The 144,179-nt window shown below is 35.3% G+C and overlaps 2 protein-coding genes across 17 annotated transcripts in view; one reads left to right on the top strand and one right to left on the bottom strand.

The window, feature by feature from the left end:
* The window catches only part of ORC4 (origin recognition complex subunit 4), a 79,425-nt gene extending 23,713 nt beyond the window's left edge, over positions 1-55,712 (top strand). For 7 of the 16 annotated variants that reach the window (XM_015068368.3, XM_015068369.3, XM_053215026.1 and 4 more), the window contains 13 exons: positions 12,907-12,980; positions 15,541-15,617; positions 16,197-16,287; positions 33,182-33,257; positions 33,723-33,808; positions 36,651-36,699; positions 38,392-38,543; positions 41,215-41,388; positions 46,604-46,690; positions 51,825-51,933; positions 52,643-52,738; positions 52,824-52,891; positions 55,141-55,712. In XM_015068368.3, coding sequence (XP_014923854.1) covers positions 12,924-12,980; positions 15,541-15,617; positions 16,197-16,287; positions 33,182-33,257; positions 33,723-33,808; positions 36,651-36,699; positions 38,392-38,543; positions 41,215-41,388; positions 46,604-46,690; positions 51,825-51,933; positions 52,643-52,738; positions 52,824-52,891; positions 55,141-55,329 — 1,311 coding nt within the window. In that variant the 5' untranslated portion in view covers positions 12,907-12,923 and the 3' untranslated portion in view covers positions 55,330-55,712. The remainder of the gene's footprint in view (positions 1-12,906; positions 12,981-15,540; positions 15,618-16,196; positions 16,288-33,181; positions 33,258-33,722; positions 33,809-36,650; positions 36,700-38,391; positions 38,544-41,214; positions 41,389-46,603; positions 46,691-51,824; positions 51,934-52,642; positions 52,739-52,823; positions 52,892-55,140) is intronic. The other 9 variants (XM_015068372.3, XM_027055833.2, XM_053215028.1 and 6 more) reach the window with 4 other exon arrangements.
* Positions 55,713-59,847: 4,135 nt separating this feature from the next.
* On the bottom strand, positions 59,848-142,218 carry ACVR2A (activin A receptor type 2A). Its single transcript, XM_015068367.3, has 11 exons — positions 141,748-142,218; positions 93,865-94,072; positions 91,240-91,349; positions 90,906-91,060; positions 74,859-75,002; positions 72,411-72,554; positions 71,264-71,409; positions 69,202-69,316; positions 66,600-66,738; positions 63,111-63,241; positions 59,848-62,200 (listed from the first exon to the last, which is right to left on the bottom strand). The coding sequence occupies exons 1-11, from the start codon at positions 141,800-141,802 to the stop codon at positions 62,006-62,008; spliced, it is 1,542 nt and encodes a 513-aa protein (XP_014923853.1). The 5' UTR covers positions 141,803-142,218; the 3' UTR covers positions 59,848-62,005.
* Between the last annotated feature and the right edge of the window lie 1,961 nt (positions 142,219-144,179).

Below are 144,179 nucleotides of genomic sequence, written 5' to 3'. Positions count from 1 at the left end.
TATTTAAAAAGTGAGCATTTGAATCTAATAATTTACAATTCTAGAAATCAGAAGATATCCCTATTCTGCAAAGTTTGCTGGGGTTTTTTGTCTTTGTCTATTATTTTACTTTTTTAATTGTTGTAGTGTGTCTCTGTGCCAAAAATCAGCTTGAGGTATGAAATTACGATCACCTTTCCCTGGGTATGTATCATGACTTTCTAATTCCCCTCATTTGTACAGTTTCTTTTTAATGTCCTAGTCTGTAATCTCTGGCTTCCGAAAAGAGGAAGAAAAAACTAAAGGGACGGAAAGTGGGCACTAGCCTTTTTATTCCCATGGAAGTTATACCTGCAGGAGAAAGAGGGACTTCCAACAATAAGGGGAAATGGAATAATAATGGCAACCTGTCTCTTTCTATTTCTGAGGTGAAAAGCCACCATCAACACAAATCCCTGACATTTGGGCAACAGGATCCCTTTGTAACCAGTCTGTCACCATAAGCTATGTGCAAGATGCTCAAGGAACAGGTTCATAGTTGCCTACCATTGGGCTCAGTAGTGGGGGATAGATAGCTGCTACTGAGCAAAGAGCTGAAATTAACCAAAATTATTGGCAATTTGCTTTGCAAGTCTTCCTCTGAATATTAAAAACCGTAAATAGACTCTAGAGTTCCAAAATACTTATATTGGATTCTTCCCTGTACAGTTGCTTTCTAGGTGTGGAGAAGGATTCCTGGTGCTTCCTAGGTTCCATAATCCATTTTCCCATCATCCCCCAGGACATTTCTTCGTTATTAGATATTGCAAGGACAACTATTCTCTGATTTCATTTTGCTCAATGATCCTTATCCACATGGCTCTTTATTGGCTTTCCAAAGTTTATGTGATAAATAAGTATTACTTTCTAATGTTAAGTTTTTTTATCTTAAAAATACAGATATTTATTAAAAACCTAAGTTGTAGGGGCACCTGAGTGGCTCAATCTGTTAAGCATTGACTTCGGCTCAGGTCATGATCTCATGGTTTGTGGGTTCGAGCCCCACATCAGGCTCTGTGCTGACAACTCAGAGCCTGGAGCCTGCTTCAGCTTCTGTGTCTCCCTCTTTCTCTGCCCCTCCCCCACTCATGTGTGTTTACGCACCAGTGCTCACTCCCTCTCGCTCGCTCTCTCTCAAATAAATAAACTTTAAAAAAAAATCTCTCTGCCCAATTTCTACTCTTAATAAAAAGTGGACTGTATGTTCTTTAAGACCCGTTTCATTACTAAATCCATGAGTTTATTCCTTGTTTTGTACTTTCACTGCTTTTTTTCTACTTTTATATTCATATATCTTATTCCAGTCAGACTTTAAGCTTTTTGAGGATAGAGACCAACTTTAATATTTTATCTTTCCCATACTGCTTCTCATAGGGCCTTGTAATAAGTACCCATTCACTAAATATTTGTTAAATTGAATTCATTGAGAATCTTTGTTATTAGCTTGGTGCTACTTGGTTTTCTCATTATAATACAGGGAGGCAGTTATACATTTATTTATTTAAATAAATATTTAATCATTTTTTTTAGATTGCATTTATCTTCTATTTTGTTTGTAATGTCATTCCAGGTAACAATTTCTATTTAATGGGGTGAAAATATTCCTTTAAGCAGTGTCTGAAACTGAAACCATAATCATTTATACATATATATATATATATATATATAGACACACAAATATGTTGTATAGCCATCTTATTTATGTCTTGAGTCAAATTAGTCGAGAAATGTTAATCACCATGTAATAATACCACCAAAAAATTTATATCTAATTTACACAGCTGACAAGTTGAGTACCTAAAATCTATGGCATAAAAGGACTTAGTGACTTAAAGCAACAGTATTATTTTGGTGAAACAATGTTTTTTACTTTGAAATATTTGTTAAATCAATTCAGTAATTTATTGAGCAGCTTATTCTCAGCTATAGCTGGTGGTTATCAAAGCAAGTGTCATAATCTGTGCCTTTGTAAGATTTGATAACTTGAAGTTGTTTTAGATATTACCAGTTACAATTTGGTTTTATCTTATAATACAGATATTATATCCTGTTATTAATCAGCAAGCTGGGAGATATTTGGTCAATTTACTAAACTTAAAAAAATCTGATTTTTTTGTTTGAATTGGTGAAATATTACTCAGGCATAAAAAAGAATGGGATCTTGTTATTTGCAACAACATAGATGGACCTAGAGGGTATTATGCTAAGTGAAATTATGCTAAGAGAAAGACATCCCTTATGATTTCACTTATATGTAGAATATAAAAACCAAAACAAGTGAATAAACAACAAGATAGAAACAGACCCAGAAATACAGAAAATAAAGTGATGGTTGTCAGAGGGGAAGGGAGTGGGGGGGGGATGTGCAAAATGGGTGAAGGGGAGTAGGAGGTATAGGCTTCCAATTATGGAATGTATAGGAAAGGTACAGCATTTCCTCATGGAGGTGAAAGGTACAGCATTTAGAATATAGTCAATGGTATTGCAATATTGTTGTATGGTGACAGATGGTAGCTACACTTGCAGTGAGCAAAGCATAATGTAAAGACTTCTTGAATCACTATGTTCTCTACTTGGAGCTAATGTAACATTATGTGCCATCTGTAGTTCAATTAAAAAAACAAAAATCTGACTTAAAAGGACTTCCCCAGGAGTTTATCCAAGTTGGTTTTCCCTGAATCATTTCTTATTCTGTTAGTCCCAAAGACAATGATTAGAACCAAACTAAGGTGAAGACATTAAGTTGGCTGTGCCTACCTGGTAGATTTATGTTTACCATCTCTAGGCTGGGAAAACAACCTGACATCTTGCTGAATATTGAGCTCTATTTGGGAATACGTTATTACTGTCATTTATTTCTTTTCTTGTTATGTTTTTACAAGTTAAGAGATTTTCACAATAATCGCTTTTATGTTTTATTGTTGGCCAGAGTTAATTTAAAATATATGATGTAGAGACAATGATGTATAGAGGCTCTGAGTGAAGGTTGGAGCTGAGGAAGGCATTATGATAAAGAAGAGCTATAAGTGCCCATTGAAATCTCAGGAGCAGTAAAGGACATGTTTCATAATTTTTAGGAATTAGTCAACATGTAGTTTTTGGAAAGAATAGAAATGGGTAATTACTGTGATAAATAAGCCACCTCAGTTGGTAAGTGGAAGCTGAATATACACATGATTGTATCTTAAATTAATGTAGTCATCCTGCTTTGTTTAACATCTCTTTAAAAGTCTAAAATTCCACATACAGGTTTGCTAAGTATCCATCAAGGAATATATTTTAGTGTTTCACCTTTTAACATTTCTTCTTCAATTAGTGTGAGTTGTAGGGACCATGGAAAATGTAGATAGGCTACTCTGAGCAGGCAGCTTCATGTGACATAATTTTATAATTCCTGTCGTTTTGGTCATTTGTCAACATAGGAACAAATTTCAGTGGTCAGTACTTTTCTGATTTACAATTTAGAAGTGCTCTGGAATTGGTGTGGTGAGAAGCTTTCCACCCTCTATATGTATCCACCTTTATGTGTATGTCAGAACTGAGTAGAATGACCTAAGAGAGAAGTCAGAGCTACATTGCAATTCACTTATTTGAGCCAATAGTGTAGAGCAGTGAGTCCTAGACCTGGAAGTAGAGCAAAGTTCATCAGAGAACATTCTGTAGACCCAGATTTATGACCAAGACATGCAAATCATGTTTTAGAAGAATTTTCCCAGGCAATTAATGATATTTGGGAAACTTACATAGAGTAAAGCAAATGATTGATTCTTTGTGTATATTTCTAATTATAGTTTAAGGTTACCCTTGGGTCCAAAACTTCATTAATGCCAGCTGATTTTCCTTTGCCTTTTTAAAATAAAAAAGTAATAATTTGTGAGCTTGTACTCTTGTTTTGTGAGAAGAATGCTTTCACTGGACCTACTGCATTTCATTGTACATACCACATTGAAGGTACCTCGCTGGGTGCACAGGGATATAAGAAATAATAAAGAGCAGAATCCCATCATAGATGAATTGGCTATGATCTAACTACCCTTTAGTTTGATTCCACTATACTACATGATCCTGAGGAATGTTAACAGTATAATTAGATGAGAAGAATGATTAACATTCAGACATTTTATTTTTTTATTACTTATTTATTTTTTTAATGTTTATTTTTGAGAGAGCGAGCGTGAGCAGGGGAGGTGCAGAGAGAGATGGAGACATATCTGAAGCAGGCTCCAGACTCTCAGCTTTCAGCACAGAGCCCGACATGGGGCTTGAACTCACAAATTGAGAGATAATGATCTGAGCTGAAGCTGGATGCTTAACGGACTGAGCCACCCAGGCACCCCGACATTCAGATACTTTAAAGATGCCTGTTCTGTGTAGCTTTAACTTTTTCTCTATTGACAGCTAGCTTTTAGTGAAAGTAAAATCTTGGGTAGCATAGCCAGGAAGCCTTTCAAGTTTAGTGCCTTAGCTCTGGACATATAAGAACATCTAGAAGACCATTAATGAAAAACAAATTATATCTGTTTGTGTGTGTGTGTGTGTGTGTGTGAGAATATTCCGTGAATGGTATGCTTTATTTGGCTGTTGCGTGAATGAATATTCTGGCTTGAGTAGCTTCATATGTGCACATTTATGCATGGGTAAAATGACATTGTTTATTTTTAGTTATCTGGTTAAGAGTTTTTAGTATCTTCAAGTGTGAAGGTTTTTTTTTTTTTAAAAAGTCATTACCTCATTTGTATTCTGAACCCTTTGGTCTGGTGGTAATATATATAGAGAAAAGGTTATATAATTAAGAATCAACTTTAACTCTCGCATAAACGTGTACGATAAATAAGGGCAGGTAATTAATTAAATATCTATTCACCAAGACCAATGCATGGAAACATTAAGTAAATAGGAAGAAAAGGTGTGGTTTTTGTTTAATTTTTTTTTTTTTTCTGCTTTACTGCTCTTCACAGGGTATCTGGTAGCTTCTCTGCATTTTTTAGGCTATGAGGTCATCACATCCTCAACAGTGTTTGAAGCAGGTGGCCTTGGGCAAAAAAGTACCTTCCTTCTGTGGATATTGGCAATAAATTCCTCTGATAACAATCTCATATGGTACACTTAACTGCTCAAGAGATCAGTGTCTAGGGAAGTGGACAAATTAACACAGACCTAAGTTGCTCAGGTTTTATAAAAACAACCCCTTTGTCATTTACCAGCAATTCTACAGGCATGTTCTGTGACACTATTCCAGTTTTTTTCCAACGCTATATATCAGAATAATAATTTATGGCACTAAAAGGGGGGAGGGGCGGATTCTACCCCTAAAGATTCAGATCTATTGCCCTGGGATTTTTTTTTTTTTTTTAAATGACCATTCATCCATTTTGCTCATGTCTACCTGAATACTACTTGTTCTTTGCCATTGACCACCCACTTGGCATCATAGTAACTGACACAGCCTAACAGTGCCACACCATTAGTGCTTTTCTCATCTTGTCATTGGAACTGTGAGACTGTAATCTTCAGTTAGCACCATTATTTAGCTGGCTTCATCAGAGCAAATGTTTGTCCTATCTCCTGAATCAAGCACATCTTATTGTTCTTTTTATATTAAGTGCTTTTCATGTTAATACCAGTCTGAGACTGGTACTAGGTTAATAACTATTTTCCAAAGTATTTTTTAGACACTAATTTTTACTTTTAATTTTTTTTAGCCTAGGGATTTTAATTTTTCCCAACAAATCTTGACGAATCAAAAACTGTTTGTAAAAACATTGTCTTCTATGCTGTTAAAGCATATATATCAAAACAATTTTAAAATTCTTTGCAGGAAAGGTTTTTGAGTTTCTTTTAAATCAGGGGACAACATGTAAATGTAAAACATCCAGGCAACCAAAAGAATCTCTCAAGTAGATCACAGAATGTATACTGTTTTGGAATGTCCTCCAAAGTCTCTCTGAATTATCAGATGATAGGACAAAACCTTTGTTACTTTTCAGTAACTAGAGGAAAGAAAAACTCTTCTCACTTTCTTATTCTACTTGTGGTTTATGTTCAGTGGTCTATTTTTCTATCTAATAGGAAGCTTTCTAGCTTATTTGTTTATTTACCGTGATAAAAGTCCCTTGGCTTCCTGGTGTCTTTCCTATTCCAAATTCTCCTGTTTTGATAACCCTTAGATAACTATTTAAGTGTGATCCTTAGATACTGTTTACCTTTAGGCTTAGCTTGGTTTGAAGAGATGTTTTCTATACCCATGGATTTCTTTACCTTCTGTGGTCTCATCAGTTTTACCAGGTCTGATGTGGAATGCAAAGTAATCAAGTCAATTTTCTCAGTAGTACACAAAATATGGTTTGGGGACTAGCAAGAGGAGCATCATCTGGGAACTTAACAGAAATGCAAATTCTCAACCACTACCCCAGACCTATTAAATCTGAAACTCTGGGGATGCTGCCCAGCAATCATCTCTTCCAGGTGTTGAATAGCTTCTTACAATTAGTGATTTGAGGTCTTTGGGATCCATGTAACTATAGACTGATCTGCCCATAATTTCTTTTTATTATACCAGTATTTAAAACTGTATTATTTTGTATTGAGCAAAACTCAGTGAATGTATACCGTTGAAGTATGCTCTCATAGTTCTGAGGTACCTTAGTTGAAGTTGCACTTGACATTTATTGCATTGTCAAAGAAGTACTGTCACAGAAATTGTTTAGAACAAGATGATGTGCTTCTGCACCCCTCTCATCCTCATTTTGGTTCTTCTCTAATGTAATGTGATAATTTAGAAAGGGTACTGTGTTCACTGTGCATGGGATTTGACAGCATGGCATATCAAGTAAACCATTTAATTTAACCCCCACAATACCCAGTGAGTTAGATAATAGTTTTATCTCAATTTTGCAGAGGAGAAAACTAGGACTTAGGAAAGTTAATTTGCAAAAGTGACACCACAGAACAAGAACCCAAATCTAGGCCCTGCTAGTAACAAAGCTCTTTAAGGACACAATATTGCTACCAATTTCATTTCTCTAGTTCTCCTTTTCCTTGGCTCTTTCTGAATTTGCGTTTATCTTAAATTTGATATAAATTGTCTTTACCATTTACTTCTCCTTATTCACAGTTCTAATTTGAATAATGTTCTTAAATATATGTGTGTGTGTGTGTGTATATATATATTTAGTTTCATCACTTGTGACTTTCTAAGAAAAACTAAAAATTTCTAGAAAAATTCTGGTATCTTCATATTCACTTCTTATACCTTTACTTTTTTCTGGTTTAATTTCAAAAATGGAAATCTTTTCATATATTCAGTAAAAGGTTTAAAGTATTGCCAAATTTTTCAGACATGCTAAAATGCATCTAGCATTTTCAAGTTTGAAATGAGTAAGGAGAATATTCCAAATCATGGCAAAATTACAAATTAGAAAAGGAAAAGTGTAGCTATTGACTAGTAATTTTAATCTTCATTTGGAATAAATATTCCTCCTAAACCTCAAGGTTTAATTGAAGGCAGTAAATACAATTTGAAATATACAACCCTAATTCCAGAAAGAATATTTTGCTAATTTTTTAATGTTACTAGCAAGCTGTCACTTATAAAAAGATAAAAATTCCTGATGTCTTTGTCTAACAATAATTGACGTTAGCTTCTTTTGAATCACCAGACATACAGCTTTATATGCTTTGCAACTTGATTTAAAAATTATTTCTTAAAAAATTTTCATGTACTTTATCTTTTGTTAATCTTGTAAGTTCTCTGTTAAATGAATTTCATAAATAATTTAACTATATTTTAACCGTTTTGAAATTCCATTGCTGTGACACTACCATGAGATATACTGCATATATTTTACTTGAATTAGAGAATAAGTCATTCTGTATTTTTATAATTTATTATTCTTTTATACTTGGCAGTTTTTTTTAGAGTCATGGCATGTAATTGCTAAAAAATTTGAAACTTAGCTAAGAAGTTGATTTAACCTGGCTTTGGCTTCTTTTTTGGCAGCTAGTTTACCTGTGGACATCCTCCACTACCTAGCATGTATTCATTTATCAAATACTTTTCTTGAAAACCAGTTGTATGCCAACATTGTACTGGTTGGTTTGGATACAATGATAGGCATAATTTCTGAACCCTTCTTTTAAGGAGACTGTGACCCAGTGGAGCAAACATATAAGTAAGCACAGAGTTAGTTATATCACACTGTGTGATGATTAAGTTTTATGAAAGGAGAAGATAGCATATATCCTGAAAGCATTTGACAGACACATCCCCTCAGACTTTACCCAGAGTAGGAGTATATAGGGGTATCACAGGAACGTATTCCAGAGGTTGGTATGAAGCAGGATACAAGAATTGTTCAATGTTCAGACAGAATATTAATAGAAGGAGCTAGTAAGTTAAACTGAGAAGCTAGTCATTCAGAGCATTCCATTCATTCATTCATTCATTCATTCATTTATTTATTTATTTATTTATTTATTTATTTATTTTTAACGTTTATTCATTTTTGAAAGATGGAGAGAGACAGAGCATGAGTGGGGGAGGGGCAGAGAGAGAGAGAGGGAGACACAGAATCTGAAGCAAGCTCTAGGCTCTGAGCTGTCTGAGCCACGTGGTGCTCGAACCCATGGACCCCAGGATCATGACCTGAGCAAAAGTCAGATGCTTAACTGACTGCGCCATCCAGGCACTCCATTCCTTTTTTTTTTTTTTTTTAACTTTTATTTTAAATTTTGTTTAAATGTTTTTATTTATTTTTGAGAAAGAGAGAGAGCACAAGGAGGGGAGTGGCAGAGAGAGGGAGACACATAACCTGAAGCAGGGTCCAGGCTCCAAGCTGTCAGCACAGAGTCCAATGCAGGGCTTGAACTCGTGAACCACAAGATCATGATCTGAGCTGAAGTCAGACACTTAACTGACTGAGCCACTCAGGTGCTCCCAGACCCTTCCTTTTAAATGGTGTTAGAGAATTTGGAATTTAGAATTTGGGGGCTTGGGGGGAACTGAGGGGTTTTTATGTGAAAGTGGTATCACTAATGAGTATAAGAGTTGGAGACCGATAAAAAAGTTGCTATAGATTTCTGGTCTAGAAATGATGTTGATGTAAAATGGGATCGAAGCAGCTAGTGACAGAAGTGGATTGGGTTGAAATTCTTTAGGCAGTGTAATAGGCCAATTGTTACTCCAGCATCTGAGATTGAAAACTGGTGCGTTCACTCTAGCAGAACATAATTTGAGAGGCAGGTCCACTGGAAGCTAAAGAAATAATATGAGAGTAAGCCATTCCTTGGAATTACCCATTTCACTGCTCCTTGAAATAGTATCAGTAAGTAATAGTAGGTTGTACCAAAATTCCTACAATTAAATAATTCGAGTCACCCAGGTTCCACCAATTTGAGTAATAGTCATGCATAGACATTCAGCTCTTCTTACCCTTTGTCTAGTCCTACTATTTTAGAATAGCAAATAAAATCATATTATAGAAAGCAAAGTAGGAAGTGGAAGTAGTCCCTGGATGCACTGGTATAATTTGAAGAGAAATTCAACCAAGCATACTCTAATAATCAATTTTCAGATAATCAAGATTTAGTTGTACCACTATTACTCATTTCATTTTTTGTCATTAAGCAGTTGGGGGAAAAAAACTTTAAAATTAGAATTGTCTTTTTCTTAAATTTTTATTTTGAAATTATTATAGACTCACAGAAGTTGCAAAAGTAGTACTTAGAGTCCTGTAAACCAGTTTCATCCAGCTTCTGTTAAGGGTGACCTCTCATGTAACTCTATATATAGAGTTATACGTATAACTCTCGTATAACTATAATACAATACCAAAATCAGGAAATTAATATTGCTCTAATATTGTTAACTGGACTATGGGTCTTATTTGGTTTTTAAGCAGATTTTACTTGCACTGATTTTTGTATGTCTGTATAATTCTCTGTGATTTGATCCCATGTATAGATTTGTGTGACCACCACCTCAATAAAGATACACAACTGTTCCACCATTACAGAGTAACTCTCCATGCAACCCTTTTGTAGTTATACTCACCCCTGCAACCTTGACTCTGTCTCTTAGCCACTACCACTCTGTTCTTAATCTCTTGTCATTTCAGTTGTACCAGTGGATCTTGGGACTCCTTCCACTTCCCTCTGTGCTTTATTTTATTTACTATTCCGAAATAGTAGGACTAGACAAAGTGTAAGAGGAACTAAATATCTATACATGGCTCTTAATCATTTTAGTACCAAATGTAAGCTTGGGTGACTGCAATTACTGTAGAAGTTTTTAGTACAAATTATTATTCACGTTGTTTCAAGAATGTTGTTTAAGTGGAATCAGAAAATATGTAATTTTCTTTTGAGGTTGGCTTTTTTTTTTTTTTTTTTTACTATGGGTAATCAATACTGTTGAGATCCATGTATGTTGTTGCATGTATCAGTAGTTACTCCTCTTTTTTTGCTCAAGTATATTCCCTTATATGGATGGATGTTTGAGTTTGTTAAATTCTGTTGACTCATTGGAGAACATCTGTATTGTTGCCAGTTTGAGGGTTATTATGAGTAAATTTGTAATGAGCATTCATATTACAAGGCTTTAGGTTGAACATAAGTTTTCATTTCTCTGGGATAAATACCCAAGAGTACAGTTGCTTGCTGTGTTGCATGGTAAGAATATATTTAGGTTTTTAAGAAACTGCCAGCAAGAAACTTTGCATAGTGGCTGTAACCAGTTTGCATTCTCATCAGTAGTTATGTGAAAAATCCAGTTTCTCTGCATCCTCACCAGCATTTGGTGTTACCTCACTTTTTTATTTTAGCTGTTCTAACAGATATGTATTGATATTTCATTATGGTTTTAATTTGCATTTTCCAAATGGCTAATAATGTTAAACATCTTTCACTTGTTTATTTGCCATCCCTATATCCTCTTCAGTGGAATGTCTGTTTATGTCTTTTGCAGATTTTTCTAATTGGATTGTTTCTTTTTTGTTGAATTTTGAAGATGCTTTATATATTGGTCCTTTGTCAAATATGTGGATTACAAATATTTTCTGTCATGCTCTAAAGCTTGTTTTTTGTCTATCAAATTAGAATTGTTTTTTAAAATATTCTTTGTTATGGAGTGCAGATTTGACTGTTATTTGGAGGGGCAAAATGTATTAAAATTAATCTTTTGACTAAGATTTAATTTACAGTGAGGTAGGCACTGAAGTACTGTGTGTGTTTCTTTCATGAATGATCCCCAAAAGAAGACAAATGCATGCTTTTAATGGTTTACTTGAATTATATTTGATTCCAGGAGGCAGATTAGATACCTACCTATGACCTCAGACATTTTACTTAGCTTTCATGAGCATTGTTTTCTTAATCCATGAAATGGGGAAAATATTTTTTAAATTCAGTGATAGTTTGAAATAGCTATTATAGCCCTAAAAACAAAAGCATATTGTAAAAGCTCTCCCCCACTTTTTAAAAATTCAGTCCTCATTTTCTAGTAGGCAATTATTTCATGTTTTTTTGTGAGTTCAGATGTTGACTTACAGATCTTTTTCATAGTCAAGAGTATCTTAAACCACAGTGAGGCTGTCATTTCATTTTGCTGAAAGGGTTTTCTAAACCCCACATACAACTCTGATTTAAGGGAAAAAATAATAAAGTAAGTAGAATCAAGTAAAAATAATTAATGTAAAGATGCTCAAACAAGGTGCCTTGCATGGACATTAGGCTGATAGAAGGTGCCTTTTAGGGATTAGGTGCCTTCTAGGGGCAGCTGAGAAGACTAATTTTCTCCTAAGAAAAAATATTCTTAAAGGTTAAGACAGCAGTTGATGACTCTGTTTTTGAGTTTCCAGTTTGGGAGCTTGGCACCAGAAGCCAGAGTTTAGGCCCTGGCTACATAGCTTATACAATAAAAGGAAGACAGATTTTCTTGCTGTTTATCTGTCATAGCCTTTCCCAGATGTTACCCTGTTAGCATTTCCAGGGAAGCATAAAACAGCATTCCAGGGGTTGGCATCTAATTGTCAGTATGTGAAATTAAAAATATGAGTTAATGAGTTATTAAATGAGGTATATACGAAGCACTTATAACAGTTCCTGGTATATAAGTAAACACTGCTTAAGTTCTTATTACCAGACTAGTAAAGGATTGCTATTGGAAGTCAATGTGAAGAAAATAAGATCTTTTAACCAAAAGTATTTATCTGTGAATATGTTGCCCTAAAGAAGAATTTTACAAAAGTTATCTTTTTCTTAATAGTATATATATTTTTCATTCCTGCTATCATTCCCAACTTTATTTGGACATTATGCTAAAATGCATCTAATTTTGAAATATACTCAGTTTGGGGATACTGGCAATTAAGTGGAAATGTTTTTTAATGTAATTTGATTATGGGTAAAGAGAAATACAGGCAATTATGGATGTTCAGAGAAGATGCATTTTACCTACTCTTTAATGATTGTGTATGGTTGGTGAATGGAGCAAGAAAGCAAAGGTTTTGTGGAATGTGATGATCCTGTGGGATGGATGGGGAGGGAAACATTCTGTATGAAGGAAGCGCATAATTAAAAAAAAAAAAGTTAAGGAAGGGATGTGAATAGTAGATTGAAGAGAAATGGAGTAGTTGTCTGTAAGAAAGAAAAAATTCACATACATTAAGGTATGAGTTTGAAGTGTATAGCATGATGGTTTGATTTACATATACTGTGAAATGATTATCACACTAGGTTTAGCCCAAATTTTTTGAAGTTTGAGAAATTGGACATTTTCATGTTTTCATGTTTTAAAACTTGTGTTTATTTTGATTCTATGATAGTAAGTTCTTAAATAATCTTTTCAAGCCAGTAATGTTTTGTATTCATGCTAATTTATTTTTTTTTAAGGATTTCAGTTTGTTGAAATGAGCAGTCGTAAATCAAAGAGTAACAACTTAATACATGCAGAGCTCCTTTCACAGGTTAGTATTTTCATTAATCCTAAGGTGTCTTAACATGCAACGCTGATCAGAGAATTGTCATCTTCTTAACTGGAATTCTCCCTTTAACGTGAAGGGAGAACATAACTCCCTTTCCATTCAAAAGGGTAGAATGTCTTACACTACATTTATTTATTCTTTGTAAGTCTTTGGATAGTTGGAGTGCTAACTTGACTTCTGCCTTCCCAAATGTCTTCTAATGTCCATCTACTTTAATGTAATCTTCAGAGTTTTGTACTTCTTTGTTAAATTTATTCCTCTTTTACTTCTTGTGATGCTGTTATAAATGGGAGTTTTTGTCTTAATTTTTTTTACTTGTTCATTGTTAGTGTATCTAAGTGAAATTGATTTTTGTATATTAACCTTGTTTCCTGTAGCCTTGCCAGACTTATTAGTTCTAATAGTTTTTAGTGTATTCTTTAGTTTTTTAATATATAAGATCATGTCATCTGCAAATATAGTTTTACTTCTTCCTTTTCAGTCTGGTTGACTTTAATTTTTTTTTATTGTCTAATAGCCCCAACTAGAACTTTCAGTGCAATATTGAGTAAAAGTGAAAAGAACATTCTTGTTTCATTTTTTATATTTGGGAAATACATTCAGTCTTTCACAATTGATAAGATGTTAGCTATAGTTTTTGTAGGTGCCCTTAATCAGATTGAGGATGCTGTCTTTTTTCCTGGTATGTTGGGTGTTTTTATCATGAAAATTTAATATTAAGTGCATACTGTATTCCAATGGTGAGTATACATGTATGTGTGTCTCCCTTAAGGAATATAGTAGGGAGTGGGTATAATAACTGCTCTGGTATTTCTATTTATCTGGCTTGACCAGAACTGTGTGTTTTTCTAATAAAAACTAAATGTAAATTATTGGCATCCCTTCATATAAGACCTTACTTTCTTTTTGGAAGGAAAATGTTTAACTCTGTTTCAAAGAAAGTTTTTAGCTGAAGTATAATTTACATATCCTAGTAAAGTGCACAAATCTACATACAGTTCAGTTTCTGTACATGTATACACCTGTTTAACCTTCATCTCAGATCACTTGAGATTTTTGAACCTTTCACTGTTCACTACAGCTTCACTTCACTTTACCCCTTAGATGTTATACATAGTTCTTGCCTTTCTATTAGACTTTAATGAAGTTTGAGAAAGAAAAAAAAAGTGAGGTTTATCTTTTGATTTCTAATGATCTTACATAAGTAGAGAAATAAGCATTATGTTTAGTTGAGTCTCTGTAGATGCTCATTTAAGTGTTTTATAGGTATCAGCTGTTACCTATACAATACCTGTGTTATGTTACAGATGACTGCCTTATTTAATCTTGAGAACAGGCCTGCCAGAAAACTGTTTCATTGTTTCAATTTTGTATATTAAAAAAATTAACATTTAGAAAAGGCTAACTTTAAAATCCATGTAGTTGACTTCTGGCATCACTCCTTATTCTTTCCCCTTCTTAGACAATGATAATATGGATTATTTTATCTCTACTGAATAATTTGCTTTGCTGAGCCTCTGGTACATGTAAACAGGACTCAGATTTATCTTTTTGGTACATGAAGGATCGGTCCAATGTTGTCAGTGTGGGAGAAGCAAATAATCTTGGAAGCTTCTTTCTTCTGATGATGGGACCAAATCTGAAATAGCCTCTTAAGACTTTTGTCCCTGAAAGACCTCTGTAGTAGCAGCAGATTCAGAAACGGAATGCCTTTAATGGTTTATATTTTTAAAAATTATGCTAGATTGTCTGACATAATTTTTTAAAACCCAGTCTAAGCCCTTTTTTCTAAGGCAAACTCAAAATTTAGGTCCTTACAAGATTTTTTTTCTTAATTCATTCCAATGATTCTTCATTTTATAGGTGTAGATGAACACAATTTCTTCCATGTAATTGAGCATTTCCTTATATGCTGAATTACTACTTTTTTCAATATGTCATTTCTTCCCAATTTATTTGCAGTGTTTCTTTAGGCATGGGTCATGCTCCTTTAGTAGTAGTATGTTCTGAATCTAATAGGTCCTCAATAAGTATATAGACTTTTAAACTTTATTTTCTCAAATCCTGACTGTCATGATAGATGTAGATGGATAGGGCTTGAACTAAGCCAGTTTAGATGTATTTGGTCTCTAGAGATTGAGGTGTGGTTCATGAGCATTATTAGATGACATTACGTTATTCGATTCTTTTGTGTCTTTGTTCCTTGGCTGATATGTTATGTACAAAGTGAAGCAATCATTTATTCACATGCAGTAAAACAGCCCTCCAATTGCTGATGTGGCTAAAGTAATTCTCTTGTTGGATTTCACAAGTAAATTCTCCTCTTTCTTCTGGGACTTGGGATAAGAAAAAGAAAAAGAAAAAAAACCCACTAATTTTACAACTCATGAAAATGGTACCAGAACTCTTGAACACAAGCTATTTATGGAGGGTTAAATAAATTGATTAATACCTAATTCTGACTGCTATAAATGTGTATTCTCAGTCATTTTGATTTCATGAATAACATTTTCATTTGTATTTACTCACTTCTTTAAATCAGGTACAAAGAGTTTTACGGGAAAGATTTTGTCATCAAAGCCCACATAGTAACTTATTTGGAGTACAAGTACAATACAAGTAAGTTTAGCTATCCCTTTTTCTACTTAAAGATGCCCTTTAGGTTTTTCAAAAACCTACATAGATTTTACGTTACCTTACATGGATTTTATCTTGAATATGGCTAACATTTTTATAGAGATAAAAAATTTTGCTTTTATACAGAAGCACTGAATATTATAAAGCAAGAGCAGATATAAATGTTTTCATAACAGGAAAGCTCCTTAACTTTGAATCTTTTGTTGTTTCTGTATTATGGAGACAAATTCTGAGGTCTTGTACCTGATTCTCGAGTGCCAGCTGTGGAGTGAAAGGTTCCAAGAATTGCCACTGTTGTCCCTTGTCCCATATCATCATAAAGCCAAGATATTTCAAACTTAACTTGGTTTCCTCTTGAAGTTTCTAGAGATTCATATGGACTTACTATCTCTTCCTGTGTTTTTCTGTGTAGGACTATATACAGCATAAGTCAAGTGCCAAGTGGGAGAGAAAAAGTGAATGCCTATTTTCTGTGCATATTCATATTCAGCTTTTAAAAAGTATTATCTAGCAAGTTATTCTAGCTTCCTTTTTAAATGTTGGCTATTTATGTCATTTCAGACACTTAATTGAGCTGCTAAAAAGAACTGCTATCCATGGAGAAAGTAACTCTGTTCTCATTATTGGGCCCCGAGGATCAGGAAAGACCACGGTAAAACTATTGATTTCTGGTATTTCCTTGCTTCTGTAGACATGTGATGATTCGTCTAGCCAATACCGGAAATATCTTTTATTTTCATTATTTTGTTAATTTTTCTTTTGTTTTTTTTCTTTAAATAATAGAAGACCTACAAAGCCTTAAAACTTAGGGTGGTATATTTGAATTGAGCATATCCTTTTTACCTTACTTTCCTCCTCAGTAACAAATTTTCATTTGATGTTTTCCCATTGTCTTTTGTCCTTGAAGAATTAGTGATTGCCAGTAGAAACAGCAAATTAGCATTATGGAGCATGTTTCTTATGCTTTTTATCTATGTTCTGTACCTTAACTTGTGCTTTTTATGTGTTATCAGTTTTATACTAACCCTGTAAGGTAGGCATTGATTCTGTTTATAAATTGGGTAACTATCATACCATGCATTCTTTTCTCCCTACTATTTGATTAATATTTACTGTTTAATCCTAACTCAAGTAATTTTTTCATTATACTCCCATCTTCTAGAATTCTTTTCTACTTTCCCTCTATCATATTTCGCTTAGTTACCTCAAAAGCATACTCTTGCTTTTTCCTCTGATTTTGTCTTTTCACATTCTTTTCGATATATGAGACAAATTATAGCTGTTACGTTGAATATATTACTATTAACTTTCAGTACTTGGGCTGCGTAAAATTTCTTTTCTGCTATATTCCATGCAATGAATTTAGATTTTTCACTAACATAGTTATTTTTATGTGTTGAAGTAAAATTATGTATTAAATAAAATTATGTAAATTATAAGTTAATTATAATTATTAAATTATATTAATTAAGTTAAATTATAAGTAATATTGCTTATTTTATAACCAATAAATATTGACTGTACATTAGGTAAGGTGAGGAAATAAGGACTTTAGTATTTTACTCTTCTCACCCATTTCCAGTATTTGAAGTATATAAGTTGGGAATACAGATCTAGGTAATTTCTTTTCTTTTTTAATCTTGGAATACTTTTTCACATTTATTATATTACAATTATATTTAGAATAATTTTTTCATTTTGACTATCCTGTATTTGATTCAGTCCTTATGCTCATTTTATATAACCACTATTTTTTTATTCTTGCTTTCTTTATTATGATTTTCCTTCGTGTTTGACTTCAGTGCTGTTGGGATAGCTTTAACAAGAGAGCCATATGATTGGTATGCCTTTGAGCTATTAGAATATTTTAAATTCTTAACAATAATATTAACAATAGAAACACTGAGCAAAGGATATGCACAGAAAGGTCACAGAAAATTAAATACAAATCTGTCTTAAACTTATAAGCATCTTCAATCTTACTTATAAGTAACAAATTTAAAGCATTAGCACTTTTGTCTACCAGGATGACAAAACCTGTAAAATTGAGAACACTAAAATTGTGAACTTATAGGAAAATAGACACATGTTCCTACTGGTAGTATAAAGTTACATAACTAGAATAAAAGACAGTATCTAACCACATTACGAATTCATATGCCCTTTGACTCAGCAACAGCATTCTAGGAATTTGTACTTTTTAAATGATGTATATACACTTACTCATTGCAACAACATTATTGATAGTGAAAGATCAGGAACAACATAAATGCCCATCAAGAGAATACCAGTTAATAAATGCTGGTTCATCCATCCATATGATAGATTATTATGCATCAGCAAAAAGTAACATTTGTCTGTAGTCCAGAAGAAAAGGGAAGAGGAAAAAATATCCTATTTTTATTGGTTTGTACAGGCATACCTCATTTTACTTTGCTCTGCTGCACTTTGCATATACCGTGTATTTTACAAATTGAAGATTTTTGGCAACCCTTTGTTGAGCAAGTATGTAGGTGCCGTTTTTCCAACAGCATGTGGTCATTTTGTGTCTCTGTCCCATCTTGGTAATTCTCAAAATATTTCAAACATATTCATTATCATATGTGTCATGGTGATGTGTAAACAGTGATCTTTGATGTTACTATTATAATTGTTTTGAGGTTTCAGGAACCATGTGCATATAAGATGGCAAACTTAATGGATTGATGTGTTTGTTCTGACTGCTCCACCCAGTGGCCACTCCCCCATCTCTGTCCCTCTCCTTGGGCCTTCCTATTCCCTAAGATACAACAATATTGACATTAGGCAATTAATAACACTACAGTGGCCTCTAGGTGTTTAAGTGAAGGGGAGAGTCACACATTTAAATCAAAACACTTTAAATCAAAAGGTAGAAATGATTGAATTTAGTGAAGAAGGCATGTCAGAACCAAGATAAGCTGAAAGCTAGGCTAGGCCTCTTACACTAGTCAAGCAGTGAATACAAAGGAAAAGTTCTTAAAGGAAATTAAAAGTGCTACTCCAGTAAACACACCAGTAGTGAGAAAGTGAAATAGCCCTATTGCTGATATGGAGAAAGTTTTAGTGGCCTACACATTCCCTTAAGCAAAAGCCTAATCCAGAACAAGGCCCTAATTCTGTTCAGTTGTTCAAAGGCTGAGAGAGGTGAGGAAGCTCCAGAAGAAAAGTTTGAAGCTAGCAGAAGTTGGTTCATGAGGTTTAAGGAAAGCAACACCTCCAAAACATAAAAGTGCAAGCGCTGATGTAGGAAAAGGGAGAATGATGAAACACAGACACATATTCTTGTTACAGTTCCTACCCAGAGGTGATACAGACTGCATCTCCTCACAGTTGCCTGGCCAGAGTGTCACATGCTCATACCTAATTTCAAGAGAGCGAAGAAGTGGATTTCTCCTAGATGCCTAGAAGGGATTGCTAGAAGTATTTGGTGAATGTCTGTGATGTTCACCACAGCTGACTTGTTTTGTGTGTGATTTTTCCCTGATTTGATAGTTGTAGAATTTCTTTATCTTAGCAGTGTAAAAATTTCAGACTATAAGCATAGGTCATAAAAACTGATACTGTATAAACTCCCTTAATATGAATTTAGATCTTTTTTCAGTAAAGGTTAATTTTTTTTCTGTTTTCATTGTTCTGTTATCTTTGGAAAACACATCATCATACAAATGTTTAAAGATTAGTTTTAGATAATGCTTTAATTCTTCAAGAACTCCATTAGTGATACTCTGAGAAAATGAGATGTAGGAAATCAGTACATTAGACCTATTATTCCATCATAAACTATGCATCTTGAAACAAAGTGGCATTACAACAGAGAAGTTGTATCTCAGTGGTGTGTATATTAAAGGGTCTAGCCTAAAAATATAACTTGGGTCGCAAGCAAGCAACTGAATTTATTCTGAACTTCATCTTGGAAGTTTGTCCCTAAAAGCATGGAGAAGGTTCAAAAAAAAAAAGGAAGTAGAGTTAGTAAACACTTGTAAAGATGTTTAAATACAAATTGAAACTTTACTCATTTAATTAGTAAATTGGCTAAAATAGACCTATTTTTTACCAAAAAAAAATTTAAACATGTAAGAGAGTTCCCTGGTTATTTTTTTCAATATTTATTTATTTAGTTTTATTTATTACTTTGTTTTATTTTAATTTACATCCAAGTTAGTTAGCATATACTGCGACAATGATTTCAGGAGTAGATTCCTTAATGCCCCTTACCCATTTAGCCCATCCCCCCTCCCACACCCTACCAGTAACCCTCTGTTCTCCATATGTAAGAGTCTCTTCTGTTTTGTCCCCTTCCCTTTTTTTATATTATTTTTGCTTCCCTTCCCTTGTGTTCATCTGTTCTGTGTCTTAAAGTCCTCATATGAGTGAAGTCTACGATACTTGTCTTTCTCTAATTTCGCTTAGCATAATACCCTCCAGTTCCATCCATGTAGTTGTAAATGGCAAGATTTCATTCTTTTTGATTGTCGAGTAATACTCCATTGTATATATATGCCACATCTTCTTTATCCATTCATCCATCGATGGACATTTGGAGTCTTTCCATACTTTGGCTATTGTTGATAGTGCACTATAAACATGGGGGTGCATGTGTCCCTTCAAAACAGCATACCTGTATCCCTTGAATAATTACCTAGTAGTGCAATTGCTAGGTTGTAGGGTAGTTCTATTTTTAATTTTTGAGGAACCTCCATACTGTTTTCCAGAGTGACTGCACCAGTTTTCATTCCCACCAGCAGCACAAAAGAGATCCTCTTTCTCCGCATCCTCGCCAACATCTGTTGTTGCCTGAGCTGTTAATGTTAGCCATTCTGACAAGTGTAAGGTGGTATCTCATTGTGGTTTTGATTTGTATTTCCCTGATGATGAGTGAAGTTGAGCATTTTTTTTGTGTGTCGGTTGGTCATCTAGATGTCTTCTTTGGAGAAGTGTCTATTCATGTCTTTTGCCCATTTCTTTACTGGATTATTTGTTTTTTGGGTGTTGAGTTGATAAGTTCTTTATAGATTTTGGATACTAACCCTTTATCTGATATGTCACTTGCAAATATCTTCTCCCATTCCATCGGTTGGCTTTTATTTTTGCTGCTTGTTTCCTTCACTGTGCAGAAGCTTTTTATTTTGATGAGGTCCCAATAGTTCATTTTTGCTTTTTGTTTCCCTTGCCTCTGGAGACGTGTTGAGTGAGAAGTTGCTGTGGCCAAGGTCAAAGAGGTTTTTTGCCTGCTTTCTCCTCAAGGATTCTGATGGCTTCATGTCATATGGTTAGGTCTTTCATCCATTTTGAGTTTATTTTTGTGTATGGTATAAGAAAGTGGTCCAGGTTCATTCTTCTGCATGTCACTGTCCAGTTTCCTCAGCACCACTTGCTGAAGAGACTGTCTTTATTCCATTGGATATTCTTCCCTGCTTTGTCAAAGATTAGTTGGCCATACGTTTGTGGGTCCATTTCAGGGTTCTCTATTCTGTTCTATTGATCTGAGTGTCTGTTTTTGTGCCAGAGAGTTCCCCTGTTATAACCATCCCTCCCCCCCCCCCACATACACACATACAACTTCCCCTGTTATTAACATCTTTCCTTAGCATAGTACATTTGTAGAAATTCATGAACCAATATTAATATGTTGTCATTAACTAGCGTCTCATAGTTTTCATGAAGGTTCACTCTTTCTGATGTACAATTCTGAGGATTTTAACATATGCATAGTCATGTGTCCAACATTACAGTGTCATACAAAATAATTTTGCCACCCTAAAAATCCCCTGTACTTTACCTATTAGTCTTCCCACCCCCAATCCTTGGTAAGCACTAATTTTCTTATTATCACCATGGTTTTGCCTTTTTCAGAATGTCACAGTTGGAATCATAAAATTAAGAAGATTGGCTTCTTCCACTTACCAGTATGAATTTAAGGTTCCTTCATGTCATTTTATGGCTTGATAGGTCATTTCTTTTAATTGTTTAATAATATTCCTTTGTATGGATGTACCACTGTTTATCCATTCACCTATTAAAGGAACTTGATTAGTTCCAATTTTGAGTAGTTCTGAATAAAGCTTTTATAAACACTTGTATGCAGGTTTTTATGTGGACATAATCTTCAACTTAATTGGATAAATACTTGGGAGCAACATTGTTGGATCGTATGGTAAGACTGTTTAGCTTTGTAAGACTGTACTAAGGGTCTTCCAAAGTGTCAGTACCATTTTGCTTTTTTCACCAGCAATTAATAAGAGTTTCTCTTGTTATGCATCCTCATTAGCATTTGGTATTATCGTTGTTTTTAATGTTAGCCATTCTAGTATGTATGTAGTAGTATCCCAATGCTATTTTTATTTGCAATCTTCTAATTATGTATGATATTAAGTATCTTTTCATATGCTTATTTTCATCTGTATATCTTTGGTAAGGTATTTTCTGACCATTTTTGAATTGGGTTTATTCATTTCTTATTGATATGTTTTGAGAAGTCTTTGTATATTTTGGATATACCAGCTATGTGTTTTGCAGATACTTTCTCCAAATCTGTGGTTTCTCTTTTAATTCTATTATGAGTTTCCTTGGCAAGCAGTTTTTCCATATCAACTTACCAGTTATTTCTTTCATGGGTTGTGATTTTGGTGGTATATCTAAAACTTCATCACCAAATCCAAGGTCTTCTAGGTTTTTCTCCTATGTGTCCTTCTGGAACTTTTATAGTCGTTGTGTTTTACAGTTGGGTTGGTGATTTATTTTGAATTAATTTCTTTGAACAGTGTAAGGTCTGTGTCTAAATTCTTTTTCTTTCTTTTTTTTCTTTTCCTTGTATATGAATGTTTAAATTGTTTCAGCGTTTGTTGACAAGGCCGTCTTTTCTTCAGTGAATTACCTTTGCTTCTTTTTCAAAGGTCAGTTGATTGTATTTGTGTCAGTCTGTTTCTGCCTGTCTTGATTACTGTAGCTTTATAGTAAGGCTTAAAGTTAGGCATTGACAGTTTTCCAACTTTGTGTGCTGCTTCAGTATTATTTTGGCTATTCTGGGTACTTTGCCTTTTTATTAACTTTAGAATTTATGTATTTATTTCCAAGTACTGGAATTTTTGTATTCAGTGGTGGGATTTTGTGTTCAATCTATAGATCACAATGGAAAAATTGGTTTCTTAAGTATACTGAATCTTCACATTGATAAACATGGAATAGCTTTTCATTTATTTAGGTCTTTCATCAGACTTTTGTGGTTTTTCTCATATAGATCTTACACATATGTCATTAGATTTATACTAAGTAAATAGTTTTGGTGCTAATGTGAGTAGTATGACATTTTTAATTCAGATTCCACCTGCTCATTGCTGATATATACAAAAGCAAATGACTTTGTGTTTTATCTTGTATCGTGCAATCTTGTAATTGATCATTTGTTCCAAAAATTTGTCAATATTTGGGGATTTTCTACAATCATGTCATCTGCAAATGACAGAAAGTTTTTATTTCTTTCCTATTTCCTTTTGTACCTTTTATTTCATTCTCTTGTCTTCCTGCATTTGTCTTTCACAGGCTATTTTTAAGCACTGATCATAAAATTAATATTATTCAAAGCCTCTTAATATGAATTTAGGTCTGTTTTCACTGAAGAATAAGTTTATTTTGGGATATTTCTTCTCATTTATTTCTTCTTGTCCTTTCTTAGCATTAGCATATCCAATTCTTAAGCCTTTGTTCTTATTTCTCTATGTCATTTCTCCATGTTCTTTCTTTTTTTTTTCCCCCTCAGCATTCTGCCATATCACCAGTGTGATTTTCTTCACCAGCAGTTCCACACTTTGCTTCTTCTAATGTGATACTGCATTTTAGCTTCTAACAGTCCTTCCTACTTGTCTGCCTCCTTGTCATGTACCTTCTTAGTCTGTTGTTTTGTGTTTATCTAAGTCTGGCTTAAAGAGCTCACAATATTTATTTTCTAAAATACACATTTTCAGTACTAATTAGTCTTTTTATCAGCTTATGTCCTTTATGTAACATAATTTTTATATAAACTCCCATGTTAGTTTTTTCTATTTATTCAAGGTTAAAGAAGACGACAGCCATTAAGACGTAGTATTTATCACTTAATAAAACAGAGTGTTCGTGGTATGCTGACAGTTTGTCCCATTGTTGTTGCTTCTCAAACCAGAGAGGCCTGTTCTGGTGCTTTAAAGTCATTTATCAAGTCTGACTTTGCTGGAATAGGGAAGAATCCCATACTTGGTATTCCATTTTGTTATGATTTGACTTATTCCTATTGCACCCCAATATTGAGAGGACAGAGAGCCAAGGAGGATTGTTTAACTTTTGTGATTTGTTGTGTGTGGAGTATCCTGAGACATAAAGTAGATGATTTTAGACATCTTATTAGTATAACTTTTTAAATGTAAATTTTAATTTAATAAGAATACAGTATATTTTTAATACTCTCTTTGGCCAAACTACTTGAAGTACAAAAATTTTCAATCTGCAGTTACTGATAAAGATAACAGAAAGTTAGTGTGATTTACTGTATCTCAAACATTTCATAGAAAAAATACATGTGGTTCCAAATGACAGATTGTATCCTGGAAAATACTTTTCTATACAGAAATTACTGTAGACAAAGAAACAAGCATGTGGTAACAGTAATAGTAGGTAAGCATAAAAATCCCTGATTGCTGGCAGGTCTAAGTGAACTATGCCAGTATGTTCGGAAAATTAATTGTTAGCTACAAAGATTGTGGAAATGGGGTAGCCATCTTTGTTATGGTGGTTGGTGTAATATAATATCAACTAAGTATTTTTAGTATATAATGTAGCTTAAAATATTTGGAAAGATGAAATTGTATACAGTAAAAAATTTACCAGTTACACAATTCGTTAAAAAATTACACAATAGGGGGGCACTTGGGTGGCTCAGTCGGTTAGGCACCCGACTTCGGCTCAGGTCATGATCTCTCGGTCCGTGAGTTCGAGCCCCACATCGAGCTCTGTGCTGACAGCTCAGAGCCTGGAGCCTGCTTCAGATTCTGTGTCTCCCTCTCTCTTTGACCCTCCTCCATTCATGCTCTGTCTCTCTCTGTCTCAAAAATAAACGTTAAAAAAATTAAAAAATAAATTATACAATAGGTAACACACCAGTCAGTTTTAGCAATATGTGGATTTGAACTAAAATTATTTGAAGACACATATGCTAATACATTTAAATTATCATTTCAGATCACACAAACACATCATGTAAAAATTGTGAGGTGATCTAGACAAATGATAATAAGTTGTTTAAAGTAAATTTAATGGAAAGAATGTTATAAACTTGTTTTAACTCTTTTAAGTTTTTATTTTAACCACCTGGTGCTCATCACAAATGCACTCCTTTATCCCAACAACTATTTTACCTATCCCCCTAACCACCTCCTCTCTGGTAACCATCAGTTGGTTCTCTAAACTTGAGTCTTTTTCATGGTATGCCTCTCTCTCTTTCTCTCTCTCTCCCTTTGCTTGTTTTGTTAACTCAATTCCACATGAGTGAAATCATATGGTATCTGTCTTTTTCTCTGACTTATTTCACTTAGCATTATACTCTCCCTCCATGCATGTCATTGCAAAGGGCAAGATTTGATTCTTTTTAATGGCTGAATAATATTCTATTGTGTGTGTATACCATGTCTTCTTTATCCATTCATCTATCAATGGACACTTTACTTCCATAATTTGGCTGTTGTAAATAATGCTATATAAACATGGGGTGTATGTATCTCTTTGAATTAGTGTTTTTGTATTCTTTAGGGAAATACCCAGTAGTATATTTGTTGGATTGTAGGTTAGTTCTCTTTTAACTTTTTGAGGAACCTCATATTATCTTTCACAGTAGCTGTACCAATTTGCATTCCCACCAACAGTGCATGAGGGTTCCTTTTGCTCCACATCCTTGCCAGCACCTGTTCTTTTGTTTTTTATTCTAACCATTCTGGCAGGTGTGAAATGATATCTCCTTGTGGTTTTGATTTGCATTTCCTTGATGCTGAGTGATGTTGAGCATCTTTCAATGGGTTTGTTGGCCATCTGTATGTTTTCCTTGGGAGAATATCTGTCTTCTGTCCATTTGTAAATTGCATTATTTGTTTTTGGGGTGTTGGGTTGTATCAGCTCTTTATATATTTTGGATACTAACGCTTTATCAGATATGTCATTTGCAGATATCTTCTCTCATTCAGTAGGTTGCCTTGTAGTTTTGTTGGTTTTCTTCACCATCCAGAAGCTTTACATTTTGATATAGTCCCAGTAGTTTATTTTTGCTTTTTTTTTTTTTTTCCTTGTCTCAGGGGGAGCTATTTAGAAAGAAGTTCCTAAAGGCCAGTGTCAGAGAAATTACTATCTGTGCTTTCTTGCAGAATTTTTACGGTTTCAGATCTCACATTTAGGTCTTTAGTAGATTTTGAGTCTATTTTTGCATATGATATAAGAGAGTGGTCCAGTTTCATTCTTCTGCATGTTTCTGTCCAGTTTTCCCAGCACCATTTTTTGTTTCTTAATTTTTTTTAATGTTTTTATTTATTTTTGACACAGAGAGAGACAGATCATGAGCAGGGGAGGGGCAGAGAGAGAGGGAGACACAGAATCTGAAGCAGGCTCCAGGCTCTGAGCTGTCAGCACAGAGCCCAACACAGGGCTCGAACTCACAGACTGTGAGATCATGACGTGAGCCGAAGTTGGATGCTCAACCAACTGAGCCACCCAGGTGCCCCCATTTTTTGAAGACATTATCTTTTTCCCTTTGGATATTCTTTCCCCCTTTGTCGAAGATTAATGGACCATATAATTGTGGGTTTATTTCTGGGTTTTCTATTCCATTGGTCTGCATGTCTATTTTTGTGCCAGTACCATACTGTCTTGATTACTGCAGCCTTGTAATGTAACTTGAAGTCTGGAATTGTGATGCCTCCAGCTTTGCTTTTAAGATTGCTTTGGCTATTTGGGGTCTTCTGTGGTTGCATAGACATTTTAGGATTATTTGTTCTAGCTCTGTGAAAAATGCTTAGTATTTTGACAGGAACTACATTAAATGCATATTGCTTTGGGTAGTTTAGACATTTTAACAATATTCTTACAATCCATGAGCATAGAATGTCTTCCTATCTCTTTGTGTCCTCTTCATTTTCTTTCATCGGTGCTTTATAGTTTTCAGGGAACAGATTTGTCACCTCTTTGGTTATGTTTATCCTAGATATCCTACTCTTTTTGGTGCAATTGTAAATGGTATTGTTTTCTTAATTTCTCTTTCTACTGCTTCATTATTGATGTATAGAAATGCAATGGAGATCTGTACATTGATTTTATATCTTGCCACTTTACTGACTTCATTTATTTTAGCAGCTTTTTGTTGGAGTCTTTTGGGTTTTCTATATAGAGTATCATGTCATCTGCAAATAAGTGAAAAGTTTTACTGCTTCCTTACTGTTTTGAATGCCTTTTATTTCTTTATATTTTCTGATTGCTGTGGCTAGGTCTTCCAGTAGTATGTTGAATACAAGTGTTGAATACAAAGACATCTTTGTGTTGTTCCTGACCTTAAGGGAAAGGCTCTCAGTTTCTCCTCTATTTTATGTTTAGGTATGTTTCCTCTAAACCTACTTCATTGAGGGTTTTTATCATGAATAGATGTTGTACTTTGCCAAATGCTTTCTCTGCATCTACTAAAATAATCATATGGTTCTTATTCTTTATCTTACTGATGTGCTGTATCATGTTGATTGATTTGCAAATAGTGAACCGCCCTTGCAACCCAGCATTAAATCCCGCTTGATTGTGGTAAATAATTTTTTTTAATGTATTGTTGGATTCTGTTTGCTGGTATTATGTTGAGAATTTTTGCATCTGTATTCATCAGAGATCTTGGCCTGTAGTTGTTTTTGTGATATCTTTATCTAGTTTCGGTGTCAGGATAATGCTGCCCTCATAGAATGAATTTGAAGTTTTCCTTCCTTTTTTTATTTTTTGGAATGTTTGAGAAGCATAGGTATTAACTGTTCTTCAAATGATTGTAGAATTTGAGAAGCCAAGTGGCTCTGGACTTTTGTTTCCTGGGAGTTTTTTTGATTACTGATGTAATTTTCTCACTGGTTATTAGTCTGTTCAAATTTTCTGTTCTTCCTGTGTCAGTTTTGGTAGGTTACATGTTTCTAGGAATTTACCTATTTCTTCTAGGCTGTCCAATGTTGGCATGTAGTTTTTCATGTTGTTCTATGAATGTTTGTGTTTCTGTGGTGTTGTTTCTCTTCTCTCGTTTTTGATTTTATTTGTTTTTTTTTCTTTTTTTTTTCCCCTGGTAAGTGTGGCTAGAGGCTTACCAGTTTTATCATTTTTTTTTCCCCCAAAGAACAAGCTCTTGGTTTCATTGATCTGTTCTATTGTTTTTTTGGTTTCTGTATCATTTATTTCTGCTCTAATCTTTATTATTTCCTTCCTTTGCTGGTTTTAGGGTTTTTTGTTCTTTTTAGCTCCTTTAGGTGTAAAGTTATTTACTTGAGATTTGTCTTGCTTCTTGAGGTAGGCCTGTAGGCTCATATTGCTATAAACTTCCCTCTTAAAACTGTCCCACAGGTGTGAACCATTATATTTTCATATTTACTTGTTTCCATGTGCTTTTTTATTTCCTTCTTTGATTTCCTGGTTGACCTATTCATTGTTCAGTAGCATGTTAGTTAACCTCCATGTATTTGTGGTTTTCCGAGATTTTTTTCCTTGTGGTTGACGTATAGTTTCATAATGTTGTTTTCATAAAAGATACACGGTATGACTTTCATTTGTTGAGGCTTGTTTTGTGGCCTAATATCTGGAGATCTGTTTTGGAGAAAGTTCCATGTGCGCTTGAGAAGGATGTGTATTCTGCTATTTTTGGATGGAATGTTGTCAATATATCTGCTAAATCTTTCTGGTCCAATGTGTCATTCTAAGCCATTGTCCTTGTTGATTTTCTGTTTAGATGCTCTGTACATTGATGTCAGTGGGGTGTTAAAGTCCCCTACTGTTGTATTATTGTTGATTCATTCCTTTATGTTTGTTATTAAAGGTTTTATGTATTGGAGTGCTCCCATATTGGATGTGTAAATATTTACAATTATTATAGTCTATTGGATTGTTCCCTTAATTATTACATAGTGTCTTTCTTGGTCTCTTGTTAACAGTCTTTGATTTAAAGCCAATATAAGTATTGCTACTCTGGCCTTCTTTTGACATCCATTTACATGATAAATGTTTCTCCATCCCCTCACTTTCAATCTGCAGGTGTGTTTAGGTCTAAAATGTGTCTCTTGTACACAGCATATAGATGGGTCTTGGGGTTTTTTGTCCATTCTGTTCCCCTCTGTCTGTTTATTGGAGTCTTTAGTCCATTTACATTCAAAGTTATCATTGATATGCATTTATTGCCGTTTTATTACTTGTTCTGTGGTTGTTTCCGAAGATTTTCTGATTTGTTCTTTTCTTCTCTTTCATGGTTTGCTGATTTTCTTTAATGATATGTTTGGATTTCTTCTCTTTATTCTTTGCATATTTATTAGTGGTTTTTGATTTGTGGTTACCATTAGGTTTGTATATAACATCTTCTGCATAGAGCAGCCTGTATACAAGTTGATGGTTGTTTAAGTTTGAACCCATTCTTTACTCTTCGTCTCCCCATGTTTTATGTATGTAGTGTCATATTTTATATCCTTTCATTTTGTGAATTCCTTTACTGATTTTTTTTTACAGGAATATTCATTTTTACTATTTTTGTGTTTCCTGCCTTCATGCTGTCATTTTGGTCTTCCTTTATTTACACTCAAAGAGACCACTTTAATATTTTCTGCAGGGCTGGTTTAGTGGTCATGAACTCCTTTAATTTTTGTTTGTCTGACAAACTCACTCTTTCCTTCTATTCTGATAGCCTTGCAGGAAAGAGTATTCTTGGCTGCAGATATTTCCCATTCAGCAGTTTGCATATAACATGACACTCCTTTCTGGATTGGAAAGTTTCTGCTGAAAAATTCTCTGATAGCCTTATGGTATTTCCTTTGTATATAACTGTCTATTTTTATCTTGTCACTTTTAATATTTTTTCCTTTACCACTGTATTTTCCCATTTTAATTACATATGTCTTGGTGTGGATCTACTTTTGTTGCTTTTGTTGGGGTTTCTTTGTGCCTCCTAGATCTGGGTATCTGTTTCCTTCCCCAAATTAAGGAAGTTTTCAGCTATTATTTCTCCAAATAAATTCTTTACTCCCTTTTCTCTGTGCTCCTGGGACTCCTGTAATATGAATGTTATTACACTTGATGGAGACATTGAAATCCTCTACATCTGTTCTCATTTTCCATAATTCTTTTTTCTTTCTTTTGTTCAGCTTGATTATTTTACATTACTCTGTCTTCTGGGTCATTAATTAGTTCCTCTTCTTCCAGCCTGCAGTTTATTCCATCAAGCATGTTTCTCATTTCATTTATTGAGTCCTTTTTCTGTGCTGTGTTACTTCTTATCTCTGTGTTAATGGTCTCATTGATGTGCTCCACTCTTTTCTCAAGTCCAGTAAGTATACTTGTAATCATTGCTTTAAATTTTCTTTTATCTGTTTCACTTAGGTTTTTTGCCACGTCCTTGTCCTGTTATCTCATTTGGGAGAAATTCTTCTGTCTTCCCATTTTGTATAAGTCTCAGTGTCTGTTTCTATGTGTGAGGGAAGTCAGCTACTTCTCCTATTTTTTGAGGGCAATAGCTTTATGAAGAAGAGGTCCTGTGGTGCCCTGCAGTATAGTGTCCCTTCTTCCCCAGGACCTGGCACTTCCAGCAATGCTAAGTGTACTCTGCTGTTGTGTGGTCCTGATAGTTTTATGCTTCAGGGCAGTCATCTACAGATGCCTATTGTGGGCAGTGTTTGGTCCCTGCCCTGAATGAGTGCATTTTAACTAAATGTGTTCTGGTCTGCTTTGTGAAATAACCTGTCACCACCATCACCTAAACTGCAGCTTTGCAAAACTTACCAGATAGGAGCCATAGTATTGGCACGGGTTTGGGCCAGTCTTGTAGGAGAGGGGGCCTGCCATGCTGCCACCTAGGCAAGAGTGACTAGGAAGGTTGTTTTCCCCAGATCGTGAGGGGGTGGGTGGGGCTTGGTGTAAGCAAGTTAGGTAATGAGTGTGGGCCCAAGACTGTTTTTTGCCGGTAGCTCTGTATTCTGACAGGCAAGTGAGGTAATTGGTACCTGCCAGTTCCTTTTTACCTGGAGGTCTCTCTCTCTCTGAATGCCCTCACTCTGGAACATTCCCAAAGAGGAGTAGCTAACCTCCCTACAGTGTGCCCCAGGCACTATCCAGATTGGTTTTTGCAAGCTGTGTCCATCCATAGGCTGTTTGCCCAGCCTTCTCTCCAAGAGCAGTCCCAGTGTCCCAGTCCCAGCTTTCCCTGAGCCAAACATGCTGACCTTTAGAACTCCAGGCTTTAAGCCCCACTGGTTGCAAGAACTCAAGAAATTCAGGCCCTCTCACTTTCCAAGCCAATTGCTGTGGGGATTCATTTCCTGTATACTTCCCTATGTGTTAGCCTGTCTCTTGCCCTTCTCCAGATGGTAACTTCCTCTCTACCCCATTGGTTACGATACATTTTTCTCCCAAGTTGAGTCTCCATACTTCCTACCTCCTTTGATGTGGCCTCCTCTCTACCTTTATTTGTGGAGGTTTTTTTTGTTTTTGTTTTTGTTTTTGTTTTTTTTTGCCAGTTTTCAGATTGATTTCTGGGGTATTTAGGATGATTTGATTGTTAGAGATAGGAAGTTTGTATTACCTGGGGACAAACTTATGATAGACTCATACTTAATCTAAAGGCCAAGAAGTGCCACCTCATTTTCTAATGGTTTTCTGTAAAGAATGTCACTTCTTACTAGGCTTTATTTCATAGTATGTCACTTAATATTTTGAGATTATCCCTTTTTTAGAGGACTTAGTTTAACTATGATCTGACATAGAGTTCCATTTGTTTTTAAAACAATACAGATATACCAGAATGGCTAGTATGTTTGATACCATATTGTGAAACCTAATAATTTAAAATGATATTTACTTCTTCCTATTTCACAAAGATGTTGTAGTGACAAATAGAATATTGGAAATACAAATAGTATTTTGTTTTTCCAAATGGCTTACCAGTTGTTCCATTGGGTTTTTTTGTTTTTTGAATAATCCTTTTGTCCTCACTAAATTTTGATAGCAACTTTAGTAATTTAATTTTGTATACACAGCCTATTTTGGGCGACCATTTATTTTGTAATAGTCCTTTCTATTTTAATATTAGAAGGAGTAGTCCTTCATCATTGCTCTTCCTTTTAAAAGCTTTTTTGCTTTTCTTAGTTGTGTTCATTTTTAAATTTAAAAAAATGAATGCAATATTAATTTGAAGAGATGTATATTATATTGCAGTGTAATTGTGATATCACAAGTCAAAAAAATAGAGAATAGAAAGTATGTGGCATAGGAATCTGTAGTTACACAAATCCAAAACTTTATAATTAAAACAGTTTAAGATGGTATAACACTTTGTGAGTGTATTTTTAGTAGTAATTATATTAGTAGTAGTAATTTTCTTATTACAAGCTCTACGTTTCTTTAATAGGGTCTTGTTCTGTATATGGTAGTGTCCTCTCACCCATAGGGCATACATTTCAAGACTCCAGTGAATGACTGAAACCACGAAGATAGTAACACACTCTATATGTACTGTTATTTTTTATGCATATATACCTTTGGGAACGTGTAATGTATAAATAAGGCACAGTAAGAGATTAAAAATAAATAGTAATAAAATAGAATAGTTATAACAAATACAGTGAGTTATTTCAGTGAGGTGTCTCTCTCAAAGTATCGTTTTGTCCTATATTTACCCTTGTGATGATGTAAGATGATAAAATGCCTACATGATGAGATTAGGTTAGGTGAATGATGTAGGCATTTTTATGTGACATTAGGCTACTATTGACCTTTTGACCATAACGTCAAAAGGAGGATTCATCTGCTTCCACACTAATGGAAATTGAAACTGTGGATGAGGGATGGGTACTATACCTAGCAACTAACAGGGGCCATCTCTTTTTTCAGGTTATCCTCTTGGTAGTTTTTACTTTTCGAGTTTTTATTTCATGGTAACATACAGAGTACTTAACAGTATTTCATAGAAATTGATACATTGATTGGGGTTGATTTTTGTAGTCATTTGATACATGTGACTTATGTGACTTAACAGACAAAAATGTCTGTAAACTTGACGGTTGCTTATAAACATTTATTAGTTTCGGGAGATGATTGAGAGAGTGTGACATCAGTCTTGTCTCTGGCATCTTGAGTCGGACATTAGATATTCTACTTAAACCTTTTATCTGAATAATGTGCAAATTTATTTATTAGTTTCAAATGATATTTTTATTATGTTCTGTTTCTATTATTCATAGTTTAAAAAAATACAAGCTTATGATTTTTATCTAAATATTCCATAAACTTTTTTTAATACCACTTAGTTAATAAACCATGCTTTGAAAGAACTAATGGAAATAGAAGAAGTGAGTGAGAATGTATTACAAGTTCACCTAAATGGTAAGTATGTCATAATTTTGCCATTGGAAATGATATAAGCCATGTGAGCTTTTTATAATACAAAACCTAATTTACCTAAAATGTTTAAAGGTGGATGACAATTATATTTTAAAAACATGATCCATGTTTAACAACTTCCACTTTAAAGTACCATATGCATTATTTTTAGAAACTAAAATAATAATAATAATAGTAATATACAAAGGAAGCACATAAGGACTCTTGTTTTTTGTCTTTCTTTTCTTAAAATAAAAGAATCCCAAGGTAGATAGTTCTTTGAGTCTACCACGTCTTCATTGCTGTGCTTCAAAAAGGAAGTAATGTAAACAAACAGGCTTTTGACTTTTTTCTTTCTAGTTAAATTTAAAAAGCGTTAGAAAACTTAACTTGACTGGAAAATAACCTGTGCTCTATCAAATAAATATTTCATTTTAATTAAATATTTTTAAATGGACTTTATTTCAGGACTGCTGCAGATCAATGATAATATTGCCCTAAAGGAAATCACAAGACAGTTAAATCTGGAAAATGTAGTTGGAGATAAAGTTTTTGTAAGTATTGTTTCTATTCCTTTATTAAATAGGCTTTAATGTTTGCATGGCATAGATATTTTTATATTTTTGAAAGACTAGGGCAGGTTCAGAGATTCTAAATTGAAATCTGAAATATTCTTGTCGTAAAAAAGTATAAGGTTCTAGGATGCATTTATTCATCATATCTTTAGATTTTTTAAAGTAGATCACACTATAAAATAGTCAAGAAATCCGTGTTTCTGTAGATATTATCTGAGTTTGTTTCTTTACGTGTTAAGAGAAATATCTTGATTCTCTGTTCTTGGAGGTAGATTAATATATTTTTTAAAGTACTACACTCTAGCAGTCTGTTTTTAGTCTTTTGAGACTTGGGTAGCTAGGTGTAATGGAAAATGTGCTGAATTTGAAGCTATTAAATGTGGATTTGAGCCTTGTCTTGAAACTGTTGACTACATGGCCATCATGGCTAGTATCTCTGAAGTTGAGATTTCTCATCTGTGTTAAATGTGCATTATCTTCTCATACTTCACAGATTTATTCTAAAGACAAAAGGGAGCATTGAACATAATTTATATTTGAAAAATGCTGGGTTTGTGATGTACTATACAAATTTCAGTTATCTCTTACAAATGTCAGTTATCTCTTACTATTAAAATGTTTTCAGAAACTTATTTATACCTCATTATTGTAGCAGCTTGGAATCTCAGGATTGGTGAACATCAGTTACTTAAATGAAACTGATCAGCAATGTTCTGGAACTTTTATTAAAATGTTTACCCTATCACTTTATTTATAGGGTTCAAGAGAAACATTAATTTATAGCTACCTTAACTTTCATAATGAAATGACTACCTCTCCTACTGCTTACTCAATTAAAGTGGGTTGTATACATCCCAGTTCATTTTCTGCTCACTGGTGATCATACAGTACTATCACTCTAAAATGTATACTCTTTTCTGCAATGGCATAGCCATAGTTGTAAGCCTCTTTAGTAATTACTTATAAAAAGTTGAGCCAATCATGTGTTATCCTTCTACACTGTCTACAGGTTCATAATGCCCCTCTATAAGTCTAGTGTTCTGTCTCCTGTTCAGACTGTACTGTTGAATACAGTGGCCTACCTGATCAAGGAGATTTACTATTAGGTAGGCTCAGTGTGGCCTTCAGTTTGCAATCGATGTAGACTGGTGTTTCTAACTTTCCTAAATGGACCTATTTATATTGGATTCATAGGAATTGATTAAAAAGTCACCGTTGTTTAACATCCTGGGTCATTACTTTTGTTAATAGCATCACATAAAGACATTATTTAACTTCTACATTATATAGATCAGTTACCTGAGGCAAACAATATATTTAGCTTACCTAAGGTCATAAAATGACAAAGGCTGGACATTAAGAACCGAAGTCACTTAACTGAACCCAGAGTCTTTCTATTTTGATATACTTAGAGCAAATTTCTATATTCCTGTAAATGTATATGGATATCTATATACAATACATGTATATGTATTCATATAAGGATATTCTTATATGTGCATATGTATTTATATAATGATAAACTTAATGTCAGGTTATAACTGTCTTTAAAAAGAAGGAGGGTGGCATCTGGGTGGCTCCTTTGGTCGGGCATCCAACTCTTGATTTTGGCTCAGGTCATGATCTCCCAATTTGTGGGATTAAACCCCAAATCAGGCTCAGCACTGACAGCACAGAGTCTGCTTGGGATTCACACACACTCTCTCTCTTAAAAATAAATAAATAAACTTTAGAAAAAAGACTAACAGGCTCAGCACTGACAGCAGAGTCTGCTTGGGATTCACACACACTCTCTCTCTCTTAAAAATAAATTGAAATTTAGAAAAAAGACTAACAACCTTTGAATAACTTTGGCGAGTAGTTATTTGGCTAGTACTTTGGCTAGTAGTTGAATAACTTTGGATAGTACTGACTTACCCACAGCCTGTGAGCCTTTATTTATATTATGGTAAATACTTCTTGCCCTACCTGTCTTGGAAATAATGTTGATTTGACAACATGCAATTATAGTAAAATATGTGCAAGTTCTTAAAAACCTATTATGCTATTTTGTATCAGTTCTCTCAAAATTGGGAAACAAGTGGATTTCTTTTCTCTGATATGTCTTTGCAAATTTAAAGTTGGTTATTTAAATCAAAAAATCTGAATAACGTAAAAATTAATGACTTAAATGAAAAAATATTTTAAAGGGCCTTTATCCACAAGCTGGAACATCAGGGTAACGCATGTGCTACTCTCTTAATTTCCACATAGAATATATTTAAGTTTTATCCAAAAATGTTTTGGCTGTGTTCCAAGTAAACAGCCAAATTTGATATGATATATACACATTCTATGATATGCTCTTGAATAGGTAAAAACAATTATAGTATGGAATATTTGAGGCAAATTTCTTCTCCCATTTCCTTTTGGATCTGATTTAAATTCATGGGCATTTTTTAATGTTCAAATTAATCTGAGACTGGCAAGAGCTTAATGTATTTGAAGTACAATGGAGTTTTAGTTCTCTGACTGTATTTAGAATATAGCAAGTCTTAAAAACAACCTTTAAAGTTAACATTTTTACAGATTTTATCTGGAAAATGCAAAATTGTAAACATGACAGAGTTATGCCGTTTTCAACACTATGCCATCCCTGCTTCAACATTTTAAGTTTTTAGTGATGCACATAGAAATATCCAGCTCAGAATCTGACTGCTGACTAATTTGAATCTAGAAAAAAATAGATACATAATGCCTATATAATGTCCAAATATCATAGTCCTCTTTTATTCTTTATTTCATTAAACTTTTAGTCATGGTGTCTATTTTTGTTGTTTAGGGAAGCTTTGCTGAAAACCTTTCATTTCTTCTGGAAGCTTTGAAAAAAGGTAAATATTAGCATATTTAACACCATCTGAAGATATCACCTACAGTATATCACTGATACAGATGGACGTAATTTTGTATAAGATTAAAATAATTTTCCATATTGTATAACCTGTATCTTTTCACTTACTTAACGGTGTGTGGTGAACATCTTTCTGTGTCAGTAATTAGTGAGCTACACCATCATTTTTATGGTTCTCATTTATTCTGTTTTATAAATTAATTATGCTCCAAATATATTAAATTAGGTTCTTAATCACCAGTTCTGGACATTCTAACTTTGTACAATTAGGAAGAAATGCTTAAATTGTCATTTGGATTTTTCCTGGGGTAAATTTTAGTGAGTAGAATTCTTGATCAAACTGTACCACATTTAAAAGTATAAATATAACCAAACTACCTTGGAAATTCTATTTTCTAAACATATTTGAGAGTACCTTTTCCTTCACAACTTTTATTCAAAGTTATTATTTTTCATGTTTGCCTAAGAGAAAAAAATACATCTCTTAGTTTAATATGCATAATGTTGGTGTTAATGATGCTCACCACTTCATACTTTTATTGGGCACTGATATTTTTTGGTTTGTGTATTTCCTGTTGGTTCTTTTGCCTTATTTTGGTGATGTTTATCTCATACTCATTCATGAAAATTCTTGCACTTATTTTTCTCTTAAATTTGGTTTGGACTTTTCTGCTGAAGTTTTAAATTTTTTACATAGTCTAAATTTTTGTCTTTAGATTTTGAAGACATCTAGTTAATGTTTTCATCTAACATATACTTATAATCTGGTGAGAACTTATTTTGATAAGGTGTAAAGTTGAGATGTGACCTTGTATAAACCACTTTTCCCCATTGATTTGTAATGGCATATTTTATCAAATACTAAATTTCTATATTATATAGGTTTGTTTATAGACTTTTTAAGTAGTCCTCAGGCTTTTCATGCCATTTAGGTTTCTGTATATGTTTTATTATCTGTTAAATGTCCTCTTGTCAGATTTTCTTTTCACTTGTGTATGTAAATATAAAGCCGTAAACTTTAAGGTAATAGCGATTCATCTGTTAAAGTAGTTTCCCTCATTGTAATGAGAAAAATGAATTCACAGAGTCATGTTGAACTTTCCCTATTGTTGAAATATTAAAATTGTCAGGGCAGGGCTCAAAAAGGAGTTAAAAGTGGCTTTGGTTGAATTCATAATTTAACAATTTATTTGTAAAAATTTTAAGCACCTGGGAAAATGCACTTTGTATTTCTGCTAACTAAACAAGTCTCTTTTGAAGCAAAAGTTTTGTTCATAAGCTAGTTGCTCCCTTTATTATTAATACCAAAGTGTTTTGGAGTATGTAGGTGTTAAGAGATCCTTGTCAATTTTTTGATGGTAAAAGATTATGTTTCCATAATTTAAAAAATAATGGCATAATCACTTAAATAATTCTTGAGTTTTTTTGTTAGTAAACTAGAATCTGGTAATTAGACTGTGAACTACTTGAGGGCAGTAAGGGCTATCTTGTCATGTGAACAATTTTTTGTTGAATAAATGTACATGCACTGTTAAGTATCCTACCCAAAGTAGGTTTTTCAGTATGTATTTGTTGAATTGAGTTTTAACAACTAAAATGTAGTGAATAATTTGGAAACTTAAGAAAGGTTGATATAATTGCTTATTAATATAAAACTCTTATTTTATCTTAGGTGACAGGTCTAGTAGTTGCCCAGTGATCTTCATATTAGATGAATTTGATCTTTTTGCTCATCATAAAAACCAGACACTCCTCTATAATCTTTTTGACATTTCTCAGTCTGCACAGACTCCACTAGCAGTTATTGGTCTTACATGTAGATTGGTAAGTTATTCTTTCTATTAAAAAATTGATTATAATATTTAGATAATTAAAGCTTAATTACTGATGTAGTCACTTATGTAGGTGATTATATTAAGCATTTCTTTCAAATGTGTTTTATCAGTGCCTTGTGCATTTATCCTACTTTTCAGCTCAGATTGAAGGAAACAATTATTCACACATACTCATAAACTAATACCTCCCTCTCTCCAGTGGAATCACTGAATGAAAATGCGAAGTCAGATTATGCTAGTATAATTTCTACATTAGCAAGTAAAAAGACAATGAAATAATCTTACCATCATGTTATAAAAATTGCTAATTACTTTTATATTTAAGATTCATTCTATATTTTGATAATGCTTGGAATTGAGTAAAAATGATACTATCCCCTCTTTGTAAGTACACATCTTGAGAAATGGAAGGGATTACTTCTGTCAAGATGTCACAGTAGATAGTGGCATCTTTGCTTTTTGGGGGGATTTTAGAATGATTGTAACCATAGTCTCATTGTTGCTATCACATTACTTTGTGAAGACTCTACATGTTGAACCCTATGTACCTTCAGATGGCTACACAGGCCTTTTTGTATCTTCTTTTACATTATAAACTTTATTACTGAATTCAGATAAAACTGGTACTTAAGGGTCATCTCTCTTCTCATGCTCTGGCTGCCATGAGTCTGTTGTTTTCATCCTTCTTTTCCCTCCTGCATTCTTGGTAGCCTTGTATCAGGCTCATTTACTTCTTTTTCTTTCCTGCAGCTGTTTTTTTGTTTTTTTTTTTTTTTTTTTTTTTTTTTTTTTTTTAGAACAGTGAAATGCTTTAAGTCATCTTTCAACAGTCCTCCTGCCAGTGCTGTTTTTCTGTGTAGTGTCTTTCTCTGTTTTCTTTTCCTGGTGCTCTAGAGCTTATGATATATGCCTTCATAATAAGCCTCCCTCATAGAACATCTGCCAGGTCTTTATTTCTCCTTGCCAAAAGCAGCAGTTATACCACAGGAGTTAAGGAAGCATCTTCTTGCTAAAAAAAAAAACAAAAACAAAAAAACCAAAAAACTCTTTGGGTAGAAGAAGCAGTGGCAAATGTTATTGCCCCAATGAAGGACCAAATAAAGAATCAGCTGCTCCCTAGTAGTGTTATCTTAGGCCTTTAAAAATTCTACATGTATAATTCTCCAACTATGCAGTTCAATTCTAAGTATATCCATATGTCCATGTTTATAGGAAAAAAGTCAAAAGATGGGTGGATTAGTGAGTTTGCCAGCAAACAACCTCTTCCCTGTGGAAGTATTTCTTTTTTGGTACTATCCCCTTTATTCCCACATTGCCAGGTTCTGTCATTACTCTCCACCACTAAAATATCTTTTACTTCTACCTCTTTCTTTCCATTCCCAAGTTCAAGCTCTTAATTATTGGTTGTATAGAGTGTTGTTTCCACTACCTTTCAGGCACCTACCTATATGGATGATCTAGAACTACTCCTTAATAGAAAATAAATTTATAATACTGCTGTTTCTGAACATAACTTTTGTCTCTTTTAATTATGCTGGCACTTAACCTATTAAGAACATTCCAGGTTTTTTATTCACCTTCTGCCTTCTAAACCCAAGTTATTAAGTCTTTCCTGTCTTCCTTTCCAGACTAAGCATGATCCCATGTTGATCACTTGAATTCTTTCAAGCTCTATATGATTGGTTTCTCAACCTAGTAATTAGGAAAATCATCTGGGTAGATTTAAAAATCCATATTTTAGGGCCTCACCAGAGCATTTTTAAGTTTTTTTTACTATAGAAACTTGACAGTAAACTTGATTTTAACTTTTTAAGGATAAATAGCACAAATGCAAGTAGTTTCTAAAATATCACTATAAAAAGACAAAAGACAGAATAACTTATCAGTGTCATGCCGTGTTCCTGCAAGTTTCCTCTCCTATAGTTTGTTCTTGTAGTTCAGCTTGCTTCAGCTTGAATTTATAGGTAGTTTTGTGAAGTCAACTTTTCTCCATTACATGTACTATTTCTTGAGTCTTTGTTACATAAAACAATGAAGATATTTAAATTTGCAGGAATGTAATAATCTTACTACATTTTACCATTTCTTTAATCTGAATTCTTTATAGAATATGCAATTCCTTATTGAAATTCTTGGTGATGGGGCACCTGGGTGGCTCATTCAGCTAAGTGTCCAGCTCTTGATTTCAGCTGAGGTCATACACTCTCTAATGGTTCATGAGATCGAGTCCCGTGTTGGGCCCTGTGCTGTGCCTTTCCCCCAGTCACACTCACTCTCAAAATAAGTAAATAAACACTTAAATTATTGGTGTTACTGTGGTGTAGAACTATTCAGTAATAGTTACAATTCTTTTGCAATTATTGTTGGTCTTAGAATGTTAAAGATTAACTGATAGTAGCATAGTAGGTAAAAGGCATGATAACACTAGGCCTACCAATGCTTAGAAGGGAATTAATAAAATTAGCTTGTGTAATAATTAAAGAAATCAAGGGAATGATTTGAGGTTTTGGAGGCTTACACAAGTTTTAAAGTTCAATTATGTATTATAGGATAAACGTTGTTAATTACAGGTGATTGTTCGAATATGTATACTTCTAATATTGGTATGTTGTTTTTTAAAAAACATGCATCTTATATGGATTGTTGTTGTTGTTTTTAAGGATATTTTGGAACTCTTAGAAAAAAGAGTGAAGTCACGATTTTCTCACCGGCAGATACATTTAATGAATTCATTTGGTTTTCCACAATATCTTAAAATATTTAAAGAACAATTATCTCTACCTGCAGAATTTCCAGACAAGCTCTTCACTGAGAAGTGGAATGAGAGCATTCAGGTAACTTGGAACAGAGGCAATAATGTTAAAGTAATTTTTGTGCTTTGGTATACCATTGAAAGCAATAAAAACCTACAAATTAAAAAAAAAATTGTAAATTAGCACAAAGCTTCTAATGTTACTGTAGCATAGAACTGCATTAATACAAATCATACACTTATGTGTGCGTGCATGTGTGTGTGTGTTTTAAAGGAGATTGAAATGTCATATCCTAAATTTTTTCTCAAAAGAACTTTAGTGAGATTTTTGTTTTATTTATATCTACTTATATTTTAGATTATTTTGTTAATATTTAGGTTACTAAAAAAAATTTATTTTCTTTATTTACAAGTTTAGCAATAGTTTAGCTTAATGGTTCATCACTAACTATCCAGTGTGGATTGTTTTCTTTTCTAGTTCTCAGACAGTTTTAACTTTTATCTCATTTGGGTCTCTTAAGTCAAGTAAGGTTTGGCATGGTTGTATTGTCTGTGTTGGTGAATATCATCATGCAGTCCCTAGAACCCTGAGAGTCTTAGCTACCAAGGCACGTTCACATGTTGATTTAAAAGTTAACTAATAAACCTTGTGGACTCTATAAATTTACCTAACCTTAAGTTGAATAGCCTAACTTATATAGACCATTGTCATATCAACTCAGCATACTAGTATCAGTTTATCTTACACTGACAAGAGTTTTCAGGTGTACCTGGATGGCACAGTTGGTTAAGCATCTGACTCGTGATTTCAGCTCGGGTCATGATCTCATGGTTCGTGAGATACTTTGGATTTTACTTTTGCTATACATTCTCTCTCTCTCGCTCTCTCTCTCTCTGTCCCCTTCCCCCACTCACACTCTTTCTTTCTCTAAAAATAAACAAACATTAAGTAATTTTCAGTTGGCAGGATGAAGGGAGAGAGTATGCCAGGAGTGTGTTTAATAACAAAATTGAAAAACTATTGCTGAATAAATCCCACATGGTAGAATCTTTCAAAACTATGGGTCTTGTGAAGGTGGAAGATAATGGAGAGTCCTTGGTTTTCAAAGAATTTGGAGGGGAGCCTGGTAGGCTCAGTTGGCTAAGCGTCCGACTCTTGGTTTTGGTTCAGGTCATGATCTCACAGTTTGTGAGTTCAAAACCATCATCAGGCTCCATGCTGACAGTGCAGAGCCTGCTTGGGAGTCTCTCTCTGCCCCTCCCCTACTCCTCTGTCCCTCCCTCTCTCAAAAGTATATAAACTTAAATAAATAAATAAATAAATAAATAAATAAATAAATAAATAAATTTGGAAAAACTGATCTATAATATTAAATACTGATGCAAATAATTAGATCTTTAGACAATTAAATTTGCACAGTGTGTATTCACTGGCTCTAAAAAATATTGTTTATGTCAAAGCAGTAATTTTTTTTTTTGCAGTTTCAAGTTTTTATTTAAATTCTAGTTCATTAACATACAGTGTAATATTAGTTTCAGGTGTAGAATCCACTGATTCGTCACTTGCATACAACACCCAGTGCTCATCACTAGTGTCCACCTTAATACCCATCACCCATTTAACCTTCCCACTCCCCTCCCCTCCAGCAACCCACAATTTGTTCTCTATAGTTAAGAGTCTGTTTTATGGTTTGCCTCTCTGGAATGAAACTGGACCACTTTCTTATACCATTCACAAAAATAAATTCAAAATGGATCAAAGACCAAATGTGAGAAAGGAAACCATCAAAATCCTAGAGGTGACCACAGGCAGTAAACTCTTTGACATCAGCCGTAGCAACTTCTTACTAGATATGTCTCCTGAGGCAAGGGAAACAAAAGCAAAAAATGAACTACTGAGATTTTATCAAGATAAAAAGCTTTGGCATGGTGGAAGAAACATTGGACAAAACTAAAAGGCAACCTATGGAAAGGAAGAAGATTTTTGCAAATGACATCTGATACAGGGTTAGTGTCCAAAATACATAAAATACTTACAACATTCATAAAACAAAGACATCTTCTTTTCCAAAGAAGACATACAGATGGCTAACCGACACATGAAAAGATGCTCAGCGTCACTCATCATCAAGAAAATACAAATCAAAACTACAGTGAGCTATCACCTCATACCTGTCAGAATGGCTAAAATTAACACAAGAAACAACAGATATTGGTGAGGATTCAGAGAAAGGGGAACCCACTGCTGGTAGGAACACAAACTGGTGGAGCCACTCTGGGAAACAGTTTGGAGGTTCCTCAAAAAGTTAAAACTACCTTATGATCCAGCAATTGCACTACTAGGTATTTACCCAAAGGATACAAAAATACTGATTCAGAGGACACCAGCATGACTTAGTCAGTCATCTGACTCTTGATCTTAGCTGAAGTGTTGATGTCGGGGTCATGAGTTCAAGCCCTGCATTGGGCTCCACGCTGGGCATGGAGCCGACCTTAAAAACAAAAACAAAAGCAAAAACAAAACCTGATTCAAGAAGCAATAGTGATTTTAATCTTGAATATCAATACCAAATTAAATGTGAGAACTTTGCATTTATTTTGCTCTTAAACAATTTTTTAATTTTTCCCAGCTTTGTTGAGCTATAATTGATAGAATAAAAATTATATATATTTTAGGTTTACAGCTTGGTGTTTTGATATACAAATACATATAGAAATGCCACAATCAAGCTATACAATGCATCTATCACTCCATTAGTTACCATTTTCTTTCTATTCTTTTTCCTTTTTCCTTTTTCCATTTTTATTTTGTGGGAGGAGGTGAAAACACTTATTATCTATCTTTGAAACAAATTTCAGGTGTACAATATTGTTTACCATAGTCACATTTTTATGTGATATTTTTATTTATTCATCTTGCATAACTAAAACTTGATTCTTGTTTTGATTATAAAATATAGTCTACTCATATAAGTACTGTTAATTTTGTCATTTTTTATTTTTTTAAAGTTCCTCAAACGGGAACACGCTACTGGCTCATTTGGAAGAGCATGTGACTCTTGATCTTGGGGTCATGAGTCTACTCCCCACATTGGGTGTAGAAATTACTAAAAATTCACTGAGTAAAATTTAATCAGTTCATAGGAATAAATATACGGTGAAAGGTGCATGGCTCATGGCTCAGTTGATTGAGTGTCTGACTCTTGATTTTGGCCCAAGATACCAGGGTCGTGGGATTCAAGCCCCATGTTGAGGTCCACACAGAACTTGGAGCTTGCTTAAGATTCTCTCCTTCTCTCTCTCTTAAAAAAAAAAAAAAAAATACAAGTTTCCGTTATATCCATGCCTATCTCCCTCCCTTTAGTACGGAGTAATTATTTGGTTTATAGCATTTCAAACATATACATACTGAAGTTGTTACTACATAAAGAGTTCAAACTTTGCATGTTATTTTTGCTTTCCCTTTCCCATTTTGTTCTGATGGATACTTCATATTATTCTTAGTATAACTGTACAGAATTGTATGCAAAAATGGTTGACTTTATTCTTAAAATTCACATATTGTGCTATGATATAATTAGGTGTGGGTTTTCCCTTGTACCCTTCTCCCCAAGTTAATCTCACCTGGGACTCAGATACTTGTCAGCTCAGGAAAGTTTTTTTGATACTGTATCTTACTATAAGATTCTGTTCTTTAGGAACCCTTTATATTTGGTACTTCCACATTGTCCCTTTCCTTAAATAGGTCTGTAGTGGATCAGAGCTCTGGATCTTTGGCCTCTGAATCCACTTTCAGTGCCTCACAGACTTTCACCTTGTACAGTTACAAGACATTCAAATGCAGTCTTTCATAGTATTTAAATATCTTTGCCAGGTCTTCTGTTATTTCTGTCTCTACTTCCTGTCTTTTCCCAAGATGAATTACATAGCCCAGGTTGTACTGTGCTGTCATTTATCTTTCTGTCCTTCCCAGCTATATTGCATTCTGTGCATCTGAGTGGGTATATAAAGGAAGTAGATGATAAGGGTTACTGATGAAGCATAATTCTGGATGATTTAGAAAATGGTAGCCGTGTGGTAGGAGATGGCTAACGCTTGTGTTTTTGGTCATTTTTTGCTGATTCTGTACCACTGAATTTAGGCGCAGATGGTAGAAATGAATGTGAGAAGATAGAAGACTGTCTGGTCTTTTGTTTGTTTCCTTTTTACAATTTTGCAGTTCTTTAATAAGGTAGAACTAGTACAACTGGAGTTAGTTCTAGAGTTTTCTTCCTTTTATCCTAATCCTCATTTGCCACTTACTTTTGGTGTGCTAATAGAGGAGCTTCATTTGAAAAATAAGTCAGCACCATGGCCAGAGGCCCTGTCCTGTAAGAGGGGAGGGCTGCATTGAGGGAGCTATCCTGTCTCTCAGTACTGACTATCCAGCAAGTTTTTCTGATTCCCATCTTAAAACCAAAGCAATGGTATAGATAACAGGTTGCCTGTGGAATTTCATCCAAGAAACATATTCAGGATAAGGTTGAACCTGGATATTCTGCCTAACTTGAATGTTTGTTGTAGTCCTACCCCAAATGAATCAAATAAGTAGAATGAACACCATCTCAGCATGGCAGTATAAGAGAAATTCCTGTAAAAGAGCATTTAAAAGGACCATAACTAATTCTCCTCAAAGGAAATTCCCCCAGAGTACTATAGCTAAGTTCAAGGACCTTAGCCACTGTCGTAACCTTTCCTGTTTAGTTAACAGAAGGTGAGAAGATTTAGCAGGAACTGACCAGGAGAAAACTGAAACTTGGAGGTACAGGACTACTCATCTTCTGTCAGTATGCCACAATCTTCCTACATTGCTCATGCTGTTCCCTGTAGATGGAATGCTTTCTTTTTAGCGTATTGACTCATACATACAGTTTAAGCATTCTTTGTAATGCTTTACCTTGTTTTCCCAAATATAGTAATTCTTACTCTCTGTTGTATTTTGTGCTGAATTTTGGTCATCCCACTGGTGTGACTATAGATTCCCTTTTTAGACCAGAAAGTTTGGGATAGTAAGGATTGTTTTACCTTTGTGTATATTTAATGAACATAAAGGGATAAGAAGAAAATCAATAGACTGGAAAGTTCATTTTGACCTATTTTGATCTTTGTATTCTACAAATAAAACCAACACATATTTAATAATAAATAAATGTCAGAATTAATGAGCTATAGCAACAAGTGAGGCACAACATTATAGTTAGGTTTTAAACTGCCTTTTTACTACTTACCTGTTTTCCTGGGTTTTTTTTCCCCTCTAGTGTCTCACAGAAGATAGAAGTGTGCGAGAAGTACTACAAAAGCATTTCAATGTCAGCAAAAACCTGCGGTCATTACACATGCTATTGGTTTGTATTCATTTTATTTTTACCTCTCATTTTCTTTCACTAGGTAATTACATTTTGATGGGAACTGATTAAGCCTACAGGTAAATTTTGGGGAATTAGCATGATTACTACACTGAATCTTCCAATCCAGACTATGGTACATTTCTCCTTTTACTTAGTTTTTCTTTAATTTATTTCATCATCATTTTATAATTTTTACCACACATATTTTGTACATGCTTAAAATGTATACCTAGGTATTTCATTTTCTTTGAAAATTATATTATACAAATATCATATGTAAATGATATCTTGTTTTTAATTATGTTTTTAACATGCTCATTGTTAGTATATAGAAATGTAAGTCTAATGGTATAATAAATGTCTGTGACTATTAAATTTATGGCTGCGAGTAGTGTAAATATGTATAGATACTTTGAAAAACAATTTGGTAAATTAGATATCCAGAGAAACTCAGATGCACAAGACGGCATGTACAAGATTGCTTACAGCAACCTTGTTTATAATTGCAAAAAAAGGGAAATAACAGATATCTATCAATGAGGATATATGATGAGAAAATGAATAAACTGGAATTGATACCTCAACATGGATAAATTCTCGGAATAGATGTTCAATGAAGAGAGTTGCATAAGTACAATATGGTATTTATATAAAACTTGAAAATTACACTGTGTTGTCTAGGAATGTATACATATGTAGTAGAAGTATAACGGCATGCATGGTTTTTTGTACGAGAAAGAGTAGGAGTCCAACCAGGGAAGAAATAGAGTCTGTAAAATTGTATTTTATAAGCTGAGGAAGTAAGTGGTCATAAATATCTGTTACATCATTCCTTTGCCTTTTTGTATGTCACAGATATTTTATAATAAAAGGGAAAAGTTACAGTTAAGACTATGAGTAAGAGAAGGAGTTACTATGTACCAAGTTTTCTCTCCCAATAGAGAAATGAAGGACAAGGATTTCCAAACTCTTCTGTTCAACTAAGGACCCTGGGCCCTAGTTAACATGGGGGACAATTTCTAGTATAAATATTTTCCAAATATTACAGGGTACATAGTTACAGTAAGAAATTATTCATTGTTTACCTGTAATTCAAATGTAAGCAGTTGTCATAACATTTTCATCTGCTAACTCTGCTTACCCTATGTAATGACTAAATTTAAATATTATGAAAATTACACTTAAAGGAATCTTCAAATTGTTGGAAAGCCAAGTAGCTACATGACAAGTTGTCTCTAGGTGTCATTTTGGCTTTTAATTTTTTTTTTTTTTTTTTATGTACAATTGAACATAAAGTGGGTAACTTCTGTCACATAACACTAACCTGAACTAGCTAATTTGGTAGCCAAAAAGTTTATACAAGTCACAGGTCTGCCTTTGTGATTTGGTCTAGGGCTTTGAATAATACTTTGTTTTTTAATTGACATATAGTTGACATACAGTATTATGCTAGTTTCAGCCACACAGCATAGTGATTCGACATTTTAATGCATTATAAAATGCTCACCGTAAGTATAGTCACCATGTTACCTAATTTCCTGTTTCAATCCATTATACCTGGAAAACATGCTTAATATGATTACAGTCTGATTAAATTTATTGAGACTTGTTTTCTGGCCTAACATGTAACCTGTCCTAGAGAATGTTCCACGTAGACTTGAGAAGAATGTGTTTGGCGCTGTTTTTGGATGGAATGAGCTGTATATATCTGCTAAATCTACCTGGTCTAGTGTGTTAAGGCCCATGTTTCCTTACTGATTTTGTCTGGATAATCTATCCACTGATGTAAGTGGAGTATTAAATTATAATTAATGTAATTATAAAAAGTATTCTGACCGTTTAAAGCCTGGAGCCTGCTTCTGATTCTGTGTCTCCCTCTCTCTCTGCTCCTCCCCCGCTCATGCTCTGTCTCTCTCTCTCTCCTTCAAAAATAAATACATTAAAAAAAATTTTTTTTAAAGTATTATGGTCAGTTTCTCCCTTTTTGTGTTAATATTTGGTTTATATATTTAGGTGCTTCTGTGTTGGATGCATATATATTTACAACTGTTATATTCTCTTACCGGATTGATCCCTTTATCATTACATAATGTCCTTTGTGTCTTATCACAGTCTGTGTTTTTTTTTTTTTTTTGATGTCTATTTTGTCTGATAGAACCTTTGCCACCCTCCCTTTTTTTTTTTTCTTCCCCCCATTTGCGTATCTTTTTCCTTCCCTTCACTTTTCAGTCTGTATATATCCTTAGGTCTGAAGTGAGTCTTGTGTAGGCAGCATATAGATGGATCTTGTTTTGTTTTTTTCTTTTAATCATTCAGCAACCTTATTTATGTCTTTTAATTGGAACACTTAGTCCATTGACATTAAAAGTGGTTATTGATAGGTATATACTTATTGCTCTTTTGTTAATTGTTTTCTGGTTGCTTTTGTAGTTCTTCTCTATTCTTCTCTTGCTGTCTTCCCTTGTGATTTGAGGACTTCTTTAGTATAGTGTTTGGATTCGTTTCTCTATTTTTTGTGTATCTGTTTTAAGTTGTTGGGTTTGTGGTTGCCATGAGGTGTATTTATATGTATATATGTACATATATACATGTATATATATACACACACACACACATACACATATATATACATATATAAATATAACACTGTATGTTAATCTATTTTAAGTTGGTAGTTGTTTAAATTCAAAAGCATTTTAAAAGCACTGCATGTTAACTCTCCTCCAACTCCTACAGTTTATGTGTTTGGTCTCATATTTTACATCCTTTAATATAAGCCTTAACTAATCATAGATATAGTTGATTGTATTATTTTTGTCTTTTAACCTTCCTTCAAGCTTTATAAGTGATTGCTCTCCTCCCTTTACTGTATGTTCACTTTTACCAGTGAATTTTTTTTCCCAAAATTTTTTAAAAATTCCTCTTGAGCTCTTTTCTTTATTGCTTTAAGCAGTGCCTTTAACATTTCTTGTGAGGCTGGTTCAGTGGTGATGAACTCCTTTAACTATATCTTGGAAATTTTATCTCTCCCTCAATTCAGAATAATAATTTTGTTAGGTAGAATATTCTTTGTTGTAGGTTTATTCCTTTCGGCACTCTGAATATTATGTGTCTTATTGTAGACCTCCTTGGGTTCATCTTTGGGGCTTTCTGTACTTCTTGGACCTGGATGTCTGTTTCCTTCTCCAGGTTAGGGAAGTTTTCAGCTATGATTTCTTCAAATAAGTTTTCTGCCCACTATTCTCTTTCTTCTCCTTTTGGGACCTCTATAATGTGAATATTAGTATGCTTGGTGTCCTAGTGGTCCCTTAATGTATCCTCATTTTTAAGATTCCTTTTCCTCTTTGCTGTACAGCTTGGGTCCTTTCCATTACCTTGTTTTCTGATTACTGATCCATTCTTCTGCATCTTTTAATTTGTTGATTCCCTCTGGCTTATTTTTCATTTCAGTTATTGTGTTCTTCAGCTCTGATTGGTTCTTTTTTATTGTTCTTATATCTTTGTTGAAGTTCTTGCTGAGTTTGTCCACTCGTCTCCCAAGTTAGGTGATCATCTTTATGACCATTATTCTGAGGTCTTTATCAGGCTGATTGCTTAATTATACTGTTTTGCTCTTTTTCTGAGGTTCTGTCTTTTTTCATTTGGAACATATTCTTCTGTCTCCTCATTTTGTCTGAATTTGCGTTTGTTTATAGTAGATAGGTCAGCGACATGTCCTGGTCTTAAAGGTAGTGTGGTCTCATGTAGAAGGCATCCTTGGAGCCCAGAAACACAATCCTTTCTGGTCACTAGAACTGGAGCTTTCAGGGCTGTTTCATGTGGGCTGCTTGCACCCCCCTGTTGTTACTGGGCGCACTTGTCAGGGCTGGCTACTGACCCAAATAGCTGCAGCGCCTCACCACAACTACTGCGGGCATACCAGTGTGTGCAGGTGGAGCTGGCCCTCATGGCTGAGAGAGCAGACTGTAGCTGCTGAGGGTAGGTGGGTGGGGCAGCCCCTGTGTGGCTGGTTGTGAGATCCCACCATGACTCTTCTGTGCTTGCTGCTGGGTGGGGCTGGCTCCCTCTTTCCTTGAGTAGGACTCATTTGGAAGGGATACCTACTAGGTGGGTGATTTGGGTGGGGTTGTTCCACAGAGGAATGCCCTTGGCATGGATAGTGGTGCTAACAAGGTAGATGGATAGTGCCACGGCTGGCTCTTGTAAGTCTAATGAGCTTAGCTGAAGGAAGACAAGAAAAATAGTTCTGCCAACATTTCCATTCCCAAAGAAAGCTCCTACAGAATCCTGCCCCTCCAGCACATACCTTAAATTGGTTAATGTACCTTCTTGTATGGCCCAGATGATTTTCAGACTGCTCCCTCTGAACAATTGAAATTGCGTATGGGGTCTGTAAGAATAGAGTCTCCATGTCCTGTAGCCTTCTGGCTCTCCCAGAATTAAGCCCCATTGATTTTCAAGGCCAGACATTATGGAAGCTTGTCTTCCTGGTGCAGATACCCAAGGCAGAAGTTGCCCACTGTGGGGCTTGAACCCCTCACTCCTCAGGAAGGACCTCTACACCAGTGACATCCCTCCTGCTTGTGGGGCACTGCACTGGGTATTTGGTTCCTACCCCAACCACATCTCTGCCTTTATTACCCTTTGCAGTGTGGCTTTTTAAAATCTCTTCAGCTGCTAGTTTTCAGGGCATTCACAGAGTTGCTTTATATATAGTTGCAGTTTTGGTGTGTCCATGCGAGGAGGTGAGCTCAGGTATTTCCTTACTCCATTTTCCCATGAAATCAAAATAACCTTTGAATAGTAATCTTACCTATTTTGGCTCTCTTCCTTGCCTTACTCCTTTTTAAATGCTTCTCTTTTGAGGAATGGTAAATAAGATATGCAAATGGGAAGAGGTATAGAGAACAACAAGAACTTTTTTTTATGCTCTTATAGACTTACATGACATTGGTACTGAAATACTGTATTTTAATAGAGCTAAGCATGAGAATACCTTTCCCAAGCAATTAATACTCACTCTCAGAATAGACTCCAGATTAAGAAATTTTGTTCAGTAATATCTCCAGGTATTTTTTTCTGATCCACATTTTCCTAGATGTAAATGTTTTTCTGATCCACATTTTCCTAGATGCTTGCTTTAAATCGCGTAACAACATCACACCCGTTTATGACTGTAGCAGATATGATGGAGGCCCACCAGTTCTGTAGCATGGACTCCAAAGCAAATATCGTACATGGTGAGAAACTTGCTTGATTTGTTTTTTATAAGTTTATATAATGGAATTCTTTCAAAATTATGCTTGACATTGGGTATGATACAGACTACTTATATATCCATACAGCCTTTAACTCAGTCCTGCAAAAGGTATTATCACTCCCATTTAAAGTGAAGGAAACTTGATGCACCTCCCTTGCTACATTGAAAGTCCAGCTAACACTGTATTGCAGGATTCACATTGCATCGAGTACTAGTAAAGAGAGTTGGCTCTTAGCCAGTTTGGATTCACTATCCCTTTTAAGAATCTAATGAATTTTCTTCTGTCTAGAAAAAAAAAGAAACTTTTAGATATAATTTCCAAGAGTTTAGGACTTCTCTCAATATTCAAGGAAGCTGTGTGATTTAAAACATAATAATTGCCATTTCAGTTTATGTTTACTATGGGCTATATGATAAGTGCTTGATGATATTGTCTCTCATCTCTATAAGTTTAAGAAGATCCATAGTTTGCTTATATGAAAGCTAAGCCCAGGAAGGGTGAGTAGCTTGCTTAGGATTGTATAAGTCATCGTGACTGAAACACATTTGAACCTCGGAGAGGTCTTGATCTCCTGCCACCCCTCAAAACAATGTCTTTCACTTTATCATTCTGTTGAGAGGACAGTTATTTCAATCTTCTGGATCAGTGAGAAAACTACAACTCATAATTTGTTTCCCTTTTACTATAGGTCTGTCAGTCTTGGAAATCTGTCTTATAATAGCAATGAAACATTTAAATGACATCTATGAAGAGGAGCCCTTTAATTTTCAAATGGTCTATAATGGTGAGATGAGATGTTGGTAGTTTTTTTCTGACTCTACTTCACTGCTTATTTGAAGGTGTTAATGTTGTTGTTGCTTTCTGTACAGAGTTTCAGAAGTTTGTTCAAAGGAAGGCCCATTCTGTTTATAATTTTGAAAAACCTGTTGTCATGAAGGTAAGATTCAAGAAGTTCATAGTTATTTTTCTGCTGTCAGGTATATTTTTGTATCATTTGATTGTATATATCATAGTTACTCTCTTATTAATTTGGAAACATTAGGTATTTGCCATATGATCTTTTTTTTTTTTTTTTTTTTGCGTAACAGACCAAAATGATCTCAAAATGAAATGTTTGAATTCTGAGGAAAGCAGCCAATGGTTTCCCAGTTTGTGGGAGTATACTGCCCTCTACTGTCTGTTTCTAGCACTGCATCTTGCAAAGAACTACATATTGCAGTTCATCAAATGCATCAATAAAACTCTGTCCCTTTACAATCCAAGGGTTGGATTTGTAATCTTAGCAGTAGAAAGACAAAAATGCAGATATTAGCCATTAAGAAACTAAAGGACAAAATTTCATGGGATAGTGAGGACATACAAAGTGTTATTAGGAGTTGGAGTAAGTTTTAAAACTTGAGGAACTTTATTAGAGCATTCCATTGTCCACCAGAAATACATGACTCACAGTGTAATTTTGGATTTTCTAGTAGCAACAAAAATGTTAAAAAGGTGAAATTAATTTTAATTATAAATTTTATTTAACCTAATATATGAAAATATTTTAACCTATTATCAGTGTAGAAGATTATTAATAAACTATTTTTATGTTTTCTTAGGTATTACATTTTAAAAATTTCATGTGTGTTTACACTTACACATCTTAGTTCACTAAATATGCATTGGAAATACTTGCTCTTTAGATTGCTTAAAATTTGTAGCTGAAGTAGATTTATATTCTGAAATTGTTCCAAACTTAAAATTTTCTAATCAACTTGAGTATCAAATTTTAAATTAAACTTAATTATATGATTTAATTTAAAAAAATTCAAAACCAAGTTCCACAAATAGCAGTAGCCCTGTGTGGTTACCTTACTGGACAACGCAGCTCTAAAGGACTTTCTGTGAAAAAGCATTTTTTTTCTCTTTTTTTAAAATATATGTGTGTGTGTGTGTGTGTGTGTGTGTGTACATATATATATATATTTTTTTTTTTAACATTTATTTATTTTTGAGAGAGATCGTGGGTGAGTGAGGAGGAATAGAGAGAGAGAGGGAGACGGAATCCAAAGCAGGCTCCAGACTCTGAGCTGTCAGCACAGAGCCCTACACGGGGCTTGAACCCACAAACTGTGAGATCATGACCTGAGACCAAGTCGGACGCTTAACTGACTGAGCCACCTGGGCACCCCTTGTTTGTTTGTTTTTTTAAAAGCAGTGGACCCGTAAGTCTTTTATCATTCTTAGTGGTCAGAATTTTATTTCTTCTACCAGCTAAAAAATGTGATTACAGAGCATTGCCATTTCTTCAAAACAACAGAAAACGTGTGTTTAGCCTACCGGAGGTTGGTTTTCCCCCCTTTCTAATGTCCATGTTTGTGTGATAGTTTTCTGTGAGTAGAAAAGGTTACATGAACATTTAAATTCTTATGAGCAGTTTTGTAGCTGCTTGTTTCTACATTTTAAATAAAATATTTGCTGCCTAGAAATATTTTAGCTCTCAATTTTATTCAGTCCCAATAATGCCTGCAGCCGATATTTTCTCATTTTCAGAAATGACTGGTGTCTATTTTTCTTTTCATTGGAAGAATTCTTATGATACATAAAGTATATATTTGATATTTTTTCACAATAGAATAGAAATAGAAAGTTCCAGAATCTTTTTCAGTGTGTCAGTATTTAATGGTTAGTAGTCATTAATGGTTTCTTTTTCTTCATACACTAATAAAATACCTAAAACAATAATCAGGGTGAGAAAAGACATAATACATGAATGTTAGAGGTGAGATGAAACAGTAGACAACACTATTAGAGGGAAAGGTGGAAGAAAGGGACTTTTTTACAGGTTATGGCATCAGATGTTGGGTTTTTAGAGAGAACTAAAAGCCCTTCCTTTATCTTAAGTACTATTAGGTGTTAGATATCAAATGAGGTTTGGAAGAAAAACCATATTGTGCAGAGTGAATTAGAGTTTGCCCTGTTCGCATTCAACAGTGCAGGGACAGAACTGTATATTTGACTCTGCTTCACCTGATACATGGAGTTTTTATGAGGTTGATGAGAGTTGTTTTGAACCCTACTGATTTCTATTAAGTTTTGTTTCCTGGTACTCTGTTCTACAACTGACCACAAACCTAATTGTTTACTGGATTAATGTTGTTATTTTGCTTCCTCTATTCAACTTACACTGTTTCTTTCATCTTTCAGGCTTTTGAACACTTACAACAATTAGAATTAATAAGGCCCATGGAAAGAACTTCAGTAAATACACAGAGAGAGTACCAGCTGATGAAACTACTTTTGGATAATACTCAAATTATGAATGCTTTGCAGAAATATCCCAACTGTCCTACAGATGTTAGGCAGTGGGCAACATCCTCACTAAGCTGGTTATGAACATAACCAGTGGCTTCACTTATGGAGTTTCAGGCATACTTCTCTAAGGAACTAAAAGCTATTGTCCTTTAACAAGATATGTTACTACATTTTTTTATATTTATAAAACTGTATTTTTGTATTTATGGGAGACTGTTATACATGTAGGTCTTGGCTGTGTCTTGCCTTTGAATCATGAACAGTTACATGATTTATAATTCCAGTGGTTTAGATTATATTGTAAGAGTTCAAAGAAATAAATGTGACTGTTTTAGGAAATGAACCATATGCTTATTTAACACTTGTCAAGTATTTATGTGGCATATATATTTGAATAGTTCGTTCCAACCCAGCAGCCAAGTGTTTTTCACAAACCCTAAAGCAGTAAAGAAACAATGGTAAGAGTTGTGGTGTAATGATGAGTAATCTTTTTATCCAATGGGAAGTGCTGCATTGTTTTTCTCTGTCCATGGAATTTTTGGTTTCTATCCCAGACCCAGGTTTTCTAGCTCAGGATACTGACCAGTTTGGCCATAAGATGGTTCACATGGAAGAGAAAAGAGAAAAGTTTGAACATTTTCTTCCAGGCTTCTCAGAAGTGGTACTTACATCATTTATAGAAGAATGCCTTGTAGAATTTTTTTTACCAGGCATATTCTTGCACCTGTCATAGGCCCAAAGGATCAGAATTTAGAATGTGTCTTTTTAATAGGGACTTTAGGATATGCCTGGAAAAACATTCTCACAATTAATGGGAAGTGCTTGGCACTATCAGGTAAATATATGTGTATCAAAAATCCCTAAAGCGAATGTGGAGAATGCTTACCTCATAAATTCAGGAGTCCAGGAATTAATACAGGTATATGTTTAAAATGAAATTTAGTAAGTTAGTGACTTCCTTTATTCAAGAATATTTAATTGCCTATTGTTTTCATGGAAGGTTTACAGTAGACAGTCCATATGCTTGTGTAGTTCATAAACCTTTTAAAATATCAAATGCCCTATGATATTCCGGTTCTGTTAAGAAAACATGGTAGTGGCAGTGTTCAGAATCACAGAGGTAGAGAATGATGGACAGATCCTGGAATTCAACTCAGGTTTGACTGACACCAAAGCCCTGCCATCAAGAGCTAAAATGCATTAACAAGTTTTGGCACATATTTTTTAAAGTATGCTGTAAGAAATGACTTATCTGGTTTTTAAGAAATAGCAGATGAAGAATGGAATGTAAGATTTCTGTGCATAAAAGCAGCTCTTCAGTTCAACCTATTTTTTTGCAGACATAGCTGGTCCTTCCCTGCCTTCTCAGTCTTCAGATCACTGTCATTTACTTTTCAGCAGTGTCTCAGTAAAGGTAAGGCTTGCATACTGGTTCTATGCAATAGTCTACAGATTTTTAGGAGATATTTTGCCAAAATACTTAGCATGGTAGCATCACTATTAACTAGAAGCAAGGATTTTTCACTTGAGCTTAAGTTTTCCCTTTAAGAAAAATTTCTGAACTATTTTAGGGAAATATTATCTGCCTTAAAGGCACTCATTGTGAAAGAAAGCACCTAAAGAACTTGATTTGAAGATTGCAAATTACTAGCTTTTTTAACATGCCACTAAAAGGCTGGAAGCTCTCATCTGCCTTCCTGGATACATAAGACCTACAGAAGCTCCATCAACATCCAGGTATACAGATTATATATTTATATATATAACATATATATTATACATCATTCTCAGTGAAACAGTTCTTAAAAGCAAATTAGAAAAAAAAAATGTTAGCAAAGGTCATACTAATAAAACATATGCCTACGTTAGAAAGGCATTGAGAGGAGGAGTGTTGATGTTCCCCTTTCTGTATTCCCTAATACAAAGAAGCTAAGATGTACTGGGAAAAACATTAAGGTCCATCTCTTAAATTGCTTAAAACATCATCAATAAAAAAATCTGAAAAGCTTTAGTGAACAGTTTTTAAGAATATTAACAAATAAGGCTTAAGGATATTTTCTTCACGTACTAGAGTCATGTAGCCTTTTAACGGCACAAAAATACATGAGCTCCATGGGTCATCAGATTGGAAAACAGGTGGGGAAGAGTTTTAGAGGCCTCAGTGTGATCCCTCCAGTGCCCTATCCGAAACAGGATCTTATTCAAAACAAAACACCTCTCCAGTTCACGCGCACATGCTTGTGAATGGCTCTGAGGAATTAAAACCTGTCGGTCCAAACTTAGTATATCATAATGCTATGTATGTTGAGTATATACCATCTATCAACTTTTGAATCAGTTCGGGAGAATACGCTGTGGAAAATAATTTCAATCTTTCGGTAGAGATTCAGTGCATATTCCACCATAGTTTGCATTTTCATTTGGTTTAGAAGGCAGTGCAGGTTGTTTCAAACCACCATTACTTAAATGTCCTTTCCTTCACCTTTACCCTCAAAAATACTGAGAACTCATTGGAGTGAACTGTGACACTCAGTGCTACAATTTGGTGCTTTCTATTCCCCTTTCCTTTGAAAGCCACAGGATAAACAAAAGCCTTGGTAACAAAAATGTCAAAGCTAGCTTGACAATTACTCTTACTGATTGATTACCCTAAGTGAAAATGCCAGAATTCTTTCATGCAGAATGGATATACCCTTAGGAAGTGTAGTTTATATCTTTGATGATTATTTCTTAAGCCACATTTTTCTGTTTCTGTTTCTGTATAACCAGTGCGAGCTAGCCTCTGGTTTCCTAAAACTGGCAGGACCAACATACAAACTTTCGTGGGAATGCCGTCTGCTTGATAAACTTGCCTTCTTTCACCACTATCTCCATTCTTGCATATCTCAAGGTGTGAGCCTCACCATATTACAGAGCTATTTTTCCCCTCTTTAAGAATAATGTAGGGGCGCCTGGGTGGCTCAGTCGGTTAAGCATCTGACTTCAGCTCAGGTCATGATCTCACAGCTTGTGAGTTTGAGCCCCCCCCCCCCCCCGTTGGGCTCTGCTGATATAGCTCAGAATCTGGAGCTGCTTCAGATTCTGTGTCTCTTCTCTCTCTGCCCCTCCCCCGCGAGCACTCTGTCTCTCTCAAAAACAAAACAAAAAGAATGTATAGCAAAAGGAAAACTGCATAAGCAAATAATACGATATTCATTTTTTTTTTTTTTTTATTTAACTCGGGGATGGAATGGGGATAGCATACATTTTATTTGTACAATATTTAACAATCACTTATCCAAGGTGGGGTTTTATGGGGCTTTTTTTTTTTTTAGCTTTTTGTTAAATACTTGCAGAAAAAAATAGCAAGTACAATTTGACAGTAGTACAACAACCTGTGCCCAAAACACTGACAAGAAATACAGAGTAAAGCTAAAATAATTGCTTACCAATATTTTGAGAGGTAACAAATAGGATATGGATTGAGACTGCATAAAAAATGTACTGCTGGTTGAATATCTGAGGTAAATGATGTTCAATCAAGATGCTACTTGTATCATTTTGCCCATAAATCAGTAAATAATTTTATGCACATTATACCAAATGTTTCTAAAAAGTAATTTTTTAAAAAGGTAAAAAAGAGAAACTGGAAAATATTTGTGGAGAAGCATTTTTTCTAAAATAGTAATCAGTTTAATTCCACTTAAACTATCATCTGGCCAGGGTTTTTTCCCCTACCCACCTGCATTTTACTTAAATGTAGCTGTTACTTAGGGTTGAGGAAAGGAGGAAGAAGAGGTTCTTTATAAATTTGATGACAGATGATTCTACTTTAAATTCCAAACTCCTTTTGTTTTGTTTTCCTGGTTGTATTTTTAAAACATCACCATGAAAGATAGTGCAAGTTCATGGGACCAACAATTGTGAGGCACAGTCTCTGTTCTGGAATTCACAAGGTACCTGTAATAAACATTCAAACGAGAGTCACACTTCACATGCTAAAAACTTCCTAGCATCTAAAATACATACAAGAGCTGTGCAGGGCATAGACTTCGAATAAAGCCAAACACTGGTTAATCCATCAGTCCTATGGCAGTTGATCATAAAGCATTCCTTACGCGGAGATTTGGGCAAGGTTAAAGAGTGGAAGAGCAGCAGTTCTGATGGGTATCAGAAAGGCAAAATACAAGACGAATCATAAAGAGCACCATACACATGAGGAAAAAAATATTGGGGTCTCAGTTCACCCCAAAACAAAGAAGTCATCGTTTTTCTCATTCTTGGATCTATTTTTCAGTATCCCTAGCTCAAACCTTTTGTAAGCTTGCCCACTCTGCGCTGACTGTAAACCTAACATGAAAATGCCCTGCAAAAGAAAGTTTTAACAAGACTAGGTATCAGGACAGGTAGTCACTGGAACATTCTTATTTTACTGCTTATAAAAAGTGTTTTTCTATTAATATAATTTTCAAAAGGATACAAGTTTTAAAGTTGGTTAGCTAGAGTTAAGTATAATACCCAGGATTTCTAAAAATGTTTTCTAACATGAAGAGAAAATAACTGATCTTATAAAATTTATCTCAAGTGCTCACATAAGCCAAACATTCATCATAATATTCCTTGTTTTTGTTTTGATTTGTTTTTTTTTTTTTAACTCTTAAAAATAGAATTAAATGTTTAGAACAGGTAGAAATTGGTCTTCAGGAGATTGACAGTTTCCATGTTATGAACATTGTCATTTTCCCATCTTGGTAAGTTTCAAAGTGGAAGTAAAACGAAATCAAGAAATTGAGATGTCAAGTACTTTTTGAAATAAAGAGGTGAAACTCAACATTGAAATGGGAATTCTTAGGAATACAATGAAAACTTGGGTATATATGTGACCCAAGAGCACAAAATTCTGTATGGTGTGTGGCACACAGACAACAATGCTATTACTCTTCTTTCCCTCCCTGCTTAGAGTCTGTTGACCTATGCATTATCTATAAATAATATAATTTATTATTCCCAGAGATTAAGTGCACATTATATGTAAAACGTAGTGTACTGTGTGGTTAAATAGCCATTTGAAGATAATACATTCACAGTGAGCTCCTGATAGTGACATGTAAAAAATTCTTGTATAAAATTAATGTATGGATTTTTAAATGACCTGACAAAAGTACATAGCATAATACTGGCTATTTGTTGGTCAGTAATCTAGAAATTCAGGAAATTAATGTTTTACTTTGGCCTGTATAAATTTGAGGAAGAATCCAATTATATTCTAATGTAATAGTGTTTTTAAAAGCACTTTGGCACCTACCTACCATCAGTTCCATTTTCTTATCAAGGAAACTATTCTAAATATCATAGTTGTGAAAGCAATTTATGGGAAGAGGCTAGGTTATATTACCTATATCAACATCGGTTACCTCTAAATGTCATTGCATATTTTAAGTTTGTAAGTTTAACTTGTTATCCCTGATTTTTTTTTTTTTAAAGCAGTAACATCTGAAATCTGTGCTTAAAATTTAAAACCTCTATCCTAGGATAATTCTTCATGTATCACAGACATCAAATATTACTCTGACAAGATGGCACCAAGCAGAAATATAGTGATAAAGTTACAAGTCTCAAAGCAGAGAGTGAGGAATTCTGGGTAATGACACTTCCTGAGGTGATCCTTAAACAGTGATAAAGAATGTCCCACACACTGTTTGGTGAAAAGAAATACACTACAATTTTACATATATAAATAGGAAAAAAATCTATTTTAAAAGAATAAAAATGAAGAGCTTTCCAGTGTCACAGCTCACTTTAAAAAATTTAAATCATGCTTTAAATTTTCAAATATTCCCCAAACACAGCACACCTTAAAAAAAAAAAAAATACTTAGGTAAGTATGCAATAATTTGGGAACTGGATAGAAGATGAAGCTTTAAAACATGGGAAGAAGGGGGAAATGACATCATTTTTTCATTTCAAAAAACAGCACTTTTTTTTCCTTAAATTACAAGCTAGCACAAGAAAAGCTAAAACACTGCTTTACAAATGGCCGCTTAGTGTTGGCACTAAGCATAGCTTACCTTTTTTTCTTAAATAACACAGTGAATTTGTAATACCTTGTTAGAAAACATGGATCAATTTATTATTCAAATTTTGTTAGTGTTTTCAATTTTTATAATTTAGCAACCGTGGAACTGAGGTATACCTTGTTGAGGGAGGTTAAAGTAATGCTTGGAAGCCTCTTTACTGTACCCCACTTTGATGACTTTGTTTATGTACACAGAACAGCAGCACACTAAACATTCACAAGCTGTGTCATATTGGCATTACAATAGTCATTTATAGAAACACAACAGCAAATGCAATAAAAACAAGTTACCCTTTTTAAAATCTGAAATGAAAAGTTTTTGATTTAAAAAAAAAAATAGCAGTAGTTCATTTAAGGAATTAGTGTCTTCTGACAGACATTAAGAAATCCAATGTCAGTTTTCAAACACTTGATTAGCCAGGTCCAAAAGATCCTTGATTTGGAGAGGGCCATGTTCTTCATGTACACTTTTTCAAAAGTTTCTTTAGAGTCTGCAACTTTTCTTAGTCTCACGTCCTTCACGTCTCTGCTGCAGGCAATGCTGTACGTCTCCCAGAGCCACATTTTCAAATGAGGGTCATCTTGACGTGTCCGGGAGACATCCTACGCATTTCTCACAGAAAATAAACTGTAAGCAGTTTCGTTAGCTTAGCAGCTCCAGTTCAGAGTCCTGTTTCTCAGTGTGTACACATGGTGCAACCATCATAGACTAGATTCTTTGGGAGGAAAGTCAACATTTGTCACCATCGTGACCACTGTTACAATGTCCTCTGTAGTAATGATATTTGTAAGTCTTTGCATCTGAGTAATTCTTTCACCTACACATCCAGCTGATAACCTGGCTTCTGCATCGTGATCCCAACATTCTTCTATCGTTTCACAGAGCATTGCCATTCCCTAAAAAGGAAAAACATACACACAAAATTTGTTTTCTAACAGTAAACAGTAATTTCTAACAGCAAACAGTAATATTTCCAAAAAGAAATTGCTATTTTTGTGAGTCAAAGTTCAAGATTAGCCAAGTTTGATATTATTTCTCAACATCCACTTACGAATATCTATTATATGCAGGAAACCGAAGAAAAGCATTAAAAAAATCAAACTTCTTAACAACGGAGACTATCACAGCAGGTAATTAGGTATTTTTAATTCAAAAAATCCCTATCCATTGCTTATAAACCAGGTCAATTTGATGCTAACCCTTGAACTGGATTCAAAACTAAGGTGTATTTTTTTAAACCAATTTTTGTTGTTTTCTTAATATCAGCATTTCTGTCTTGTAGTTAAATAGAAAAAAATATTAGAAAAGCATCCTCGAGATACTCTACCTGATTTTATCGACGTTTCCAGTTATATTTGGACCAAAATAACGAGGGCAATACTGTTCTATTCTGCACCTAAGTCTCTAGTTTTAGAGCATTCTTAACCTGAATATATCCCAATCCCAAATCAAAACATGGAGAGCAGAAAACGGCTTCCCTTTTAAATCTAGCATTAGGTGGTGATCATCAAGGTTACCCCAGTATCCACACGCTCAGTGTCAGGTACTCCTTCCCCCTGGGAAGCTTTCCAAATAGGATACAAACTCGTAGGACCACAGCAATGAGAGCCGCCTTAGGCTCTATGACTTTACCATCTTCCCTCATAGCTCTAAAATTCTCTTGTTTCCAGAACTCTAGATAGAATATCCTGTATGAATATAACCTCCCCAGAAAATCCTCCCAGAAGAAAAGTGTGCAGAGATAGAAATTATTCTCTGAAAAGCATTTTACTGGAATTTCAAATGAAAAGCTACTGTATAACTTACAGCATGTTTCTGCCAATAATCTCTTAAAACAGGCCTCTTTTTTTTATGCACAACAACTTCCTGCATATCTTCAAGAGATGGATGCTGGCCAATTTCCTCCTCAAATGGCAACATGTATTCATCTACAGGTCCTGAAATGTAAAGAAAAAAAGTCATTTTAATTCAAATCTTCCTGACTTCCAAACTGGAACAAATTTTCTGAAACATACTCTGTATCACCTTTTCCCAACTGTTAACATGCTATAATGACAGGAGAGAAACAGACTCAACTACTGCCACAGTTTGACCCAAATGCTAATTTAGGAGAAATCAAAAACTCCGTGATTTGGCATGTAAACCTGCTAAGGATTCCGTAAAGGAGCTTTCTTATCTACGGAATGAGGAATGCCAATCTCCATATGTATATAGGACAAAGGGAACTTCCCCATCAATATTTGCAAATCAAGGCTATAATGTCCCTTTAAGGTACTTTTTACAATTCAAATCAGATGGGTAAACAGTGGCGCTTCCATTTCTGACAATTTGGGGCAATGTCTTGTAACAATCTTTACTCTGTGACACACCCTAACCGCCCCTTCCCCCCCCACTCCGCCCGCCCCACACTCCGCCTGCACAACTATGTACCTGAGAGTCACACCTCTTTGCCCTCAAAAGAGCTGCCAAGAATAGTTTTTAAAAAATCACAAACATACTCTCCAAACAGGGTTCCCAACCACTCTTCAGAATGTGCCTTCACAGATGATTTATTCAACAAAATAAACGGTTCCTTTTAGGCATACTCAAATAGGAAAATGCAGTTACGAATTAATAATCTTATAAGCACTTATCCTAAATAGGAACTTCACATATGTCATTTACTTACATTTTACCTCTATGCAGTGAAGGGAGCATTACCTCTATTTTACAGATAGGAAAGAAGCTCGGAAAAGTTCATGATTTACACAAGAGCATTCAGTGGTGGAGCTGGAATTTGAATCCACCATTTGATGGAGTCATCTCTGCATGACTCCAAAGTCTGTGCTTTCAATCACTGTACTACTGACCTGCCCTTGAAGGAAACCAGTCACTGAAGAGCAATTTCCTATATAGACCTAAACCTTGTAACAGATACTCCTGGAGAGAGACTCCTGGAGAGAAGAAGGCCAACTAACATCTAACTCCACCCTGTCTATATGGAAGACTCCTCCCTCAATGCCTGGATGGCCCGTTGTCTGCTTGAGCGCTTCCAATGCCTCAGAGTATTGGCATTCTAGAGGGTCTATTCCGCTCCTGCTACAGTCCACAGGTCAGCAGCACTGGCACCAACTAGTAGCTTGTAAGCAATGTAAATAGCAGGCTCCAGCCCAGACCTACTGAGTCAGAACATGAACTTTACCAGGAGTTCAGTACATATTAAAGTCTGAGAGTTGCTGATTTTAAAGTTTACAGCACTCACTTTAGCAGTGTTCACACCATCCCCTCCTGCCCCATTTCAGACTTAGCCTGAATCTGTTAAGTATTTCATAGCACATGCAAAAGCATTTAAGAAGTGTCAGCATCTGCCCTTTTCATTTTTCATAAAAACTTCTCTGATAACCCCTCTACCCGGAAAAAAAGCATTTTTCATTCCTCTAAATTCCCATATCACTCCTTTACATTTCTCAGGTATTATATTCATCCAAAATAACTCACTGGATATGTACGTACTGAGCATGGAGCTGGACCGTTCACACTTACCTTACTCTAGAGTTAATTGTCCAGGGTATATTTTATCCCTGTAATTAGACTGCACATTACTTAAGGGCAGGGCCTTGTACATCTCCCATAACACCATATCTAATGGTTTGATTTGGAGTGTTCATATTATTAAAGTTCTTATGAAATATATTTTCCTAGAGTATCTGCCATCCAACCTACTTCTGCTTCTATAAATGCACATAATAAACATACCTCCTCTTCCACTTTGAGCCAACCTACACTGAACGTTCAAGCTTACTCTTCCTTGCATAGAACTTCTAAGCTAGAATTATATCCAAATTGCTTCAAACTTTCTTAGGTCTGGATCAACTCCCATGCCAAAGCCCTGATCTTAAAAGAATGAATGGCTGTCCATTCCTGAGCACTCTACCAAGTTCCCCTTAAAAGCACAGTACCCCAGTGGCACCTGGGTGGCTCAGTCGGTTAAGCATCCAACTTTGGCTCAGGTCATGATCTCAGTCTGTGGGTTTGAGCCCCACGTCAGGTTCTGTGCTGACAGCTCAGCACCTGGAGCCTGCTTTGGATTTTGTGTCTCCCCCTCTCTCTGCCTCTTCCCTGCTCCCACTCTGTCTCTCAAAAATGAATAAACGTTTAAAAATAATTAAAAAAAAAAAAACAACGCAGTACCCCAAATCAAATTTCATGTACCAGAGGTAGTCTGTCCTACACTGAGAAACCATTAAAGCACTCGGAAAATATTCTTACAAACACAGGTTAAGTTAGTTTAAGTACTCTACAGTTTCTTCTATGGTCTTTCACAATCTGCAGGAAGTTTTTAGGTAATTATACATTTAAAAAGATCAAGCTAATTTACATTTGTCAAGATGTTTGCCTTGTATCTGCACAACCAAAAGAAAGTGCTGTAACAAAACTGAAGAGAATAGAGGCCTTATGAGAAGAACTAAGGACTAATTTTCTCACACCAGGAATATAGTATGCAAGTTTATAATCAATCAGTGCAAATATTTATAAGACTTGAACAAGGATTTAAATAACAAAAACAAAGAATAGGAATCCTTTAGAATCAGTGTGATAGAGAATGCAGCTGGTGTTCACAATAATGTCTACATCAGCTCAGACTTTCAATGCTTTTAGGAGGCAGAATTTAACCTATGGTATATCCAAAGGCATGCTCAATTCTGTCATGGAGGACAGACTGTAAATTCCATCTGGTTAGGTATATTTTGGGCATCATGGGAGTGATGAACAGACTCAGCTGTGAGTGACTTGGGACGGAAAATCCCCCAGCTCTTCTTCATCCATCTCCTCTTGCCATGAAACTTGACTTTGGAACCTGAGGGCAGGCAGGACCTGCAGGACCTACAAAAGTAGCAGCCCTCTCCCTACATCTGGATCAGAGTTTCAAATCTAGGTTTTACCATGTACCACCTTGAAGCTAAAACTGACAATCTGCTTAATTTCTACTTAAAATTTGAGACTCAAATTGTTCACTGGTAAAACTAAGATAGTAACTACCTCCAAAGTCGTTTTAGGAAATAAGCTAGACATATGTGAAGTGCCCGGCAAAACACCTGGCAATGGTAAAGATCAATACATATCAATCAATACCTTCCCTCTCCAGCCTGCCCTCATCCCCTGCCTCCTGAATTCTCTTTAAGCTACTGGAGACCTGGAGTCTACCTAAAAAAAAATTTTGTACTTTAACATAATACCTTGAGTGTAATCATCCCTTTTCGTACATGTGTAGTAGGCAGTAGGCATATCTTTTTAAAAAATATTTTTTTCCCTTACCATCTGCAGCAGTACAGCGAGAAGCCAGTTCCCACAGGACTAATCCCATGGCGTACATATCTATCCTCAAAAATGCATCCCTTTGGAAGTTTATAGCACCCTCTAATACCTCTGGAGCCATATACCTCCGGGTACCAACCTGAAAAAGATGTTGAAAGCAAACAGTACTTATTCATTAACTTTATGAACTAGTATTTTATGATTCTGTAAAGAGAAACAAAACCAAGCATGGTCTGCTATCAGGTAAGGTAACTAAATTATGACCACCAGACTACAGAGTCCAGCAGAATTTTACTCCATTTCAAGTAGTAACAGCCAAGACACTGGAAGTGGGAAGTTTCCATCAGTAGGGATTGCTTTAACAGTACCATGCAGCTCTTAAAAAATGTGGGGGTAAACCTGGACTGATAAGGAAAGATTCCCAAAAACACTGTACAGCAAGGAACAAAACAGTATATATGCTAAGATCCTTTCTGGGCATACTTAATAAATACATCAGCAGACATGCTGGATGTTGGCTTAGAATTTTTCCCCCTTCTGGAAGTAATCACAAAAACACTGGTGGTTTTGTTGGAGACAAGGACAAGAAAAACTACTTTTCAGTTGTCCTTCTGATTCCTGTTTGAAATGTGTCTTTAAAAAAAAATATCCTTTTTGAGGGTTTCTCTTTCTCTGTTAAAAAAAAAAAAAAAAAAACTATAACAAAAAGAATTAGCCAAGTAAAGGATGGATAAACTTTTTGAAGTTCTATTTCTATAAAGTCTATAATATTTATTTATTCATGAATTCTGTCTTGGCATTCTTTATTTATATCTGTCCCTAACAATTTGGTATTTCTTAGTAATGTAACTATGGTTACCAAGCTACTATTGCTTGCTTTGGTTGACAGTATTCATATATGAACGCTTAAAAATTTTATAAGATAGCTGGGTGGATCACAATCTAATTGAGTTTTTGTAGATCTAGGGAGTAGCCCAGATAATGGGTTCCAAAAAGCTCTATCCTTAGGTGACTGATCTCTAGACTAGAAGTTAGATGATTATCTGCAAATACACATATAATTGAAGTGTTTAAAAAAAAAAAAAGGAAATAGATCACTAAGACTCCCAAGTTCAGATTTTCAATTCATTTAATAAGGAGAATGCTTTAGAGAAAGACAAAAAATAGCAGCTCTGTTTTGCTACTCTGAGTAACTATTTAATTGTACTAGGAGCAAGGATTTCTGAACACCTCCTAAAGATAAATGTATGCCATCCAAAGTAGTTTTCTTATGAAATGACAACTACCTTCAAGCATAAAATGTCCTCTTTTATGAATTAATAAGATAAAAATCTTATTTTTCTCCAGCATTCTTTGCAGTATATAAAATGTACAATAAAGTGTATTTGAAATTTTCTGGTCCATGAAATATAAAGTCAAGGGAACCACTTATGTAATTATTTTTCCTTCTCATGTAAACCAGTTGAGAGGGCACTAAAAGATATGAATGGGTCCCAAAATTATTTCATAAAAAAAGGAGGGGAGGGTTATGAGATGCCAGAGGATTAAAGTATTTCCCAATTTCAGTTTTATGATAATCACACCATCAGCTCAGACGTTTGTCCCTAGGCCTCCTGCACAATCTCCCATCTCTGTAATCTACTCCACAAGACTGCCTTCGTTCCAAACACATCTGGTGTCAACTTTTCGAGAACTATGACTGCTGACCACTGCTCTAAACCAGATTCTTATATCATTACTCAATACTGCCAAAATTTGTTATGCGATGATTCTTTAATAACTATTCTTGGAGGTCAATATACTAGGAAAAATGAAAGCTGAGAATTTGATTACCAAATTATTTCCATGATTTGAAAGATGAAGAGATAATCATACCAACTTGGTAAGGAAATGTCACCTTTCAGGTTAAACTGGTCTTCTTAACAAAAAGGTGATCTTTTGGAGTGAAAGCACCTTTACTAACCTTACAGTTTCTGAGGATAAATGTATGGATAATGTTACTTTCCTATTTGGCTCTCTTAAAGATTCCTGTTGTTGACAGCTCTTTGTACAAGATCCTGACTAGACAGGCTCATTGCACAGGGCTTTATAAGTGCTTTGAACTCTGGAGAGAATTCAGAGAAAAGCTAAGAAGTAATGAAGCACTAAAGACCAAGAAGCAAGAAACTATCATTATTGTCTGGAAAAAAAAACAGATAACAGATACACAGTAGCATGAATAGTGACTGATTATTCTGCCATTCCTCTTAGGATGATGAAGTTAACAAAACTACTGAGTTAATACTAAGAACTCCCTAAGAATTAGATTTAAATGTGCTGGATTCTAACTTGATTTGTTTTAAAAACAGAATCCCGTGACATATGTGTCTAAATTGTTTTATGAATTGATCTAAACCACTGGAGCTCCTAACAGTCTTTCACCACATGAAAATGTCTTCCTCAGCAAATTTAACGTATTACTTTCTTTAAGAGAGTCATTCTGTATTAGATGCTGAAATAATAACCACACAATAATTTTAGAACAATTCAATCCAGATATGCCATTCTAAGAAAATATGGGACAAGATTATTCTTTCTTACAGTTTATAGTTATCATCCTTACCTGTCCATGGGTATCACCAGCAGACTTGCCAGCCTCAAATTTTAACGCCAACCCAAAGTCTGCAATGCAAGCTGTCAGGTTGTTTTTCAACAGCACATTTTTACTTTTGATGTCCCTTGCAAATAAAAAGACAAAGTATTCAAATTAATTTTAAACAAGTTATTTCTTAAAAATTTTCATTGAAAGGGAGAAAGGAGTGTATACTATAGAAGTCTGATACACAGAAAAAAGGAGAGGGAGAAAAAGCTTAAGCAAATTCCCCCTATACCATGAAGTACACAAGTAGAGTGACAAACTCATTTTTCATAACATGGACAGTAAGGAACTTTCTCCATGAAGTAGTTTTTTAAAGAGCTGCTATTCTAAAAATACTGTCTAGGTCATTCCTTCCTACCTACCTACCAAACGTAAAATTGTTTTTTGAGGTAATAAGAATATTTCAGAGTTTATAGTTGGAGAAACTCCCACTGAAACTGAAATTTAAGAAACCAAACAAAGAATATTCAAACAAAATGAACTGGCCTATTGGTACAGGCCTACATGTTAGAATGGTCCCTTAGCGGTTCTTATATTCATAAGCTTTGTTGTAGAAAAAAGCATCTCTAAGAATATGTAACATCTCTAAGAATGTGTAACAGAAATTTTTCACCGTAAATATAAACAGCTCCAGCTAGATCCTGGTGTTCTGAAGAGTAACCATTTTAAAACCATGAGGTATCTTCTTCTACACACTAGCTTCAAGGATTCATCCTAGAGATTACTATACTCTAGCTAAATACATCTATGCCATGAGCAGTGGTTAAATTTATGTGCCCAGACACAGAACGAACAGTGGAACACAGGAGGCAACAGGTACACACCCACGAATGCTATAAAAACCAATCAGTTTTCACCTCAGAAGATTTTTTGGAACCTTACTCCCAATAATCTTTGGGGATGCCAAAGAATGAATTCCCTATAGGCCTAGGTGAGGTAAGCAAAAACCCAGGAAGAGACCGACTATATGCAGGAAGGTGAGAAAAAAGGGGAGCTCTTTCTGAGGTGGAAGTTATTCAAGATTTGCAAAATCAGAAGCTATGCTAGAGTTGAATTAAAAGAAATGCCTCCCAGGAACCCAAAACACCCAACTGTTGGCCCTCAGCTAAGTATCTGTTAAATGAATCGGTTCATAACTACTTTTAAAGCAAATCTTTTTTGTTTCATTGAAGTATAGTGGACATGCAACATTACATTAGCTCCAAGCTTACCACACAGTTATTCAGGAAATCTATACATTCTGCTGTGCTCACCACAGTGCAGCTACCATGTGTCACCTACAACACCACTGACTATATTCCCTGTGTTGTACCTTTTAACGCCATGACTTATTCCTTCCATAACTGGAAGCTTCTTGCCCATTCCCCTTTACCCATTTTGCCCATACCCCCCATCTCCCCTCCCCTCTGGCAACCATCAGTTTGTTCTCTGTATTTTTGGGTCTTTTTCCAAAGCAACTATCTTTAAATTGAATACAAGAAGACAAACTGATCCCATGTTTAAAGGAACTAACATTTTCCCTCTTGAAGGTATGACAATCGTTGGGTCCAACTACTATTGCTTCACTGATGAAGGCAATTGACTAAACCCAGTTATCCAAATGATGCCTCCTTCTACCTCAGCTCAGGTAGTGATCACATAGTCATTACAAACATAAGAAAAAAAGGTAACTCAAAGTCTCTCCATAATTATATCTAATAATTATCCTTGAAATAAATCATGTTTTGAGGCAAAACAAATTTCTTCCTTTGTGATAGATAAAATACATTTTCAATGTTATCCATGCTTTCAGAAATGAGACAAAACGTAAGTCAATAATTAAATTTTGCTAATGATATTAATATATACATTATCCAAAATACTTCCTAGCCAATCTCAAAGCCAATGTGAAAAAGAAATGAAAATCAATTGCCTCCTATAGCATGGTTGGAGAATTAGGGGGAAAATAAATTTTCCACAAGATTATTAAAAATTTAAATAATAAATATTGACTTATTTGGGAAAACAGTATAAGTTTTAGCTCTACCTGTGAGATATGGCAGGTTTGTGGCCATCTTTTAGGCCAGGTATATCCTCATGTAAGTATGCCAATCCTCTTGCCATGGTTTCTGCAATATGACACAATTCGTTCCAAGAGACCACATTAGCCTTTAGAAAGTCTGACAGTGAACCCTAAAGAAAAGGGCGGGGGGGAGAAACAACTTATGCTCTTGATAAAAGTCATATGACATGGAGACTTTACTTTTAAGAAATGATAGGAGGCAACATATCTTTACTTTTAGTGAATATTAACATCTAAAAATCCATTTTTCTGGAATGGTTCAAGTTTCCTCTTAGTAAACATTTGAGTAGGAAGGAATACCCCTAATCTTTAAAGTTTTGCTACAAGACACAGTCGACTTCCTCCTATTTAGAAGGCAGGAGTTAAAAAAAAAAAAAAAAAAAAAAAAAGACTATTTGAAAATTTAAGTTCAAGAAATATTTAAAAAGTTAAAATATACAGACTACAGAGATGTTACACCATAGGACTGGGAAACCCAAAATTAAGACCAATAAACTATGTCAGAATCTTCCTCTAAAGATTATTGCCATCCTTTTGGTCAAGAATTTAGGGAAGTATAAGAGCCACTTATATCTGGCAGCGACGAAACTGACTGCCAAGGAGAACACAATTTCCTATTTCATTAAAATGTACTTTCACACTAAATCTGAAAGTAGAAAAATTGAGGAAAAATAGCAGGTATGTTTTAGTGATAACTACTCTACAAATCAGTGACAGAACAAAGATCATCAGATAAATCTCTTGCCTCTATTTTTGTCACAGGCTACACTGTGAGAAACAAAATTCAAGCTAAAAAAATGGTCCGTGTAATAAAAATGGATCACGTATGGTAAATGAAAATTACTAAGCACTAGCTACACTGAAATAATTATTTGTGAGAGAGGTATAAAACTGCAGCACGAGAAATAAGGGACAGAAGACTGGTATTATGTAAGTAGAGAGTTAGGTGAAAAAGTTGCCATCTTTGCTCTTATTTTTTTTTTAAATTTGTAAATATTAACTGTCTATAATAACATACTGTTCCCAGAAAAATAAATCTGAGCGATTTGTGGCCAACATTAAGTAGGTAAGCCAACCCTGATCTGGAGTTAAAATGAAAAGTAGTTTTTACCTTTTCATGAAATGCTGTGATTAGCCAAAGGTCCACATCAACACTGGTGCCTCGTTTTTCTGCACCAATGAACTGTAATATGTTCTCATGTTTCATTCCAGGTAAACTATAAACTTCATATTCATTTTGCCATGACTGTTTGTCCTAGAGTTAAAAAGAAGGAATGGTAAGAATGCAAAGAACACAGGCAAATAAACCATATCTAAGAGATAACTGAAGTAGATTCTAAGGCAAAATTTAAAAATAAAGCTGTGTGTTAAAAGACTCTTTGATTTCATCTTATTTTTTCATAAAAGGAATCTGACAATAAGGTAACAACTCCATCACAAATGCCTGCCCTGCCCCATTCGCTCAAACATTCTTTTTTGTGTTTCTTGCTTGTAAATATAGGAGTTAGCAGAAATGCCATACTTCTGTATCTAACGATGGTAATACATTCTGCTTACAATTTAGTACTGTAGTGTAATTTTATCATGGTATGAAGTTACTTGTGTTTATTCAGAATAATCTCTGTAAGATATGAATTTCAGGTAGAACGACTTCATCTCAACAGAGGACAATGTTTTTGTTCAAAGACTAACATTATATCAAACATTCTTAACAAAATGTTGAGAATACCCCGCAAAGTCAATAGGAGAGCAATAGGGTATAAATAGGCAATACAATAATTTTAAATACTATACGCTCATTTGTGCCTGCAAGTGATCCATGCTTACTACATGTCTACTTATAAAGAATTAGTTTCTCTTCACAATGGAATAATAAAAGTTTGAGGCACCATAGCATAATGGTTAGGAACCCTCTGGATCCAAACTATGTTAAGAACCTTTGCCAAGTTACATCATCATTCAGTTACCTCATTAACAAAATGGAGACTACAGTGTCTGCCCACAGAGTTGTTGTATTATAGGTATACTGTATGTTTTATTCTATGTATGAGTACTGTATCGATACGTATTACAGAGTACACATATGTGAAGCACCTCTACCTGACACAACAGAAGCACTCAATAAAACATTAGCTACTGTTATTCTTGCTGTTGTTACCTTTATGTTAATATCCAAAGGCCTTTCTCTAATTTTTTTTTTAAGTTTATTTATTTTGAGAGAGCAGAGGAGAGGCAAAAACAGAGGGAGACAGAGGATCCCAAGCAGGCTCCACACTGTCAGCGCAGAGCCCAATGTGGGGCAAGAACCCACGAACCATGAGATCATGACCTGAACCAAAATCAAGAGTCGGATGCTCAACCGACTGAGCCACCCAGGCACCCCAGCCTTTCTCTCATTTTTAAGCTTCTTCCAACAATGAAAGAAGAACCCTGAATTTGTGAATATTAGCAGTACAGACCCAACTCTTCCTCTAAGAACTATAGTTTTAAAATATCTGCATTGCTACCAAAAAAAAAAAAAAAAAAAAAAAGGTAAAAAACTTCTTCACCAACTCTAACAGGCTTTAGAGGAGGCAAGAAAGATAAAAGATAGGTATATTAATTTGACTGTATAACTTTGGAATAAGGAAGATCTGTGAAGATACAGTGGTGGAGCCTGCATCACCAAACCCAACCAGGATTGCAATACCACACATGGCATTAGCTAGAGGGGTGTATAAGCAAGAGACAAGGAAGAAGAAATCATCATAGATCGATACCACCAATGGAATAAAACAAAACATAAGAACAGCTCAGAGGTGCATTAGACCAGGGTTTTATGAGGTAAGCCGCCTTTAAAAGAAAAATAAGTCGGGGTGCCTGCGTGGCTCAGTCAGCTGAGCGTCCAACTTTAACTCGGGTCATGATCTCACAATTCATGAGTTTGAGCCCCGCATCTGGCTCACTGCTGTCAGTGCAGAGCCCGCTTCAGATCCTCCATCCCCTTCTATTTCTGCCCCTCCCCTGGGTTCTTTCTCTCTCTCTCTCTCTCTTAAAAAAAAAAAAAAAAAAAAGATGAATAAATACTTTAAAAATTAAAAAAAGGGAAAGAAAAACAAGTCCACAGTAAACCAATTACTGGGCATCCTGATTCACTGCCTCTGATAATTCACCAAACAAAATGAATCAGTCCGGGTAATAATACCTTTAAATAACTCTAAAACAAGCATGCTATTCTATCATTCTTCTGTTTTCTGATAATGTCAATGGGACATTAAAAGTTATCCAATGAAATTATATTATTGGAATCCTCATCTTCATTTTGCACTTCTGTAGAATTTTTATTGGCAAAAGATCTCCTGTGTGTTCATTTATTGTATTTCCACCACTCCAAAGACTACTGTACAATTCCATGCCTCAGATGAGAAGACGGACAAAAGGGGTAACATTTTCCTCAGTATCACAAAGAACCACCTTGAAATATATGGTTTGTATTTTCAGACTGTTTCTGAATTATACTAATCGAGCCAGGTGTATCTTTTAAAAAATATGTGCAGATCAGAAAAATACAATAACATACCTGTATTGGAAATATTTTCACAGCTACATATTCATTGAGCAACTGGGCTTTCCAAACACAACCAAATCTTCCCCTTGCTTTCACTTCTAATAACTGTAGTGGCTTCAAACCTAGTAACGGAGAAGGTGGGGGTGGTCCTGGGTCCTAAGATAAACAATAATGATAATATTAAAAAGCAGCACACAATACATATCAATTCTAAATATGAGAAAAAAGGGAGTATACTGAGGAATCAATTGACAGAAATGGTAAACACATACAAATGACATTAACTTCAGTCTTGCCCAAACTGATTTCTCAAGCATTACTAATTATTTATAGTGATCATAAGGCAAGCCACTTGAATCAAGAGTTTTCATAATAACATTCAGTGAATAACATTCACTACTGCTATCTAAGTACAGCAGGAGAAATCTCAAATCATTTTTAGTCTCACTAATTTTCTGGACTAAGATTTTCTGTGACTTTTAGGATATTACTTAACAGTATTTCAATGGTTTCATCTAGTTGATACTTCATTAGAAGAGGAGGATTTTAAAAGTGCCAGCAACAGCAAGTTATGACTATGTCTCAAAGAAAAATACTCCTCAAAATCCACTACTTTCCCCAGTGACTGTTTATCTTTAATCTCAGAAATGCCCATAGTCCTTCTCAAACACACTGCAAATAAGTGTATCAAAGCACCTAAGAGAAATATTTTGAATAGCCAAACTATTACGTTCACTCTGATTTTTCAACCTATTAGCAATTCATCCCTTTGCTTATAATTACCAAATTGACCAGAAATAAAAATTATTAGTGTTCTGAGTCTGACTGGCAAAGAAAGTACAAATTATAATCCAGAAAATGAGTGGTCACTGTAGTAGATGTACAAGGTAAGTAAAACGAAAGAGAAGAGTACTGCTACAGGTAATTTAAAAAATGGAGGAAATACAGTATGTGAACAGGAGCACATTTATGAAATACAAGGGAATCCTCCCTATACGAACTCCTCACTAGGAGCCTCGTATCAGTTCAAGATCTACAACTAAAACAAGATGTAGGAAGCCTTCAGAAAAGCTTCCAGAGCAAAGTAATAAAAATGTTTGAAAGGCTGCATAATGAGTATTGTAAGGAGGAACTAAAATTTCTGTGGCAACAGCAACAGACACTGTGACCCTGGATGGCATCTAAGTCGCTTGGAAAGAGTGTGCCATACCCTTATCCATGCAGCTCTCTTTCCCTTTCCTCTCAAGACAAAAATCTCTTCTAATGCCCTAAGACTGTCAGTGCTCCCTTTAGGTATTATTCAGCCTATTGGTGGCACTCAAGAATTTTAAAAGTTGACATCTACATTAGAAAGACCCTCAAAAAATAGAAACATTGCAAGGTATAAAAGAGGAAAAATGTGCAATTTCACTGTGGGCAATCTTTATAACATGGCTTGAGAATTCCTATTTTAAAATAGGAGGATAAACTAGAATACTTCCTGTAACTAATTTCAACCTCAAATGTTTATTTTTAAAATGTCTACAAAAGCTGCTTTTCCTTCACACATTGAAAAGATGAAAGGTTATACAGTAGAGCTAAAGAGTGCTGCGGTTTCACAGAGTGAGGTGTCTGGGAAGTCAGATACAAATCTTAGAGAAGTATGGCCCCCAAAGTTACGATTCTCAGTGGGAGAGGACAGAAGAATCTATGGAGAGGTTTTTATCAAAACTAAACCTACCCTACCTCATTTCTTGACTGGTCACTTATAACTGTAATAAGAGATTCTACTGAAAAAGAGTATGTTATTTACGTGGATGTGGAGACAGGAGAAAAAAAGGTTGAAAACTACTCTTGCGGAGGCAAGAGAAACCACTCATGTTCAAAATCCAAGAATTATTAGATAACTGCATAAACTAATTAACGTTAACAGAAAAATTTATGTTTGAAAAACTTTATAAGCATTTTTTTTAATGTTTATTTATTCTTGAGATAGAGGAAGAGACAGAGCATGAGCAGGGGAGGGGCAGAGTGAGAGAGGGACACAGAATCCGAAGCAAGCTCCAGGCTCTGAGCTGTCGGCACAGAGCCCGATGCAGGGCTTGAACTCAGGAGCTGTGAGATCATCACCTGAGCTGAAGTCGGACGCTTAACCGACTGAGCCAACCAGGTGCCCCTGAAAAACTTTAAAATTACTATAAAGTTAAAATCAATGATTTCCCCCCTTCTTTAGAAATAAGTCAGAAACGTCAAGTTGTCAAAGCAGGGATAACAAAAACTAAAGTATGCAGATAAGAGCTGAAAGGTGAAGAGGCAAAATAACGAGGTAAAGAATAGAATCGCTCTTTACTTAAACATTAAGATTTTGAATAACTTTAATATAAATTGATAATGTCTCTTGATAACATTCTATATTACCAATTCTGTTCTAAAGAGTACCAACCACACAGCTAGGATTTAGTCTATAAAACAGTATTGAGATGACTTAATCCACATCTCAAATTAAGAATATGTCAGCAGTTCAAAATAATACTAACCTTAATTTTAGGAAACATGCAAGAACTCTCAATGTCTATACTTAGGGGGAAAAGATCACTGAATAGTTTCTAAGTGCAAAGATAAACTTCAAGGTTCCCATAAGTTTCCAAGGTTTTGTTTGGCAAGTTCTAAGCTACCATTATTTCAGTAAAGCATCTTAGGTCACTCTCCCAATGACATTACCATTCTATTCAGTATTATATCATAACAACCTGAAAACAGACTGTTGTCAAAATTACTTATAAATAAAAAGCTTAAATTTAAGAACACTGGCAAATTTTTAAAGGGTGAGGAAAAGGTCTACAAAAACACATTCGTATAAAATCTCAAAACTTTTAGAAATGATACATGTGTTTTTAAATAATACTCTATAATACTTAAAAGTTGAGACTCAAAATGAGCTAATGAAGTACAGCTAACTGAATAAAATATATAGTGCCAAATCAATATACCTTTTTGTTTTAATGAAAAATTACTAGAATATTCTATGTCATACTTTTCAACTCTTCATTAAATTTATAAGACGCTTTAACTGTATCTCTAATATTTGGCTTTTATTTATCCTATTATCTAAGAATATCAGAAATTATTTTCAGTTTATGAGCATCATTATACTAATTTACCCACCAAAAGTCAATGCAGTTCACGCTTGAACAACATGGGTTTGAACTTCAGCGGTCCACTTATTATGTTTCTTTTTTCTTCCAATAAATATAATGCAATGTATTTTCTCTTCCTTATGATTTTCTTAACATTTTTTTGTCTCTAACTTACTTTATTGTAATAATAAAGTAAGTATGTATATCAAACATACAACATACAAAATATATGTTAATCAATGGTTTGTGTTACCAGTCACAAAATTTAGTACTTTGATGGGGGTAAAAAGTTACATGCAGATTTGACCGTGTAGGGCGTCGGCACTCCCTTCACCCCGCATTGTTCAAGAGTCAACTGTACTTGATTCTAGGAATAAAGATTTATACCTTTAAAATATATCAACAACCCAAAGAGACAAATTCAGATTTAAACTTCATAATGACATCAACATTCTGATGTTATCCATAAAACATGTCTTCGCCCTGCTACAGAGAAAACCACCTTTTAGGGAGCCATGGTAAGGTGTGCAGAATTCCTGAAAACTTGCCCTAAGTCTCTAGTTCTCTTGCAATAAATACCCATGCTACTTTGCACAGTTAAGAAGACATGTATTAGAACATAGCTCTGATTACATCTCTTCTTTACCCATTTGTATATGAAAATTATACAATTCTGGCATCAGAAGACCTCATGTTGAGAAACAACAAATGGCAGTAGCTGAAAAAAAGTGCACCTACCCAAACACCACTACCCTCTAGAATTACAAAATCAAGACTGGAATAAATTAGTACAAGTGAAGAGCTGCAAAGTAGTCTGTGATCATTTTCTTTATTCTGAGTTCTCAAGGGTGAGAAGGGTGAATTCTAATCTAAAATAAAGCCTTAATCTCTAGACAGCAAAAGATGAACTGGCTAGCCCATTTGCTACAGAGGCTAAAGATGCAAGAAACTATGTGAAAATATAGATTTCATGTTAAAAGATAATGGGTTCAACCAGAAAGTCAGCTCCTGTTAAAAATGTGCATACGTGAACATTTAAGCTAGTGACATTTCTAGCCACTAGGGGTTAATGTCTACTCAACTAAAACCGTTGTGTCTACATTCCAACTTAGATAAGTATAAATGCTGGTAACGATTCCTTGAAAACCAAAACTATTACGTGGCAAATCAATCATGTTTTTAATACTAAAAGTGGTAAAAAAAAAAATCATAACAAATTTATAAAGGATGCACAATAAAGCAACAACGACAACAAAAATCTGAAAACAAAATGTTCAGTATGCATCCACAAAAAGTTCCACAACCATAAAACAAACATCAATGCATCTTACCTCTATCATTATATGAAAGGCGTGCTTGTGAAGAAAAAACACAGGCAAAAGAAATTACGATTTATATCAAGAATGAAATGAAAAATGACACATCAGTTACAAAAGTGAAAGAAAGAGAATAATGATTTAGCTTTTTAAAATTGGCAATGATCCAATTTATCATATTTTTAAAATAAAAGTTGGGAACACTTTCCTTATAAACAGAGGAAAGTAATATCAAACAAACAAAAAACTTGGACATTACCTTTCAGATAAGGGGTATTATTATATACATGGTTCTGGTATGACCCCAAGTTACCTGATCCAATAAACTTCCGAGTCTTAAGTAATTGTTACGTGTTTTTCTAAGAAGTTCTAGAGTCTCAACTGGAAGAGTAAAATGAGCAATTTAATTGAGAAAATATCTTGGAATTGGCTTCTGGACACGAGAGGGCAGTATTGCCTTTAACAAAAACCAGGAGCAGCACAGGAGACATTTTTATGTAACTAGAAGTTGGTTCTCAGCCCACACTCTAACAGTTGTTTTACGAATCTCTAAAATCTATTTCCTGAACTGCTTCACTCCCTTTTCACGGAAGACAGTAGAATCATAATAGAAAAATGTTCCTGATGTCTTTGTGTGTGCAACATAAACAATATACTAGGGTAAGAAAATAAGACTGAGGAAAAAATTTTAAAAATGAGATTTAAGTAGAACACAGTGACAGGCCAGGCCCACTGTTGACTACTTACTAGCCACATAAGAGTGAAGAAGTCAAGTAGTGGTGGCCATGAGAACAAGTATCCATACATATTTTTTAGTCTGAGGACACTTAGATACTGCCAAGACTTTTGAAAATAAGATTTTCATTTTCCCAGTCATCCTAATATAGTTAAGGGCCTAAATTTATAATTAAGAGAAATACTGTCACCAATATAAAAATCCCCTCCTTCAAATCCCCTCCAATCACTGAGTATAACCGCCATTTCTAATATCTCTACAATATTTATACAGAGAATAGCACTGATTTGACAACTCATTTATCTGCACCAGCAGCTTAGTTTTTCTTCCTTCTTGATTTTTCTCCTATGATAATGGTTCAGGATTATTTATAATTCATCTAAACGGCTTAGCTAATCCTACTATCACAACATCTTATCAGTACTCCAGAGTAAAATTCATCTCTTTGAAAGAAATACATGCCAAATGAATAACTAGACTTTAGCTTCCCAGGGCATAGGTATGTCTCGGGTTTTGTTTTACAAGGAATTGTAACAGGGATAATAAACCTACCACTGCAAGTAACACTGTGCAAGTATGTGCCATCCATGCATCTTACCAAAAAGTCTATCTTTGCTCAATATACTTCTCAATAAATGAACATGAGAATAAATCCTAGAATGATCAAGCTAAACAAGAGATGCCAACGACAGGCCTCAATGTGTAAACTATGTTACAAAATAAAAGGGTCAAAACAGAATCCAAAAAAATTAAATCACTGAAATACATGGATAAAAAGCAACCAAGCCAAACAAACAAACACACAAAAAACAATCTGAATTCACAACACAGAAAATGAAACTTGACTATCATGCACTATAACTGGAGAGAACAGTAAAAAACAAATCAGCACATTAATGTCAAGTCATTAGGCTCCTGGATGCGAAAGAGACTTCGCTGCTTATTCCATAAGGGGGAAAGAAATTTAACTAAATTATATTGCCAAATATCAGAAAATAATGACTAGGACTTCTCCATTCACTCAACCAATCTTTACTGAGCGCCTACTTTGCGCCAGACACTGACTATCTGGCTTCTCGTGATGCTTACTACAGTGTGGGGAAGTAAGACTAATCAAAGATACCACACTAATGAATGCATAATTATGAAATAATTGCAATAAAAAGAAATTCAGTATCCTGAGCACCTGTAAGGAGAAAACTGACTTACACTGGCAGGTTAAATAAGATTTTCCTGGGGAGAGGATCCTTGAAAAATGGAGTAAGTACTAGAGGGAGACAGATTAGGTACGACAATGGCATTGGGATACAATGACTCGTGCAAACAAATGGTTACTGGGTCTATTTACTGAGAACGAAGTTTGGAGAGATTATTTCCCTGAATGTTAACTATTTGGAAATATCTAATTGCTGATGTTTAGTAGGCAGTTAGATATACAGAACAGGAATACAAAGAAATCTTTCTAGATTACAGATTCTGGTTCATTTATATACTATAAACATATAGGACATATACTATGAATTTTCTCCTATTTACTACTTAAATCATTCCAAGATTGATATATTTTATGTGTGTGTGTATGTACATACACATATGTGTATATATACATACACACACATACATACACACACATATATACATATATATATCTAACAGGGGGATAACTCACTAAGTATCTTCTTAGGACCTCAAGAAGAATTAAGGACCCCTCCTACCCCCTGCCCCCTACACAAAGTATTTGAAAACCGACCAATTCTGAATTTGTCTCATCTTAGTCATCTAATTATCTCATGCTGTAGGAAATTTTACAGTTGCTAATTTTAAAAAAGACTATTGCCAAGCAGACAGAAATAGAATATATAAAGAAATAATATAGTGTATGTATCAGAACAAATGTTTCTGAGCTAGGAAGACATTATACATTAACAGATTCAATAATATTGATACCGCCAAATGCACAGCCATCATTCTATCCAGTTAGATCTTCAAAATTCCACTGTGATGCACCAACTCCTACTTCCTCCAGTTTCTCTCAACTAACTCCTGAAAGCAAGGCAAAGGCAGACAGAGGTGGATGAGACAGTTCCATAATAAGTTCTGAGTAAGTTCCCTAAGGAGAAGGTAGCTCCTCAGGGTAGTTAGCAGGGGGGAGGTTAAAAGTCTGAAGAGACCAATCTCCTTCTTGCCACTGCTCAAAAGCATCAGGTTTATTATTAAGGATAGAAGAAATTTTTATTTATTTTAGCATTTGTATTCTTCAAGTAAAGCTGCAAAAAGGAAAAGGATCACTACATATTCTATAAATTATGGCGTGGTAAGATGGTTATGTTTACCTACAGGGTTATATGTACTTACTATAAAAGCTATTTTGACTTTATAAATATTCGTTGTTTATATTTTTTAATGTTTTTTTTTTTTTTTGAAAGAGAGAGAGAGCATGAGTGGGGAAGGGCAGAGAGAGGGAGACACAGATTCCAAAGCAGGCTCCAGGCTCTGAGCCATCAGCACAGTGCCCCACGTGGGGCTCAAACCCATGAACCGTGAGATCATGACCTGAGCCGAAGTCGGACGCTTAACCAACTGAGCCACCCAGGCACCTCTTGTTGTTTATATTTTTATATAAACAGTAACTCAAAGGGTATACAAGGTTGTATCTGAGAAGGGAAACGTTTTGGAGATGAAGGATACAAAAGGGACTTCAACTTTATCAATAATGTTTTATTTCAATTACGTTTTCCTAAAGATCCAAAGTAGATGTAAGAAAATGTCTGTTCTGAGTGGTAGGTGTTTGTAATATTTTTCTCAAAACTTCCCTGTATTTTGCTCCTTTATTTATGACATAAATGTAAATAAAGATTTAGTTATCAGCCAAAAAAACAAAATACTTTAAACATACTTTATATACTCTGATCATCCTCTTTATCCTACTTTAGTTTTTTACAGACCCCACCTAATTACTTACTGGAATAAATAAGCCACTCAATTAAAATCATTTCAGTGAATAATAATCCTTGGATATAAATGCCCAGACTCTACCATTCCAAAGACTGACACTAGAGCAAGACACTTCACCTATCTGTCCTTTGTTTTTCTTGTCAATAAAATGGACTTAATAAAACAAAACCTATATTTGGGGTGTTGAAAGATTAATCTGTGTAAAGTGCTCTGTGTAGTCCTTGACAGAGTACTCAAAATGAAATTTTTTATTACGCTAATTTCAAAGTATTGGCATATAAATATGTATCTTCAATGGCTTCAATAAATACAACTTCGAGTACAATTCTGAAGTTGTTACTCTGGAGCAATAATAGCTAACAGGTTTTGAGCACGTATCATTAGATAAGCGTCCCAGATATGGCTCCTGGTCACTATATAACTGGAGTCAGACATTTCTCCTCTTTTCCTCCACTCTTGCTCCCTTCTTACTCTGCCTGTCATTGCCAAGCTGCAAAGCCAAACAACCAATCAACCAACCTATTTTTTGTTCCCTTATATACTAACTGTGGGCTTCAAAAGGGAAGAACTGTCCCTCCGATGCTTATCACCACACATCAGCATGATGCCCAGCACACAACAGGCTCTCAAGCATTAGGTGAGTGGTTAAACTAAAACAAAACAAACCCGAACGAACACCGAACACCCGACAGCCTATGTGATACAAGCAGCTTTTCACTAACAAATGGGCCTTTTCATTTTATTGTCTCAAATTAACAGAAAAGATTTGACAGTGATGAAGTAGCTAGGAATGAAGGAACAGATCTACGATGAGGTCCAGGAAGTAGAGTTGAGAGAAAATCAAAGTCACTTCTTCCTATCTTCCATCTTGCCAGATAAGAAAAAAGAGAAATTTTTTATTTTTTTTAATGGTTATTTAATTTTTGAGAGAGAGACAGAGCTAAGCAGGTGAGGGGCAGAGAGAGAGAGGGAGACACAGAATCCGAAACAGGCTCCATCCAGGCTCTGAGCTGTCAGCACAGAGCCCAATGTGGGGCTCGAACCCATGAACCATGAGATCATGACCTGAGCTGAAGTAGGACACTTAACTGAGTGAGCCACCCAGGCACCCTGAAAAAGGAGAAATTAGGTACTCTCATCTATATGCATCAGTCCCATTTGTAAATTGGAAGATGCGGTCCTTCACAGTCCAAAGAAAAACTGAACTCAAGATTTTAAAAATTAAATGGAAGTCATTTTTAGAAATAAAGTGCTCCATTATTAACTTTAGTGTACAGCTTTAACTCATTTTAAACTTTGGATAAAGCTTTTAATTTTTTTTCCTTCTCCTCTTCCCTTCTTTTTTGCTTTTGGATATAGAATTTCAGCAAATCTCAAGCAGACTTGTCCATTCATTTGTTAAGTAAAATAATTCATATATGCCTAAGAGAGTAATTTTTTGTCAAGCTGCAAGTCTACAAATAATTTATGACACTTTTCCCAACAATCAGTTTAGAAGTATACATAAAACTTAGTTGTAATTTAAGTTGTAACAAAAATAATCACACACAAAGGTAGAACACAGAAGAGACATTTGCAGTAGTTCTGAACTATTTCTTAGGCATGTACCAAAAAAAAAGAAAAAAAAAAGATGCTCAACTGCAAGACAAGAGCATTATATCACCAGATTTTAAACCTACTAAAATAAGACAGTTAAAAATATTGTGAAATGTAGACTCCAGGTCTTAGCAGAAACCTCACACCAACTCAAAGCTAATAAAACATCAAGTTTTGAAATTTCATGAGCATACATTAGAGCTCCACTAAGTTTCACTTAAGAACACATCACTTAATCAGAATGAGACTGAAAAGTATTGAGCTGAAAAGCTATCCTCAGTATACCTTTAAATTAAAAGAAACCAATTGTGAAATAACATTTGTAGTTTATAAAAGGGAAGGAAAGCATGTATTCAAACGAATGAGATTAGAAAAAGGTGTCAGAGGATACATATCAACCCGTTAAAAGTGATTATTTCAGGAAAATGATAAAGGAAAAAAAAAGGAAGAACAAATGGTTCTATCTCCTTTCTTTTGCACACACTTCCTTCTGTAGAATTTGTCTTATTATAACAAGCAAGTATTATAAATTCTTAAAAAGAAAAGAATTAAAAAGAGAAAGTGAGTCAACCTATTTCAAGATGTGGTTTTGCAAGTATAACAATATTAGCATGTTAAATACTCACTTAAATTTAGTAAATTTCCCCTTCATCCTCTCCAAATAAATAAGCAGCACACTTTCCTAAACTGGCTTGGTTGAATGTTAGGCTACCCTTTCAGTATCTTATTAATTTTAAATGGGTACACATACAGACTCATGTTCAACAGGAAAGTCCTACACAGCATTTTCAGACAGCTTGGTTTCTCAGTGGACAGTAATTTGGCAGAGCATGAAATGACAACCTATTATTACTTTAATATTAAGGTCAACAGGATTATTTTGTATGCCCAATTCAGTATCCCAAACATCTGACAGCCTTTATTCTCTATCAGACCAAAATCTAGACAAAATGTCATGATGCAAAGAACTGAAGAGACTGATGTCACTTAAATAAGTATTAATGTTGCAATACTACAGTACTATTTATATAGCCTTTAAAAATGCACAAGAAGTTAACTTCATACCTTGTTAAAGGTAGGTAATTTCTAGTTCCTAAAATCTGCTTTCTTATCAGCAAGTGTTTTTTATCAGCACAAATATAGATCTTATTAACAGGAAACTGAAGCTCACGTATGGTTTTGAGAGCGATGCAAACACTTTTATTGAAACCACATTAACTCTAACCACAATAAGACTTCTTAATCATAGAGTCAATGCATCTATTCCCTCCTATTCTTGACTCACCGGCACTAGAAAAACCAGTTGTGTTCAGTTTACTCACCGTAGATACAAGAGCAAATTCCTACATGTGGAAAGACAGTTTCAGCACAGGCAAAAGAAAAGGACCTAGGTGATGGAAATTAAAAGGATGCTTCAAAGCTTGTGATTGCAGAAAGAACTGAATACTGGCATTCTCTTATAAAAGCCTGAATACTTCAACTTATTCTACCCTAAAGACATACAGCCTCAATATTTTTCTTAAAACTAAGCCCTAAAGCTTTTTATTAAAGGAATCCCTGGGCATGCTGCATTATCATCTCAGTACAACTCTAAATGCAACAAAGTCAATTCAGTAATTCGTCACTTACAGAGTGGTTATATCTACAAACAGTAGGTGACAGACAGTAGTGATTACAATACACCCATGGTATTCAAGGGGCTTACAATCAAGTGGGAGACTGGAACATGTACACAAATGACTAGTGCCTTTCTCAACTGGGGCTATTCATCTGAATCACACAAGATATAAACTGACTTCAGCACTATTTTCTCAATTCTTTCAAGGACAGTACATAACTAATACCATTCCAGATATATATAATGGATGGCTTAAGGTGTAATGGGAGGAAAGAAGAAAAAGGTAGATGTATGGAGGTATGGAAGCCCATATGTCATACTCCAAACTGTGTATTCTTTGCTGTGGGTCATTGAGAGCCCTCAAATATTTTTTAAAACAGAAGTAACATGGGGCACCTGGGTGGTTCAGTCGGTTAAGGGTCCAACTTCAGCTCCGATCATGATCTCACTGTTGGTGAGTTTTGAGCCCTGCGTCAGGCTTGCTGCTGTTAGCACAGAGCCTACTCTGGATCCTCTGTGCCCCTGTCTCTGCCCCTCTTCTACTCACACTATCTCAAAAATAAACAAACATTAAAAATAATAATAAGTAATATAATCAGACATGTAAAACACTATTCTACAGTAACAGTATAGATGAAGAGAGAAGACCAGCTGAGATTACAGAAATAATCTCAGCCATAGGTGTAATAATGTCCTGAACTACAAAAGATCAAGAAAGATAAAAAGGTGAATGAACAGGACTTGGTAAATGACAGGGCCAAAAAAAGTAGCAGCTGTCTCCAAGGCTTTCCATCCAGGATGACTGGATGATACCAAGACAGTAATACCATGGAACAATGTTAGAAACATAACAGTAACAGATTATAAAGAAAGAAGGATGGCTTCAATTTAAAAAAAAAAAAAAAAAAGAACAAAATTACTTTACCCATACTTCTAACTATACTAGCTCTGAGAATAAATATTTTTTACTGGTTACTAAGAACCATAATTAAAGACCAGATTTTAAAGCATGTATATTTCCATATCACTTCCTCACAATAAAATACTAACACCAGAAGAAATTCTAACTCAATGTCTTAGAAATAAAGAATCCTACAATTTAGCTGTCAGAACCAGCTTAGTAAAAAGATACATGTGGATATCTCTCGTCTTCCAGGATGCCATAGGACTGATCTTTTAGCCCCCAGTGAGAATAAAAGACTGAAATCAGACCAAGGAATGATCACAGTATGTATAACTTCAGCTTGCTCTGTGAGATTCACTGTAAATTCTCAAGTATAGTTCTTATTGTAGCAATGACTTTTCAAGAAGATATTACCACAATGAGACTAATGTCTTACAAAGACCAATTAATTCACAAACCAGCCTTTAGCCAAAGCTTTAAGGAAAAGTTTACCTAATAAAAGGAATGAAATATTTCATGACACTGTCTAAAAATGTTTGAAAATTTGGGAGGAAAAATCCACAAGAATATAAGATCTTTCCAGAATTCCTAAACCTAAACCCTGGAATTTTCCTAATTCACAAACCTTGAAATTAAGCTTTGAATATGGGAACCTGAATATGGACAAAATAGGGAAATCACTGTAAGACTTCAAATGTATGTCTCCCTTACTACCCCTGTCTCTCACAAAAGTCTTGAATAACTAATAGGCAGGGGCACTATCAATTCAGAGACTCAGGAATCCTTACCTACAACCAATCAATGCTGATAAACCTTATTCTAAAATGTGCTAAAAATTTTTCTTAATGGAAACACAGGAATATGCCCTTCTATATTTCCATGACTTTTCCTTTTTGTCCTATGTGAGGCCATATGATGATGTTATTACTCATTTTAGTAGTCAGACTATTCAATATCCAAAGTAGGAAAATAAATTAACCTATAGAATGATTTTGAGATGGCAGTGATGTTTACTGAATTTTTAAAACAGCAGAGACATCAGCTTCCTGGGGGGAGGGGGGGAGGCAGAACAGCACAAAGCAGTAAAGGTTTAGTGTCAGAGTCCTTGGTTCGGATTCCAGCTCTGACACTTGTGAGTTTTGCTATGTCTCAATTTCTTTATCTATAAAATGGGGATTGAAACTACATAAACAACCCTGTAAGGTAAAATCAAATCAGCATTTTTCACACCTGGCTGGTCACAAGAATCACCTTGGAAATTTATTAGAAACATAAAATCTCAGGCCCCACTCCATACTTACAGGGATGTGGCCCAAGAATTTGTATTTTTTAACAAATTCCAAAGATGAGCCTTACATACCAGTCATAATTTAGGAACCATGGAAAAAAATTTATGTATGTTTTTACATATTCTTATAGAAAATTCTTGTCTTTATATATTTATGTAACTTATCCTGGTACAATACGTTCTAAGTGTTCAATAAATACTTGATGTTATTATCAATAATTACTTTAAAATAGGAGATAAAATTGATCATTTTGTAACAGGATGGCCACTAAGCAGTGTTGCAGAACTACTTTGTATAATCCTCTCACCAAAAATGAGACTTAAAGCATGATACTATACTGTTTGAGACAGTGAGAGATGATATAAACTAAGTTCCAAATTGATGACAACCCCTCTTTTGCACAACATGGTTTGCAACAGATGGAAAGCATAAAGTTAGGCATGTTTATATTTTTCCTAACAAAGCTTGACCATTCCAGATCATTCCATCACAAAACCATGCAAATTCACCACAGAGCAATTCAAGTGCTAAATAAATGTGTACAGTATCATTAATACGGTAACAAATATCCAAAGCCCACAGAAATGGATATTCATTGAAAATTCCTGATTCTCAGTTATTTATGAATAATAACTGCATCTTTCCTTTTTAAAGTCTAAACGTTTGAATTATCATTTCTAAATAAAATGGCCTCATGTGTTAAGATACTGAGCCTTTTATTTTTATTTATTTTTTTTAACGTTTATTTACTTTTGAGACAGAGAGAGACAGAGCATGAACGGGGGAGGGTCAGAGAGAGAGAGGGAGACACAGAATCTGAAATAGGCTCCAGGCTCTGAGCTGTCAGCACAGAGTCTGATGCGGGGCTCGAACTCACGAACTGCGAGATCATGACCTGAGCCGAAGTTGGACACTCAGCAAACTGAGCCACCCAGGCGCCCCGATACTGAGCCTTTTAAAAGAAAGTCCGACCACACCTTTGTGCTAATATTATGTAAATATCAATGCTTTCTATAAAATTACATGATTTTTTTAAGTTTTATTAAGAAACTTAACAAATTTGTTTTTAAATTGAGTTTCCAGTTTGTTTCGATCATCACACAAATCTAGGGTAAATTCAGACACTACTACAAGTACTAAATACTCTCCCTTCTAAATACAAACATAAATAAAAAATAGTTGCCACCAAGAGAAGATAAAGTGTACAGCCTACGACCATTTGGAGTAAACTACATATATTTATTAGGCATTTATTTTTTTATTTTAAAATACTTTTTTAGAGACAATTTTTAATAAACTCATAACTTAGTTACTAATGTGCAAAAGTCAAAATATTTCAGCTGCACAAAATAGCATGTTTACCTAATTTGCAGAATAAGGTATTTTACTTTTGGGTTTATTTCTCCATACACACATCTTAAAAGATTATGGGGATCAATAATCTAATGCTAACAGATTGCTTCAAGTACTAAGGAAGAAGGATGTTATGTAAATAAAGCTTAAAGGGAAAGAAATTATTTTGGTCATTAAAATATAGGACTCCACCATTTTTTTCTATCAAGTTTTAGCCATTAATCCTAGTGGTATCAGAGAAACAAAGTTAAACCAAGAGAGCCAGAGGCCAAGGTAATCTGATCTTAAGAGTTAAAAGAAACACAATAAAAACTACAGTTCAAAGATGTCTCACACAAGTATGCCAAAGCTTTCACCACTCCTCAGCCTGCAGAACATTAACTACTTATATTAAAAGAGCTTGTAAACCACTGTACCAGCACCACTGCCTACATGACAGGGAATGAAGAAAATTTCATGAATTTAATTTGATTACCCAACATATCTACATTTTCAGGTATATTTGGGGTCAGGAGAGTGAAATTGAGAGTATTACAAAAGTTTTTAGTCTTCAAAAAAAAAAAAAAAAGCTTTTAGTCCTCAGTACATGCTTGATATACTGCAAACAATAACGATGCACCTGCAACTACCAATGACAAGTAATGAGAAGCACTGATTATCTGCTCTTCTTCCCAAAACATTTTTATGCATATATCTTCCTGGCGCCTTTGTGAAACCTCTTTTTTCCACACTTTCTTGATTATCTTGCTAAATCCCTCCCCTGTGGTTAAAAGGATAATTTGGCAAGCTGTCTTGAAAAAGGCACAAAAATTTAAGAATGGAAAAAAGAATGGAAGGAAAGAAAGGGTTGTGGTATTGCTTCTCCATCATCAATTAATTCTCAAGAAACAAAGCAGGGAGAATCTCCCACTCGAAAGTACTACAATGACAATAAAACTGTCCAAAGAACAGGAATACCCTTTGTTCCACTCTACTAGCTCAACTCCTGAGTAAGAGAAGTTCAGGATATAGCACTTAGTACATTTGGAAAACTAGCTATAGTTCTCATAACAACAAACATTCCAAAAGTTAACTCCAAAAGAAAATGGTTTATAGCAATTTGGTGGGTTTCACCGCAGTGGTAGTTCTTTAAAATATAAAATTTAAAAGAGCACAAAGTACAAGACAATAACTTACTTGAGTTGGAACAAGTACAGGAGGGTAGGCCATCTTATGATGCCTGTACACCCAAAACGCACAAATAACAATCCCCGCAATTAACATAAGTGGCACCAAGGAATAGAGCAATATGTTGTAATAGGGTGGCTTAGGTGTAACTGGGTTCGAAGTAGCTGTGGAAAATGGAAGGAAAAAAAACAATTCAGATTTGGCCTACAAAATTCCACAAGAAATATTTATCATGGTATCAAATTTTAGGAGAAGGTATGAGGAAATTATTCCATCAACACAAATATGCTTTGTTTTCAGTGTACTAGTTGAACAGACCTATGTATTTTCCCTGTAAACTTACGCTGTGTAACTTCCATCTCTGGAAAGTAGGAAAACCTTTCGTTACACATATTGCCCTCACAGCAACAAAAATATACTTCAGGGCTGTCCTTTTTTTCTATACAATCAGTCCTATAAACAAACAAAGGAGAAATAATTAAAATCAACATTATATTGAATCTACAATGGAGTTTTTCTAAAGTTCTTCTCAGAGATGAAATAATGAAAAAGTCATTCATAGTCAACCTCAAGATTTTTATTAATATTCAATGATCAATTCTTAAGAGCCAAAAATGTTTCTGTAATCCTGTTATTAAATCTCATCAAAACACAACAGATGATTTTATAGCAATCACACTAACTCCTTGAGACCACTACTTTATTTTGGTTTTTAATGATCCATCTAAGGCAACCACCTTTTATTCATTTCTTTTTAATTACTAGAAAAGCTTGAAAAGGAACATTAAGCCAATGAAGAAATTTGCTTTAGGAGTGCTTTCTCTTATAGGAAATACAGCTTTCCTATGGCATAAATACAAAAGCTAAATGCTATCAATAAAATTATGTATATGTATACACATAAATATATGGACATAAATATACATAGTATACACAAAGTTTATACTTGTGTTTATAGGACACAAGTTCCTATCATGGCAGAACATATCTCAGCATCAGAGACCCAAGCTAGATTTGGGAATTAAGAGTGTCAGGTTTTTTGTTTTTGTTTTTTTGAGTAGATTTAAATTCCCTAAACACAGGGCCGCCTGGGTGGCTCAGTCAGTTAAGCAACAGATTCTTGATTTCAGCTCAGGTCATGATCTCATGGTTATGGAAGTGAGCCTCATGTCAGGCTCCATGCTTAGCCTGGAGCATGCATGTATGCCCTCTCTCGCTCTCAAAAATAAACATTTAAAAAAAAATCTTCATATATACAATATGGTCTTATTAACTGTAGTTGCCATGCTACATTACTAATAACCCTAGGACTTGTTTTATAACTGGAAGTTTGTACCTTCTGACCACCTTTAACCATTTCACCTAACCATCCATATCCCAACACTCGCCTCTGGCAACTAACAATGCCTGGGTCTCTATATCTAGGCATTCATTTTATTTTTTGGTTTTCTTTTAAGATTACATATATAGGTGTAATTGTAATGGTTGGTATTTGTCTTTCTCCGTATGATGAATTTCACTTAGCATAATACCCTCAAGGTCCATCTATGTTGTCTCAAATGGCAAGATTTCTTTCTTTTTAATGGCTGGGAAATATTCCTCTGTGTGTGTGTGTGTGTGTGTGTGTGTGTGTGTGTGTACACACATCACATTTTCTTTATTCATTCATCCATCAGTGGACACTCAGGCTGCTTCCACATCTTAGCTATTGTAAATAATGCTGCAATAAACATGGGGGTGCATATATCTTTTTACAAGTTAGTATTTTCATTTCCTCCAGAGAAATACCCAGAATTGGAATTGATGGATCACATGGCAGTTTTATTTTTAATTTTTTGAAGAATCTCCATCCTGTTTTCCTAGTGGTCCCACTTACCTTTCATAATAGCAAATATCACTTGATGATCACTTCTGTTAATCAGGAGGCTATGAATCAGAAATGTAGCTAAAAATGTGTAATTACAGAGAAATAATACCTGGAAAATTTACAGATTTGGAAATATACTCTAAATACTAAATGCATACCCAAGATTTTAATTTCTCATAAAAATTAATATAATTCCATTTTCATGGGCTTATTCAACACATTTTGCTATTAATCACATATGGCCAATCAACCACAGGTTCATGGTAATGAACTGAGGCTCCTAAAAGTGGAAAGGCAAGTACCTAGTGTTCCATGAGTATATCAGTATTTTCTGGCTCCAAAATGTCTGTTTAACTAAGACCTTACAGCCTCTCCGTGATCAGCACCCACCTACAGTGGAAATCCTGAGGCCCAGTCAGTTTCAGTGATCAGCCCAACATCTGTGGGACTCCTTACAGAAAGATCACAGGCAGTCAATAACATGTCTAATGTATTTTATTTCCAGTACAGAATAAAACAATTTAAGCACAATCTTTAAAATGTAGCTTTCTATGAGGACTGTGTTAGTTCTGATGTAATTCTGAACGTCAAGTTAAAATGTCTCTTGGGGGTAAAGAACAAAGGCTTACTTTGCAAGAAAAAGAAATGCAGTAAGATCAATTTCTTCCAGATACATAAAGAGGGAAACTAAAAGGAAATTAAATACTATGATTAGGCTTACTCTCCTTGAGGACAGAGGATAGATTTTCAATAGATATACTGTCTAATTTTAAAGCAATTTTAAAAATCCTTTTTCCTTAAAATTGATATTAAAAAAGTTTATCATCCTAATAACATAGGGGAAAAATGGTTCTTATCTATAATTCTCACTACTTGGTAGACTATTCAAAGTATATCAAAGATAAAACATAAACATCACATACTTATTTTATTACTTTAAAATGTGTATCTTGTCATTAGAGCATGTTAAAATGGTTTTCATAATCTCATCTTAAAAAAGAAACCTTTAAGTGAAAATCCACGCACTGATCTTTCCCCTTTAAAAAGGGAATAGAGAGGATTATTCAACATTCTCATAAAAAAAATAAAATGTTTCCTTACCTGTCATAACAGTTGATATCATCCAGCCAACAACCTTGCTTCACTATTTCAATGGAACCAGAAATATTCTTCCAGGTAGCAAAACAATGTCGCCTTTTATCTTTGTCACCATAACAGGGTTCAACACCAGTTCGATTGGTTCTATCTCTTTCCCAATTAGCATTATAGAAAATACACTCCTGAGTTTCTGATCTACCAAGTATAGCACCTATAAGATAATAAAACAACAACTTAATATAACTGTATAAGCTCTTAAAATAAGAAGCTCACAGTATACCAACCTCAAATGTTCCTAAAATGTCAGTAACTTACTGTCTTCCTAGTGTTGTAACACTAAGTTCAGGTTTCCAAGTCAATCTCTGTACTTGAAGTATAATAAACATAGTAATACAAAGTGACCACATTTATCACAACATTTCTCTGGAAAAGGCCAGTCTCACTTTTAAGAATGTCCTTGATAAAAAGCAGTAAAATTGTTAATCTAAGTGTATCTTGACCCTAGGTAGACTTCTTTTCAATATTCTGTGTGACAAAATGGGGACTAGGCAAAAGTACCTATGCTGCTTACTGAAGTACAATGGTTGCCTCGAGAAAAAGCCTTTGCATGACAGAGTTGGGAACTACACCAACTATGGTTATTCAGACGTCGATATGTGACAGACCTGTTCTCAAAAATGAACCAAGTAAGCCTATTACTTCAAGAAAAACAACTGACAGTATGCATTGCCAATTATAAAATCTGAATTTTCAAGCAAGGGAAGAAATTTGGAAAATCTGTATTGCCACCATCAGCCTGACACTTTCCCAACACTTGATTCTCTGAAAAAAATCAGTGGTGATAACAAATTTAACTTTTAAATATTAAATAATGAAATGTGCCAGTAATTCGTAGGTGTATATAATTCAAGAAACCAATATTTTCTAAATGAGTTACGTGTGATGTTATAAAAGTATTCACGGGTTTAAAAAATTCATTCAATGTTCAAGACAGTCCCATAGATTTTAATGTTACAGAGGATTAATGTTTCAAATTCTGCACTGTAAAACTAACTTCTAAAAAACTATCTCTTGTCTTATATGGAAAAACAAGGTAAATGGAATACCCAAAATGATTCTAAAAAGATTTACAAAGGAAAATTCATACCACCTGTTTTTAAAATTCATTATAAAGCTTCAGCAATCAAGACAGTGTGGTCTTAGTGAAAAGACAGACACATGCTTCAATGGGATAGAACAGAGAATCCAGAAATAGACCCACACATAACGTTCAACTGACACACAGCAAAGGTGCCAACACATTTCAATAGAGAAAACGTGGTATTTTAAACAACTGATGCTGGAACAACTGGACATCTTATGAAAAAACAAAACTTCAATTCACATCTCACACTGTTTACAAAAATGATCTCTAAACATATCAAAGACATAAAATAAAACCTAAAAATACAAAACCTGTAGAAAAAAACATGAAAAATCTTTGTGACCCTAAATTATGAAAGATTTCTTAGAACACAAAAGACATGAACACGAAAGAACTGATAAGTTGCACTTCATTAAAACTAAAACTTTTCTTCAAAAGTTAAAGAAAACAAAGTTCACAGACTAGGAGAAAATACTTGCAAATTATATATCTAAGTAAAAGGGTTGATATTCAGAATTCAGAATACAGAAAAACTTTTAACAACTCAATAATAATTTTTTAAACCACCAAATTCCTTAAAAAAAAAAATGGGCAAAAGATTCAAAAACATGCTTTGCTGAACAGATATGAAGGGAAAAGATTCTCAATATCATTAATTATTAGAGAAATACAAACTGAAACTAATTCTAATATTGATTAGAATGGCTAAAACAAAACCATCTCAACGTTGGTAAATATGTAGAGCAACTAGGACTTTCACATATTGGTGGTAGGAATGCAAAATGGTCTACCCACTTTGGAAAGCCAGTTTGACAGCTTCTTATAGTTAAACATACACCTACCATGCTACCCAGCAATAGCATGCCTAGCTATTTATCCTAAGAAATGAAAAGATACGTTCATGTAAAAATCTGTACATGAATGCTTAGTGGCTTTATTTACAACCCCCCCAAAACTGGAAACAACTCAATATCCAGTACTGGTAAATGGATAAACAAACATCCATACAACAAAAAGAAATGAACTAGTGGTAGCTGTAACTACATGAATGAATCGCAAATACATTACGTTATATTTTATGTGATTCCATTTATACAATGTTCTGGAAAAGGCAAAAATATGGAGACAAAAATCTGATCAGACGCTGCCAGAAGCTGGGAATGATGGGAGAGGACTGATTATAAAAGGGCATGAGGAAACTTTTCAGAATGACTGAAATATTCTACATAACGACTATGGTGATGGCTACATAACTTGTGGGTTAATGAAAACTCACAGAATTATATACCAAAAACAAAACAAAAAAAAAAACCCACACACATTTTATTCTTTGTAAATTAAACTTCAGTAAACCTAACTTAAAAAAAAAAAGCAAAATCACTACCACTTGCTGAGTTTTGGTATAGTATCAAAGAGAAACATCCACAATTATCTAAAAAAGCTATTAAAATACTCATTTTTCTAACTATGTATCTATGTATGGCCAGATTGCCTTCATATCAAAAGAACATATGTATCACAGCAGAGTGTATGGAGAGGTACAAGAATTCAGTTGTCTTCTACTAAAGCAATCATTAAAGAGATTTGCAAAAATTTTACTAATTTTTTTTACAAAATATTTTCCATAAAGATGTTCTTTTGTGAACATACAATGGATTTATTACTGTTACTTTAAATAAATATATTAAAATTTTGTCATTTTCTAATGTGACAAGGATGATAGATATAACCTGTATTTACAAAAAAAAACCTCTTTACAGGGGCACCTGGGTGGCTCAGGTCATGATCTCATGGTTCACAAGTTTGAGCCCCACGATGGGCTCTGTGCTGACAGCTCAAAGCCTGGAACCTGCTTCAGATTCTGCCCCCCTCGCTCTCTGCCCCTCCCCCATTTGTATTCTCTCTCTCTCTCTCTCTCTCTCTCAAAAATAAATAAAACATTAAAAAATAGTAAAAAAAAAAAACACCTCTTTGGGACTCTACATTTTTTAAAGTCTTAAAGAAGTTCAGACCAAAGAGTGTAAGAACTGCTGCTGTTCTACAATGTCCTACTACACAGGTGTAATTATAAGCTGCTAAAATCTGTGGCAGTATCAGTGCTATGGACTTCCTCTCAACTACATAAGAAATAATAGCATGAGCTCACAGACTATAAGGCTGGTAACTCTATGTTCTTTGTATTCTATAAAAACAAATGAAAAAAAGAAAAAAAGAAAAAAAAAAGAAGAAGAAGGGTTATTTCTATTTACCTGTATAAAATAGCAGCTATTTCCTAAGTTATTCCTTTTCAGAAACTTGTTGAAAATACCAGCAAAATAAGTTTTGTCCTTTACTAAATGACCCAAAATCAATCATTCACTGTCACATTATTATCTCAAAACAAGGGAAGGAAAACTTTTTCTGTAAAGGGCCAAAGAGTAAATATTTTTGGCTCTGCAGACCACATAGTCTCTGTCACAACTACTCCATTCTGCCATTACAGCACAAAAGCATCCAAAGGACAGTAAATGAATGAGAACTTTATAGACACTAAAAGCAAAATTTCATATTTTTCCATGTCTTTTTTCAACCATTTAAAAATGTAAAAATCTGGGCGCCTGCATGACTCAGTCAGTTGAGTGACTCTTGATCAGACCTGATCAGGTCGTAACCTCACAGTTCATGAGTTCGAGTCCCACAATGGTCTCTGCAGTAGTGCACTGACAGTACGGAGCCTGCTCCGGATTCTCTCTCTCCTTCTCTGACCTCCTCCCTTGCTTATGCGTGCTATCACTCTCTCTCAAAATAAATAAACAAACAAAAAAAGAAAATAAATTTTAAAAACTATTTTTAAGAGCATTATTTTTAATTTCCAAAGAAGACACCATTGAAGCACAAGAACACCACCTAAACAAAACCGACAAAAATAAAACAAAATATTGCCTAGAGCAGAAATGTCAAATATGTTTCATCTTTGGTGTCAATTCCAATCAATTAATAGTAGCTGAGTGGAGTAGTATATTGAGAAAGATTTTTAAGTAAAAGGGTCTTGAAATTAGCATGGAAGGAGGGGGAGCAAAATTAGTCTTTTATTTGCCATCTCTGGTCTAAAGAAAAGATAAACAGGGGCACCTGGGTGGCTCAGTCGGTTGAGCATCCAATTTCGGCTCAGATAATGATCTCACGGTTCGGGAGTTTGAGCCCCATGTCAGGATCTGTGCTGACAGCTCAGAGCCTGGAGCCTGCTTCATTCTGTGTCTCCCTCTCTCTCTGTCCCTCCCCCACTCACAATCTGTCTCTATCTCACACACAAATAAATAAACAAAAAAATTAAAAAAAAATAAAGAAAAGATAAATGACCATTTCTTCAATTAAAAAAAGAAAACTCTACCACTTAATTTTTAAAGGCAAACAAGATTTCTAGATGGTTTTTTGATTTAGACTACCATTTGTTATTTTCCAGAGACAGAAAGAAGACTGCTTATATGGAAAATTGTGACAATTTCATCACCCACCCACTAGCTCAAGCTGATCTTGTAATCAGTCTCTATCCCATCATATCTCTAGCTGAATACTAAATATAGTAACATGATAATTGTACAAATAAAATCACATCACATATATTTTTATGTTCATAAGCTCACATTGTGACTTTAAAGGTGTAGTTATAAAAAAACATGGCAGGAGCGCATGGGTGGCTCAGTCGGTTGAGCATCCGACTTCGGCTCAGGACATGATCTCACAGTCTGTGGGTTCGAGCCCCGCATCGGACTCTGTGCTGACAGCTCAGAGCCTGGAGCCTGTTTCAGATTCTGTGTCTCCCTCTCTCTCTGCCCCTCCCCCACTTGCACTCCGCCTCTATCTCAAAAATAAACATTAAAAAAAAAAAAGATGGCAAAAGTTGCTTATATGTACTAATTTTTAACAACTTAAACAATTAGCAACTTCTAATTTAAAATTTTCCAAAACTTAAAATTTCTACCCATAAATTTATTCTATCAAAGTAATTCCAAATAGTTCATACTATTTTCAAAAGAAATAGACACAAAATGTATGTGTGCATCATTTAGTATGGTGGTTCTTAACTAATTAATTATGTATAACAGAATCCCCTACATTTTCTCAAATTCATGCTTCCGTGCCATTTGTAGCCCTGGGAACAAGTAACTGAAAAGCATACAACAGGAGGGGTATTTACACAGAGAAAGTGAGTGAGTGTGTGTGTGTGCGCGCGCGCGCGTGTGTGTATCTTTTCTTTTTCTTTTTGACAAAGACCCACTGATGGTGTGTGTGTGTATCTTTTCTTTTTCTTTTTGACAAAGACCCACTGATGATCTAATGTTCCTCCCTAGTTAAGCACCACTGGCTTAAAAGACTGTGACATGAATTTGGGATTTTGTTCACAAACTGTGACCTTGAGTTAAATTACCAAAACTTTTACTACCTTGCTGCCACAGCTGATTGATTTCCATAAAAATTTCATAATTATTATGGTTAATTCCATAGTTTCATAAATCACATTCAGCCTAGCTATAATAAATCAGTAAGTCTAATTACAGAACCTAGTACCAGAATTTAGATAATACTTCTATTTCCAAAGTACTACTTATGCATTAATGACCAGTAGTACTGACTTCCATTTTTCCTACCATTAAAAAACAAAACAAAACAAAACACTGGATCTGAATCTTGGTGGAACATTTGACCAAAAAATAGCCCTGGAAAAGTCATATTTGAATCTAAAATACTCGTTATATGAGGAAAAAGCAAATTTTTCACCTAGAATAACTATATAATCTCTTCCAGAAACAGAAAAGGAGGGACTACTTCACCAACTTATTTTATGAGACCCAGTATTACCGTGATAAAATAAACAAAGACAGCACAAAAAAAGAGAAATATAGACCAGTATCTTTCACTAACTTAGATGTTAGAGTCCTCAGCAAAACTTTAGCAAATTCCAAAAATGTATTTAAAAAAAAATAATAACACATACCAAGTAGAATTTATGTAAGGTTGGTTCAATATTCAAAAATCAGTCAATGCAATCTTCCAGATCAAAAGGCTAAAGCACAAAAATCATACAATCTATCAGTACACCAGGAATAGAGGGGAACTTCCTCAAAGTCACAAGGAGCACCTACAAAAACACCAATAGCTAATAACATCATATTTAATGGCAAAAGACTGAATGTTTCCCCTCTAAGATGAGAAACAAGGTAATGATGTCTACTCCCACTACTCGTAACACTGTACTGAAAATTCTAGCTATTTTAATAAGACAAGAAAAAGGAATTAAAGGCATACCAACTGGAAAAATATATATAACTTTCTATATGCAGATGACATGACTGTCTTGGTAGAGAATCCCAAGGAATCTTCAAACAAAAAAATGTTAGAACTAATAAGTGAGTTCAGTAAGGTCATAGTATACAAGATCAATACACAAAAATTAACTGCATTTCTATATACTAACAATGAACTGAACAATAGAACTAAAATTAAAAATACAATACCAGTTATAACTGTTCCTTAGATAATAAAATACTTACAATATAATCTGACAAAATGTGTAAAATCTGTATGAAGAAAATTATAAAATATTGATGAAAGAAATAAAAAAAAGATTTGAACACTTGGAGAGATATACCATAATAAAGATGTCCATTCTCCCTAAACTGATGTATTGGATTTGATAAGTAATTCAATTCATATCAAAACCTCATCAAATTTTTTTGTTGACATAAAATAGCTTATTCTATACATTTTTGAAAAAGAAGAATAAAGTGGGAGAAATCATGCTTACTGATGTTAAAGATTACCATAAAGCTGCAATAAGCATGACCATGTGGTAATGGAGGAGGGACAGGTACAAAGATTAATGAAACAGAAAACCCAGAAAGAGATCTACACAAATATGCCTGATTAATTTTGGACAAATAAGCAAAAGCAATTCTGTAGATGAGAGATAGCTTTTTCAATAAACAGCACTGGAGCAGGGCACCTGGGTGGCTCAGCTGGTTAAGCGACCAACTCTTTTTTTCGGCTCAGGTAAAGATCATGATCTCATGGTTCCTGAGTTTGAGCCCTGCATCAGGCTCTGCGCCTACGGTGGGGAGCATGCCTGGGACTCTCTCTCTCTTCCCCTCTCTCTGTCCCTACTCTGCTTGCTAGTTCACTCTCTCTCTCTCTCAAAATAAACAAACTTAAAAAAAATTTTTTTTAAATAGCACTGGAGCAATGGGTCATAGTTCAAGCAAATATTTCTTAAATGCCCTCCCCTTTGTTAGCTTTCATTTTAATAGTTCCTGAAAGCCCAGCTCTTGCAAAAAGACTCCCAGGCTAAATCTCACATGAGACAATTTTCATGTTTTCTCAAGGCAGATGTAACAATATCCTGTAAGTCTTTTAATCAGGACTCCTCCTTCCCCCAAAATTCACACCACTTGCAATCCAACATAAAATGTATTATTTTACATTTATTTATTGTTTTTAATCAATTGTCTCTTTATATATTCTTTTCCACACCCAAATGCCAATGAGTCTAAAACTATCCATCTTACTTGCCCTAAAAACACAAACAGTATTTAATGAATGATAAAATGTAAAAAAAAGCAGTGTAACAACTGAATTAAAAAAAACCCACCAAATACAACTTGAATGAATATCATACATACATACATACATATCAAACCCTCAGTTTGAAGGATTCCCCAATTTCCACCAGTAGGAGATTTTTAAAATTCTGACCAACTTGAAATATACAAACTTTTGTATATTTATATGAAACAGTTCAACATATACTTACTTTAATTAATTTAGTTTTACAAATGTTTTAAAATCATAAAGCACAAAAATTTTACAAAAAAATTTAGTTCTAACTTCACATGCATCTCTTGACAAGGGTCCTCTCAATACTTTGTGAGTCATCAAAAAGCATAAAAATATGAATCATCTTCACTTTAACTTGCTTGAGAAGGAATATGTGTTAAAGTCATATAGAATATTGTCACTGGAAATGTTTTTCCAAGCCAATAATATCCATTCACATAATACTAAGATTTTTTCCAGTGTTCTATAGGTATACTTTGTGATCTTCATGAAGTAACTACTTACAATATTATTTTTAAAAATGAGTTTTTAAAGTTTCTTCACAGTCTTTGTAAACAGTTTACAACAAATGATAGTAAACTACCCAAAACCACCATCCCATCAAGAATAACTTCTTATTTTTTTTAATTCTTTATCCCCTTCTACGTCTTTCCTTAGGAAACTGACATAAACACTTAATATAGCACTAACTGGCATCATTTCGAACTTGTCTGCCTTCTCCAAAGGAAATAAAATTGAGAGAGCCTCAAAATATGGAAAACTTTGTATTTGTATTCAACTTTGTATTTGCACTTGTATTTGTATTCAACCTTGTATTTGAATTCAAATACAAAATTACTTTTTCTGAGGAATAATCTTTTAGAGAAAATTATGCTTTATAGTGAGCATTTACTGCATATTGACCATATGCTTGCACTGTAAATTAACACACCAAGATAAGGGCTCCAGATAAATGCCAGAGAAATTAGAGATGATAACATAGGACCTCCATTAGACTTTGAGCTTCTAGAACAAGCCCTGTCACCACTTCTGTATCACCAGTGCCTGGCACAGTACAGCAACTTCATAAATGTACACAAAATCAATCGATTCACACAGAAAAGAAAAAAAGAAAGGCTTTATGGAGGAAGTGGGACTAAAGCAAACTACTAAGGAGAGGCAAAACTATGGTAAACAGAGGCAGAGAAGATAAACATGAGTATGTGAATAATCAGAGCGTTTGACAAAACTGCTGTCAATAGACATGAGCATTCCATATTGTTTAGTATCTGGTATAATCAAGGCAGGTTTGCAAGACATCAGAAGTTAAGGGAAAGAATTGAAGTGATATTTTAAGATTAATATGAATACAATAAGCAAACAGTGTTGTAATGGAAAGAAACCCAGTAAGTCATACTAACTACCCAATAAAAACCAAGGGTCTACAATATCACTTGTTGACTAGACAGCCCCAAGTATCAAAAGGACTGGCAAATTAGAATACAGATATCAAATTTTTGCTTTGCATAGTCCCTTACTTGGTCCCTCTGAGTGTAAGAAAGTAAGAGATAAAAGCGATTTCATTTATAAAAGTGACTTGGGTTTAGATGGTTGGCCGTTTCCAAATGTTTATGTTTCATCATCTGACCAAAAAAAAAAAAAAAAAAAATCTTCCATACTGTCTACCTTTTGTTTCTCTTAGTTGCTAACTCTCTTCCTGATATTTATTCTTACTGTCATAAAAGATCCATATTTTCAGGATAAGTAAGATATCTTCAAAGATGAGGCACAACAGAAAAGTGTTTTTGCCTACAGCCACAAAATGTGTGGGATATCTATAAATGCCCAGGACGCAAGATTAAAATAGTTCTACCCAGTTCTCTGGCACTCATTCGAAATATGCATTACATCAAAACAAATACAAGTAGATACAAGTATTAGCTAGACTGTAAAATAGATTTCTGATATTAGATGTTCATCTTATGAGGGCAGGGGAGATGACGGTGGCTGCAGCCAGAGGCCAGTACTCCATCGGAATTAATGGGCTATTTTAGAAATTGTACAAAAGCCAAAACTGGGCATAAATTTAGAATAGTAAGAGATAAAAGGTAAATTCTCAAAGTCGGAACAGAGCTCCTAAAATAGATTAAGGAAACACACACACACACACACACACACACACACACACACACACACACACAGTTCCTACTAAAAACAATCTACGAGTCTCAATTACACCACAAAGACACTATGTACATGAAGGTTTTTTAGTACCTTATTTACTTTGGAAGATGCAACCTTTTTAGTAAATCATCAAACTCTTGTCTGATGTAAAAAGACTATAAAAATGGATCATTTCAGCTCCTATGAAAGTAAATGTGAAATATCACCCTTGAGGAGCCAGTAGAATCAAGAGTGAGAATCTGAGGAGTGGCTCACTCAGTTAAGCATCCAATTCTCGATTTTGGCGCAGGTCATGATCTCAACATTCATTCAGTTCATGAGACCAAGCCCTTCATCAGGCTCCACGTGGACAGTGCAGAGCCTGCTTGGGATTCTCTCCCTCCCGCTGCCCCTCCAAAGAGGGCTCATGCGTGCACGCGCTCTCTCTCATAAATAACTTTTAAAAAAAGAGAAACTGAAAAAAATAAAATAAAAAAAGAGAAACTGGAAAAAAAAAAACCACCTCAGTGCAAAAGTGTTCATCAAAGTGATATCAAGCACTTTAAAATCCGCAATTGAAGAAAATTACCAATACTTAATAGAGTAGCTTTAACTAGCCATACAATTCTATTAAAGGAAAAGAATGCAGACTAAAAACAAACTGACATTAAATAACAATGGGTATAGAATCACTTAACTAGCCTTATTTTAAAAATCACCAAGAGCTTTTTTCATATTTATAACCAAGACTCCTAGTATTAGAAAAGAAAAAAACCTAAAATTCTTGTTATTACTTTTGCATGTTATGTAATTTCTGTCCTATTTCAAATCTCAATTTAATAATATTTTCTATGCAACTGTAAGTACATTACAGGTCTTCTGGTATCCTTTCTTTTCTATATTAGTACGCATCATAGAAGACAAGTCACCTTCCCTATTTGGCTGCCCTGGGCTGTTTTTAAGCATTACCAAGAAAAGGAAATCCACAATGTCCCAAAAGCCTTCTGATAAACATACCAGAAATATGAAGAAGGAGAAATAAATTTTCAAATAAAATTTCTACATGCTAATAAAAACATTTTAGGCCCTTTTTTTTTTTTTTTTAACCAAGTACTTCCATACTACCAAACAGTCACTTCCAAAGGAAAACACAAACACTTTCTGGCATTCTTCCCAGAAATTTTTTTTTTTTGCTTTACCTATTATACCCTGTACTTAGTACTATCAGTCTGACAAAATATTGCAAGATTCCATCCATCTAGCTCAAGTAACATAAACTAGAAACACAACTAATATGGAATAAACTAAAAATCTAAACGTTGTATGGTGTAACACTAGACACAGTATGTGCACGTGTGTGTGATAAAGGAGAGTAAAAGTACTTAAAAACTGAAGTGCCTGGGTGGCTCAGTCAGTCAAGCATCTGACTCTTGGTTTTGGCTCAGGTCATGATCTCTCGGTTTTGGTTTCATGAGTTCAAGCCCCATGTCAGGCCCAGTGCTGCCAGTGAGGAGCCTGCTCAGGATTCTTTGTCCCTCTTTCTCTCTGCCCTCCCCCACTTGTGTTCTCTGTCTCTCTAAATAAATAAATAAACTTTTAAATAAATAAATAAATAAATAAATAAATAAATAAATAGTACTTGTAAGTCAACATTTAACCACTGGTTATTTAAGGACTCCTAATGTTAATTCCATATTAATTCCTGACAAATCACTAAGATAACCACCTAAAGTATATTTGAACACTGTTAACTCATAAGTGACTAATTTTTCCCACATAGATAGTTCCAAAATAAACATATATCTACTTTGTAAGGACGAAGATTTTCTTTAATATTATTTTTTTAAATTTAATTCCAGTATAGTTAACACAGAGCTAAATTAGTTTCAGGTGTACCATTTGTGATTAAAAATTCCATACATCAACCAGCGCTCATCACAAGCGCCCTCCTTAATCCCATCACCTGTTTCACCCATCTACCACACACCTCCCCTCTAGTAACTATCAGTTTGTTCTCTATAGTTAATAAAGACCAAGATTTGAAGAAAAACATAAATTTCTCAATTTCTCAAACCTCTTTCTTAAAAAGCACCTACATAAATAAAGTTTTAGATCCTCAAAGAGATCATCAAATTTGTAATGGTAGAATTTCCTTTTTGAAAGAGGCAAACAGCCCTCTTTAAAGTCCTTACAATGTCTAATTTTTTTATTCACTTAATTATATAAAAAGATGCATTTCTTAATTAGCAAAGCTTTTAGAGGACCTCATTTCTTAAACTCTTCTCTAAATACAGAAGATAGTTGGGGCGCCTGGGTGGCTCAGTTGGTTGAGTGTCTGACTTCTGCTCAGGTCATGATCTCTCGTTTTGTGGGTTCAAGCCCCAGTTCGGACTCTGTTTTGACAGCTCAGAGCCTGGAGCTTGCTTCGGATTCTGTGTCTCCCTCTCTCTCTCTGCCCCTCCCCCACTCATGCTCTGTCTCTCTCTTGTCTCAGAAATAAACATTTTAAAAAATTTTCTTTAAATAAATATACATACGTACATACATACATACATACAGAAGATAGTTTACAAAGACATTGTTCAATAAGAAACTACCTAATCTACAGTTGATTACTAAATTGATAAATAACAAAAGCCATCCGTTATAATGTCTTCTCCCAAAAGAAAATTACTTCAAGTTGGTATATTTGGTTGGTGGCCCAGAACAAAGCATTGATTTTATCATCAACTATCAAAGAACTTCACTTTCCTGAATACATAAAGTATATATAGAATAACAGGAACCAAGAAAAGAACAAATTACAAACGCCTTACTTCTGATTCAAATGACGAGCACTTGGGACCATATTTAAGATTACTTTTCTAGGACAGTCCAAGAAATCCTGGCAAGCTTCCAAACCTCAACCTCCCTGTTTTTAATAGGGGTAAAAAGTCAGGAAGGAGTAATGGTTGTAAGAAAAGACCTGCTGTCTTCTAATTTTAGCGAATATAAGTAGGTTTCTGATAACATTATGAGGGAGAGATTTCCACCAAAAAACAACAGGAAAAGAGGCCCAATGTTTTCTCCTTCACAAATGAGAAAATTCTACCCCTCTACAACCCCTTCTGTCCCTGGCAAGACACTTTTTAAAGTCTATTTTGGTGACATGCTACATGAAATCTTAGAGGACATTAAGTATTTCACAGAGGCAGAGCATCTTCTATGTCCAACAAATATAGTGTTGGCCATACTATGTGCCAGGCACTTTGACACTTGGGTACTAAGCAGAAGTAGTGAAAAAGAAAGTATTTTCAAAATTTGAGAAATCTTTAACCTCACCTGGGAAAAAGAGAAAAAAAGGAGAGACTGAATTTTCAAAACAACATACTAAAGTAGAAAGAAAAAAACACACAAACCTTTAGATACTTCTGAATTTCAATTAAGGCTTACTCTAATTTCTCCAGTAAGGTAAGTGGGAAGGCAGGATAGATTAACAATCAGAAAATCACAAAGGCTAGGGAATTTCCAGTATGCTTTTTTTTTTAATTTGTTTTTAATGTTTGTTTATTTTTGACAGAGAGAGAGAGAGAGAGAGAGAGAGAGAGAGAGACAGAGACAGAGTGTAAGCAGGGGAAGGGCAGAGAGAGAATGAGAGACAGAATCTGGAGCAGGCTCCACGTTCTGAGCTGTGAGCACAGAGCCCTATGCAGGGCTTGAACTCATGAACTGCAAGGATACATGACCTGAGCTGAAGTTGGATGCTTAACCGACTGAGCCACCCAGGTGCCCCTCAAGTATGCTTCTTTATCAATGTATTTTATTTAAAGGAAAAAATCATGTTAGTGCCTCTAAAAATATAGACTTTGTCTTGGAACTAAATTGACAAGAAAAAAGGTGAATAAAGTAATATAAAAATCAAGTGAGAAATCCTGACTTGCACACAAAAGTGTTCACTACTAATCACTGCTTGATATTACAAAGCAGCCACATTAACTCCTTATTGTAGGCAGTTAAGGACCCTTTAAAAAGTAAATAAACCCTCTATAAAGGTATTCATACTAACTATAAAAAAACCATGCATTCATATTAGTAGCTCTAATGAATAAAACAATAAAATAATGTCACCCAGCTTGTCAAGAGTATTTATAGATAACTAAAATTTTAAAAGAACAAAACCAAGTCAGGGATTTAAGTCATAAGCAGCAGAATTCAGAGAAAATCTAAGCTAGCTTTTGAAGGAAGTGTCAGTGGATTAAGAAAGTTACTAGTTCAAGTCAGCCATCTCTTCCTAGACTAGAGCAATGGCTTCCATAACTGATTTCCCAGCTTCCACTTCCATCTCATTCTATCAGCTCTTCATCCAGAAGTCAGATCCTTTAGTAAAGCAAACAAAATCCAGTCACTGCCCCAACTTAAAGCCATCCAATGCTTTCCCACTGCCCAGGCATTTAAAACAAAACATGAACAAATCCTAGGCAATCCACAATCTGGCTCCTCTTTAGCCTCAATTCACACCAGACAAAGAACAAACTCCTTCAGGTCGATACATTCTACTACTCCTTCCCTATTTCAGACCCCTTTTAATGGCTGACATAATGGAGTGGAGTAAAACATTAAGAAAATGCTTCAAAAAGTTGAGAAAAGTTACCAGATCATGGCAAAATATCAACTCTAATTTGGAAATAGTTCTCAAACTACTGAGAACACAGTTTGATTACATTTAGTAAGTTCTTTAAATATGTATATTTAGCAGCACCTGGGTGGCTCAGTCAGTTAAGCATACAACTCAGCTCAGGTCATGATCTCGCGGTTCACAAGTTCAAGCCCCCCACATCGGGCTCTGTGCTAACAGCTCAGAAGGTGGAGCCTGCTTCAGATGCTGTCTCCCTCTCTCTCTGCCCCTTCCCTTCTTGTTCGTTTTTTTTCTCTCTCTCAAAAATAAATAAAACATTAAAAATTTTTTTAAGAAATACATAAAATATGTATATTTACCATCAAATTTTCCATTCCCAAGAAACCAAGCTCTTAAAAATTAAAAGTTATTTTTCTATGATATGTCTATAGCCATTATCCATTCCTCCAAAAAAGAAAGCCTCATTTGGTATTTAATTCATAAGAGACAAAGGTAAGCCCTTAAATCTAATAACCTTTCTCTAAAAATCCCAAGTCACAATAATACAAAACATGTATCCTTCATCCTAAACCCAGAGAAACCTAAGCAAAAATTTCAGATGAACATTCCAAATCAAATGAATATCTGACTCTGGTTTCGTTACTGGCCTCTTGCTTATTAATAAAAATGTATTCGTTTATTTATACAAGTCACATTTGCCCACTTTGAAGATAAAAGTCCATCCAACATCTTTCAATAATGATCAAAGTTGCTTCAAAATACTGGCTTGTTCGGGCGCTATGAAAGTAGAAGTAGAAGGAATAATAAAATCAGATTAACAAACACATTTTTATTTAATATTTCAAAATATACTTCACCTAAATCTTTCACATTTACAATTTTAAAACATTTCTTCCAAATCTAGCTTTAACCTTTGCCTTCTAAACTGAGGGAAAAATGTTTTTCTTCAACACTAAAACAGTCTTCCTTTAATACTGCCCAAAATATAAGAATTTTGTTCTATGCTAATTACCACAAAAGAATTATTTTAATAGCACCCCAATAGAGTTTTCCCTCCACAACTTAATAGAATAAAATATATATACTACTGCATCCATTTTTAGTGTAAGTATTCCTATTTCTCTGTATAACCAGTCAGTAGTTAAGAAGTAGGGTTTTCAAAGAATAAAAAAAGGAACATGATAAATATAACACTAACAGTTTCAATCAAGGATCAAAGTTATAGTAGAAAATAGTCTACAATGAGCCTTCCTCAGAAAGCTTTCACATACATATCTGTAAAGCCTATTACATTTAGTACACAAATTTTATCACCCTAATATAATGTTCACTTGAAATGTCATGTTTACTAAAAACAAGTGGTTTACTTCAACAGTAATTAATAATTGATCAGTTTTACCATGTGAATGATTATTTTCTAATATGCCAACACCTACATCTCATTAATGAAACCAAGAAAACCACTATTCGCTTAAGCTAATAGTTAAAAGAACTTTTTGTATTCAGGAATATGACAGACAACCTTAAAAAAGTAAAACTGAAAGATAGTAAATAAACTATTTACTTTTCAATACAATCATAGAAGAGAGTTAACACCATGATACACCTTTGCCTAATATACTAGTAAGTTAAACATCTTGAAAGAATTGTTATTCCACCTTGAATGGCATTCTACCATTTCTTAACATCCTCCCTCCTAGAAATGTTTATGACAGACAACCGTGGAAAAGTAAAACTGAAAAATAGTAAATAAGCTATTTATTTTTAAATCCAATACTGGAAGAGCGTTAATACCTTCATGTACCCTTGCTTGTGTTCTAGTAAGTTAAATATCTTGAAAAGAGTTGTTAGCCCACCCTGAATGACAGTCTACCATTTCTTCAACATCCTCCCTCCCAGAAATGTTTACATCCATCGTTTTGTTAAAGAACAAAGACCTACAGAATCCTAACAATTATTGGGGTTGTTCCCAGTCCTCTATTTGTGAAACATTTAAACATAAGGCAAAATATTCTTACTAATGAGCCACTGAAAGATACCAAAATAAGGCTCAAAGATGTTCAAATATAGGGCACTTTACTCCCAAGTTAAAAGCTACTTTCCCACTGCCAGAAACTAAGGCCACAGATGGCCAGTGTTTAGGTTCAGATCTACCCTTGGAAGTCTGGGATCAAGATGTATAGCAGAAAGCAAAGGAATTCAGAGAAACAGAAACTTTAATAATGCTACTATTGTTACCCCTTTTCATACTCAGTGATGTATTTGTGCACTGAGGAGACTGAGAAGGGACGAGAGCAATGGGACAGAAGGGACAGGAGCAATGGGACAGAAGACAAGGATGGAGACAAAAAGCAGTTGGAAGGACACAGGAAACAACTGCATCCATCAAGAGTTGTTCTTAGTGAAGCAGCTGGCTGGCTGCTGACTCAGGGGCCAACAATTCTAATCCCTGGCCTTCCACTAAGTCTGAAAACCAATTCCTGGTGGAATTCACACACCCTCTTCCCATTTAGCACATATACCCACCTGCCCCAATTTTCAGTGAAGACCAATTTTCCCTTTGAAAAACAAATTAAGAACAGGAACAACTGCAATGATAGTTTGAACCCAACAGGAACTTACATATCTATAGGTATTAAAAGTCTCTTAAGTTTAATGAGGAGAATGACAGTGACAGGCTGATGACAATTATGTCCCACATGCCACACAACCCAAGATCCGTCTTTAACATTAGCACTTTCAAATATAAATAAGCATTTATGGCATATTCCTAACACCTGAGGAGAGATTTGAGGTTAAATACCTAAGAAAAATAGCAGCCACACTGGTGTAAAGAAAGAAAATTTAACAAAACAAATTTAATTTTTTGTTTGCTTTGGTACTTAGAAATTTTAATTTTTTATAAACTATTTCATTTATTTTTATAACTATTTTATTCAGTAAAAAAGGGAAACCAATAAGATAAGAGAGACAAAAAATTGAGACACATTACAAGAAAAACAGAAAAAAACAGTGAGCGAATAGACTGCTGAAATGAGAAACAGGAAAAAAAGACCAAAATCTAAGGATTGTTCATGGGAGTGATGGTACATAATCCTTCCAAGAGGTGAACACTAGTGGTGTAGAAAACACGCTGGGAGCACAGAACCAGGCATACAATAATGCTCAATAATTTTTCTTAATAGAAGTACCAGACACTGCCTGTCTATACTATTTTCTGCTTCCCTATTTATTTTGCCACAAAATCTTAACAGTTTTCACTAATGGACTGACTGTAACATTTTTGGATCTCTGAAACTAAGTTAAAAAGGAAGGGTGAGAAGTACAGACTTCTTTGAGAGCCAACCATGTTCTATGACTTTCGTTTTTCTAAAAATCCTTTCTGGATACTAATGATTTCTGGTTTTTAACCTAAAGGTGATAGGTTTGTCCCCTAATTTGACATCTGTGTTAATACCTTATTTTGAGTCACTAGGGAAAATATATGTGCACAAGCGCCCACACACAGAGTTCTGATGTGCAACATTTTTATGTTTCTTTTCAAGCTGGAAGCATACTATTCCTAAGTCACGCCATGCAATTTATGTGCCTACAATTTATGCCTCTGGATGCAACCAGAAACTCAGAGCAAAGTGTGGGCCCTGTACAAACTCCATCAAAATCACCAAAATGCTGATCTCTGGGCCCCATTCCAGACCCACTAAATCAAATTCTCTAATAATGTGTTGTCTGTTACGCTACATTTTTAGTAAGTATGGCTACATATTGTGTGTAGGGATGAGATACAAAAATAAGAATTTTTGAAGATGAAATGCTGTATCCAACACAAAATAGATGTTCAGTAATAGTTTGCTCTCTCTGGAAATGGAGAAAATGGGGGATTATATTTTATTATCCCCAGAAAGTACCCTTGTGTTGGTGGTGGCTTTTTATTCTGGGCTGGGTTTTTTGCTTGTTGACGGTAAAAGAATATTGCAGGTAGACTTCAAATAATCCCCAAACAAGATTTCTATTTAAATAATAGTCACAGAAATAATTTTTAAAAATTATTAATACTATTAGGAATTATTTCTAATATTAATATTCCTAACCTTAAACACTTTAAACTTCTGTATTTAAAAATTAGAAAAGACCTGAGTCTTTCCTTCAAATTATATATTTACTTCGCTTGAATATCTACAGTGCTGCTTAGCCTCTATGCAAATAAAAGCAAAAAATTAATGAAATGAGGTAAATAAAAATTCATTGTTTTGTGCATAAGAAATCTGGTATCATATACTTAATACGAACTGTTATCCACCAAGACTCACCTAATACAGAAATCATTATAGTTTACAGCTAAGAGTCACTGCCTATATATACAAATAAAAATACATGTGTTATATATTGTAGTATATGCACAGGTAATATGCATTATATATATTACAATCTATAGCAGTCTAACATTTAATTATCTTTTTACTTAAACTGACTTTTAAAAACAAAGACATCTTACTTAATCCTTACAACAATCCTATAGGGTAAAAGGAAGAGCTATCATTATTCCTACCAATTCCTACCCCAGGCTTCTAATACAATCAGAAGATTCATACTTGAACCAAACAGAACCATCCCTTCCAGTGTTTCTCAAACTGGATGTGGTGTGGGTCAGGTGAGTGCTAAATAAAACTTCCTTAGTTCTACACTCAGAGACTGATTCAGAGGGTCTAAGGTGGAGCTCAAGAATCTGCATTTTTATCCAAGTACTCAAGGTGATTCTAATCCTGGGAGGACCTCAAACCACAGTTTGAGAATCACTAAACAATTCAATCCCAACTGAGACCGAGAGAGATGATGTGATTAGCTCATTACGTGGCAGTAGTGGGACTCAAACCCAGACTTCTGTTCTCATTTTCACTATGCACACCTTTCACAAAACAAGACTTAGAAAGTCTTTATTCACTTAATAGGAATTATGTGTAAAGAAATTTTCATCAATTGTTAATCAAGACTGCTTTAAGGGCTATTAGCTTTGAAGATGTGGTATGAACACGTATTCCAAGAAAACACTATGGTAACTCTTCTCTTCCATCTAGATATTCCAAACTAAGAGAAGTAACAGGAAGATCAGACCAGTCAAGATGCATACTCATGCATACTCACTTAATCCATACTTATCAATGAAGTTGATACTATTTCTGCCCATTTTATGAATGAAGAAACTGACACACGCGTAATTGTAACTGACCAAGGAATATAAAATTCAGCGGTCAGGCCAGGACTAAAGCTAAAAGTACGAGCTCTGAACATCACTTCTATACTGTGACTAGTGTCCCCTATCACTAGGTGCTCTTAATTCACTGCCTAAGCAATAAATTATGATCTAATATTCTGCATAATCTTTCACCTGCTCTTAAGTCACCAAGAACTTTGTTCAGTTCTTATTTCATTAAAATCAATCATTTACCTTAGACTCTTCCTCTCTACTATCTTAGTGTAAATCATCCTCCCCTGCCTCACTGCTACCCACATTATTTCTCTGCAATCAGTTCTATCTACTGATCTCAATGGTTTCTCTTGAATGTCATTGTGAGTAACTACTGGTCTTCACTAGTGACATAGCCTACGCTAAAAAGTCCTTGGTTGGGAAATATGTTTTCCTTAAAATAATTATTTTATCTGTATCATAGAATACTGTCCACTGTCAAGTCCTGCCATTTCCTATTTTCATCTTCTTTTGAATCTCTGCTGTTCTCATCTTCCAGATGGTTTCCCCACCACCTACCAAAGCTCTGCTTCACACTAGTTCCTCAATCTCTCTTCTGAAATTACATACCATTTCATACAGAATTCCCTGCACTAGGTCTATCTTAAGAGATTCATGTTTGCTCATCTTATGCCTTCCCCAATATCCTGGCATCACCACAATTTCACCAAACACTCCAGACCTCAGTTGTCTGATACAGTAGCCACTAGCCATATGTGGTTCCTGAGCACTAGAAATGTGGCTAATCTGAACTGAGATGTGACATAACTGTAAAACATATAGCAGATTTCAGAGTACCAAAAACTCATCAATAATTTTCATATTGATTACATGTTGCAATAATATCTTTAATATACCGAGTTAAAGTATATTATTAAAATTAATTTCATTTTTGGGTTTGGTTTTTGTACTTTTTTAATGTGGCTGCTTGAAAATCTAAAACTATACCTTGTGGTTCACATTATTGTGAACTTGTGTCTTACATTATTTCTTTCGCAGTTCTGCTTTCCTTAGCCTAATTGGCCCAGGGCCCTCATTATAACACATCATATGAGACCTTCTTAGAATATGCCCACTGTCTCTGTTGAACCATCTCCTCAAAGCTATATCAATTAGTTCATCCCATAAAAAATTTCAAAACATTTCACCACAAATTATATACATGTGCATTTCAAGAAACATCATCTAGAAATGAAGCTACCATGAACGTCCCAAAGTGGGAAGTACAACTTAGGTGTCAAGTAAATGAGCTGTTCAAAGGCATATAAACTACCACGCTTAGTCTAAAAACTGTCCCCTCCTATACTTTGAACTTTTCTTGTTGCTCTCTCTCCTGTGTACTTAAAAGCTACCCCAAGAAGGTAAGGCAATGGCTACCTCTAACAAAGGGAAAAAGAAAACCCTAGGAACTATAAGAAACACAAACATAACTTCTATCACTAAGGTACCTGTATGTAAGATATCTGCATAACTTCTATCACTAAGATACCTATCACTAAGATATCTGTATATAAGATAATGTATGTAAGACTCTGAGAGTCAGAAGATCTGTTATTAAGAAAGAAAATCATTATAACTTTTAGAAAAGATGCATTTACCACCATATGCCACAAATCCTGCTTAACTAGATAACCTGGAGACAGTGGCAGGTGACTCAGACTCCTATCATGGTCATCTAGTAGCATTTCTGTCAAAGGAAGAAGTCACACCAATATTTTTCTAATTGTGGGAGTCAAGAAATGCATCAATGACAACTTCCCTGAATTTGCAGAAGTGACAGTGAGAAACCAAAAACATCAGATGAAACCACGCAGTCTGTTGATGTCAGACTGGAAAAGGAGGTTTCTGTTGAGAAACATTCTGTAAATATAAAGTACAACAAAATGTAAGCCATTAATCCTTTAAATCAATTACTCAACATGTTGAATATCCATGAAATCCAACTTTCCATTAAGACATAGTAAAGAAGCTTTTTGCATCAAGGCACATTTTACTTTTAATTGGGCTTTACAGAACACATTCTACGTGGAAAAAATAACACATGACTCCCTTTTGATAGATGCGAAATTAGTAGGTGAGACACATTTAAGAAGTCAGCTATCAGTCATTAAAATTTTACTGTGGTAGAATAAATACATACTAAACCATGGGTTCCATGTTTTCAATGCTAATTCAGAGGAAATGGAAGGGAAAGTACATGATCATGTTTGCCACTCTAAAGGGTAAAAAAAAACTTGTATCAGAGAACAAGAATCACCAATAAGGCTCCCTTATACAGTAGATGCTAAACAAACTGTTTTTCTCCTACCTATGCCAACGACCAGCAAACGAACAAAATCAAGTCACAAGAAATATAAACGGAAGTAACAAGAGAAAGAGCAGAATAATTAACAAGATGTGAACTTGAAGAAGAACAAGAAGAAGGCAATGTGAGCAGCAATTTAAGATGTCCCAAAAAGCAGGAGGCAAGTTTTTCTTTAAAATGAAATCTTAACAGATGGTTAAGTAGGGGACTTAGTCCTCAGAATATTTATAAGATGAGTTTTTCAGCATATATCTGCTCAATTCCACTGACACTAAAGGCTTAAGAGGAGCTATTCCATGCTTTTGCTTGTTAGGACTTACCTGAAGCAGATAGCACAGCTTTTTACTTTTCTTCCACCACAAAATACTGATATATTATCTGTAAAAATGTATTTATAATTAAATATATCATATGTACTTTTATGCACAGGCACCTAGCTCGAATATTCTGCAGATCTTTCTATCAGGGAGAACATACAATATTTTTATTTGAATAAAATCCTGACTTAAAAAGCAGAAGCAAACCAAATTATTTATTGATGGTCATTAGAATTTAAGTATTAGAATTCAAAGAAAGTGATTAGCAAAAGGTAAGTAGGAGAAAGCTTATTAACTTAATTTAATTAGTAATAATGTATTAACTTGGCGTTTACTCAACATTGACCAAAAGCAAGAAAAAAATGTCTTCCTAACACATTTTTACTATCATAAAAATGATAATAAAATAACCAGAACTGTGTCCCAGGGAAAATACCTTTTGAACACATGATTTCTGGGTCCTGGAGAGGAGTATCAACCATTATACAAAAACCAAATCTAAGTACTCAGAACACTCAAAACATTACAGAAATATAGCACAAGTCCTTTTTTGACCTTGGGGAATCTGCAATCCACTCTGAATATCAAACATGCCAAAAATTTAGAACTTATTTAAAATAATTTGTGTGTTTATTTGCAAACCAAGTACATGAAGAATGTGAAAATTTCATGAGGAATGTAAAATGTAAAAGGATATATATGATATAAAGGATTAATTAGAAAAGTCTTCATAGAAAAAGTTCATGGAAAAGATTCTAGCTATATTTGGAAAGTAAAGATATTTGATCATCTAAAGAAGGAAGAGGGTAGTCAGGGCATGTACAGAAAGCAGTCTGTACCAAGAAGTAATTAAAAGGAAGCTCATTCATTAAAAGGGAAGAAGGGAGAAGGGAGGTCTTCGCAATATAGTCAGGATTAACTAAACAGGAGAATGAAAAGAGAAAAATGGGGGTAAACAGTTCTGCAAATAAAAAACTTATGATAATTACCTATGGTATTCAGTCACTGCATATTGACTTTATTAAGTTAGGCCAGAGGGTGTAAAGGGTAAAACTCCATTCTCAGTACCCCACAAGGTACTAGACAGGCCAAAGAACTGAATAAACTGTGACACCTGCTCTCAAGTTGCAAATGCTCAAACAAGAAAACTCAGACGTGGCTTATTAAACTCAGCATTCTGGCAAGGTATACTTAGAGACATTCAAAAGAAGCACCAATAGGTAGAATTATCAGAGATGAAAGGTACAACTTTTGATTAAAGTAGCAGAGATGACCCAGTAGAATATTAAAGGGAGGAAGAAACAGGCCAACACTTAATTTGAGGATGCTATGCTACACAAAAGTACCACAATGTCTAATAGACATGTCTGAATATTGAAGGTTTCCTTATACTTGGGACATTTTTCACTTCACTTTCTTTTTTGCCTTGAAGAGGACACTCTTAACACTCACACCCTCCATACACACCCTCACGCTCCCACATACCGCCACGCTTAGCTCCCACACACAACCTCTTCTCACACAGCCCACAATACCCTCACACTCCTACACATACCTTCCTCTTACAGACTCCTACACAGCTTCGTAGCTCATACACCCTCACATCCTCTCCTCTCACACAAACCCACAACTTTCACACCCCCACATAGCTCTCACATCCCCAAGCACATCCATACATCATTCAACACAAATAATGTCATTCTCATATTTCCAATATCCATATCTTAGTTCATGTCCCTACACTCAATTCACAACAACTCCCCTGCCCCCCACATACACACCACTTTCCCAACTATCTAAATTTTAATTCATCTTTCAAAGTCCACTGAAGTCCCATTTCCTTCATGAAGCTTTCCAGACTACTTTGCCTCTTGATTTTTCTTGGTCCTGAATTTCTTAGTTACTCAGCTAGTACTCAGCTGGTTTCTCAAGCAATTCAGCATTTAAATATAAACTATATTGTAACATTTACTGTTGATTTATATATAGAATTCTCTCCAACTAGAGCATAAGCATAGATCACAGCTTTCTGTTTTCTCTACAGAAACACAATATATGGCACACACATACCCCTTGTGAATGGCTGTTACCCTACATGCTATTCCCCATTTTGATCTAATATTGTCTAACAGTCCCCCAAATGCATTTAAATCCCTGGATTTCCTTACACAATCTCCCAATATCATATTTAAACACATAACTAAGAGGGTCTTGCAGTCATAAACTGGACATTGGCTTAGGGAATACACAAAAGGCAAGAATGAATAGTCAGTCTCCCTTATCAATGATACAAAATCAATTTTAACAGATTTTACAAATAACCTGGAAAAGTCTGTGTATAGCAGAATCTCCACACTTACAGATTCCAACAAGCAATTCTAGGAAGCACATTACCATGCCAAAAGGGAGCAACTTTATGAAGTTCTCTAAAGGGCATAAAAGTGTAATATTAGAATGTTTTCTAATATTAAAGGAACAATACAAACTGTCCTTATTAAATAATTATTTCTAAGAGAAAAACACCTAGAAAAACATTGAGAAGTCATTAAGGATTGCTCTAAAAGATATTAAAAGACAGTGACAGAAAGTACTGATCTAGGCATAAAGGGCAATATCTCATAATCTTTAGGAAAGAACTAAAAAAAATAACAAAAGAAATTACTAAAACCTTGAACAAAAAAAGACAGGTTATCTTCCTTTTTTTTTTTTTATGTTTATTTATTTTTGAGAGCAAAAGAGACAGAGCACAAGTGGAGGAGGGGCAGAGAGAGAGGGAGACACAGAATCCAAAGAAGGCTCCCGGCTCTGAGCTGTCAGCACAGAGCTCCACAAGGGGCTCAAACTCCCAGATGGGGAGATCATGACCTGGCTGAAGTCAGAGGCTTAACTGACTGAGCCACCCAGGCACCCCCAGGTTATCTTCATCTCCTATTTCAAGAAGATACAGAGCCCTTCCTCAGAATTCTAGAGTTGGTGTTACTTCCCAGTTTAACAATACACAAGGGCTGCTACAGGGGAAAAAAGAAAATCTTAAAGCACTCCATTTCACCTGTACCCAACTTATTTTTCTAACCCTCTCCCCTATACATTTTCTACCTCTTCTCTCCTATCTAAAAGAGGCATTCAGCTTATCTGTAAGTATTATCATGTTTATTGCCTGGATGCTCTTCCATATGCTGGCCTCTCTGTACAGAATCTTCTTCCCCATCAAAGGCCAATGGGATTACACTTGGTGAAATCCTACCATTCTCCCCCAGTCCAGTCAAATGCCACTACTTCCACATATAATTCTTTCTACATCTAATCCTTGAACATGAGCTGAGCACCTACCTACCTACTCTAGCAGCACTGAGTCAGGCACCAAGAATTCAGAGATGAATTAATAAACAAACCCCTTACAGATCTCACGTGAAAAGAAAACCAGAGAAAAATGTCAATAATGTAGGAAGTATAACAACTTCCTGAATCAATAAGGTGGTATGGAAACACAGAAAGGAGCAGCTAACAACTTGCTAGGGGAGGTCCGCCATGAGCTGCAGCAAGTACAAAATGAGTGGTGTTTGGAGGCAAAATCAAAGTATGTGGGGGAAGGGGAGAGATTAGAAGTTTTTTTAGTGTTATAGGATCAAAATGGGAGACAGCGAAGGCCAGGAAATGAAGTTGGAAAGGAACAGTTCCAGGGGGTCTTGTATGTCACGTTAAAAAAGCTTGGCCTTCATCCTGTGTAGGTGATAAGTCAGTGCAGGGGATTCAAGCAGGTGAGTGTCAGGGTCAAATCTGCACATTCATGACGCATGTTTTAGTTTCTATAGTCTCTATGGTTTCCAGCAAAGAGTGTGGAAGACAGGTTTTCTTATTCCCTGGTGCTTTTTTTTTTTTCGCTTTTTTTGGGGGGTGAGGGAACAGTGTCCATTCAAGAGTGCGGGGAAGGAATGGTCAAAGGGTAGAATACTCTGGTAATGGGAATGGGTAAGAAAGAACAGATTCAAGAAATATTCAGAAGGTAAAATTTACAGGATTTAGTAATTTCTCAGATTTGGCACAACACTAAGAAGTGTTGAAAATGGCACCCAAGTTTCTGGTTCCAAAAGGTTTAAATTTTAATCTTCCCCTTTCTATAATCTCTCTCCTGAACCAACTCCTTAAGCACATGAACATCTCAACTTTAGCTTTCTTTCCATTGCTTCACATCACTTCTCAGCTAACATTTCTTAAAAAATAATTGACCACAGCTGAACCCACCTCCTTATTCGACAGCATGGTTGTCTCCACCATTCCAGTGAAATGTCTCTTGCTAACATTACAAATAATCTCCGAGTTGACAAACTTAGTGCTGACTTTTCAGGTTCTATCTTATTTGGTCTCTCTGGCACTGCTGAATAGACTTCTTACAATGACACTATATTTGTTTCCTTCTACCTTTCTGGCCACATATTAGTCTCCTCTACAAGCTCGTCCTTGTCCTCTCTCCCTACCCTGAAAATGTTAGTGTTTCCCAGTTTGACCTTTAGAACTCTTTTTATTCTTTCTTCCTTCTGCCTAGTTGATTTCATGCCTATACAGCTGTTAGCTGAAGACTCAGATCTCTCTCCAGTTAAGATCTGTATCATCAACTACTTATTTGATATTCCTATCAGGATAAGCTACAAGTAGTTTTTGACCTCAACTTGATGAAAACTTAACAAATCTCTTTATGCTGAAGTTCTAATCTGATGAAGCAGATTTGGCTTCAAAATGGCCCTCCGGCAGCCTTCGGCATGAAGTTAACATTCTTGCACAAAACAAGTCCTTCGTGATCTGATCCCTCTCCAACTCTGCAGACTCATCACTGAGTCGATCACTGCTTCCTGAACTAATGAACTCATGTCTCATGTACTAATTCCAGTTCCTCAAACATTATCCATGTCTCCATATAAGTTGTTTTCTCTGCATGTGTCTGGCCATTCTTGGCTCCTCTAGTCCGTCTCTACTCCCCAATACAGAGACTGACACATAGAATCACTAGGAATTGTTAGAAATGCAGAACCTCAGGCGCCACTCCAAACATACTGAATCAAAAATCTGCATTTTTAACATTATCTCCAAGTGATTTATATGCATATTAAAGCCTGAGAAGTACTGCTTTAATTTATCAAAACCATTACTACAACAATGTAGATAACACAGAAAAGGACAAATCTAGCACACATTACTTCCAGAGCCTTAATCTAAATCATTTCTTTACCCACACTGCTGCTGACTGAGAAATAATGGATTTTGTTATTAACTCTCCTTTTCAGACAGTCACTTCTCTCCCTCCGGATTTACTCCTTGATACCATTTTGCTGGCCACGACATTGGCTCCACCGAAAGATGCTCACTCTCTGCCCTGTGGCTGTGTGTTCTCAGACTTTGGAGGCTTCCATAATGGACTGTCTCACCACCAGGAAGCATACCCACCAGACTTGACAAAGACAACATAAAATATTCCTCCCACTCCGTTCCCCTGGTGAACTCCTAGTCATCGTTCAAAATCACTTCAAACATCTTTGAGGGAAAACGTTACCCGACTCCCTCTAAACCAAATTAGGCCACCTTTTTCTGTAGTCCCTAGACACTCTAACATAGATATAATGTGCTACATAACTGCTCCTTTACTAATCATTCTCCAACAAAACTGAGTCCTCTAGGGTAAAGGCTGTGTCTTATTCATCCCCCTATTCCCAGTTCTCACATATACTTAATGTTCACTGGATGACTAATAAATAAGTCTGGAGCTCAAGAGGGAGATCAGAGTGAGAGATATCTCTGGACATCTACATTTAGTTAAAAATAAGAGATGGGATTACTTCACCAGGGAAGGATATGCAGATTAAGAATTCCATGAAGACTGAACTCTTGAGAAACACAAAACTAAAAGGACAGGCAGACTGAGTATTGAGGTGGTGAGGTGGCTATAGTCAGAAAAAGCGGGAGAATAAAGGGACAAAAGAATTTCAAGAACAAGTAGACAACAACATCAAAGTTACAGGAAAGTCAAGTAGTGACTGAACATAGGTAAGAAGAATCCTTTAGGCAATTAGAAAATGAAGGGGATTATTTCACTTACTTCAGGATGACAATGGGTTGAAGAGAAAATAGAAGGTACAGATGTGAAGCCAGTGTAGGGCAGAAACCTTTCAAGAAATTGGACAGAGGAAAAAGGGGGACTGGCATTAATTCACTCAAAAAATACTGAGCACTGGGCATAAGAATGCAGTGATAAACACGAAGGCCATAATCCCTATCTTCATGGTGCTTTTACTGTAGCAGCACTAAATTCAGGAAGAAACAAAGCCAAGAAGGCTTTTTCTGAAATGCATCCTTTACCTATAAAGTCCTAAAAGACAACCAAAGCCTCCAAACGAGAGAGAGAGAGAAATGCCCCTTAGTGCCTAACACCATTAATTTTAGTAATTAATGTGTCAAATGCTTTCTGTATTACATTTTAAGTTTCAAAATGTTTATTATGTTTCAGAGTATAAGGTTTATCATTCCAACGTGACTATTTCTTAAACAAAACCTTCATATTCCTTTTATAACCTCCACAGTACCTGGCATACTAAGAAGGACACAGCAGGTACCCTTTAAATATTGCTGATATCAATTCTAGAGAAACAGATAAAGGATATTACAATATTCGTTTTTCTATAAATTCAGTCACTTAAATTCAAACCAAATCCCTACGGATTTATGAGTTTCTACTACTTGTTTGTCATTCATTCTTCCTAATGTAAGAAACACAGAATAAATAAGGGACTACCTTCTCTTCCTATTCTCTTCATCATTCAGTTTTCTGCACGCTAACCTATAAAAGTTACAGTAACAGAAAAACTAAGTCCTTAGATTTTGCAAAACAAAGTATGTACTTTATCTTTTTATCAATCTGTCTTAATATGGGCAAGGGAACCACAAATCCAAATGCCAGCACCATTCAAACTTATCTAATACGTTCTTTCTCACTCACCCAGCACAGGTAACAGGCACCGAGTCAGCAATTAACCACTATTACCATTAAATTATTTTCCAAATATCACTCAAAAAGAATCTGGATTTGTTTTCTTCTACACAAGCAAATTTCAATTAATTCATTCTCTCTGAATCAAAGTATACTCATTTTTACATGATTGGATCCTTTCATTCACTAATTTCTCAAACGGTGATCAGAGCAAATGATTTCTGACTTAGTTCTGATTCTGGCTCATTATATAGCCAAAAGGAACAACTTCTGTTTCTCAGTCTTTAAAAACAGCTGTGAACTTTTACTTAGGAGGTGGAGAAAGCTCTGCTTTATCAGCTACAGGAACCATGGTTAGAACATCAAAATCTCAATTTGATAACTCAGCCTTGTTTACTGCACCATAGGTTTTAATGAGTGACAGCAACAGCAGCTACTGTCAGGGTGGGAACATGGGGCAGAAACCTGGGGAGAACAGGCTCAAAGAAAATCACACTGCCCTGGAATTGGTAACTTTTATTTTAATATACATTTCAAAGTATTTGACTCAATAGAATAGATGTAAGCCCTGCAGACCAAGGTAACATACCATGGCTCTGCAACTTAGTTTCGTAGCCTTAGGTAAGTCACTCTCAGGTTCTTCGTCTATAAAATGGGAATAATATCTATCTTGTAAGGTGAGTCACACACATTATCACTAAAACTTAAAAGCACTTAGCCCAAGGCATACAATAAGTGGTAGCTATTAATAATGGCAGCTTTACCAAATGTTAATCATTAATAACACTGTTTTACATAATGACTGAGCTATGACATAATTTGTCAGTCCCAATTTGACCAAAGAATATGATAATGTAAAATTCTGACACATGCGTAATGGGACTCACCTAATAATGACCCCTTTGGCAAAAAAAAATTAACCAGTCTTCATCAAAAGCAAAAGTAATTGAGAAAAGCACATCTGCAGCAATCAAAGGCAGGATTTACCTACAGCCACAATTAACATATGTGGATTTGTGGTTGCTGTCAAGCTGTCAAAAAAGAGCAAAACAACCCCTGCCCTGGAATTGGAGCTCACTTTGGTGTTTCTTGCTGCTGTACAGCTACTTCCAGCTCCCCACTTCCCCACCAAGAACGTATTTCTAAAAGTGTACTATAAGGATTATTTGCAAAACAACCACCTCTATAATTGACTGCAAAGACCTCCCCCCACTAAGGGTGGGAAATGGCAGAGGAAGATGAGAAAAAAGTTAGTAAGCACCGTTTACTTTTACATAAGAACACTGAACTTAAAAATGAGGGTTTAAGTTCTAGCTCCACTGATTAGTGAATTCAAGCTATTTTTCTAGAGCTCAGGGTCTGACTTAAAGCAAACTAAAAGACAAAACAAAACACGAAACTTATTTCAAACAGATTCAAATATGATCAAATAGGAACATACACAAAATCATGTCAAAAACTATAAAGCATTAATAAATGGAAGTTCTCTTCCCAGAAATGATGATAATCAAATGCTGAAAAAAATCACGTAAAATACACTTCTGGAAATTTCATTTATTTCCCCTAACACACTCACTTCCTTTTTGTCTTCATCTCATTTTAGAAAGATTCTGAGATGTTCCCCTTTGGGAATACACTACTAAATGACACACTACTCCATTCTTTGTATAGTTTTCTGAAAAGATCCCCCCAAAATCTCTTTACAAAATACCACCAAATTACATAATTGAAAATATTAGTATTCTTCCCTGAAAACCAACTGATGTTCTAGAATTAAACCAGAGTCCAGTAAATATATAAATAAATATAACTATTATAAATAAAACAAACTATTATATCCTGAACAGCACAGCCATCTGCAAAAGTATAATTTCTCGGAGTGCCTGGGTGGCTCCATCGGTTAGGCATCCGACTTTGCCTCAGGTCATGATCTCCCTGTTCCTGAGTTGGAGCCCCACGTCGGGCTCTGTGCTGACAGCTCAGAGCCTGGAGCCTGCTTCGGATTCTGTGTCTCCCTTTCTCTAACCTCCCCCTGTTCATGCTCTGTCTCTGTCTCAAAAATAAACAAACATTAAAAAGTATAATTTCTCACTAAATGTACCAGAATTCCCTCAGTTTTAGATTCTACTCATTCATGTTCAATAAACAGTTCAAGCTAGACATGGTGCTAGGCAAAAACAATAAGCAGCAGCAGCAATTATTTTTTTGAGACTTAATTTTACTTTAGAACAGTTTTAGGTTCACAATAAAAAGAAGGTACAGAGAAACCTCATATACCCCCTGACCCTACACATACCTAACCCTCCTGCATTATCAACATCACTCACTACAGTGTTCCATTTGTTACCAAACCTTGATACATCAGAATCACCCACAGCCCATAGCTTATCTTAGGGTTCACTCTTGGTGTTGCACATTCTATGAGTTTGGACATAACCACCATTAGAATATCATATAGAGTATTTTCACCATCCCCAAAAAAACCTCTGTGCTCTACCTATTCATCCCTTCTACCCCTGGCAACTACTGATCTTTTTACAGTCTCCAGAATTTTGCCTTTTCCAGATGTCATGTAACTGGAATCATACAATATGTAGCCTTTCCAGATCAACCTCTTTCACTTAGTAACATGCATTTAAGCTTCCTCCATGTCTTTTCATGACTTGATGGCTCATTTTTTTAGTGCTGAATAATATCCCATTGTTTAGATGTACCACAGTTTATATATCCATTCACCTACTAAAGGACATCTTAGTTCTTCCAAATTTTGACAATTATGAATAAGCTGTAAACATCCATGTATATAGGTTTTTCTTTGGACTCAAGTTTTCAATTCCTCCAGGTAAATACAAAGGGGCGTGACTGCTGAATTGTATGTTAAGAGGATATAAGAAAGCACCAAATTATCTTCCAAAGTAGCTGTGCCATTTTGCATTCCCAATGAATGAGAATTCATATTTTTCTACATCCTTGCCAGCATTTGGTGGTGTCAGTGTTCCAGATTTTAACCCTCTGAATATGTGCGTAGTATCATCTTGCTGTTTTAATTTCTATTTGCCTGATGACTTATGATGTCAGAGCATTGTTTCATTATGTTTATCTACCATTTGTATATCTTCTTTGGTGGGGTGTCTGTTAAGGTCTTTGGCCCATTTTTAAATCTGGTTGTTTGTTTTCTTCTTATTGAGTTCTAAGAGTTCTTTGTTTATTGAGGACAATAGTCCTTTATCAGCTATTACCAAATATTGCAAGTATTTTCTTCCAGTCTTATCTTTCAACTAATATTTTCACTGAGTTATTTAGAAACTTTACTGTGTGCCAGATATCATTCGAAGCACTTTACATATATTAACTCATCTACACTTAATAACAACTGTATAAAGTACCATATTATCTCCATTTTCCAGATGAGAAAAAGAACTTCATCACAGCGCCAGAAAATAATGCAGCCGGGATACAAAACCAGGCACTCTGGCTCCAGGGCTCTTATACCTACCTTCAGCACTAAGCACTATACTGAAAGAATCTAAAAGAATTCAGTGTCAGCTAGTATATGGACACATTAAGAAGCAATTCTAATACAGAATATGGTAAGCACTACCATAGGAGTAACCAACAGGGCTAAAAAATATTAAGTCCATGTCTTCAGATATTACCAGTTGAAACTAATTCTATATATAAATTAGTAATTCCCATTGGAAAATCAAAACTCCCAACTCAGCCTGACAAAGATTAACATATTTTTTATGTCATCTTTCCATTCAATTAACCAGGTATCTATCTGTCTGCTATGGTTTTGTTACTTTTCTAGTTAAGAACAATAGCCTTCCTATCAATCTTTTTCTTCCCAAGACAATTGTAAATCAAGTTAGAGATCAGAATCATCATAAATTAGTTTTCACCATACTTGCTAACAAAATATATAAGAGAAACAGAAATGTCTTAGACATTTAATATAATTTTTAACTACTTAAAATGGGTAACTAAATCTGGACTAACCAAGTATTGTTTAAGAGAAGCTTCTCCTTAGTAACTGGAAAGGAACTATTTTAAATTAGCATATCAAAGCTACTAGTCTCCAACGCCTAGACTTCTGCTTGTAACATGATTAGTAGCAGTCCCTGTTTTACTTATACCCACTTATAAATCGCCACCTGAGAATAGCGAACCCGTTCAGGTGGCCAGGTGGCCTTGCTACTTGGGTTTCCCTCCTTATTCTCCTTTCAACTAAAGACAAGATTATATTACTCTTCCTCACTAAACCTCATCCTCTAGCCCTTGTTTCTGATATTAGTTAAGAGCTAACACTGCTAGTGAGGTATGAAAGAGCAGGGCTAGCAGTACAGAGAGGAAGAAAAGGAAAAATAAAGGCAAAATGACAGAGCCCTCTACTTTCTTACACATCCTATCACTCTTCATACAGAGTTCCTAACCATTTTCTTCCTACAACCCTGTCCTAATACTTAAGCCAATGCCCTGTCTCGAGAAATCTGGTGAGTTGCCACCAACTGAGATATTTTTTGTCCTCTGTAACACAATGGAAGTCATATATAGCTTCTTTCCCTACAAGCAAAACCACACAGTATGATGGAAGAAGTGCATATTCTAAAATACAGGTAAGGTAAGTGTCTATATGAATATCACTTCTGAAGCTTATTAGTTTAAGATCCTGCCTTCTCATCTATTAAACAGATAACTACCTCATGAAGTAACTTGGTACCCAAAACACACTGTAGCAAGCGGTAAGACTTTCAATTTTTCATTTTGGTCTCATATACAATAAGCGGGTGGGGGGAAGATCTCAGGATTAGTATCTTAAACCCTTAAAGTATAAATTTTCAAACTTTATGACTACGAACCACAGTAAGAAACACATTTTTCATTATGACCCAGCACATATGTGCATATAATCACACACATAACTGAAGTTTCACAAAATACTACCCTTACTATGTATGATCACTCTAATACTTTCTATTTTCTTTTTTCTCTCTGCTCCCCCTGGAACTCTTTTCCCTCCATGCCCTCCTCCCTAATCACATACAGGAAGCTCTTTTTATTCTTGTCATCATACCACCATACTGGAGCCCCAGGGAGCCAGATACTTCCCAGGATGCAAAGCCCAGCAGGTAGAAAAGGAGGGATTCAGAAAGAAGGAAATTCTGCTGGTGCTGGAAGAATCTATTTTTCTTCTGGTCCAAGAAAGAATTCTATACGCATATTCTCTCAGAAACAATGTTATTGCTGGGGAGCAGAGTTGTACTGCTGGAATAAAGAACACTAGAGGTAAAAAAAAAGGCTCAGATATTAGTCTGGGAACTTAACCAACATATACGACAATGATTCTATAAGAAAATTCTTCCTAGGTTCCAAAGTTTTTAAAACATAAAACATTTCTAAATTGGGAAAGGGGTGCTATTTATACAATGTCCTATGTCAGAGGCTGGTAAACTACTGCCTGTGGGGTCAAATCTAGCCTGCAGCCTATTTTACTATAGCCCCTAAACAATGGTTTTTACATTTTTAAATGGGTGAAAAAAAACAAAAGAATATTTTATGACACAGGAACATTACATAAAATTCAAATTCCAGTATTTATAAATAAAGTTTTATTAGAACAGTCACCTGGAGAGTGCCTAGCCAGCTCAGTCAGAGGAGCATGTGACTCTTGATCTCAGGTTTGTGGGTTTGAGAACACAGTCACATTCATTCATTTATGTATTGCCTATAAATGTTTCTGTGTTAAAATTAGTAGCAAATAGTTGCAAAAGAGACTGCCCAAAATATTTACTATCTGTCACTTTACTAAAAAGTTTGTGAACTCCTTGGTATTTGAAAGGATTCAACATTCATTCACAAATATCGTTTAAACACTCTTTATGTGTCAGACACTGGGAAAACTAGAGTGAATAAGTCAGAGATGGTTCCCCCCTCATAAGTATTCATGGAAGGCAAGTGAAAACAAAAGCTAGGCGGAATAAAAAGCACTTGGTTTGTTGTGGGAACAAATAAGGTGGCAAAAGATGAAGTTGGAGAAGGGCCATATCAAGCAATGACTTTAAGGTCACTGTAAGGATTATACATTCCTCTAATATTTTATTGTATATTCAGTTTTTTGTAGAATTAATCTCTTTATTCACAATGTAAAGATAAATAATGTCTACTGATGAAGAATCACAAAGTCTGATTTAAAACTGTTACAGTTCACTTGAACCTAGCATTCTACTGCTTTCCTTAAAAAAGTCATTGCATTGATTACAAATATCTGTAATAATATTTCAAAGTTTAAAAAGTTTCAAGTGTATTATGTGAGTGTGCTTGCATTTGTGTATATAGCCTTGGATCCTCACTGTACTCCTGTAAGGTAGGGGTATAATAAACTCCATTTTACAGATGAAGATGACAGAATTTTCCCAAATCCACACAGTATATCACACCATGATTTAAAAAAAAAAAGGCCCAACACCCAATTTTCTCCCTAAGAATGCCTGCTCTTTCTACTATATCAGTCCAAGAAGTGCATAATTAATTACTTTCACTGAATTTAAAATAAAGAACGTTCTTACTACTATTTGTTTTTGAGAAAATCATTCTGTTTTAACCAACAGCTATATTTGTACCAACAAGATTAGCTTTTATCTCTATTAACTAACCCTTACTGGCCAACAGGTTTCAATGGTAGAAAATTCTATAATCTGTAACAGACTGGGCTCTTCTGATTTCTTCTGCTCTCTGGCTTAGTGAGCTGATATCTTTACCTATAATGAAAACAAGACCAGATATTAATTTTAAAATATTGTTTAATCAAGCTGCTAAATGTATGTTGCTAACTAGGTTACAATTCTTGGTGTGAGGTTATTCTAAGGCTGTAGTAGTGAAAGATAAGATCTGTGGACAAAAGATCAAAACCACCCTTCACTGATTCAAAACGTTAAAAGTATAACCAACACTCTTCTTCTCTGACCCTAATCTTTTAATTTTACTCCATCCTTCAGAAGTGAGCATGAGCTTGAATAGCTTATTCCTCAAAAAATCATACTGATAGAGGCAGTTACTAGAAAAAATAGTACCTGACTGTCTGTTAGGCCCTCTCAGCAGTTAAAGCCTCCTAATTTAATTGTTTCTATTATTTCTAGCCCTCTCAGCAAACAGGCAGTTTCTATTTACATTTTAACAAACAATTAGCAATTAATTTCCTAATTCAACACCCAAACCAGATGTATGTATCTCTAAAGAAATAAAGAAGAGAATTAAAAAACGTCAGCTGGTAAGATTTGTTATGTAATATTTATGTAAAATGAAAGGATGATCAGGAGCTATTTAATCATTTTCCCCATCACACAGAAAGACGTTTTATTCTACTTCTGAATGTCTACTGATCAAATTGCTTTACTATTATCATGCCTATCTTGTATAAGTTAGTTATCTCACAACTGCCTTTGCTCACTATTTACCATTCTCTTTTAACTTTGACTTTTCACTTCTCCCCATACCATTTTAAAGTATACTTACACAAGCAGTTTCAGGTCTTAGCTTAAATAAAAACACTTAGCAATTTCTATTCACAAATAATACACTATGAAATTCCACTACCAATTAACACAAAACCTACCAAACCAGTTATTTTTCAAGAACTACTTTAAGGTAATAATAAATAAAATGACCTATTTATAATATTTACAGGGTAAAACTACACTTCTTTATAGAAGGTGGCTTACCAAAGACAGCTTTACCTGCTTCCATAATGAAAGAAACCAAATGAAAAGAGGCAGCTACCACTATACTTTTAAATTCGGTAAAGTTTAATGTTTCTTCTGGTTTTATCTCTGTGTAATAATACAGTTTTTCCTAGTCAGAGATGCTGCTGCTGAACTTCTGCCAATATAGAGTTGATTTCCCTGTGCCAAGCACTACCTCCCCCTCCTACCAACAGTAGAGGTTTGAAATCTTTCACAGATAAAAATATTCAAGCTGACTACTTAGAGGCCACAGCCCTGAATAAAAATAAGGACCCATAGTATTAACTATCCTTTCAGCCTTTATTGTTAAGACCTCAATAACCTGTAAAGATATCAAACTCCTAAGAATTAAGATACAAAGTATGCTGTTTCTACTTCTGAATCTTCAACCATACCAACAGTAACTATGTTACATGTTTAAAACAATAAAGAGGTGATCTTGTGAAAATATAGGCATACGAAAAGGAGTAAAGTCAAAATTTCAGAGAACTAGAAATGGTTAGTAAATAAGAATATGAATTAGCAGATGTACAAAATCTAAATGTAGGCACTAGCCACAAAAATTCAATAAACTCTGGTCTGTGTTTTATTATCTCTTTTTTAAGAGTTTTTTGTTTTTTTTTTTAGATGTTGTATTCAAAGTCCTCAGGTGCACAATAAGCCTATCCCTTCTTTTTAAGGAATAAGCAGGGCGAATATGAGGTGACTAAGAAAATCTGAGAGGAAGACTGGCTAAGTGTAGGCAAGTTTTAGAATACAGAGAATGTTCAAAGCTAGAAGGGTCTTGGAGAGTCTCTCCAGTTTAGGTTGATGTAACAGCCTCCTAATCTCACCTCTTCACTTCTACATATCTCCAACAGATTTTCCAGAGAGCTGCCAAAGTGATCTTAACACATAACCCAGATCCAGTTCCTCCTTAAAACTCTGCTTCCCGCTGCCCTTTGGATTTTATTCTAACTCCTTCCCACATTAGATCAAAGCCCCTGCATGATCTGGTCCCAGTCTATCTCTCCAGTCCCAAGCCTGCATTCACTTCCTCAGGCAGACAAACATTTACTGAGCTTCTTTCTATTCTGTTCTGGAAACTGTGCATCCCCTGAGGGTACTGTAATAAAGGTGAGACCCCCCTCTTAGAGTGTACACTCCAGTAGTGGAAAGTGCAGATGGTAAATAGGCAGATAAACTAAGTAACTAGAGATTTCTGGTATGTGAAGTGAGGCGAATAAAGAGTTACCCTGTCAGGGCCCTGTTTGTTTCTGTCAGAACTCATATGATGATTTGTAATTATTTTTATTCATTTGGCTACTTACTTTAAGACTATAAGCTCCATAAGCACATAATCATATCTGTCTTGTTCAGTGCTGCATCCCAAGCACTTAGCGGTGTCTAGCATGTAGTTCAATATTTGTTAATAAATGAATACTTATTTCATCCTCTTTAATTTAGAGATGAGTAAAATGAAATCTTAGTGATTGCCAAGGTAAAAGAAGAGTAAGTAGCAAAGTAGGAATTTGAATGAGACTCTTAAGTTTTAGTCCAAAATATTATACCACATTCAAAATACTGATCTCAAAACTTAAATGATTATGTTTTCAAAGCTTGCAGCTGTTACCCTATAAGAGACTTAAGAATCTTTCAAGACTTTACTTTTACATGAAAAATTTTGAAACACTTAAGGTTTAAGTGAAACTAAGAAAAATATTTTAAATTCCAATAAATAGAAATGAAAATGTACTCCAATGTTTCCTTTTAATGCATGCTCGAACAAGGAGACCTTAAAGAACTCTTCATAAAGAAAAAAAAAAACTTATCTGAATGTTCTAGATATTTCCTGGCTCCTATTTGGCACTCTTTAGTGATATTTTCTTTGGCTGAATCATTTAGTCAGAATATTATTTCATATTGACTGATAAGTAACTTACCAGCAAATTAAAAAACATATTCCAAGAAATGAATCTATATTTTTAAATGTTTTTACAGATTATATTCTTAAAAATAATACTTAAACACAGATTAGAAGCTAATATGTGTATGTTAACATCTACTATAAACCATTTACTGTTATGTGGCATGTTACTTCATTTAATACATCGTGGTTTACAAATTTAAAAAATTAATCTAAGAGGTTTAGAAACTTGCCAAGATCTCATAATTTGCCCTGCCCTGGTTTCTTAAAATAATGCTTTGGAGCAAGCTTGACTTATGTATAGTCATAAAGATGTGAAGACCCACAGATATTTCCTAATAAAGGTTTCATTTCTATAAAGTATATATTATAAAGTTTGAAATCTTAAGTAGGAAAATTCCTTTCTCAAAGCTTTATACATAGATAGATTATTTTTATTACAATATGTAAAGATGGTTCATTTTTCAAATCTTTTAAAAAGCAACCACTCCCTAATGGGAACTTCTAATAATTATCTTATTGCTTTACTTTTCTTCAGCAAATTAGAGAATAAAATGATTCCCAATGTAACAAGAGCTACTAAGAAAATAGTTAACTGAAGAAAAAAGTGCTTTTATCTAGTCCAAAAGAATGATATTGAAAAGGTTTAGGATTCAGACATGAACAGCATATATCAAGTCAGAAAAGTTTCTACATCTACTTATACAGAACCAAGATCTACTGTGAGGAAAATGCCTCACGAAGATTTCAAAGAATATAATCTGGATGGCCAGTATGAGCAATAATTGCAATTACTGTAATCTGACCATTATTTAACACAAACAACATATTGAGCCACGAGTGCTTAGAATTCTTTAACTATACAATGAAGACTTTTCCATCAGTGTCTCTGCCCCGTAAAAGAATATCACACGTACTCACGTTTCCTGTGTACTCTTATTATTCCAAATCTATGTCTGTATTTTCATTTGTGCTTATAATCTAAATCCGTATCTGTCTTTAGAATCTCTTTAGTTATGAAAATGCACCCTATTTTCTCCTGGTTTATTTCCTTACCAATTTTATTTAGCAGTGCTACCAAATTGCTCTTCTATATTCCACATTTTTATATATTTGAAACATCCTCAAGATCTGTATCATCCACTCCTATCCCCTCTTAGTTTTAATTACCTTTCATCTGATTGAACCCCCTTGACTAAGATTGTTTTACTTCTTCTAGCAATTATAAACATCTTCTCATCTCATAAATCTCTTCCTCAGAGTTAGTCAAAATTCCTTCATTTCAACTTGCCTTCCATCATGGTCAGGTTTATTGTCAAATGTTCTCTGTGTTAATGATACTATTTTGTACATTTTCCTTCATATTAAGATGAACATCCCTCTCAACTACCTGCCAAGATTATTTTTTTTCCCTATTATTAGGATCTATCTATGTCCTCCAGCAAGCCTTTCATTGGGGGGGGGGGGGGGGGAATCTGAACTCTTCAAAATTACAATCTAATTTTGTTTTAACAACTTTATGTGTGCTTAATTTATCCAGCGAATCCAGAAGAGACAACAGCTTAGAGCAGGTCCATGTTCTCCCTTGGGAAGTTTTCCCTATATTCTGTACATAAGTACACATTCTCTATTGTAGATTAAATAATGAGCACATCTTTCAGCTCCCATATTTTTCACTGCACATATTTACTTTGTAGTTTCCTTCTCTAGTCAGAATATTGGGTGGAGAGAATAAGGAATTGTTGAACTAGGTAGGTCACTATTTCTTAGGAGGTTAGATCAACCCATTAGTTGATCACTGAATTAATGGATCACAACAAAAAAAAATAGTGAAATCGAATATAAAAATAAATAAAAGTCTTACACATAGTACAAGTTCACAAAAATATTTCTAATACATATACATATTTATGTTTAAGGGAACTGAGTCATGATGCAATGTGTCATTTCTTATTGTGAGTTATGGTCAAAAAAGCTGAAAGTCACAGAACTTGATGCTCTCTAAGATGCCTTCGATATCTCTGCAATTCCAATTACATTAAAATATTTAGTCTAAGGATCAGAAACACAGCATTTCAAAAAAATGAAGAGAACTTAAGGACAGCAGCAAAACAACAACCAGCAAAATCATTTTTTCTTAATAAAATATCACTATTAAACTCTAACCTTAGGATTATAGAATCATAAAGCTTTTAGAGACAGAAAAAAAGTCCAGGAATAATCTAATCCAAGTTTATTGCTTTAGTACATAAAAGAAAATTCAGGCCCAGAAATTAAAAAATTTCACTTCATTCATTCACTAAACATTTGCTCAGCACCTAATGTGTGCCAGATTCTAGGACTGGGTCTGTAGATAAAGAGGTCTTCGGAGAGCTCATAGTCTAAAGTATATACAGGCAAATAAACATTTGCAATAATTGCTGGAATCAAGATCATTTAGAAGAACAGAAAGTAACTAGCTCAATCTGGGTTGGGTGGCAAAAAAAAACCTGCTTCCAAAGAGGGGATATTTCTCAGTCGTAAAAATTTAGGAGTTAGCCAGGTAAAGGATGAAGAAACAACATATACAAAGGTACCATACTGATACACAATAAAGGAGGACACATTCAAAAAACTGCAAGTCAACTTTGTACAGCTGGAATATAGGAGTCACACTAAGGAGGAGCCACATCAGAATACCTAGTATTTATGTGATATTTAATCTTCAAACCACTCTCTCAAGTAGGCACTGTTAATATACCCATTTTGTAGATGACAAACTGAAGCACAAAAAGTGAAGTGATTTGCCCAAGGTCAAACTGTGAAGCCAGGATGTAAACCAGGGAAATATAACTCCCTTAGCCAACCAATATACTAAGATGTTAGAGAAAACATGCAGGAACCAATGATAAAACACCATTCTAAGTACATGCCATTCCAAGACTTTGGGTTTCATGCTAAAGGTGACTCATAGTGAAACATTTTAAGTAGGAGTGACATATTTAGATTTATCTTTTAATGAGATCAATCTGGAAGTCATATGTGGATGGAATGGAAGAGGAAGTAGTGACAAGAACCTAGGTAGTCTTAACTAGAAAAGTGCAACAATAATTCAGGTAAGAGAAATGATGAATGAGCTGGACAGTGGCAGTGCTGGCACCAGAACCAAAGTCCACTGACACCACGACCACATTCTTGTCCAGTATCCGTAAGAACCTCCCATTTTTTTCCTTTAAGCCCACCATTTAACAGTTTTTAAAAATCGAACCTCAAAGACAACAATACATTTCCTTTAGATCCCTTTATTAAATGTGACTACTAGATGCATTTGGGTATACGCAAGTGCCTAACAGAAATCCAGTTGGAGAATGACGGAAAGTCAATTGCTATCTACAGTAGTTTTCTTACCTCTTGACTTCTCTTTCTCCTTCCCCTATACACTATTCCTGGAACTTTCATGTTCAATAGTCAATTTGAAATCAATGTTCTGTCTAGACATGACTATCATAACCTAACAAAATTAAATCTACCACAGAGGAAGTCTGATGTGGTCCCGGCTGTAGCAATAAATATATTCTCTGGTCTGGTCAAATTTTGGCTTAAACAGAGATGATGAATGAATAATAACAAAAGACAGACTTTCTGAAAAAAACAAAGAGTTAAAGAAAACCAGAATATTAAAAAGGGTGTAAGAGCAATCTACAGTTCAGGTCATTTGATTCCAAGAGAGTAACACTACTCCCAAGTGTAAGTGTGTGTGTGTGTGTGTGTGTGTGTGTGTGTGGTATTCCAGAAACCAACAATTTAAAGAACAGTGGAAAAGACTATCTGGTTAATCCTCAAACATCCTAAATTGAACCTGTTTTCATTTAAACCATGGGTGTGCCCTCTTGAGCCACCCCTGATGCTAAGCAACAAGTGGGTTCCACAAGCAAGCAGCCTATAGTTTTAGGGAAGTACAGAAGGAACAGTGGGGAGCAGGCCGGGAAGAGAGTAAACAAAGAAGGCAGAAAGTGGAAAGGGAACAGAAGAGATTATAAATTACAGAATATGGAATAAAAAGTGAAGGAGTACTAGTGACCCCAATATCAAACACTGCTAACCTTACTTTGACAAGTAGCAACATAAAAGAACATGAAAAGACAAATTTAAATCACAGATTTCTGAGACACCAAAGATGAGATATAAGAGTACACTACTTACAAAAGTAAAAAAGCAACAAAATAGTTTTAGAATCTAAAGGAACATTTAGAGATTATTAAAATCTCATTTGGTTTAGTTATGCTTTATTTCTCATGAAACAAGGAGTCTGGTAAACCCAAAAGGTAAAAATGTCAATAGTACCAGAGATATATATGTATGGGGAAGTGTTACAAAGATAGTATAAGGCGTATTTGCATACTTGTTGTGGGAGAGATTTCAGAATTTTTCCTTTCACTGGTGTAGTGCTACTTAAACTTTTTCACTTTAATCCTTACCTGGCTGGTTAACTTCCTTAAAACCAGATTTCAAAACAAAGTAAGCACTTATTAATTATGGTCAAATTTTAACCTTAAAAAGGACAAGGGTCTGTGATAGAGCACAGAATATTAATTAGTATACCCTACATGAGCCTAATGATAACCAAAACCCAGCCAATGGTTCTTCAGAAAATTATGTAATTAAGAAACTACTTTAAAAGTTTCTTCAAATTGGGGCACGTGGGTTGCTCAGTCCAGCGTCCGACTCTTGATTTCAGCTCAGGTCATGATCTTAGGGTCATGAGATGGAGTCCACGTTGGGCTCCACACAGAGTGTGGAGCCTGCTTAAAATTCTCTCTCTCCCTCTCTCTCTGCTTTCCCCTGCTCGCGTGCGTGTGCGCACACACACACACACACACAACACACGCTCTCTCTCTCTCAAAAATAAATAAATATTTCTTCCAATTAAAGTTATCTAAAAAGATGAAATACCCTTTTAAAAAACCCTGAATTTATACTCTGAAACCTTTCACAGACATTTAAAAGTAGACATATTTCTTCCATATGAAACTTACAGGCACCATGCTCATCTCTTTCTCTCACACATAATCCTGTTGCCACCACACAGTCCAGACACTGATTTTAATAAGGATAAAAGGAAATATCCTTAAAGACGATTATTACAGCAAAGACACTACTGGATCAAAGGCAAATATAATTAAACTTGATACCTTGACCAATCATTCATCCTATTCATGAATATACAGTCTTCATGGACTCTCCATCACAGCAAAGTGATTGGAGAGTTTATTCGTAAGTCAACAAAATATTTTCATTAAAGTATAATAAGATGAAATAATGTGCATACCTATAGTCTGTTTCTCTAATATAATCATTCTAATTTTAAAAGATAAAAGATGGAAGCTCTCAATACAAGGTCACCTGGAGATCAATAACATGTACTTGTAAAATTTGGATGATTGACCATGGGAGAGGAAAGCAAAGCCCTTTTACTAATATACCAATGCTTTCAAAAATGAAAAGTTTAAAATAAGCCTTCTTATTGTCAATACTATTGACATTTTGAGCCAGATAACCCTTCACTTCGGAAGGCTGTCCGGTTCGTTATGAGATGATTAGCAGAATCCCTGCCCTTTACCCACTAGATGCTAGTAGCACACCCTCCCCCACAATTGTGACAAGGAAAAATGTCTTCAAAGGCCCCCTGGGGGGAGAGGTGCAGGGGCAAGGAGCAAAAGACACCCAAGCTTGAGAACTACTGTCTTAGAAAAAAATTCAAAATGAATTAGTAGGAGAGGGAGTTTATTTTGTTTCTCTTATGGTCTTAATGTTCCAATATATTATATTTGAATTTGATCACAGACTAGATTTAAGAGATTCTGCCTGTAGAAAACAAAGCATTTAATATCTATCACTTGTTAGCCAAAGTTCAGAAGAGTTCCAGAAGATTCACTGTACTGCCAATTCTCCCTCCAACTGCACATACACTCACTCACAGAAACACACACGGGCCACACACACACACAGACACACACACACAGTATTGTCTAACTGAAGTGAAGGAAATGCAGGTAATTACTTTATTTCCAGTTCTTATTTCATGGACTATATGGACCGGACTCCTTCAGCTCTCACAGAAATCCAAACAAATTCTCAACTTATACAGTACAATTCAAATACCACAATAGCTGCATCATTCTAGGTAGGATAAACCTAAGTACTAGATCAAGTATTAAACTCAGCTTCACAGTTTAAGGAATTATGAAGAAAGATACAAATTAACCACAATGCTTTAAAACCATACAAATAAAAATCTGAGAAATAGATCTGTGTTTTGAAACAGAATCTGAGGAAAGATAAGGAGAATGAAAAAATTCAAATACAAAAGGAAGCTGAAGGCATTTGAGGATGAAGGAAAAACTCCAAAATGTTTCCCCTGGAATTACAGAAAGAAATTACATATTTGGCCATATTCTACAAGAACGCAGAATATGCAAAATCAGTCTGCAAAATCAGTCTCCAGTATATATAACACAGGATAGAAACTGAAAAATCAAAGTCCACAAAATACTAAAGAAAACAATAAACGTCCATCCAAAAATCCTGAAATACAAGAGCTCTTTGCCACCATTTCTCATTTGCTTAAAAAAAAAAAAAATCCAGAAACTAAAAACTGACAACTTGAAAAATTTTTTAATTCACATAAAAATAGCCATCCTCATGCTTCCAGCATGCCAAATTTACATATTACACAGAAAAATCAATTAGGAAAAGAAACATAATAATTTTTTAGAGTATATTTGATTCATAACAAAAGCCTTTTAAAAAAATCAGATATTTTAAGTACTAAAATCTTCATACATAAACATGGATTAAAGTCTTTCAGATGATTTCAATGATCTTCAGCAGAATTATATTTTAGTTCAACTAGGAATTTTTATTTGAAAAAAAAACTATGCAACAATATTTAGTAGCAATTTTATGTAATTCTGTGTGCTATATATATATATATATATATATATGCTCTAGAGCAACAAAATTACTGTATTTTAAAATTTTAGTTATTAACCTCTTGGCCCAGTTAAAACGATCCTACAAAAAAACTAATGCTCAATTCTTTTTACTTCCAAACCAAGCAGAGGAAGCTGTAAGATCTGTAGCGACAGCGTGCTTTTCCAGAAGTAATACCTTGAGACTGCTCAAGAATAACCTCCTTCACCAATTAGTGTGACTCAGGTGGGTTTGGGAGGGAATAATGTCCACAATTCCTTGGTCAGTGGCCATGATGCCCCTCCTCCTCAAGGGCAGGAGATCAGAGAAAGGGATTTGAACGAGAGGAGTTTACCAACCAGAACATACAGGAACACAGGATAAAGAGTACTACGGGAAAAATAAAAACTACACAGTTAAGTCATGTCACAAAAGCAAAAGGTTTAATGTTATCAAGGTATTCATTCATTTCAGAGACACCATTGTTTATCTTCCTCCCCAAACCGTGCACAAAAAGAACTGTCAGCCTGCCTTAAGCATGTTCCTTCTTCCATTTAAACAGACATGATTCTTTGGTTAATCTCTGGCAATGATCGCCATTTCACAACACATTTAGCCCACCCGGAACTGATCAATACCACTACAGACATAAGACTAGACTTTATCCATTTATTAACCACAAGGAAATGTACCATTCAGCAAAATTCTATACATTACAAAAGATTCTATTAAAGGGGGGGGGAGGGTTGGGAGGATGGACACACACACACACCACAGAGGTACACAAAGAAAAGACTAACACCCTCTAATTTCCCTGTAGCAAACGAGATAAAGACATGGCCATGAAACCTGTCAATTCGTTTCCCCCCCCTATAATTCTGTCACAACCTAGTAACTGAATATTGAATTTTATGATAAACAGATCCATTGTGACTTTAAAATTGTTTCATCTATCAAACAAACTCTCCTGTTATGTACATTTGCACCTTTGAGCTAGATGATATATTCATTTACAGAATTTCAAATACAAAGGACTAGATAGTTTTCCAACCACTGGTTGCAAGCATAGAACGTTCTCACAAAATCAAAATTTCAAATATAAAAGGACCAAATTATTCTTCCAACCTTGGGCAAAACCTATTTTATGATTATAGTGTATTTGACAGTATGAACAATCTCAAATGGCTGCTCTAAACCAAAAACAATGCTTCAATACAACGCGTTTAAAATAAGTATTCCGTAGGTAAGCAAAATCTATGCCAGAAAAGAGCACATAAATGGTGGTTGAAAGCCAGCACATTACCAACACACGGAGGCATACCTCTCCAGCACTGGGTTATTGTTAATACTCCAACAACAACAACTACAACTATTTTTAACACTGCTGGACAGTGAAGTTGAAGAAAACGTAAAGGGAGACCCAGATGAAATTGCTGATATGATGCATTGTTTCTCACGGTCAAAATTAAGTAACAACTGGCTTGATCTCTGTCGTGATAGTCACTGGTGAAGCACTAATTAAAAGACGATTAAAATAAAACACCCTTATTTTGGAGAATGCCACAGTAAATGACATTCCAGAAAACGCCTTTCGGTTCTCAAACCTTTGCATAGATTGTCACTTGTGGTATCTGTGGCTTAACTGCAACCCAACCAGCGCTGTCATCCAGTGTTATGGCCACAAACCATGACTTTCTCACTTCCACAACAGAGCAGTCACTCTTATCAGTTCGCCAGCCTAACTCTAAACGAGAAAAATTCACGGAGGTTTCCAAATCACAATCAGACCTGGGGGGTCGCAGCCGAGGGGCTCCGGGTCGGGGAAAACCTCCCCAGGCTCCACTGGAGCTCGCCGACCCAACAACAACCTCGGCCAACAACAACCGCGGCCGCCAGCAGCGGCGGCAGCGGCAGCAGCAGCAGCAGCCCCGCCGCGCCGGGCTCCATGCACCTACCTGAAGAACAAGAGATAAGAAAGACGGCAAACGCCAACTTTGCAGCAGCTCCCATTTTCCCGAGGCTCCGAGGAATCCGTAGGAAGTTCTCGCTAGATATCCAGTTCCCTGGGTCTTCCTCGGAGACAAACCTCCTGGTGTAAAATCAACCGTCATAAAACATATTCGGAAGCCCCGACCAAAAAAACGTTCACGGGGTTAAGAAGGAAAAAATAAAAAAAAGAGAGAGCACAACAATAAAAAAAAAAAATGCACCACGGGGGAAAAACCGCCACACACACGCACAACACACAAAACCAAACAACGAAAAGCCAACAACAACAAAAGCGGGTTTAAATCACTGTCAAAATCACTGTCAGCTCCGCTCGCCTCTTGGGTCTCTCGGAACAAAACGCCAGGCTGAGGCGACGAGGAGGCGGCGGCGTCCGCTGCCGCCCGGACAGTCCGGGAACCGAGCTGGGTCCGACGTCCGGACCGACCTTCAACCCGGACACCCAAAGTCCGCGGACCACTGACGGCCGAGCTCACGGCCGTGGCGGCCGAGGCAGCTGCGGCGCGGGGAAGGAGCAGCGGGCGGCGGCGGCGGCAGCGGTGCAAGCGGCGGCCAAGTTCTGGTCCAGGCTCTGGCTCCGGCTCCGGGCTCCGGGCTCGGCCGCGTTTTCGGTCCCCTGGCCTCCGCCGGCCCCGCCCCCCAGACTTCCGGTTCCGGCCCGAAGCTGGAAGCCAGGCACCGCGGAGAAACGCTCCGCCGCGGCGGCGGCGACGGCGGCGGCGGCAGCGGCGGCCGGGCGCAGCGCGCGTGCCGGGCCGGGAGCGCGAGGAGATTGTCGGGGAAGCGAGGCGGGAGCGGGGGAGGGGTGAGTGCGAGGGCGGGGCCGGCTGGAGGGCGAGGAGGCGGGGCGGATGGAGGCTCGTTACCGCGAGGCCTCGGCGTCCGGCCTGCTGGGCCTGCTGGGCTGCGGGGCTCGAGTGGGTGGGTGACTGGATGCGATCGGGGACCTGGATCGCCTGGTTTTCTACTCGCGCACCCCGCTGGTCTCTTTGGAGCGTACATTCGCAAGATCAGTGGGAGCCCAAGAGGAACAGGAGCCTGAGGCAGGGCGGGTGGCCAGTGACTCCGACGGGCGTCTGCGGCACCCTGTCTTTCCTCTGGGGGGACGCCTCGTCCGCACGGAGGCGCGGGGGAAGCCGGGGTGAACCAGTCCGAGCGGAGCTCAGTGCGCGCGAGCTGGTGTCTGTGCCCCCAGTCTTAGCTCCGCGTCCCAACCCTGTAGCTACTGCTTAAGTGTTTTGTCTTTTGGCTAAAAAAGAAAAGAAGGGAAAAAACTCGTGGAGGATGGGCTGTCAACCCGGTCAGGATATCCATGGCAGTTATCACCGTGTGCAATTTGAGTGCATTCCCACCATCCCTTTTATACACAAAGCATTGTGTTGAGAACTCTTCTCCACGTAATAGGTTCGCAGATACTTATTATGTGCCGAAGAGGAAATCTGATTTCGATCGACATATTTGATGGTCAGACAAGTATTTACTTTTTCAAATTTTAGTTCTTTTAGGACTTATTTTTACCCCTTAATACGAGTTGATGGCTTACAAGGTGCTGTGCTAGAGGCACGGAATGGATCCTAAATGCAAAAACAGGATCCCTACCTCAAGGAACTCACAGTATTTGCTATACTTGAAGTTGGCTACAAAATACAAACTTAAAACAGTATTAAAGGTATTACCTTTCTCATTTACCACACTTTAGCGAGCTCCGTGAAGGTAGGAATCTTACGTCTTCTCCATTTTATGCCTGCACTCAAAGTGTCTAGCATGTGATAGATGTATAATTGTATGGATGACTAGGGGATTATTGCCTTTTTCTTAAGTGCAATATTCTTGCGTGTACTCTATAAATTTGGGGGTTTATTAATAAAGAATAATAAAGCAACTGTACTGTACGGCTAACTCATGTTTTACTGGTGGTTTACTGATTCCCACATTTTTCCCACAAAGCCAAGCCTTCTCCCTTGTATTCATAGTGTTTTATTTTTCTCTTCCTCTGAATTACTCTATATTTCTGTCTATTAAGTTCATCCTGTAATTATCTGCCCATTTCTACAACTTGTCAAGGTTATTAGTAATTATTGTGACTCTTTAAACTCTCTCCAAGATTTCCAGTTCTCAAGTTGTGGTGCTCAGAATTTGACTGATATTGTGCAAGAGTTAAGAAAAGTCCCAAGTTGGTCTTCAGGGTGTCTAAATGATCTCATATTATGTAATTCTCCGAACTTTATGAGCTGGTCAGAGGAATAAATATAAACCTTCTTGCATTTTCTAGTTGCACTGAAAGTTGCCACTAATGTTTCTGGAAGTGAAGAGTATATTTAATTCATTCAGGAATTTGATGTCGGTTATACCCTGGATCAGGCCTCACTGTTGTCTTATC

Source organism: Acinonyx jubatus, chromosome C1 (assembly GCF_027475565.1).
Source record: "Acinonyx jubatus isolate Ajub_Pintada_27869175 chromosome C1, VMU_Ajub_asm_v1.0, whole genome shotgun sequence".
In the NCBI taxonomy this organism is placed as follows: domain Eukaryota; kingdom Metazoa; phylum Chordata; class Mammalia; order Carnivora; family Felidae; genus Acinonyx; species Acinonyx jubatus.
This window is presented reverse-complemented; position numbering and strand designations above follow the sequence as displayed.

Excerpts from the sequence above, each read along its gene's own strand:
- ACVR2A (XM_015068367.3), bottom strand. The coding sequence starts at position 141,802 with ATGGGAGCTGCTGCAAAGTTGGCGTTTGCCGTCTTTCTTATCTCTTGT. Across the intron at positions 91,061-91,239 it reads AGAGATGGAAGTTACACAGC|CTACTTCGAACCCAGTTACA; the intron begins GTAAGTTTACAG and ends CATTTTCCACAG. Across the intron at positions 63,242-66,599 it reads TCGCTGTACTGCTGCAGATG|GACCTGTAGATGAATACATG; the intron begins GTAAGGGAAAAA and ends TTTACATTTCAG.